General features: G+C 45.1%; 2 protein-coding genes across 2 annotated transcripts; both read right to left on the minus strand.

Annotated features, from left to right (window-relative positions):
• Positions 1–10,323: 10,323 nt before the first annotated feature.
• On the minus strand, positions 10,324–63,089 carry ICAM5 (intercellular adhesion molecule 5). The gene is made up of 12 exons (XM_060763321.2): positions 62,653–63,089; positions 53,520–53,792; positions 51,683–52,000; positions 37,530–37,808; positions 37,109–37,387; positions 31,433–31,675; positions 26,499–26,741; positions 23,003–23,245; positions 20,745–20,984; positions 16,956–17,198; positions 14,300–14,563; positions 10,324–11,292 (listed from the first exon to the last, which is right to left on the minus strand). Exons 1-12 carry the CDS (start codon positions 62,732–62,734, stop codon positions 11,075–11,077), a joined length of 2,925 nt encoding a protein of 974 aa, XP_060619304.2. The 5' UTR covers positions 62,735–63,089; the 3' UTR covers positions 10,324–11,074.
• Positions 63,090–90,787: 27,698 nt separating this feature from the next.
• ICAM4 (intercellular adhesion molecule 4 (Landsteiner-Wiener blood group)) lies at positions 90,788–108,134 on the minus strand. The gene is made up of 4 exons (XM_060763322.2): positions 108,004–108,134; positions 98,992–99,258; positions 94,072–94,398; positions 90,788–91,102 (listed from the first exon to the last, which is right to left on the minus strand). The coding sequence occupies exons 1-4, from the start codon at positions 108,065–108,067 to the stop codon at positions 90,993–90,995; spliced, it is 768 nt and encodes a 255-aa protein (XP_060619305.2). The 5' UTR covers positions 108,068–108,134; the 3' UTR covers positions 90,788–90,992.
• Positions 108,135–127,518: the final 19,384 nt, after the last annotated feature.

The following is a 127,518-nucleotide window of genomic DNA, read 5'->3' on the forward strand; positions in this document are numbered from 1 at the left end:
AGGAGCCTATCTCTCCCTCATGACAGGTCAAAGTAGGCCCCTTGATTGATGAATGTAATCTGTAAGCTGTATGCTGCTCCTAGAAAAATACAGAGACATGTCTTTTGCATGTTGAAAGATAGAATTTGATATTCCTATGATGCTAAAGTGACGCAGAGAATGATGTCAATGTATGTAGAAGCATGTTTATTTTTTTGCCTGCATTTGAAGGGTATAAAAGGTAGTCAACACCTTTATCAGGGGCTCTGGTGCTTTTGGACACAGCTCCACTACAGAGTCCCAGCTGGAAATAAAACTGCTTTTTTCTCAGACCTCGGGAACTCTCTTTGTCTCTTTTCCTGAAACCTTCTCCCTGCCATTTCACTACAACTTCAAAACCAAAGGACACTGCCCACCAAACCCTTCCAGTATTTTCTGTTGGTCATGAGAGAATTGTAGTGCGCCAAGTTTGGTTCAATTCTATTGTTGGTGGGGTTCAGAATGCTCTTTGATTATAGGTGAACTATAAATCCCAGCAACTTCCAAATGACAAAATCAATATTTTTGTGTGTGAAGGACATACATTGGGTTGTTAGGTGTCTTCTGTCCAAATTTGGTGTCAATTCGTCCAGTGATTTTTGAGTTCTGATGGTATCACAAACGAACATTACATTTTTATTTATATAGATTCCATACACCCCTAGTATGAACGGGGAAAATGTGAGAATAATGAACAAGGCTTGTTTAGGCTAACCATTTTTGTTGAATTATATTTCACCATTTAGGTTCCTGTCACGATCTTGGTTGATAGACAGAGGCTGGAACATCATAGAATCATAGAATCAAAGAGTTGGAAGAGACCTCATGGGCCATCCAGTCCAACCCCCTGCCAAGAAGCAGGAACATTGCACTCAAATCACCCCTGACAGATGGCCATCCAGCCCCTGTTTAAAAGCTTCCAAAGAAGGAGCCTCCACCACACTCCGGGGCAGAGAGTTCCACTGCTGAACGGTTCTCACAGTCAGGAAGTTCTTCCTCATGTTCAGATGGAATTTCCTTTCTTGTAGTTTGAAGCCATTGTTCCACGTCCTAGTCTCCAGGGAAGCAGAAAACAAGCTTGCTCCCTCCTCCCTGTGGCTTCTTCTCACATATTTATACATGGCTATCATATCTCCTCTCAGCCTTCTCTTCTTCAGTCTAAACATGCCCAGCTCCTTAAGCCACTCCTCATAGGGGTTGTTCTCCAGACCCTTGATCATTTTAGTCGCCCTCCTCTGGACACATTCCAGCTTGTCAATATCTCTCTTGAATTGTGGTGCCCAGAATTGGACACAATATTCCAGGTGTGGAATGGGGAAACTAAGGGGAAATGCTAATGGGGAAACTCAGGGCCCTTCCACACAGCCATATAACCCAGAATATCAAGGCAGAATAACCCACAATATCTGCCTCGGGGCATAGATTTAATTTCTAAAACATTTCTGTGATCATTTCTTCTGTGTTATGTTTCATATTTTGACAAGCTCAGGTTCTTTCAATAACATTTAAATATGTGCTTTCGAAATGTTTTCCTATCCCCTGTTTTTTTATAAACACAAAATAAAGATGCTGTTCACTGTGATTTCTGACAACAACGCAAAGTTTCTCCATGTTTTTCTTGCCAATGATGCTTTCCGGAAAAGGCATATAGCATTTAGCTCTTGATGCATCCCATCCTCCCCAGACTTAGGATGAAAGAACACAGCTAAGGCTGCAGGCAAGAAAGCAGTAGGTCACCAGTAAAGTACTCATTTTTTATCCCTATTCAGTTTTTCTTTGTTGCAGACCCAGTTCAATAAGATGAAGGGTTTCTTCTTCCTCCACAACGTGCCCCGGAGTCTAAATGAGCTGTCAGAATGTAAAACACATTTGAAGACTTATTTCTTTCAGCAGCCAGTTTTAATCATAATTTGTAAACTTGTGTCTTATGTTTAATCTTTGTTCTATGTATTTTAATATGTATTTTGTAGAAATATGTTTTAACATGTGGATTTTATAGAATGTTTTTAGATGATTGCGTGCCAATTTTAGTATATGTGCTGCCGAAGCGAGCATTATATTGAGCAAGTAAAACATTTCAAATACCTAGGTCTCTGGTTTAGCAACAACTTGTCATGGTCCACCCACTTAAAATATACACTGGCCCGGGCCAAATAGAGTGGCAGTGCGACCAGGAGGTTCTTCCACTCCAGGGGTAACCAAAATATCCCCCTAGCTCTGCAAGTCTTCAAAGCAAAGGCGATGTCACAACTTCTCTATGGAGCACCCATCTGGCTAACCCCCTATAACAGCGCCATCAGATCTTTTCATTCGAAATTCCTCCACAAACTATATGGTGCCCCCAACTGTGTGCCGTATGCAGTTCTTTGTCTTGAATCTGGGCAATATTCTATTGAGGCTACTATCTGGCTAACCGTCATTAAATTTTGGCTATCTATACACTATCAAAGTCCCAGCGACTCTCTGACTCAACTCACCTTGAGCGAACTCCACCACTCCAAATGGTGCTCAACTGTCCTAGCAAAGATCGGGGAATTGGGCTATGACAGTGATTTCTTGACCCTACTATCTTTTTCCGAGATTTTTACCCTCATCAAAAGGAGGCTGCTAGAAAGGGACCACAACCAATTGTTGAGCTTGGCAAACAAATCCTGCTCACCTATTAACTTGGTTATAGTTAATACACACAGGGAAATCCAGCCTTTTACATCTCAGAGCTCACCAACCCCTCTTACAGAAGAGCCTACATGCTGGCTAGATTTAACATCATGCCATCGCCGCTCCATAGAGGAAGACTCAACGGCCTCCCGAGTGACAAGAGGGTCTGCCTCTGCAGCACAGGACAGCTAGACTCCATACCGCATATTCTCCTGCACTGTCCACTCTACCAGGAGCTAAGATCCAGCCTGCTAACACAAGCCATAGATTCACTGAAGAACCGCAGCGATTCTGACAAAGTGATTTTGCTTTTAAATTGCCAGGACTTTAGCTGCTGCCTTTCAGTGGCAAGATTCCTGAATGAAGTCTGCAAACTGAATGTGTAGCAAACGAGAAGCCCTTTTTATTACGTGTACTATGTTTTTATACTCTCTGCCATGTTATGCCAATAAAGGCTTATTGTATTGTTAAGATGATTACGTGTTTGCAGCAATGTTGTAACCTATCTCGTGCCACTAGGAGAGTCAAGTAAGAAATAAATTTAATAATAATAATAATAATTTTGTTGTTGTTGTTCATTCGTTCAGTAGTCTCCGACTCTTCGTGATTCTCTACAAACTTCTGCCAGGGAAAAATGACTTTCTGCAGCTTGGCCTGAGCTGCAGGCCACCTCCGCTTCCGCGAACTTCACCAGGAGCTTGGGATTTCTAGTTCTTTTTAATAAAAATCAATTTTAATAAAATGATAAAGGTGTGGGGTGGGTATGGGATTATTTTTATATGAACTTTGTATAAGGAAATAATGCATGAAATGTCGTCCATTTCCCGCTTTCCCCTTTGACCTTTTCCCTAAAAAGAAGACCAAGGATTGTTGAACCGCTCGAGGGAGAACCCCTGCCTCCCTCGAAACTTATCTTTTGATTAACTCATCTGCATGAACAATAGCCATTGATTTCTTTATCTCGTTTTCTGAGCATGTCTGGCGAGATGAGGAAGTCTATGAGACTTTGGATAAAAATGATTGAAATTACAAAGGGCAGCGTTGATCCCCCCGAGGTCCGCAGCCTGACCCTGTTTGTTTCTTCCCCCAAAACCCATCATGGACAGGAAAACCTTTGTTTATGGAGATCACACCTTGCCAGCCAAAACAAAGCCTCACATTCCAACTGGCTGGCAATCTATAATCCTATCATTTCCCCCATTGTTTGCGATCGTCCTGCCTTCTCGCTCCTGATTCATCCATCTTCGGAAGCGAGAGAAGTGTGCCGATTGGCTCTCTAGAATCATAGAATCATAGAATCAAAGAGTTGGAAGAGACCTCATGGGCCATCCAGTCCAACCCCCTGCCAAGAAGCAGGAATATTGCATTCAAATCACCCCTGACAGATGGCCATCCAGCCTCTGCTTAAAAGCTTCCAAAGAAGGAGCCTCCACCACACTCCGGGGCAGAGAGTTCCACTGCTGAACGGCTCTCACAGTTAGGAAGTTCTTCCTCATGTTCAGATGGAATCTCCTCTCTTGTAGTTTGAAGCCAATGTTCCGCGTCCTAGTCTCCAAGGAAGCAGAAAACAAGCTTGCTCCCTCCTCCCTGTGGCTTCCTCTCACATATTTATACATGGCTATCATATCTCCTCTCAGCCTTCTCTTCTTCAGGCTAAACATGCCCAGTTCCCTAAGCCGCTCCTCATAGGGCTTGTTCTCCAGACCCTTGATCATTTTAGTCGCCCTCCTCTGGACACATTCCAGCTTGTCAATATCTCTCTTGAATTGTGGTGCCCAGAATTGGACACAGAGGCGGAGAAAGTCGCTGATTGGCCCAGAAGCAAGGCGGGCCGCCAAGCCTCCTCCCAGCTGTTCAGCTGTCAACCAATCTGCGCGAAGCTGGGCAGAGAGGGGCGGGCGGGAAATTCAAAAGGTTTTGCTATACTTTCTCTATAAAAATGCCTGCAAAATCCTTTAGGGTCATGCTTGTAGAGGAATTATCCCTACTTTTGCATCCGATTGCAGCTGAATCGCTAATAAAACACCTCGGTCACTGAACTTCTTCCGCTTTGGTGAGGATTTATTATTTTTAATATTTTAATCGCTGAAATTGGCTTCGCTGGCCTCACTAAGGTTCAGGGACTCTCTTTGGTGTGGTCCTCAGGGGTCTCCTCGGCTGGGGAGACCCTCCTAAAAGCAGTTCGATATCAATATGGACTTCAGAAACTGCCTTGCTGGAGAAGACCAAGATCTAGCTAGTCCAGTGAGGTGTGAATCGGTTAAGTCCGTTTCTTCCTTCTTTTCTTGCCTCTAAATCCATGCTGTTTCTGTGCAGATGTTTTAATACACCCAAACCCATTCTTTTAATGTATTTTTTAAAAAGATATGCATAATTTTGTCAACATTTCTCACATTGTACATAGTCTGACAATATCCAGCCATTGACGAAAGTGTCTGTTTATATTCCTGTTAGATCGCTGCTAGCATTTTTTTTCTGCACATACTTCCCAAAAGTGAACATTTTGGGTTGTTGTAGGTTTTTTCGGGCTGTATGGCCATGGTCTAGAGGCATTCTCTCCTGACATTTCGCCTGCATCTATGGCAAGCATCCTCAGAGGTAGTGAGGATACCTACAACAACCCAGTGATTCCGGCCATGAAAGCCTTCGACAATACAGTGAACATTTTATTAGATTTGGGTGATGGAGTGAATTTTTACTTGTGAAATATAGGTTACCAAATACAGAGCATTTCTTCGGTGGTGAGGACTGGAGAAATTGGGGCAGAAAATTGATGGCATGGCTTGTTCAAATATATTTCATTAAGTCATGCTACATCTCCCTTTTCTCCCAAAAGAAACCAAGTGCCCCAATTGTATTTTATATTTAGAAGTAAAAAAAAATCTATTTTCTGGTTAATTTTGACTATTGTGGCTAAGGTGTATTGGAAAACTTGGCCTTTTATGAATTTGTCTAGTGGAATGTGTCCAGAGGAGGGCGACTAAAATGATCAAGGGTCTGGAGAACAAGCCCTATGAAGAGCGGCTTAAAGAGCTGAGCATGTTTAGCCTGAAGAAGAGAAGGCTGAGAGGAGATATGATAGCCATGTATAAATATGTGAGAGGAAGCCACGGGGAGGAGGGAGCAAGCTTGTTTTCTGCTTCCCTGGAGACTAGGACACGGAACAATGGCTTCAAACTACAAGAAAGAAGATTCCATCTGAACATTAGGAAGAACTTCCTGACTGTGAGAGCCGTTCAGCAGTGGAACTCTCTGCCCCTGAGTGTGGTGGAGGCTCCTTCTTTGGAAGCTTTTAAACAGAGGCTGGATGGCCATCTGTCAGGGGTGCTTTGAATGCAATATTGCTGCTTCTTGGCAGGGGGGGTTGGATTGGATGGCCCATGAGGTCTCTTCCAACTCTATGTTGGAAGAACTTCCTGACTGGATGGCCCATGAGGTCTCTTCCAACTCTTTGATTCTATGATTCTATGATTCTATGATTCTATGTTTCTATGATTCTGTGATTCTACACTGCCATATAATCCAAATTATGAAATCAGATAATCTAGATAAGTGGTTCCCAACCTGTGGTCCGTTGGCCACCAGTGGTCCGCAAGAACCAAAATATGGTCCACTGCCTCACCATTACTACATCGTTGCCTCAAAACCAACAAGAGTAACTGGTATTGCAAAACCCTCTTATAGTGCTGAGGCCAAAGGGATGTCGGGAGGGAAGAGGCTGACTACCCATGAAAGATTACTACTACCACATCAGCTCTAGAGTATTAAATATGTTTTTTTGAGGGCAAGCAGATGGCAACTACTGGATGGCATATGTTCTGTATCAGAAACTAGAGCTGATGTGGTCTATCCAATGCAATTTTCTGAATCAGCACCCCAAATAACCAAACCAAATCTAAAGTTAGCCAAAAACTGATTTGTAACCCTTTTGGTACTAATGTTGGAGAGTGGTCCCTGGTCAAAAAAGGTTGGGAACTGCTTTGAACCAGGTTATATGAGTTTACACTGCCATATAATCCAGATCAAAGCAGATAATCTGGATTTTATATGGCAGTGTAGAAAGGGCCGTAGACTTCATTCCCCAGAATTACCAATTATTATTCAAAATAGCTGAGACTTCTGGGAGTTGAAGTCCAAAGCACCTAAAGGGATGGAGTTTGGACAACATTTGTTTATCTGAAGAGAATATTAAGCAGAAGATTGGACTTAATGGCCCATGGAGCCTCTTTCAACTCTATGTTTTGAAAAAAGAATAATCTTAATCTCTTCATTATGTTTATAGATTCTCACTGCCATTCCACAGTGAGCTGATATCATCCTACGAGGTGAAACTCCGCCCCCCCCAAAAAATGTTGTGTGTTTATATGTGTATGTCCACATAGGGACACATGCTATGTCTGTTTGGGGACTAAGTAGCCTAAGTAGTCAATGTAAAACATAGAATCATAGAATCAAAGAGTTGGAAGAGACCTCATGGGCCATCCAGTCCAACCCCCTGCCAAGAAGCAGGAATATTGCATTCAAATCACCCCTGACAGATGGTCATCCAGCCTCTGTTTAAAAGCTTCCAAAGAAGGAGCCTTCACCACACTCCGGGGCAGTTCCACTGCTGAACGGCTCTCACAGTCAGGAAGTTCTTCCTCATGTTCAGATGGAATCTCCTCCCTTGTAGTTTGAAGCCATTGTTCCGCATCCTAGTCTCCAAGGAAGCAGAAAACAAGCTTGCTCCCTCCTCCCTGTGGCTTCCTCTCACATATTTATACATGGCTTTTATATCTCCTCTCAGCCTTCTCTTCTTCAGGCTAAACATGCCCAGCTCCTTAAGCCGCTCCTCATAGGGCTTGTTCTCCAGACCCTTGATCATTTTAGTCGCCCTCCTCTGGACACATTCCAGCTTGTCAATATCTCTCTTGAATTGTGGTGCCCAAAATTGGACACAATATTCCAGGTGTGGTCTAACCAAAGCAGAATAGAGGGGTAGCATTACTTCCCTGGACCTAGACACTATGCTCCTATTGATGCAGGCCAAAATCCCATTGGCTTTTTTTGCTGCCACAACACATTGTTGGCTCATGTTTAACTTGTTGTCCACGAGGACTCCAAGATCTTTTTCACACGTACTGCTCTCGAGCCAGGCGTCCCCCATTTTGTATCTTTGCATTTCGTTTTTCCTGCCAAAGTGGAATATCCTGCATTTGTCACTGTTGAACTTCATTTTGAACTGTTGACATCTCTACAGACCTGTGGGAGTGTTCTCTATGTACCCAGTGTGCTCAGAACAAATGTATCCTTCTTCTCTAATGCTATGGGCTGAGAAGTTGTGGAAATTTCAAAATGGGTTTGCTTTGATGAAAACCGTTTTGATGAAAGATTTATGTGTGCTGAGGATGCATCCCCTGCCTGCTTTTGCTTCAATTCCATTGCTTTCCATTTTATTTAGAAAAGTTGCTTGGTTCCCAAAGTTCTCAGATTTTTTTTGATCCGGATGAAATCTTTGATTTCTCCTCCTCCTCATCTAACTTTACCTTTAAAAAGATACTATTTTGGCAGATTCACGAAATGTACAAGTGCTTCCTTAAGCATGCTAAGGTACTAGGGGTAGGATGGGGGAAACAAACATAAAATGTTGGACACAAGTCAACTTTGGACCTCACAGGCAAACCAAACTACCATATATTCCACCATATAAGACGACTGGGCATATAAGACGACCCCCAACTTTTCCAGTTAAAATATAGAGTTTGGGATATAAATGGCCGTATAAGACTACCCCTCTTCCAACACACATCAAATAAAATTTTTAAAAGCATCAGATTTGATTTCAATATGGTAATTTTCCTTTTACTGTACCTCCTTCTCTGCCTCTCAGATCTCTCACATGCGCACCTGCGCCACTTCACTGCAGTCTTCAGGAGCAAGATCTGAGAGGCAGAGGAGGAGGTACGGTAATAGGATAACAAAGGTAGGCCAGACAGGTAAAAGAGGTGTGTTTTTCTGGGCCTAGAGTCACTCTATACCTTTTTTCCTTACCCCGGGTGCCTGCAGCTTGCTCTGCCCTTCACTTACACCTTCCTGGTGAGGCGCCCCTTTACCTCACCATCAGGACCACATTAAGTCAACGAAACTCGTAATGCTTTCATACAGTCGTTGCATACGGCAGGGATGCGGCCACTGCCATTTTTGATTCTCCAATCCAAATTGGAAGTTTCAGCACCCGCTCTATAAGACTACTCCCGCGTATAAGACTACTCCCGAATATAAGACGACTCCCATGCATAAGGCTATTCCAGCGTATAAGACAACTCCTGTGTACTTCTCGACCTTACCACAGCGTTTGACACTGTCGACTGCGATCTAATGATTCACCGTCTTGCCATGTCCGGAGTTTGTGGTCAGGCCCTCAATTGGTTCAACTCATTTCTCCGGAACCGGAGTCAACGCATGGAGTATATGGATCAAGTCTCCGATAGATCCCCCCTCCTATGTGGGGTCCCCCAAGGTGCAATTCTCTCTCCTCTTCTCTTCAACATCTACGTTAGACCCCTTGCTAGTTTGGCTCGGAGTTTTGGCCTGGATTACTACCAATATGCAGATGATACCCAACTCCTTCTGCGCCTGGAGCCTGTAGCAACGTCAATTCCAGACAATTTCACCCGATGTCTGGAAGCTCTGTCAAACTGGCTACGTGCTAGCAGACTGAAGGTGAACCCAGCGAAGACGGAGATTCTCTGGCATGGCCGCCCGGCAGGTCTGACTCCTCCATTAACCACCTTCGATGGTGCCGCCCTATCTCCATCGACCACTGTTAAGAGCTTAGGTGTCATCCTGGATTCACAGCTGACAATGGAAGCTCAGGTCGCTGCTGCCAGCAAACAGGCCTTTTTCCATCTACGACAAGCGAGGCAACTGGCACCCTACCTATCCGACGAGGCTCTGGCAACTGTCATCCATGCCACGGTCACGTCTAGGCTGGACTATTGGACTATTGCAACGCCCTGTATGTGGGCCTTCCGATGTCTACGACCCGAAAGCTTCGTATTGTTCAGAATGTGGCAGCCAGGTTACTCACAAAAACACCCATGAAATGCCATATAACACCAGTACTGCAACATTTACATTGGCTTCCAACTGAGTACCGTGGCCTGTATAAGATGCTAGTTCTGACCTTTAAAACTCTTTATGGCCAGGGTCCATCGTACCTTAGGGACCGCCTCTCCTTCTCCCATCATCGGAGCTTGCAACGACCAGCCCAACGTGACTTACTCTATATACAGGGTCCTAGAGAAGTGCACTTGGAAAGGACCAGACGCAGGGCTTTTTCTATTTCTGCCCCTGCCTTGTGGAATTCCTTGCTGCCCTACATGAGAGCCATGCGTGAGTTAGGGCCTTTTACTCTCGCACTTAAGACCTGGCTTTTTACTAGAGCATTCGATCTCTGATAATTTTTAATTCCTGTATGTATGTATTTTATCTTTTATAATTTAGCTGTAAATCCTCTAGAGCATTCTCGGATGGAGGGCGATTAATAAGTTATTAAATGATGATGAAATGATGATAACACGACCCCCGCATATAAGACGACCCCTGACTTTTGAGAAGATTTTCTTAGGTTAAAAAGTAGTCTTATATGCCAGAATATACAGTAAATGAATGGAAAACTCTGTTTACGCAGGATTCATATAGTTTGGCTTGGCTGTTCATTGTGCCATATTTTAGAGAACAGCAAACTTAATTTCATGTAGTGTAATTCAGTTAGCACCACAGTTAAACCAAAATGGAACAAAATTGCACAAATCCACTTTAAGTATATCTCCATGGTATCTTGATCCAGTTGACCAATTCTCAGAGTTACTCTATGAGTAACCATCAGTTCAAAACATTCTCTTAAAGTTCCTTGCCATTCAGTTTTTAAAATTACATTCTTTGTCTGATCTTAGCAGGAAATTCTGCTCCTTACACACAATTCTGTGTCCCAAAGTTGATACTTCCGACTTTGGCAAGGCACCAGTCAACTGGGATTTTTGAAAGCAAACGTCGAGTGAAGCTGCAATGGTTCTAATTGGACATTAACAGGTATAAATTGAATCTTCATCAAAATACTACTACGCTGCCCAAGTGCAACATTTTTGCTGTTCCAACTGAAGAAGCAACATGGAGCCTGGACAAAAAGAGAGACTTTGAGACTCATCCGAGCAAGTGTTGTGTAAAGGTCTGGCTAGTACTCAAAGCTGTAGCCATAAAAGTCTGCCCTGTATCCTAAGCCTATGAATCGGCTGCTAACAAATTCCACAGTTAAACAGAAGACTGCATGGTCCAAACATCCATCTTTCAGAAGCAGAGGTGGTATCTGTCTCTAGGCCGGCAAGGCCTAGGGATACCAGCTCAGGTTTGTTTTTTTTCAGGTCCTGGTGAGCTGTATACCGTAGATGTCAACATCACAAGGCCTTTCACGATTTAGACAAGTGGCCTCAGTTGAGTTCTCTGCGTCACGCACATTGTACTCTCCTTTTTTGCAGGCTGTAGACTTCAGGTAGTAAATGACCCCGGCCATTCCTCCCAGGACCAACATGGTGGCACCAGCAATTGCTATGACGACAATAATATATAGCCAGTGATCTGTAATGGAGGAAGAGAACACAGAGTATTGTTAACTGCTGTCTGGCTTAAGTAAGGAATCTGTACATAAGAACTGGGAATAGTTTTGTAAAGTGGATTAAACATTTATTTATTTACTAGCTGTACCCGCCACGTGTTGCTGTGGCCAAATTTCCCTCCCTTTTTTCCTTCCTTCCTTCCTTGTCTGTTTTTCTTCCTTTCTCTGCTTTTTTTCCTTCTCTACCTCTTTCTTTCCTTTCTTCCACACAGCCCTCTATCCCAGAATATCAAGGTAGGAAATCCCACAATATCTGCTTTGAGCTGGTTTTTCTGAGTCCACACTCAGATAATGTGGGATGTTCTGCCTTGATATTCTGGGATAGAGGGCTGTGTGGAAGGGCTCTCTGAAAACCCAGTTGAAAGTAGATGTTGTGGGTTATTGTGCCTAGATATTTTGGTTATAGGGCTGTGTGGAAGGGCCCTGGTTTATCTGAGTCTACACTGCCATATATTCCATATGAAAGGTGTTAATTTGTAACGAATTAGGAGAGAGGAGGGACGATTTATTATTTATTACTCTTAATGGTGCCATCAATGTGTGATGTGAGGTATTATTGGGAGATATGGCACACTGGACACAGAATTAATGGAGATGAGGCAGTCTTCAAACAAAAGAGAACAAGTTTATTGAGCACAAAGCGTGTGGTTGCAGGTTGTAACTTTTCTTATAGAACTCAGAATAATTCTTGGTTAGTTGAATGTTACACTTTTTCAGGTTATACAGTATCTTCCTGAGGTGAAGCACTTATTACAGAACAAAGTTCCAATACAGGGATGTCTCCCTTATCTGATCCTCCCTTGATCAGATACTTAATAAGCTTATTCTTTAGCCTTTCTTTAGACTAACGGAATACTGGTTATGTTTCCCTTATCAGACTCTCTGGCTAAGAAACTTCCAGTAGCTTAATCTGGCTTTCCAAAGCCTCGAAACTTTGCTTCACAATTCACTCTTTTACAGCTATAACCTCCTAATCTTTCCTCTACCAATTCCTCACCCTCCAATCTTAACTCCTGACTGCTCACTCCTCTAACCCTAAACCCTAACTCTGACTGTTCACCCTCTGAACCTAAACTCTAACTCTGACTGAACTTAAACTGTCGTTTTTCAAACTCTCCCCTCTAAGCTCCTCCCACTTCTCTACAGCATCGTCTCCATGGTAACGCACTCCTCTCAGCTAGGCCGCTCCAGCATTAGTGCAGCCAATCTAAACACAAATACAGTTAAAGTCATACAATTTATAATCAACTTCTTTACAATGTGGGGTTTTAATCAGGTATGTGGAAGGGGCCTTAGATAGAAATGCAACCAAAGAGAAAACCTAGAAAATGGATCTTGTTTGTTGGTTGAAGACTGCCTGTAATTCTACAGGGGTGTCTCTTCCTTTCCCTTCGTAAAAGGCCTCAAGGGCTGTAAAGTTGCCCCCACCAACATGCACTCCACTCCTGAGGCACGCTGTTGATGCTCAGGGGTGGCCTTGACCTGCCAGGCTCATCCTCCTCCTGCTGCTGCTGCTGCTGGAAGGATTTCCTTTCTCCCTCAGTCATTTTCTCTCTCCCTGTGGGGCTTCAGTGGCCTGCTCACCTTCTTGTCTCTGTACCAAGCACGGATCCCTTTGGCGGTGACACCAAGCCCAGAAGAGAAAGTGATGGGATGGGAAGGGAGGGAAAGACCTCCAAGGGCCATCTAGTCCAGCCCCTTCTACCTTATAGGAGAAGCACAACCAAAGCACTCCTGACAGATGGCCATTCGGACTTTGGTTAATAATAGAGTAGTAGGGTAGAAAGAGACCTCCAAAGGCCATCCAGTCCAGCCCCTTCTGCCATGTGGGAGAAGCACAACCAAACCACTCCTGACACATGGCCAGCATCAGCTTCATAATAATCTGTATCAGGCACATGGACACACACCTTTACCAGCCAAGGGAGTGGGAGTGCTCAATATGGTGCAGCTGCTCAGGGCCCACTTCTCCCCAAACCGACTTCCTCCTGCACTGTTGGAGCTGCCAGCAATGTACATGGAGGTCTGCCCTCACTGCCAGTAGCACAGCAGCCCCCTGTGGGGCTCCCTCCTTCCCTCCCTCCCTCTGAGCAGCGGGGCTTCTCCCTGCCTCCCTCCCTATCTCCCTTCCCTGCCGGCTGCTGCTTCTTTCGGCGATGAGGAGAAGCCAATTGGGGTGGGGAAAGCAAGTAGCCAGAGCAAGGAGGACTGTTTAGCTGAGGTGAGAGAGAGAGACGATGGAGGAGCTCTCCTGCGCGCATGCACCCTCCCCACCCCTGTGCGCATGCGCCGTGTTGTCCTCTCCTTTTTTTAGAATTTGTTAGTTTGTTTTGGTGGTTTCTTTTAATTTTTATGATTGTTGGTCATACCTTGGGGTATGAGGCATTTCGAGGCCAAATTTGGTGATATTTGGTCCTGTATTTTTTTCGTTTTTAAGCCACTCACGACGACGACGACATTTTTATATATAGATTTATTTACTTATTTATTTAGAGCTTTTATAACCTGGTCTTCTCGACCTCTGAAGAGGGACTCAGGCCGGTTCACAACAAAAGATTCATAAACAATAGTATAAAAACATCACACCTCATAATACACTAATACATAAAATACGTTAAAAAAGAACCATATAATTACATAAGGCCAAGTCATCAGAATGAAATCACAATTCATCACCATCCGTCCGTGTGGTCAAGAGTTATTGACTCACTCATCAAATGCTAAATTCCAAAGCCAAGATTTCACCAGCTTTCTAAAAGTCAGGATATTACAATATAATGGTATAGTACAATATAATAACATATAATACTGATATTGTGCTATGCTAATAATATGATATATTGTATGAATATATATCTTGTAAGCCGAACTGAGTCCCCTTCAGGGTGAGAAGGGTGGCATATAAATGCCGCAAATAAATAAATAAATAAATAAATAAATTTCCAAACATGGTTCCCTTTGTGACCTTACCTTCCACATGGATTTCCACCTGACTGTGCTGCTGTCCATGTTTGTTGCTCGCTGTGCACTTGTACACACCACTATTTTGTCTATGTGCTCCGACAACAGTCAGAGTGCTGTTGTTTTCAACATAGTTGAGATTGGGGGCCTGAGGTACCTTCCAGGTGTAGTTGGCAGCTGGGTAACCATCTGCATGGCAGGCAATGGTGAAGTTTTCTCCCCTTCTGATGGGCAAAGAAGCGTTGACAGCCAAAATGGAGATTATAGGCCTGTCTGGAAACAAAAGATGAAGAGGAGATGGCTTCAGTCAGCAGAAAATGCAAGACGAGGATCCTTGCCACTCTGTTTTCTTTTGTATTATTATCAAAATAGATTAAATTAGAGATTGGTAGTTTCCCTTCTTTGAATTTTTTGGACAAGGATCTCAGCTTGGCATGCGATGTAAATTATTTAAAGTAGTAAAGCTAATCTAATTAGTCTCAAAACTTAGAATCATAGAATCATAGAATCAAAGAGTTGGAAGAGACCTCATGGGCCATCCAGTCCAACCCCCTGCCAAGAAGCAGGAATATTGCATTCAAATCACCCCTGACAAATGGCCATCCAGCCTCTGCTTAAAAGCTTCCAAAGAAGGAGCCTCCACCACACTCCGGGGCAGAGAGTTCCACTGCTGAACGGCTCTCACAGTCAGGAAGTTCTTCCTCATGTTCAGATGGAATCTCCTCTCTTGCAGTTTGAAGCCATTGTTCCGCGTCCTAGTCTCCAAGGAAGCAGAAAACAAGCTTGCTCCCTCCTCCCTGTGGCTTATTAAACATTTTGACAAAACAGTTCAAAACCGGTTGGATCAATTTAAAACCAGTTTTGGATGAGATCAACTTGGCCCAAAAGCTCTAGCAAAACCCAATGATTTTACTTGGCACCAGAATGACACTAGTGTTGGTACCAATTGGCATCCAAAAAGAGGGTTTTCCACAACCAGGGTATTACAACAGATAAAGCCTGCTCTCACATCGTCCTCCTTTGTTCTTCTGTGGCTTTCCTTTTGTTGTGTCTAATGTCTCCATCTGGTCTGGTATGGAAAGGTATAATCAGAAATTTGTTTGGGTGTTTTCCATTTATAATTTGAAGAAACCCAACAAGACCCTCCTCATTATTAGAACTATGGTGGTGGTGGTGGTGGTGGATTACAGATGGCAATGTCTTTCCCTCACCCCAAAATGGTGTCTGGACTGTCTGGACTGAATCCACGAGTGAGACATAATGATAAGAATGCTTTCTTTATGATATCACTAGCTATTATGCAAGTCTTCTTTTTTTCTTTTTGTTCATTCCCATGATTTCAAACTCTACCACAAATTGACACATTCATAGAATCATAGAATCAAAGAGTTGGAAGAGACCTCATGGGCCATCCAGTCCAACCCCCTGCCAAGAAGCAGGAAAATTGCATTCAAATCACCCCTGACAAATGGCCATCCAGCCTCTGCTTAAAAGCTTCCAAAGAAGGAGCCTCCACCACACTCCGGGGCAGAGAGTTCCACTGCTGAACGGCTCTCACAGTTAGGAAGTTCTTCCTCATGTTCAGATGGAATCTCCTCTCTTGTAGTTTGAAGCCAATGTTCCGCGTCCTAGTCTCCAAGGAAGCAGAAAACAAGCTTGCTCCCTCCTCCCTGTGGCTTCCTCTCACATATTTATACATGGCTATCATATCTCCTCTCAGCCTTCTCTTCTTCAGGCTAAACATGCCCAGTTCCCTAAGCCGCTCCTCATAGGGCTTGTTCTCCAGACCCTTGATCATTTTAGTCGCCCTCCTCTGGACACATTCCAGCTTGTCAATTGCCATGTCAAAATTTGCTAGCTCAGAACAAAATGTGAAGCCGTTTATTGGTCATTCTTCCAGAATAACTATTCTGAGACTGTTGTATTTTGGACATATTATGAGATGATGTGAGTCATTGGAAAAGATGTATGGTAGTGAGAGACAATAGGAAAAGAGGAAGGCCATACTAGAGGTGGACAGACTTAATTATGGATGCCTTGAGACTGCAGGACAGGAGCAGGGCTGTTGATGATAGAGCATTTTGGAAGTTTCTTTTTTCATAGGGTGCCCATAAATTAAAACCAACTTGATGGCAATTGTGAGCATTTGTTCCCAGAGGGGAGACACAAAAGAGACACAGTAAAGAGCTCTATTTCTATTTCAAAAGCTCATACAAATGTTTTTTAGTAACACGCTTCCCTTAGCAGCTTCAGGCTCGGATTACATTTTCTTCTGGAGGATCTCCCCAGGTGTTTGCCAGCAGCAGATATGCATAACAGGCAAGGGTTACTAGTTGGTGACTGTGAGCCAGTCAGGTAAGTATCTCTGCACTAAGACAGTGGTTTTGAGCTGAGCATTGAAGGGGTTCTTGGTTCGACATAGATTCTCGATTCTCCTAGACTTTTCATCCCTCCTTCTTTCATTTCTTGCAGGTCAGGAGGAGACTAAAGAGACATACTGATCAAGGAGGGCACCTAGTGGGCATGCCTGCAACCTGCCTAGCAGCAAGTCAAGTATGGGAAAATTTGGGGTGTTTCAGAGGTACAGCCACCCCCCCCCCCAACTCAGTCCCAAATGCAGTGGCCTTCCTGAGTAAGGGGCTTTGTGTGGATCATGAGAACTCACATTCCACTTGCACATTCACCATCCTCTTCTCAGTTCCATGACCATTAGTGGCTTTGCACTGGTAAATACCAGAGTCATTCCTGCTGATGTTTCTCTCTCTGTACAACTCTTCAGTGGCTCCCTCTTTGGTGCAGAAGACCACTGGGGTAGGAGTCCCATTGGCTTCACAGGACAGTGAGTGCAGGGTCCCCTCTAGCCAGGTCTGGTTACTTGGGCAGTTGGAGTCATCCATTTGGGGTTTGGCTGAAACACATTTATTGAAACACAGTTAATTTATATAAATAAAAATGTAATGTTCGTTTGTGGGATTAACATAACTCAAAAACCACTGGACGAATTGACACCAAATTTGGACAGCATACACCTAACAACCGAATGAGTGACTATTAGTCAAAAAATAGATTTTGTCATTTGGGAGTTGTAGTTGCTGGGATTTATAGTTCACCTACAATCAAAGAGCATTCTGAACTCCACTAACAATAGAATTGAACCAAACTTGGCACACAGACCTTCCAACTGAAAGCACTAGAAGGTGTTGGTGGGCATTGACCTTGAGTTTTGGAGTTATCGTTTACCTACACCCAGAGAGCACTGTGGACTCAAACAATGATGGATCTGGATCAAACTTGGCATGGATACTCCATATGCCCATATATGAACACAGATGGACTTTGGGGAAAATAGACCTTGACATTCGGGAGTTGTAGTTGCTGGGATTTATAGTTCATCTACAATCAAAGAGCATTCTGAACCCCACCAATGATAGAACTGGGCCAAACTTTCCATACAGAACCCCCATGACCAACAGAAAACATTGTTTTCTGATGGTTTTGGTGACCCCTGTGACAGCCCTTTATGACCTCCACAAGGGTCCCGACCCCCAGGTTGAGAAATGCTGCCTTAAGCCCATCCAGTCCAATTCCCTTCACCAGGGCAAGAAAACATAACCAAAGCCCTCCTGACAAAGAGCCATCTAAAAAAGCAAAATTAAAAAAACCCCAAAAAACCCAAAACAAAAAAACCTCACCACATTACAACACATGTGCGAAACCACACACACATACACATGCACATATATGCAAACACACATATATACACATCTACACAAATATATACACACACATATACAAATATATACATACAAAACACATATACACAGACTGGGCCACAGCAATGCATGGCAGGGGACGGCTAGTTGTTCAGTAAAAGGAATCAAGCTGGCTCCATACCCAATGAACTTTCAGAATAGCAGTCACAGCCACATTGTTTCATTAGACCTTTGGTCCTCAATATCAAATTTAACTCTTAAAGAGTACTTTAATTGGGGGGGGGGCACAAACATTACTGCACTACAGTAATGTTTTCATTTGTTTTGCATTGATATTAAAGCCCTAGTACTTGTTCTTCAGACAAGTTGCTTCTGGCCTCTGGAGACCAGGGTGCATATCTCTGTTCAGCCCTGGAAACCTACTGGGTGACATTGGGCAAGTAAACATCTCTTAACCTCTAAGGAAGACAAGGGCAAGCCCTCTCCAAACAAATATTGTCAAGAAAACCCTGTGGTGGGTTCAGCTTAGGGCTGTCATCGTTTGGAAATTGTTTGAAGGTACACAACAAAACCAAACTACCTACCAGTATCATAGAAAGCTGATTTACTGAAGAGGCTGTGTTCCATCACAAACACATAGTTGTGGGCATGCTGTTAAGAATCTATACAAATGTAAGACCACCTTACACCTGGAGATGTTTTCTTCTTCAGTTGTCATTGAGCTTGAATATTCTTTCACCATCTGCAATGACCTAATACCCAAGATTAACACTTCTGCTGTGATATCACCTGAATGGCCATTGTGTATTTATTTATTTATTTATTTTATTTACTGTACTTGTATACCGCTGTTTCTCAGCCTAGCTGGCGACTCAACGCGGTTTACAACAAAATACAACAGTCAACAGTATACAATTTAAAACCATAAAAACATAATACACAATATTGGCACATCAATAACAATCCAATGCATCTCCTGACTAAAATCGTGATCCAGTTTCGTCGTCCATATTACTAATCCTTTAATCATCACATTCATTGCACCGAATTAACCAAATGCCTGTTCGAACATCCAGGTTTTTAATCTTTTTCGGAACACCATCAGCGAGGGGGCTGATCTTACCTCCATGGGAACTGGTGGAGAGTGCATATCCCCATAGTACAGCCGTTCTCAACCTGGGGGTCGCAACCCCCAGAGGGGTTGCCTGGCCATTTCAGAGGGGTCATGAGGTTGCCCCCTCTGACTCCTTGAAATAGTGGCTAGGCCCCGGGGCCACCCTCTTCTTGCCCCATTCGAGGCCTCCACCACTGGTGGAAGTCTCAAAAAGCGACGAGAGGAGCGTGGGGCAGCAGGAGCAGCGAGGCTTGTCCTCGCCCTTCTCCTCTGGGCTCTTCTTCCTCCTCCTCTTCGTTTGGGGACCTCCAGTATTTTCTGTTGGTCATGTGGGTTCTTTCATTTATTTATTTACTTTATTTACTTTATTTACTTTATTTATATACCACATTTCTCAGCCCTCAGGCAACTTGCCAAGTTTGGTCCAGTTCTGTAATTTGGGGGGGGGGGGGGGGGTGTCTCAGTGGTCTGTGGAAGTCAGAGCTGAAGGTACTGCAAATCCCATCATCCATTGTCCATACTCCCCAAACATATTGTTTTTGGGATTAACCACTATACTTTAATTAGGTTCTATAAAGGTTTAATTAGGTTCTATATAAGGTTACAATAAAAATACATCCTGCATATCAGATATTTACGTTATGATTTATAACAGTAGCAAAATTACAGTTAGGTTCTTGTGGGTTTTTTCGGGCTATAGGGCCATGTTCTAGAGGCATTTCTCCTGATGTTTCGCCTGCATCTATGGCAAGCATCCTCAGAGGTAGTGAGGTCTGTCGGAAATAGGACAATGGGTTTATATATCTGTGGAATGGCTGGGGTGGGGCAAAGAGCTCTTCTCTGCTGGAGCTAGGTGTGAATGTTTCAACTGACCACCTTCATTAGCATTTGAAGGCCTGGCTGAGCCTGGGAAAATCTTATGTTGAGAGGTGTTAAGATGTGCCTGGTTGTTTCCTCTCTGCTGTTTTGCTGTTGTAATTTACAGTTCTAAAGTAGCAATGAAAATAATGAAAATAATTTTATGGTTGCGAGTCACCATAACATGAGGAACTGTATTTAGGGGTCACGGCTTTAGAAAGGTTGAGAACCACTGCCATAGTAGATACATACTGATGACATAGTCCACTGAGACCCCAGCAAATCTTAGGAGAAAATGTCACAGATCTGCATCAAGATGTATAATATTTGGGAGAAACGTTGTGACCAAACCTTGGGGAAAACTTCAGCACACATACATCACTATCACAAAGTGCCTCAAAATGTGAGAAAATCTGTCAGATCTTGAAAACTAGTTTGGTCTCATGGTTTTACTAGGTTTCAATCCCTGCTCAAACTTGGAAACCAACTGAGTGATCCTGGACAAGTCACTCCCTCTTAGTCTAAGAAGGAGACAATAGAAAATGTCTGCATACATTTTGCCAGAAAAACTGATAGTGTTGCCAAAAGTCAGAGATGACTTGAAATCACATCACAACAACAACTTGACAAAAAAAGGGTACAATGGGCAAAAACAAGAACCATTGCTTGTGTTAACCAGTGAAAGCCTAACATGATTCCTTAAACTATTTCAGAAAGAGGGCTCGACAGATTCAGAGTGTTGCTCCTCCGGATTATAACCAATACTCACTTTCAACTGCAACAATGACAGCCTTGGTCACAGTCCCATGTCTGTTAGTAGCATTACACCAGAAGACTCCACTGTAAGCAGGGATCCCTTGTCCTTGGGTCAAATGATATGATAAGCCATCTTTGGTACATACAACCTCTGGAGTTGGAACCCCCTCAGCTGTACAGGCAAAGTTAGGTAGCTCCCCCTCCACCAAAGTCCAGTTGCTTGGACAGCTGGATTCGTCCATTTCTGGCTTATCTGAAACATCAAAAGAAATACTGACATAAGACTACAAAATGTTTTCCTAAGGGGAAAATGTATCAGGAGTTCCTCAGTGTAAAGACAGATACAGGATGAGCATTCTAGGATAATCCATTCTCAACTTTTAGTTCTCCAGATATAGTTGGACTACAAAACCAACACTGGCCACCATGGTGTCTGAGGCTTTTGAAAGGTGATATCCAAAAGCTCTGGAGAACCAAAGGCCAAGAATAGGTCTCTTGGTTGATGCAGATAACAGTAAGGCTCAGTGGTTGAAGTTTTATGTTTTCTGTAGCTTGACAATGTGAAGCCCACCAACTTTCCAACCTATGAAGTTCTAAATCAGCGGTTTTCAACCTGGGGGTTGCGACCCCCAAGGGGGTCACTGGGCCATTTTCCGGGGGTCACGAAGCCGCCCGGGTTGGGCCCGCCCCCCTCCAAAATGGCTGCCGGCTCCTGTGCGAGCCAAACAGCCACAGCCATGGATGGGGCATTTCCTGCTCGCCCCATGCATCCTCTGGCCTCAGAGGACGCGAGGGGCGAGTGTAAGGCCCTTGCCACAGCCATGGAGGGGACGTTTCTCACTCGCCCCACAAGCCCTCTGGCCTCAGAAGACGCGAGGGGCGAGTGTAAGGCCCTCGCCATGGCCGCAATACAGATACAGTTCAGATGGAATCTCCTCTCTTGTAGTTTGAAGCCATTGTTCCACGTCCTAGTCTCCAGGGAAGCAGAAAACAAGCTTGCTCCCTCCTCCCTGTGGCTTCCTCTCACATGTATAAATATGTGAGAGGAAGCCACAGGGAGGAGGGTGCAAGCTTGTTTTCTGCTTCCCTGGAGACTAGGACGCGGAACAATGGCTTCAAACTACAAAAGAGGAGATTCCATCTGAACACGTGGAAGAACGTCCTGACTGAGAGAGCTGTTCAGCAGTGGAACTCTTTGCCCCAGAGTGTGGTGGAGGCTCCTTCTTTGGAAGCTTTTAAACAGAGGCTGGATGGCCATCTGACAGGGGTGATTTGAATGCAATATTCCTGCTTCTTGGCAGGGGGTTGGACTGGATGGCCCATGAGGTCTCTTCCAACTCTTTGATTCTATGATTCTATGAAGACATCTGCCCTTGTGCTATGCTACTCTGCTGCTGAGTATGCATGCCCAGTGTGGAACACATCTCACCACACTAAAACAGTAGATGTGGCTCTTAATGAGATATGCCACATTACACCACTTAATGAGACATGCGCGCTACACCACTGGAGAAATTACACTGTTTAGCCAGCATTGCACCACCTGACATTTGCCGGGAAGTAGTAACCAATAGCGAAAAGACCAAGGCAGTGACATCTCCAGCTCATCCCCTGTTTGGGTATCAGCCAGCACGTCAATGACTTAAATCAAGAAATATTTTTTAAAGATCTACAGAGACACTTGCTGGAACACCTCAGCAAGCGAGAGTCCAAAAGTGGCAGGCTCAAACCCAGAACCTCAATCAATGGCTGATAGCAAATGAGATACTCCCTCCTAGGTACAAAGAAAACTGGGCGACTTGGAAGGCGCTGAACAGACTGCGCTCTGGCACCACGAGATGCAGAGCCAACCTTAAGAAATGGGGCCACAAAGTGGAATCCACGACATGCGAGGGTGGAGAAGAGCGAACCACAGACCACCTGCTGCAATGCAACCTGAGCCCCGCTACATGCACAATGGAGGACCTTTTTATAGTAACACCAGAGGCACTACAAGTGGCCAGCTACTGGTCAAAGGACATTTAATCAACTACCAAGCCTGCAAACTTTGTGTTTTGTTTGTATGTTTGTTTGTTAAAAAATGCAATACAACTGTTTGGTTTGCTCCTGACACGATAAATAAATAGCAAAAATAAGAAGCACCTCTGTACTCTGATGAAAGCACAACACAAAATGCCATCAGTGATCTTGGCTCAGTAGCATAAAACAGGCAATCATGACAATTGGCCCAAATGTAGCCACTCAATTAGGATGTAGAGTTGCTTTACTTACATTCTACTTGGATGTTCACAGTCCTGGAGCTAGAGCCATGCTTGTTTGTGGCTGTGCAGAGATAAATGCCAGCGTATTCTTTGGTAACAATCTGAAGAATACCAGGGGTATAACTGGTGCCATTTTTGGTGCACTCAACAGTTGGCTCTGGGTCTCCCCAGGCAAAGCAAGTGAACATTTGTTCTGTCTCTACTATCCAGGTCCAGTTATATGGACAACTTGAATTGTCCATGTCTGGTTCATCTATAACAAAAGTTGACGAGAAAGTTAAATTTTACAAAGTAAATGTTCAAATGCATAGTCCTCAGTAACTCACATATCACCACATGACCTAGAGATTCATTGACAGACCATTTGTCTTGAAATATCAAGGTTCTCCAGTGCAATACTATTTTCATCTTCCAGCAGAAGTTCACCATAGAGTCATACTAAGGTTCTGGCCCAGACTACCTATCCGAACGTATCTCCTGTTATGAACCATCACGAAGTTTAAGATCTTCAGGAGAGGCCCTGCTCTCGCCCACCTCCACCGCAAACCCAATTGGTGGGGACAAGAGACAGGGCCTTCTCGGCAGTGGCCCCCCATCTGTGGAACTCTCTCCTCAGGGTCATCAGGTTAGCCACCTCCGTCCTGTCTTGAAGACTTGGCTTTGGGACCAGGCGTTTGATTAACCGATAGTGGCCATTGGAAAGAAGACTTGGAGACTGCGACATTGAATTAACCCCAGACTTGGATGTGGTTTTAAAGTGGTGTGACTAATCTATTGTTTTAATGAATTGTTTTTAATGTTTTAATGTAATTTAATGTAATTGCTCTCGTTCCCATCAACAGCACAAATGCTGTTGACAGGAACGAGAGACAGGGCCTTCTCGGCTGTGGCCCCCCACCTATGGAATACACTCCCAAATGAGGTAAAATCCACTCCCTCTCTCCTGGCTTTTAGAAAAAAAAATTAAAATCATGGTTCTGGGACCAGGCCTTCGGACAGTAGATGTATGTAGCATTTTAGAGGGACATTGACTGGAACAGCCATTCGACTGATGAGACTGTTTTATTGTTTTAATGCTTGTTGATGCTTGTTGATTTGTATTTGATTGTGGTTTTGCTATTGTAATTGTTTGTATTGGCATCGTATCGGTGCCCAGTGTAAGGAATTGAATCTTGCCATTATTTATACGTAAACCGCTTTGAGTCCCCCCAGGGGTGAGAAAGACGCTATATAAATACTGTAAATAAAATAATAAATAAATATTTATATGTTGATAGCATCATACGGTGCTTATGTGAGGCCACCCTGAGTCCTCCCTTGGGGGGGGGGGGAGAAGGGCGGGGTAAAAGGGTACGAAATAAATCTATCTATCTATCTATCTATCTATCTATCTATCTATCTATCCATATAATAAAAGTGGAAAATGTGTATGTGGTGGAAGTGTCCACTTACACAGACAGTCTCCAGCCTCCACAAACAAGTTATAGTTCCAAGTACTGAGAAGTTACAGTTCCAAGTGCTGGGAAATCTCCAAAGGCACTCCCTCCACTGACACTGCAGGTTATAGCAAGTGCCATGAACATGTAGCTCAAGCGCTGTCAATGTCCTTCACAAACACTATGGCCCACCACGAATGCTTTCATTCGGGGAGAATTTCACGTGTTTCCTCCACCACAGGCAGGCATCCCAGGGATCCTTGTGTGGAATTTGCATTACCCTGCCCAGTGTCTCTTCCTTAAACCTTTCCTACCCTTTCCTATGGCACACAGCAAACAGAGAGGCATTGATCAGCAACAGAACAGACTTGAGGGATTTGGGAGACTGAGTCAACAGGATGGAAGTTGTTGTTCACCCTGCATCAGGGCAGCACACTGTGACTCCCTTCAATAATGGACCTGGACCACATTTGGCATGCAGACCCCCCCCCCCCCCCCAATGACCAGGTTTGGGGGAATTTACCTTGATTTATAGGAGTTGTAGTTCACCTACATCCAGAGAGCACTGTGAACCCAGTCAACGATGGATCTGGACCAAACTTGGCACACAGACCCAACATGGCCAACTGTGAATACCAGCTGGGTTTGAGGGTGATTGCCCTGGGAATCTGAGAGTTGTAATTCACCCTTATCCAGAAAACACTGAATCCAGCCAATGATGGATCTGGACCAAACTTGGCACACAGACCCAACATGGCCAACTGTGAATACCGGCTGGGTTTGAGGGTGATTGCCCTGGGAATCTGAGAGTTGTAATTCACCCTTATCCAGAAAACACTGAATCCAGCCACCGACGGATCTGGACCAAACTTGGCACACAGACCCAACATGGTCAGCTTTGAATAACAAAGAGCAAGGATTCCCCGAAGTACAAGGGTGAAAGGCCACTATACACCAAAAAGTATTACAGTTATATAATCATAAGAATGTATATCATATCTCACAGTACTATAACATTAAATGTACTAGCAGCTTGTACAAAGTATACTTCATGCAATTCTCTAAACCAAAAAAATTCCTTATGTGGGGTAAACAACTGATCAGCTGTTCATCCCACATTGGGAAGTTTTGGATTAAGAGACTTGCAAAAAAGACTTACAATCTTTAATTTGTTATGGATAAACTTTTGGTTTTCAAAAAGGACTTACAAACTTGTGCATTTTGCTGTAAGAATCAGTTGTTTATCCCACATAAGGATTTTTTTTTGGTTTACAGAATTGCATGAAGTATACTTTGTACAAGCTGCTAGTACATTTAATGTTATAGTATTATGAGCATAGATATGATATACATTCATAAAATCATAGAATCATAGAATCAAAGAGTTGGAAGAGACCTCATGGGCCATCCAGTCCAACCCCCTGTCAAGAAGCAGGAATATTGCATTCAAATCACCCCTGACAGATGGCCATCCAGCCTCTGTTTAAAAGCTTCCAAAGAAGGAGCCTCCACCACACTCTGGGGCAGAGAGTTCCACTGTACCGGCAGGATTATATAACCGTAGTACTTTTTGGTATATAGTAGCTTTGAATAATAACAGGGCTTGGGAATGATTAACCCACGATTCTGGGAATTGTAGTTCACCCACATCGTTATGCATTTTCTAATGGGAGCATTCATAAAAAAACAAAAAGAAAGACTGCCCCCCCCCCCCCTAATAAATAGCATTATACATTACCAAACTGATATTACCTAACTTCGAAAAAGAATCAATGCCTTCCTCAAATAGCCCGGGCATTGCGGGTCCCCAAGCTAGTAATTAAATAAAAATAAATAATACTAGAAGACCTAGATTTGCTAAGGAGGCATTATCTGAGGTTAAAAGAAATAGCAATAATTTTATTTGCAGTTTTTTTCACAATCATAGAGTTTCTATGCCCTTAACTACAGTGAATGTGGAGAGCAGATTGTATTTGCCATTCCCATAGAATATATGCCAACCTCCACGGTGTAAAAGGAATTTTAGTATCAGACCGCCAACCCAACATGCGATGTGCAAGTGGTACTTACATTCTACCTTGATGGTGACCATCTTGCTACTTGACCCATGTACATTGGTAGCATTGCACTCGTAGATGCCAGCATAGCTTTGTGTGACGTTCTGCACTTTTTGGACATCAAACACTTTCCCATCCTTTACACAAGAGACCTCTGGGATTGGTATGCCATCAGCTTGGCAATTGAGTTTCTGTAGGCTTCCTTCCAGCCATGTTTGGTTATTAGGGCATCCAGACTCATTCAGCTCAGACCCATCTGCAAGAGAGAGGAGGTGGATAAGAAGATCCATATGGGACGAAACTTCTTGGGCTATCTATGGTCAGTATCTGAAGGCAGTGAGACTTCACCTCTTAGAGTGGGGTAAGCACCTGAGTGTTGAACTAAGACTTTGGGAGACCAGAGTACAAATTCCCACTCAGACAAACAACCTCATCAGATGAGCAAAATTGCCTGTCCACGCCTACTGGCTCCCATCGTATGATGTCGATCTACTTCTTGTAGGGCTCCATGCCTCAAGTACAAGTATGGCTGCTTCAGCAACATGGGAGGCTTTCTGTGTTTCATAGGAAACAACAGGGGCAAGCCGGGCAGCGACGCTTCCCACCATGGAATCAGTTGAGGGGCAAGGCGGGTGATGTGGGGTTACTTTACTTACTTACTTACTTAGGCAATCCCTTGTTGGCCGAGTAGGATAGTCTTCCAGGATCAGTGTTCTGGTGGGTCCATAGGTGACTGTGGAGTCCTATTCTTGACTTGCATCTTCTCCTGCAGTGAGAGCATTGGTTTCCAGGTGGAAGACGGTCTCGGTCAGGGTTGGCTTGACACACCTTCCTCTTGGCATGTTTCTCTCTTTCACCCTCCATTTGTGCCTCTTCAAATTCTGCAGCATTGCAGGTCACAGCTGACCTCCAGCTGGAGCGTTCAAGGGCCAGGGCTTCCCAGTTCTCAGTGTCTATGCCAGAGTTTTTAAGATTGGCTTTGAGCCCATCTTTAAATCTCTTTTCCTGCCCACCAACGTTCCCTTTTCCGTTCTGGAGTTCATAGTAGAGCAACTGCTTTGGGAGACGGTGGTCAGGCATCTGGACAACGTGGCCGGTCCAGCAGAGTTGATGGCAGAGGACCATCGCTTCAATGCTGGTGGTCTTTGCTTCTTCTTTCCACTTGTCTTTGTTTCTTCTTTCCACTAGTTTGTTAGGACATTTTTTAGAGTTCTTGTGGGTTTTTTCGGGCTATATGGCCATGTTCTAGAGGCATTTCTCCTGACGTTTCGCCTGCATCTATGGCAAGCATCCTCAGAGGTCTGCTGGAGCTGGGAAAAAGGGGTTTATATATCTGTGGAATGACCAGGGTGAGACAAAAGGCTTTTGTAAGTTGGGCTAGGTGTGAATCTTTTCAACTGACCACCTTGATTAGCATACAATGGGCTGACAGTGCCTGGAGCAAACTCTTCTTGAAAGGTGATTAGATGTCCCTGCCTGTTTTTCTCTCTGCTGTTTTAATTTTAGAATTTTTTAATACTGGTAGCCAGATTTTGTTCATTTTCATGGTTTCTTCCTTTCTGTTGAAATTGTCCACATGTTTGTGGATTTCAATGGCTTCTCTGTGTAGTCTGACATGGTGGTTGTGAGAGTGGTCCAGCATTTTTGTATTCTCAAATAAAATGCTGTGTCCAGGTTGGTTCATCAGGTGCTCTGCTATGGCTGACTTCTCTGGTTGAAGTAATCTGCAGTGCCTTTCATGTTCCTGGATTCTTGTTAGGGCGCTGCGTTTGGTGGTCCCTATGTAGACTTGTCCACAGCTGCATGGTATACGGTAGACTCCTGCAGAGGTGAGAGGATCCCTCTTGTCCTTTGCTGAACGTAGCATTTGTTGGATTTTCCTGGTGGGTTTGTAGATTGTTTGTATGTTGTGTTTCCTCATCAGCTTCCCTATGCGATCAGTGGTTCCCTTGATGTATGGCAGGAACACTTTTCCTCTGGGTGGATCTTCATCTTTACTCTTGTGGCTTGTTCTTGGTCTTGCAGCTCTTCTGGTGTCTGAGGTGGAGTATCCATTGGCCTGGAGAGCCCAGTTGAGGTGGTTCAGTTCATCTTGGAGGAGGTGGGGTTCACAGATTCTTTTTTTTTTTTGCACGGTCTGTCAAGGCTTTAATGGTGCTTCTTTTTTGACTTGCGTGATGGTTGGAGTTTTTATGTAGATATCTATCTGTGTGTGTGGGTTTTCTGTAAACGGTGTGACCCAATTGTTGATCTGGTTTGCGGATGACTAGGACATCTAGAAAAGGCAGTCTTCCTTCCTTTTCTTTTTCCATAGTGAACTGGATGTTAGGGTGGATGTTGTTAAGATGTTCCAGGAACCTGTTGAGTTCTTCATCTCCATGGCTCCAAATGGTGAAAGTGTCATCCACATATCTGAACCATATAGTGGGCTTTTTGGTTGCTGTTTCAAGAGCTTGTTTTTCAAATTGTTCCATGTAGAAGTTAGCTATGACTGGGCTGAGAGGGCTCCCCATAGCTACTCCATCTTTCTGTTCGTAGAATTCATTGTCCCACTGAAAATAGCTGGTGGTGAGGCAATGGTGAAACAGCGCCGTGATGTCTTCTGGGAACCTCTGGTTGATGAGTGTCATGGTGTCTGCAACTGGGACCATGGTAAATAGAGACACCACATCGAAGCTGATCAGTTTGTCATTTGTATTTAGTTTGAGATTGCTGATTTTTTCAATGAAGTGGGCTGAGTCCTTGATGTAGTGTGTTGTGAGCCCAATGTGGCTTTGTAACTGTGCAGCAAGAAATTTGGCTAAGTCATATGTGGGGGACCCAATGGCACTCACGATTGGTCTGAGAGGGGTGGAGTCCTTATGGATTTTGGGGAGTCCATAAAGCCTGGGTGGAAGGGCTTCCGATTTACAAAGCTGCTGTCGTATGTCGAAGTTGATTGAGGAGTTTTTAATTAGAGTGTTGGTTTTTCTGGTTATTTTGGAAGTTGGGTCTTGCTTAAGTTTTCTGTATATAGTAGGGTCCAGGAGTTTTCTGATCTTCTCCTTGTATTGCTCTGTATGCATGATGACTGTGGCATTCCCCTTGTCTGCTGGCAGAATGAGGATATCAGGATCTGAATTTAGGTCTCTAATGGCTTCTCTCTCCTTCCTAGTAATGTTACTGGAGGGGAGTTTTGCCTTTTTCAGGATCCTTGCTGCTTCCGCTCGTACTTCTTCTGCTTCCTCCTCTGGGAGGCGGTAAATTGCTGATTCGACATTGGCAATGATGTTTTCTACTGGGATCCTGGTGGCGGTTACAGCAAAGTTTCCTCCTTTCGCTAGTATGGATACTTGGTCTTCAGAGAGTTGTCTGTCTGTCAGGTTGATGATGGTCCGTGATGTATCCAGTTCTGGTTTCGGCTGTTGCTTTTGTCGTTTGTGGAATTTTTGTTTTTGTCTGTTGGTGTGGACAACCATGTTTTTCTCCATTTTCCTGTAAGTGAGATTGTCTATTTTGTCCCAGTCCTGGGAATTCATCTTCTGGCTGATATTGATATGGAGATGCAGCAGTTCCTTGTCTGTGTTTGCGAGTTCTTTGCGGATGGTGTGGATTCTCTCTCTTAAGAGGTTGCGTTCCAGGCGGTCATAGATCCGGTGAGCCTGTGGTGTTTTGAAAGTCCTTTTGGCTGCGAGGAATTGTGGGATGGTATCTGTGTCTCTGCAGCGTAGAAGGAAAGTCAGGGAGCACAGTAGATGTGCTTTCCTGGTCCTTAGTTTCTCCAATTTCCGTGTGTCTTGGAACAGTTTCTCCCCGTAGAGATGTTCAATGTATTGTCGAAGGCTTTCATGGCCGGAATCACTCAGTTCTTGTGGGTTTTTTCGGGCTATATGGCCATGTTCTAGAGGCATTTCTCCTGACGTTTCGCCTGCATCTATGGCAAGCATCCTCAGAGGTCTGCTGGAGCTGGGAGAAAGGGGTTTATATATCTGTGGAATGACCAGGGTGAGACAAAAGGCTTTTGTAAGTTGGGCTAGGTGTGAATCTTTTCAACTGACCACCTTGATTAGCATACAATGGGCTGACAGTGCCTGGAGCAAACTCTTCTTGAAAGGTGATTAGATGTCCCTGCCTGTTTTTCTCTCTGCTGTTTTAATTTTAGAATTTTTAGAGTATTTGTTGGCTAGGTGAGCCAAGATGTGGACCTGATCTAATGTTGATTTCCCCTTAGAAAATCCTGCTTGCTCGGGGCTAGTTATGTTGTTTTGGTTGACCCATGACTGTAGCCTAGTCTGGAGAAGCTTGGCATACATCTTGCTCCCAGTCCATATCAGTCCTGTTGTGAGCTTAGTTGAGAGTGAAAAAAGAAGAAAAGAATGTATCTTAAATGCTAGCTGTCCTCCCTTTGCTGGAACAAGTAGCTATCCAAGGTTCTGATGCTACTCTGCCTTTTGGATTTCTGCTTGAGGTGCATCCCACTCATTCATGTCATGCTACTTTACTTCCAGGACTGTCATCCCAAGAAAAAGTCACTCAAATCGAATCATAGAATCACCGAGTTGGAAGAGACCTCATGGGTCATCCAGTCCAACACCATTCTGCCAAGAAGCAGGAAAATTGCTTTCAAATCACCCCTAACAGATGGCCATCCAGCCTCTGTTTAAAAGCTTCCAAAGAAGGAGCCTCCACCACACTCCAGGGCAGAGAGTTCCACTGCTGAATGGCTCTCACAGTCAGGAAGTTCTTCCTCATGTTTAAAAGCCTCCAAAGAAGGAGCCTCCACCACACTCCAGAGCAGAGAGTTCCACTGCTGAACAGCTCTCACAGTCAAGAAGTTCTTCCTCATGTTCAGATGGAATCTCCTTTCTCGTAGTTTGAAGCCATTGTTCAAGAAAGGAGATTCCAAATAAATGAACAGGCAACCCCTTCTTGCTTCCTTGACATGTAACAACATAGATTTCTACTTACATTCCACATGGATGGTGACAGCTTTCGTCGTTGAGCCAAACTCATTTGTGGCCGTGCAGTTGTAGATGCCAGCATGACTGCGGTTAACCAGCTCCTCCCTTTGCATGTTCCGAGTGATGCTGTCTTTGATGCAAGTCACAGACGGCTCTGGGTTCCCCTTAGCCATGCACTGGAGCCTTTGCCGTGTTCCTTCCACCCACGTGTGGTTGTCTGGACACATCGAGCCATCCATTTCCGGCACATCTGCAATGTGCAGAGGGAACACACACATTGGTTGAGGTTCTTCTCTCTTTAGGTAAGAAATAAAGGGGGAGGTTTAATGTTGCAGAACACTGGCCGCCCATATTTGGGAAGTATTTCCATGGGGGACATGACAGAAGCCTCCCACAAGGATGGTAAAACATCAAAACATCCGGGCAACCTCTGGGTAACCCCAGAAGCAACTTGCAGTATCTCAAGTTGCGCCTGACACCAAAAGAAATAAATAAGTAAGCAAGCAAGTAAGTAAGTAAGTAAGTAAGTAAGTAAAAACATCATAGGCCCAGCTTTAGTGTGGTCCTTTAGTTATCAGCTGCCTGGAAACACATACACTTTAAAATTTATACATGTCACGGTGGTCCACGCTCTTGTTACATCCCAATTAGATTACTGCAATGCACTCTACGTGGGGTTGCCTTTGAAGACTGTTCGGAAACTCCAACTAGTCCAGCGGGAGGCAGCCAGACTGCTCACCGGAGCGTCATACAGGGAGCATACCACCCCCCTGTTGTGTCAGCTCCACTGGCTGCTGATCCAATTCCGAGCACAATTCAAAGTGCTGGTTTTGACTTACAAAACCCTATACAGTTCCGGCCCAGTGTATCTGTCCGAATGGATCTCCCGCTACGTCCCACCTCGGAGTCTAAGATCTTCTGGGGAGGCTCTGCTCTCGACCCCGCCTCTATCACAAGTGAGATTGACGGGGACGAGGAGCAGGGCCTTCTCGGTGGTGGCCCCTCACCTGTGGAATTCACTCCCTGGGGAAATTAGATCCTTTAGGAAAAAATTGAAAACTTGGATTTGGGACCAGGCATTGGGACATTCTGGCAGTTAAAGAAAGGACTTTGACAATGGACAGGAATTGACTAAGCGGAATGGAATTATGGAATTATGGTTTTACTGATTGTGTTATGTACCGATTGTTTTTAACTGTGATAATTGTTTTAACTGCTGTTTTGTATGTATGTGTATCTTGTGTAGGCATCGAATTGTGCCTTTTTGTAAGCCGCCCTGAGTCCCCCCTTGGGGGTTGAGAAGGGCAGGGTAGAAGTACCCGAAATAAATAATAAAATAAATATCTCTACTCTGGGCAAAGGTCTGCCATTGGGGCTCACCAAGAAATGGACTGTCAAAAATGCCAGACAAAAGAGATAAAAATGAAGTTTTGATACTTCAAACAATAAATGGTCCTGGTAGTCTGAAGAAAATAAGGATGGGGAACTTCTTAAAGAGGTTCTGAGTTGTTTTAAGTTAGTTTTGGATTATTTATTTAATAGTTTTAGAGTTTTTTATTGATTGCTCTTCATCTTTCCGTAGAAAGGATAACAATTGACAATTACAAAGCATTTCATTGGATGCTAGTTCACTGATTCTCAGGTTCTTCAACAGAATTGTTAAGTTGATAAAACCTGGCATACTGTGATGATGATGGTGATGATGATGATGTCAGTCATAGAATCATAGACTCCTAGAGTTGGAAGAGACCTCATGTGCCATCAAGTTCAACCCCCTGCCAAGAAGCAGGAATATTGCATTCAAAGCACTCCTGACAGATAGCCATCCAGCCTCTTTTTAAAATCTTCCAAAGAAGGAGCCTCCACCACACTCCGGGGCAGAGAGTTCCACTGCTGAACAGCTCTCACAGTCAGGAAGTTCTTCCTCATGTTCAGATGGAATCTCCTCTCTTATAGTTTGAAGCCATTATTCCGTGTCCTAATCTCCATGGAAGCAGAAAACAAGCTTGCTCCCTCCTCCCAACTCTGCCACCTTTTGTCAAGACTTAGGTCTCCCCACGATTCCATGGTATCACCAGACTGGCAATCCCCACCACCAGAAAACCCCTCAAAAGTGTCACTGGATGTTGGTTGAGTACACACATTCCGAATCTCCTGAACCTTGGTCCAATCCAGTAGTTCCTCTTCATCCCCACTACTCCCAGACCCATCATTTCCAGAAAAGCCCATGAAATCCTCTTCCTCTGTGGGAGCAGTAAGTATGTCCCGGATCTTCTTTCTCTGGCACTTCTCGTCTGACTCCTGCTCTCGAGTAATCCTCTTAGTGCCTCTTTTCCCACATGCATCTCCTTCCTCCTCCTCACTCATTTCACTCTCAGAGAAACCTTCAAAGGATTCTTCATCAGTGGGTGACATAAGTATCTCCCGAATTCTCTTCCTCATCTAACACTTAGGTGCCTCTACTGGATTTAATTAAATTCCACGCTACCAGAAACCATAACTACAGATTATTGCTGAGGTTTGCAGCTCTTGTTCACTCACACCAATGCTCTTTACCTGTTTCGCCAGCAATTTTATTGGTCTGCCTCGACAAATTCTTGCGGTTACTACTTCCCACCTCAAAGCTAGTCTCCTCTAAGTCTTGCAGGACTACATCTCCAGTAATAAAAAGTGTGCAGAACCTAAGAGCCTGTGGAAATAAAGGAGACAAACTCACTTCATTTGCAGCTTTGTGTCTGTCAGGGAGAACCAAGAAAATGTGATTATATGCTGCTGCTCTGTCAAGGACTCGGGGAATTAGTGCCGGTGATTAAAAAGGAGGAGAGGGATGGGATATCAAAGAAAAGGAGCTCAGAGTATTGAGTGCCGTTCTTGTTTCAAAGGTATAGAATAGGGAGTATGGAGACCGGTGTTCCTTTGGAGACCTCAGCAGCCAGTGGATGGCATGATGGTGCTGGGCAGTGTAGGTCAAAACATGGGCCCAGGATATTTATTTATTTCAAATATTACCCCACCCTTCTCAACCTCCCCCACCCCACATCACATTGTTGGCTCATGTTTAACTTGTTGTCCACGAGGACTCCAAGATCTTTTTCACACGTACTGCTCTCGAGCCAGGCGTCCCCCATTCTGTATCTTTGCATTACATTTTTTCTGCCAAAGTGGAGTATCTTGCATTTGTCACTGTTGAACTTCATTTTGTTAGTTTTGGCCCATCTCTCTAATCTGTCAAGATCGTTTTGAATTCTGCTCCTGTCCTCTGGACTATTGGCTCTCCCTCCCAATTTGGCGTCGTCTGCAAACTTGATGATCATGCCTTCTAGCCCTTCATCTAAGTCATTAATAAAGATGTTGAACAGGACCGGGCCCAGGACAGGACCCTGCTTGTGGCACTCCGCTCGCCACTTCTTTCCAGGATGAAGAGGAAGCATTGGTGAGCACTCTCTGTGTTCGTCCACTTAACCAATTACAGATCCACCTCACCGTAGTTTTGCCTAGCCCACATTGGACTAGTTTCCTTGCCAGGTGTAAGATAAATGAAGGCACTGGAGTAATAGAACTTTGCAGTAGGCAAAGTTTTGGTTTCGTGCCTTGGGTCTTGCCGTTTTTCTTGTTGGGTTTGGGTCCTGGATCTGCAGGTTGCTGCTTTCTTCGTGTACCAATCAGCTTGGATTCTCGTAAGTGCGGATTTCCCCTCTCCTTGACTTCAGACTGTTTTTGATGACGACGTTGCCTTTTGGACATTGAAACTTTCAACTGGGATTTTTTCGACTTTGGACTACTTCTGGACGACGGCTTCTCTTCATGGCTCCTTGTTTGCTTATTATCTTTGAACTGTGTGATTTTGGTGTGTTTTGGAAGAACTCTTATTTAATCTGGATTTTTTGCCAGTTTAATCCGGTTTATTTTCCAAGTTTGTTTTTCAAGCTGCAAATTGCTGAAAACTTTGAGTTCTGACCAGAGGCACTGAAGCAAGTGTCTCTGAGTCCTGTTTACTTTGCTTTAATAAACTATTGTTTTGGATATACTCCTGTGTCTGGCTCTTTAAGGCATCTGGGTTCCGACACAATCCATGCACAAAACCATATATATATATATATATATATATATATATATATATATATATATTTGCTGGAGTCTTCTTTATGGCCTCATAAATCAGTTAATTCATTATATATATATATATATATATATATATATATATATATATATATAATGAATTAACTGATTTATGAGGCCATAAAGAAGACTCCAGCAAAGCATTCCAGCGGGGAAGCATGCAGGGAATGCGGAAGTGCTTCATCTGCGTTGCAGATGGATGATATGAAAGCAACAGCTCCCCTGGTGGCCAGAAAAAGTTAAAATAGTTTTTGTGTATGTCTGTATATTAGGCTTGGGTAACCACGGAAAAATTTGGTTCTAAACTCGTTTTGTTTTTAGGGGGACCTTGCGTTTTGTTTTTTTTTACAATTCTGAAATTTTCCTTTTAAAAATTTCAAAATATACGAAATTTCGTATAATTACAAATCGATTCGTTAATGGCGGACACGATTGCGCAATATGCTAAAAAAAAACCCTCCAAATGGGACAGGGGGAACTTCTGAAGCTTCCCTCTCCCTCTGTTGTTGACTGTTGGTGTGATAAAACAAACAACAACTATAAAACTTGCACCAGACATGCGAAAATAATTACGAAATAATTACAAAATAATTACGAAATAATTACAAAATAATTACAAAATAAATTGAAAAAATTGTTTCGAATCTAATATACTCCTCACACTATTCCTGCATGGCTCAATATTGGATCGTAAGCTAATTTAAATACGAATTAATAATGAATTACGAAATTGACGAACGAAACCGCCCAAGCCTACTGTATATGTTTGTATGTCAAAAATTGGCATTGAATGTTTGCCATATATGTGTACACTGTAATCCGCCCTGAGTCCCCTGCGGGGTGAGAAGGGCGGAATATAAAAGCTGTAAATAAATATATATATATATGTGCAAACACACATATACACATATACATGAATACACACACACACATATATACTAGGGCTGGGCGGTTTCGTTTCGTTAATTCGTAATTCGTTAAAAATTTGTTATTTTTTTTGTTAACGAAGCGATAACGAACCATTCTGGAGCAACTTAAAAACGAAACGAATTTTTCAATTCGTTTCGTAAATGCTTCGTATTTCGTTATGTATTCGTTTTGTTATTGGTTTGAGGTCGTTTCGTTATTATTTCCGCATGTCTGGGGCAAGTTTTATAGTTGTTTTTTGTTTAATTAGTGAAAAAAAATTATAATATCACACCAACAGTCAACAACAGAGGGAGAGGGAAGCTTCAGAAGTTTTTTTAGCATATTGCGTGATCGCGGCCGCCATTAACAAATCGATTCGTTATTGTTTCGTTATTGTTTTGTAATTTTTTTTTACCATTTACGAAATTTCGTAAATATCGAACTTTTTTTAAGGAAAATTTCGGAATTCTTTTAAATATCGAAACGCAAAAAACCCCAAAAAACGAATCGATTTTAGAAACAAATTTTTCCGTTGTTACCCAGGCCTAATATATACACACAAAATACATATACACAGACTGGGCCAAAGCAATGCGTGGCAGGGGACGGCTAGTATGATATAAATATCTTGTCAGAAAAGAGGTTCTGTACTCACAGAAGACAGTAAGGTTGGCAGATGTACGCTTAATGATGATGTCTCCACCAATTATGAGTTCGGCTTCACAAACAAATTCCCTTCCATTGTCTTCCTCCTGAGCTGTCAGGGTGAACTGCAGAGGGAGATGCTTGCTAGTAGCCAAGCTTCTTCCAGAAGCATTTTGGCTCTGAAGAGAAATGCTGAGGGGTTGAGTGGCTGAAGAATTGCAGACAAAGGTCACTGGGTTGTTGACAAGGGTCTGAGATGGATACACTTCTAGGGAAGGCTCAAGAAAACCTGTTGGCATAAAGGAAGAGGTTATCCCTGTACCCACTCAGAGGACAGATATCTAGTGCCACATGGAAATGACGTCAAAGGCCAGACCTTCCTTGGGAAGGCTATGGTTGCACACTATTAAAGGCTATGGAAGCATACTTACTGTAAACATATATGGTTTCTATCACAGATTTGGTCTCTGGTCCCAGGGTCACTGTGCAGCTCAACGTATGGTTTCCTGTTGATAAGGATGAGATTGCAGCTTGGGCTTTCATTGTATCACCCAGTACAGTAGTGTTGACTTTCAGCCTCTCCTCTGCAAAGGCCATTTCGAAAAGGGCCTCTTCAGCTGGGAAAACCCCAACAACATCACATTGTACTGTGATAGTGGTGTTGGCTTCCAGGTAGGGCAACGTATGAATCTGAGGGTCCATTGGGAAACCTATAAGAGAGAAATCAGATTGTTGATGTATTGAGAGTCAACTCCTGGATTATCATCTACAAGAGTTCACTTTGTGGACTACAATTCCCAGACACTGCCATTTGTGTTGGGGAATATGGAGGTGGAAGTCCAAAAAAGGAACTTTTCAAAGGTCTGGAGAAAATACAAAAGATACACTTTATTTGTTTATTTCATTTATATCCCACTTTCTTTCAATACTCTAGGTAATTAATAACATATTTAATTACAATACAAATCTATATAAATAAAAATGTAATGTCCGTTTGTGGGATTAACAGAACTCAAAAACCACTGGACGAATTGACACCAAATTTGGACACAAGACATCTAACAACCCAATGTATGTCCTTCATTAAAAAAAATTGATTTTGTCATTCGAGAGCTGTAGTTGCTGGGATTTATAGATCACCTACAATCAAAGAGCATTCTGAATCCCACCAATGATGAAATTGAACCAAACTTGGTACACAGAACTCCCATGACAAACAGAAAATATTGGAAGGGTTTGGTGGGCAGTGTCCTTTGGTTTTGGAGTTGTAGTTCACCTACATCTAGAGATCTCTGTGGACTCAAACAATGATGGATCTGGACCAAACTCTACACAAATACTCAATATGCCCAAATGTGAACGCTGGTGGAGTTTGGGGAAAACAAAATCTTGACATTTGGGAGTTGTAGTTGCTGGGATTTATAGTTCACCTACAATCACAGAGCAAGGGCCAAACCTCCCAGACAGAACCCCCATGGGGGCAACAGCAATGCATGGCAGGGGACAGCTTGTTGTTGTTCATTCGTTCAGTTGTCTCCGACTCCTCATGGACCAGCCCACGCCAGAGCTCCCTGTCGGCCATCAGCACCCTCAGCTCCTTCAAGGATGCCATCCATCCATCTTGCCCTTGGTCGGACCCTCTTCCTTTTTCCTTCCATTTTCCCAGCATCATTGTCTTCTCTAAGCTTTCCTTTCTTCTCTCTACTATCCCTCCAATGAGCAGCCGGGCTTTATTTCCTGGAGTATGGACTGGTTGGATCTTCTCACTGTCCAAGGCACTCTCAGAACTTGATTGACTTTGAAAGAGCTGGGAGTGCTGACGGCCAACAGGGAGCTCTGGCATGGGCTGGTCCATGAGGTCACGAAGAGTCGGAAACGACTGAACGAATGAATAACAACATCATGTCTCTTATCAACCTTCTTTTTTGCAGGCGAAACATGCCCAGCTCTTTAAGACGCTCCTCATAGGGGATGGTCTTCAGACCTTTGATAATTTTAATTGCCCTACTGTATACACCTTCCAGCTTGTCAATATCTCTCTGAAATTGTGGTGCCCAGTATTTCAGGTGAGGTTTAACCAAAACCAAATAGAGAAAGGCACCATGATTTTCCTCGATTTAGACACTATACTCTCTTTGATGTAGCCCAAACTTTTAAAACCGGGGGCCAGTTCACTGTCCCTCAGACCGTTGGAGGGCCAGACTATAGTTTTTTTTTAAAAAAAAATTAATTTAAAAAATCCTATGCACATTGCACATATCTTATTTTGCTGTGTGGAAGGACCCTTAGAGGGGGTTCTTTCTAGACCTCTTTAGGCAGTAATTCCAGGAGCAGAGAATGGGAAATCTTCCTATTTCTAGTCTGAACAAAATCTGGCTACCAGTATTAAAAAAACTCTAAAATTATAAATGTAAATAAAGAACAACACTCAAACACAGGGGAACTCCAGACAAGAAACAATCAGGGCCAACTAATCACCTCTCAACAAAGGATTCTCCCTAAAAACTGTCAGGCTATGAAATGGTAATCAAGGTGGCCAATTGAAACATTCATACCTACCTCCAACAGACAAGAGTTCTTTCTCCCACCCTGGATGTTCCACAATTTTCCTAGTTAAAGGTTTTCCTCTGACATGAAGTCCAGTAATGTCTGACTGGGGTGTGGTGCTCATCTGCATTTCTAAGTCGAAGAGCCGGCGTTGTCCGTAGACACCTCCAAGGTCATGTGGCCGGCATGACTGCATGGAGTGCCGGGGCAGCCTCCCTTGGCTGGCTCACGCTATCCATCAGGCCCAATGGGCAGCGTGAGCCAACCAAGGGCAGCTGCTCTGCATGGCCTACTCACGCGTAAAGCACCTCACGAGGTGCTTTACGCGTGAGTAAGCCACGCGGAGCAGCTGCCCTTGGCTGGCTCACGCTGCCCATGGGGCCTGACGGATAGTGTGAGCCTGCCAAGGGAGGAGCAGCACCATGCGGCCTACTTGTGTGTAAAGCACCTTGCGAGGTGCTTTACGCGCGAGTAGGCCACGCGAAGCAGCTGCCCTTGGCTGGCTCACGCTGCCCATCGGGCCTGACGGATAGCGTGAGCCAGCCAAGGGAGGGGCACTGTGGGGGTGGTGCTCCTCCTCCGTGGGCCGGAGAAGTGCCCTTGGTGGGCCGGAAGTGGCCCACGGACCATAGTTTGAGGACTCTCATCTATCCATTCATCTTGCATACATGGATCTCTTTTTTTGGACTGTGAACATGTGATGCGAGTTCAAATGCATCCACTCTGCCTTACCGTCAATGGGATGCCACTCTCTATTCATACTCTGCTAAAACCAAGCCACCTATAAAAAATACTTGTGCCTAAATGTAGAGCAGGCATTTAGAGCAGCTCCCATTCATTTCCCACTCAGTTCTTCTGGCTGCCTCCTCTGCACATCTCTGTGCGTATTTTGGTAGAATTTGACGTGAGTTAATTGTGTCACGCATTTATTTCTGGAAGTCACATTGGGCTTTTGAGGAAAAGGTGACAAATAAACAATGCTTTTAGAACATGATATATTTTCATGGGCTGCCTTGCTTGTTCTGAAGGGCTAGAAGGCATGATCATCAAGTTTGCAGACGACACCAAATTGGGAGGGATAGCCAATACTCCAGAGGACAGGAGCAGAATTCAAAACGATCTTGACAGATTAGAGAGATGGGCCAAAACTAACAAAATGAAGTTCAACAGTGACAAATGCAAGATACTCCACTTTGGCAGGAAAATGAAATGCAAAGATACAGAATGGGGGATGCCTGCCTCGAGAGCAGTACGGGTGAAAAAGATCTTGGAGTTCTCGTGGACAACAAGTTAAACATGAGCCAACAATGTGATGTGGCGGCAAAAAAAGCCAATGGGATTTTGGCCTGCATCAATAGGAACATAGTGTCTAGATCTAAGGAAGTAATGCTACCCCTCTATTCTGCTTTGGTTAGACCACATCTGGAATATTGTGTCCAATTCTGGGCACCACAATTCAAGAGAGATATTGACAAGCTGGAATGTGTCCAGAGGAGGGCGACTAAAATGATAAAGGGTCTGGAGAACAAGCCCTATGAGGAGCGGCTTAGGGAACTGGGCATGTTTAGTCTGAAGAAGAGAAGGCTGAGAGGAGATATGATAGCCATGTATAAATATGTGAGAGGAAGCCACAGGGAGGAGGGAGCAAGCTTGTTTTCTGCTTCCTTGGAGACTAGGACGCGGAACAATGGCTTCAAACTACAAGAGAGGAGATTCCATCTGAACATTAGGAAGAACTTCCTGACTGTGAGAGCCGTTCAGCAGTGGAACTCTCTGCCCCGGAGTGTGGTGGAGGCTCCTTCTTTGGAAGCTTTTAAGCAGAGTCTGGATGGCCATTTGTCAGGGGTGATTTGAATGCAATATTCCTGCTTCTTGGCAGGGGGGTTGGACTGGATGGCCCACGAGGTCTCTTCCAACTCTTTGATTCTATGATTCTATGATTCTTCTCAGCTTATATTTTGGGAAGGTTGGGTGGATTTTACTTTGGTAGCATGATTATTTCTTGAAGTCACCTAGAAAAAGGTGACAAATAAACATCTTTCTTCCTCCCTCTCACCTCCCTCCCTCTGTATCCCTTTCTATCTACCTTAGGGAGATAGGTGTGGGATATAAATAAGGTTTTATGATTTGGATTATTTTATTGTCACCACCTCCCATTCAACTCTAGATGCGTTTGAAATGTTTTTCAAATGCACAGGTAAGGTCGTGGGCAGCTTGTCTCTGGATGCCAGAACAAAGGCTGTGTGAGTCAACCAGCCATCCGAGTGTCATTAACGCACTATGCCTTAGAGATAGAGAGAGAGAAATAGAAGGGAATAAGCAGCCTCTTTGTCACAGAGTTATTAATAGACTCCCACTAATGGGATTAGAACAATTACATATTTCCAGCAAGTGCTCTGGCCCTGGCATGCCTTTGCCTGAGCATAGAATCGGGTACAGTGGGGCTGATGGAAGGGGCAATGGGAACCAGAGGTTATTTATTTATCATGTCAGGAGCGGACCAAAGCAGTTGTATTGCATTAAAAACAAACAAAACACAAAGTTTGCAGGATTGGTAGTTGATTAAATGTCCTTTGACCAGTAGCTGGCCACTTGGAGTGCCTCTGGTGTTACTATATGAAGGTCCTCCATTGTGCATGTGGCAGCCCTCAGGTTGCATTGCAGTAGATAGTCTGTGGTTTGCTCTTCTCCACACTCGCATGTTGTGGATTCCACTTTGTGGCCCCATTTCTTAAGGTTGGCTCTGCATCTCGTGGTGCCAGAGTGCAGTCTGCACAGCACCTTCCAAGTCACCCAGTTTTCTGTGTGCCCATGAGGGAGTCTCTCATTTGGTACCAGCCATTGATTGAGGTCCTGGGTGTGAGCCTGCCACTTTTGGACTCTCGCTTGCTGAGGTGTTCCAACGAGTGTCTCTGCAGATCTTAGAAAACTATTTTTTAATTTAAGTCATTGTTGTGTTGGCTGATATCCAAACAGAGGTTGGGCCGGAGATGTCACTGCCTTGGTCCTTTCTCTATTGGTTGCTACTTCCCGGCGGATGTCTGGTGGTGCAATACCGGCTAAACACTGTAATTTCTCCAGTGGTGTAGGGCGCAGACACCCTGTGATAATGTGGCATGTCTTATTAAGAGCCACAATCATTGTTTTAGCGTGGTGAGATGTGTTCCACACTGGGCATGCATACTCAGCCGCAGAGTACTATAACGCAAGGGCAGCTGTCTTCACTGTATATGGTTGTGATCCCCAGGTTGCACCAGTCAGCTTTCGTCTGATATTGTTTCTAGCACCCACTTTTTGCTTGATATCCAGGTAGTGCTTCTTGTAGATCAGAACACAGTCCAGAGTGACTCCCAGGTATTTGGGTGCGCTGCAATGCTCCAGTGGGATTCCTTCCCGGTAAACCTCAGAGCTCGGGATGCTTGTCTATTCTTAAGGTGAAAAGCACATTCTGTGTTTTAGATGGATTAGGAATCAGCTGTTTTTCCCTGTAATAGGCAGTAAGAGCACCTTGGAGAGCTTCTGTTCAACCATCTCAAAGCTGCCTGCATGAGCAGTAATGGCACGATCGACAGCATAGATGAAACACTCTGTCTCTTCTGGCAGTAGCTTGTCATTTGTGTAAATGTTGAACATTGATAGGTGAACTTCTGGCATCTGACTATGGGACTTTGGCATTTGTTTCTTATTGCTCTTGCACTGGCTAAGTAGTAGTAAGCTTGGGTTGTTGTGAGTTTTCCAGGCTGTATGTATGGCCATGTTCCAGAAGCACTTTCTCCTGATGTTTTGCCCACATCTATGGCAGACATCCTCAGAAGTTGTGAGGTCTGTTGGAAGCTAGGAAAAATGGGTTTATATATCTGTGGAATGTCCACAGTAGTAAGCTTGTCTGCATTAATTGGACTCTTGACCTTGGCTTGCTCCTATTTTTATCTCATTAGAGTATTTAACATTTTATCTTCTACATGTGGCCCGCCCACTGTTACTGCGACTGTGTTTTTTATTTATTGTAATGTTATTTTGTTATTGTATTTTTTTTTTGTAATTTCGATGATGTTGCTTGTTGTTTATGTTTTGGTTTTATCTTGATGTAATATGTTATTCAGGCTTGGCCCCGTGTAAGCCGCTCCGAGTCCCCATCGGGGAGATGGTGGCGTGGTATAAATAAAGATTATTATTATTATTATTATTATTATTATTATTATTATTATTGCTTTCATCAGTACTCCAGCTGTGTGCTGCAATTCTGTTTTGTTGACTAGACCTTTGAAACACTCAAGGCTTTAGTTTGATAAGGGGAGCCCTTGCTACAGTCTCACCTAACTTATGTCTAACTTCTGAACATGAGGAAGAACTTTCTGACTGTGAGAGCTGTTCAGCAGTGGAACTCTCTGCCCCGGAGTGTGGTGGAGGCTCCTTATTTGGAAGCTTTTAAACAGAGGCTGGATGGCCATCTGTCAGGGATAGTTTGAATGCAATATTCCTGCTTCTTGGCAGTGGGTTGGACTGGGTGGCCCATGAGGTCTCTTCCAACTCTTTGATTCTATGATTCTATGATTCTATGTGTTATTTCACATGTATAACCTTTGCCATTTTAACTATGTTGCTTGGGCATACGTGTCCTAGTTTATATTTGTGAAATTTTGTAGGAGCTATATTTACTGTCCCCAGTGGCGCAGTGGGTTAAAGCGCTGAGCTGCTGAGCTTGTTGACCGAAAGGTTGCAGGTTCGAATCTGGGGAGCGGCATGAGCTCCTGCTGTTAGCCCCAGCTTCTGCCAACCTAGCAGTTCGAAAACATGCAAATGTGAGTAGATCAATAGGTATCGCTCCAGCGGGAAGGTAACAGCGCTCCATGCAGTCATGCCGGCCACATGACCTAGGAGGTGTCTACGGACAACATCAGCTCTTCGGCTTAGAAATGGAGATGAGCACCACACCCCAGAGTCGGACATGACTGGACTTAATGTCAGGGGAAAATCTTTACATTTACCTATAGTTACTGTCTCTCCTACTTTACTGTACAGTGTTTAAATGTGGCCTTAGTGTAGCTTATTCCTAGGTATTTGGGCACTGCAGACTTCAATGCTTTTTTTTTTTATCATGTCCGGAGCGACTTGAGAAACCGCAAGTCGCTTCTAGTGTGAGAGAATTGGCCGTCTGCAAGGACGTTGCCCAGGGGACGATTAGATGTTTTTGATGTTTTATCATCCTTGTGGGAGGCTTCTCTCATGTCCCCGCATGAGGAGCTGGAGCTGATAGAGGGAGCTCATCCACTTTCTCCCTGGATTCGAACCTGTAACCTGTTGGTCTTCAGTCCTACCGGCACAGGGGTTTAACCCACTGTGCCACTGGTGGCTCCACTTCAATGGTGGCTTGCCAACATAGTCAAAAAGGCTGACAGAAGGTAAACAAAGGACACGAAAGCAAGTCAAAAATGCTGTAAGGGCTGTTGCGTCCCTTCTCTTTCATTTCAGGATGGGTTACAAGTATAAACAAAACAAGTACCAGATGATCATGAGCAAGGGCACATCTATGCTAGTACTAGCTGGTGACATCATGAGTGCCATCATTGAGCCAGCTGCAGGGCCAGCCTCAGACAGCGTCCCCAAGCTCCAGCCCTGTTGACATTTTTCATGCTTTAAGGGAATGTCCAGTGTTCCTGTCTCACTGAATCAGGCATAGACATTGGAAATAAATATACAGCTCCAGCTTCCCAAAGAGATAATCCTATAACAAACATGACAAATGTCAACAGGGCTGGAGCTTGGGGACTCTGCCTTAAGCCCCAATTTGGAGAGAAAGGTGAGTATAACTAAAAATAATGCTTGTCATTTTGTATTAATAAATAATAATAAAACTTTATACCACTCCCCAAGGGGACTCGGAGCGGCTTACATGAGGCCAAGCCCAACAACAAGTTCAACAGGGACAAATGCAAGATACTCCACTTTGGCAGGAAAAATGAAATGCAAAGATACAGAATGGGGGATGCCTGGCTCGAGAGCAGTACGTGTGAAAAAGATCTTGGAGTCCTCGTGGACAACAAGTTAAACATGAGCCAACAATGTGATGTGGCGGCAAAAAAAGCCAATGGGATTTTGGCCTGCATCAATAGGAGCATAGTGTCTAGATCTAGGGAAGTAATGCTACCCCTCTATTATGCTTTGGTTAGACCACATCTGGAATATTGTGTCCAGTTCTGGACACCACAATTCAAGAGAGATATTGACAAGCTGGAATGTGTCCAGAGGAGGGCGACTAAAATGATAAAAGGTCTGGAGAACAAGCCCTATGAGGAGCGGCTTAAGGAGCGGGGCATGTTTAGCCTGAAGAAGAGAAGGCTGAGAGGGGATATGATAGCCATGTATAAATATGTGAGAGGAAGCCACAGGGAGGAGGGAGCAAGCTTGTTTTCTGCTTCCTTGGAGACTAGGACGCGGAACAATGGCTTCAAACTACAAGAGAGGAGATTCCATCTGAACATGAGGAAGAACTTCCTGACTGTGAGAGCCGTTCAGCAGTGGAACTCTCTGCCCGGGAATGTGGTGGAGGCTCCTTCTTTGGAGGCTTTTAAGCAGAGGCTGGATGGCCACCTGTCAGGGGTGATTTGAATGCAATATTCCTGCTTCTTGGCAGGGTGTTGGACTGGATGGCCCATGAGGTCTCTTCCAACTCTTTGATTCTATGATTCTATGATTCTATGAATAAAAACAAGTAACAAGCAAATAAAACAATACAATTAATATAACTCACATATAGACAATAACACAGAGAAATCTAAAAATCTATGGCCGGAAGAGAGGTAATAGTTAAAATTTTAAAATAAATGCTGGGCATGAACAGAGGTAGGATGTATCTAGTAGGAGAGTTGTAAAAGAAATGTAGGGAGAGCAACCCAACAGGTAATTAAATTGCTTCTGAGGACATTTTGCAGGGAATTGTTTCCTTTATTCAGGGAAGGCACACTGGAACAGCCATGTTTTCAGGTTTCTCCTAAAGACTGCCAATGTGGGGGCTTGCCTGATATCCCTTGGGGGGCCACCATAGAGAAGGCCCTCTCCCTCATCCCCACCAATCACGCCTGTGAAGGGGGTGGGAGCAAGAGCAAGGCCTCCCCAAATGATCGAAGAGATCGTGTGGGTTCGTACACAGAAATGCGGTCGTGCAGGTAGGTAGGTCCCAAACCATTCAGGGCTTTGTAGGTAAGAACCTGCACCTTGAATTGGGACCAGAAAATGAACGGCAGCCAATGGAGCTCCTTAAACAGGGGGGTTGACCGCTCCCTGTAAGTCGCTCCAGTTAGTAACCTGGCTGCCGCCCGTTGTACCAATTGAAATTTCCGAGCCATCTTCAAGGGCAGCTCCATGTGGAGTGCATTACAGTAATCCAATCTGGAGGTGACTAAGGCGTAGTTACACACTCATAATGTGGAGTTATGGATCCTTAATGGTTCTGCATTCAGTAGCACTACCTAGTCACAATCATGGCACAATTGCAATGATCATAAATATCAGATAATAACAACAATGGCACCAATTAGATGGGAGTCCACAAGCAAATACCATGCATCTTCAAGAAAGAGCTGAGAAAGAATCCTGTCTGAAACCCTGCATGCTTTTGCTTCAAGTCAAAGTTGGGCCCATGGCCTCTAACTCATCTTAAGGTACTTTCCTGAAATCCTAAATACATGCTCTGACATAATAGTGAGGAACAGCTGGATTAGAATATGAAGTTAGATATTCCTTGGAACTGTTCAACATGTTGTTGTTCATTTGTTCATTCATTTCCAACTCTTCGTAACCTCATGGACCAGCCCACGTCAGAGCTACCTGTCCGCCGTCACCACCCCCAGCTCCTTCAAGGTCAATCCAGTAATTCAAGGTTGCCATCCATGCATCTTGCCCTTGGTCGGCCCCTCTTCCTTTTTCCTTCCATTTTCCCCAGAATCATTGTCTTCTCTAAGCTTTCCTTTCCTGATGTGGCCAAAGTACTTCATCTTGGCCTCTACTATCCTTCTCTCCAATGAGCAGTCGGGCTTTATTTCTTGAAGTATGGACTGGTTGGATCTTCTCACAGTCCAAGGCACTCTCAGAACTTTTCTCCAGCACCACAGTTCAAAAGCATCTATCTTCCTTCGCTCAACCTTCCCTATGGTCCAGCTATCACATCCGTAGGTGACTACGGGGAATACCATTACTTTAACTATGCAGATCTTCGTTACCGTTGTGATGTCTCTACTCTTCACTGTTTTATCGAGATTGGACATTGCTCTCCTCCCAAGAAGTAAGCGTCTTCTGATTTCCTGGCTGCAGTCTGCGTCTGCACTAATCTTTGCACCTAGAAATACAAAGTCTGTAACTGCCTCCACGTTTCCTCCCCTTATTTCCCAGTTGTCAATCATTCTTGTGGCCATAATCTTGGTTTTTTTAATGTTTAGCAGAAACCCAGCTTTTGCACTTTTTTCTTTCACCTTGATTAGAAGCTCCTCTTCGCTTTCGGCCATCAAAGTCGTGTCATCTGCATATCTGAGGTTGTTCATGTTTCTTCCAGCAATTTTCACCCCAGCCTTGCATTCGTCAAGCCCCGCACATCGCATGAATAGGTTGAATAGGTTGGGGGAGAGTATACAACCCTGCCGCACGCCTTTCCCAGTCTGGAACCAGTCTGTTGTTCCATGCTCAGTTCTTACTGTTGCTACTTGGTCGTTATACAGATTTCTCAGGAGAGAGACAAGGTGATTTGGTATGCCCATACCACCATAATTTATTATGATCCACACAGTCAAAAGCTTTAGAATAGTCAAGAAAATAGTTCAACATTAGCGGGAACAAAATGCATCCCTTTCACCCCAAATGATGTGACTGAGATGAGGAAAGCTTGAGAGTAATGAAGGAGTGTAATTCTGTATGAAGGAACAGCAAACATTCTTCATTTTTGAACTCAGCATGAATTTCTGCACTCAGGAGTCTAATTCTAAGGATCTCATCACACTAGGGCAATGGTTTTTAACCTGTGGGTCCCCTGGTGTTTTGGCTTACAACTCCCAGAAATCCCAGCCAGTTTACCAGCTGTTAGGGTTTCTAGGAATTGAAAGTCAAAAACATCTGGGGACCCACAGCTTAAGAACCACTGCGCTAGAGCATGGATCCACTGCGTCCTGCAGAATTTTGGGGTTTGTAGTGTAGTTTAAACTGCTTAGCCAGACAGGTCCTGGGTCTCACTAAATTACAAACACCAGAATTTTGCAGGAGGCAGAAAATGGATTTAAAGTGGATCCGTGCTCTAGTGCAGGGGTCCTCAAACTAAGGCCCGAGGGCCGGATATGGCTCTCCAATGTCATTTATCCAGCCCTCACTCAGGGTCAACCTAAGTCTGAAATGACTTGAAAGCACACAACAACAACAATCCTATCTCATCAGCCAAAAGCAGGCCCACATTTCCCATTGAAATACTAATAAGTTTATATTTGTCAAAATTGTCCTTCATTTTCATTATTGTATTTTTAAGTGTTTTTTTGCACTACAAATAATATATGTGCAGTGTTCATAGGAATTCATTCTTTTTTTTCCAAATTATAATCTGCCCCCCCCCCCCCCCAACAGTTTGAGGGACTGTGACCTGGCCCTCTGTTTAAAAAGTTTGAGGACCCTTGCTCTAGTGTGATGAGGCTCTAGTGTGATGTATGTCTTTTTATACCTGCTCCTTAACACAGATGTGGCAGTCATGTGCCTCTCCAGATATTGTTGGATTGCAGTTCACATCAGCTTGAGATCATCATAACCAATGATGAAGAATGATGGAAGCTATAATCCAGCAACATCTGGGCAGGCCAGCACTTTCCCCAAACTTACTCTAGTAGACAGATCTTAATTTTCCATGAAAAGTGGAAAAGTGGATCTTGAAAGTCTTCCATCCCTTGTTTAATGTGTTCGAATACAGAGGATAGGCAGAAGGTAGGCCTGAATCTGAAGCCAAAGCTCTTGGTGTCAGTCTCTCTTTTAATAAAGACTTCTGTTCATTCATTTTTCAGCCTTTGATCTATTTTTGTTCTTTTTATACTGTTATTTTCAAGCTGTTTGTGTCCAGAAGGCTTTTATTTTGTCGGCTGGAATTCTTCATTGGCTATTTACTTACAGAGACTTAAATAACACTTCCTCTTGCTCACCTTCCTAGCCCACCTTAAGAGCCAGCAGCCAGATCAAATAATAATAATAATAATAATAATAATAATAATATCATAGAATCAAAGAGTTGGAAGAGACCTCATGGGCCGAGTCCAACCCCCTGCCAAGAAGCAGGAATATTGCATTCAAATCACCCCTGACAGATGGCCATCCAGCCTCTGTTTAAAAGCTTCCAAAGAAGGAGCCTCCACCACACTCCAGGGCAGAGAGTTCCACTGCTGAATGGCTCTCACAGTCAGGAAGTTCTCCCTCATGTTCAGATGGAATCTCCTTTCTTGTAGTTTGAAGCCATTGTTCCGCGTCCTAGTCTCCAGGGAAGCAGAAAATAAGCTTGCTCCCTCCTCCCTGTGGCTTCCTCTCACATATTTATACATGGCTATCATATCTTCTCTCAGCCTTATCTTCTTCAGGCTAAACATGCCCAGCTCCTTAAGCCACTCCTCATAGGGCTTGTTCTCCAGACCCTTGATCATTTTAGTCGCCCTCCTCTGGACACATTCCAGCTTGTCAATATCTCTCTTCAATTGTGGTGACCAGAATTGGACACAATATTCCAGGTGTGGCCTAACCAAAGCGGAATAGAGGGGTAGCATTACTTCCCTAGATCTAGACATTATGCTCCTATTGATGCAGGCCAAAATCCCATTGGCTTTTTTTGCCACCACATCACATTGTTGGCTCATGTTTAACTTGTTGTCTACAAGGATTCCAAGATCGTTTTCACATGTACTGCTCTCGAGCCAGGCATAATAATAATAATAATAATAATAATAATAATAATAATACCTTTATTTGTACCCCGCTACCATCTCCCGAAGGACTTGGTGCGGCTTACAAGAGGCCGAGCCCAAATACAATAGTAAAACAACAGCAACAACAGACAGCAAAATAACTCAGAAAACAAAGCAATAACATTGACAACACATAATGACACAATTAAAAACAATGGCAGGGCCAAATGTAATAATTAAAATTAAAAGTGCTGGGCATGACCAGGTGGAGTGTTTTGGAGGGGGATAGTCATGCAGATATCCTAGATCTCTGATAAAGTGCATTGGGACATAATGGTAGGAGTTTCCTATTCTGGGAAGGCACACTAGAACAACCACGTTTTCAAGCTCCTCCTAAAGATTGCTAGTGACGAGGCCTGCCTGATGTCTTTAGGGAGAGAGTTCCAGAGCCGAGGGGCCACCACAGAGAAAGCCCTATCCCTCGTCCCCACCAATTGCGCCTGCAATGCAGGTGGGATTGTGAGCAGGGCCTCTCCTGATGAACGAAGAGATTGTGTGGGTTCGTACACAGAGATGCGGTCACGCAGGTAGATGGGTCCCAAACCGTTTAGGGCTTTGTAGGTAAGCACCTTGAATTGGGACCGGAAAATGAAAGGCAGCCAGTGGAGCTCCTTGAACAGGAGGGTTGACCTCTCCCTGTAAGGAGCACCAGTTAACAACCTGACCGCCGCCCGTTGGACCAATTGAAATTTCCGGGCTGTTTTCAAGGGCAGCCCCATGTAGAGTGCATTACAGTAGTCTAATCTGGAAGTGACTAAGGCGTGGACCACCCCAGCCAGATAGAGGAGGTCTTTTCAACTTCCAATTAGGATCAAGGGAGAGGATGTTTGCACACACAGAGAGGAGTGGAGGCATCTCCCTCTTTCTACCTTGACTGAAAGCTGAATGCATCTCCTTTGCTTAATCCAGTGGGTGGCTTTTAAGGTTGTAAAGGATTAGTGAATACAGATCTCTTACAGATCTGCAACTGTAGGTTATGAATCACTTTCTGCAATACTATTTTTCAACCTTGATTTTTACGAACAGGTAAAGTTGAAGGACATGATAACAGGTTGGCCACTCACCATAGACTTCTAAGACCTTGCTCAGAGAAGACTTCTCAAAGAGTGGACCTTCAGGCCTCAGATCCAGAGCTGCGTGGCAGCTGACTTCTACATGGTGGTCCTTCTCTTGAGCAGTTATGGAGTGGGTCACCACAACCTCCCTGGCTTCAGGAGCAGTGTGATCCTCAAAGGTCTCCACATGTAGTTTCTCCTTCCCTTTGAGCAGGGTCACAGTGAGGTTGCGAAGTGGGGCGGCATCAGCAACTCGGCATGTAAGGTTATAGACTCTACCAACCTCCATCATTGGCACTGGATCCCAAACAACCTGCTGTGGAATCCCTGAAAAGGTAGATGGAAACAGATGTGATAGGACTGCATATGAAAGTCATGGCAACTATAGAAATTACCATACTTACCAAGAAAAAGGGAGACAAAGCATCTTCACAAATAGTCTCATCCTGCAAGAAATTGTGTTTTAGAGAAATGTGCCTAGATGCATTTGGGAAGGTTATCTACCTCATTCATTTTTTTCTATTTTGAATTTTGGGAGTTCTTTGTGAAATTTTAGTTTATGACCAAACCACATTTCTAAACAAAGGTAAGTTGTATATGCACAAGATGCAAAATAAAAAAAAAAATGCACAAATGAAAAATGTGCTGAAAAAGGTTCCCAGGAAAGCTAAAAATTATTGGAAAACATGTCATCATATCACCCAGCATGATTTTTAAAAGCAACAACAAAATAATCAAATATTGATATCCCCAGGAAGGGATAGGTTCAAATTATTATTATTATTATTATTATTATTATTATTATTATTAACGCTCCATCACTTTTTCGCCCATGTCCAGCATTATTTTTAAATTTTAATTACATTTGGCCTACCCATAGATCTTAAAGTGTGTTGTCCTATTGTTAATGCTTATGTTATTGTTTTACGGTCTTGTTGATTTTAATTGCTTGTATTGTTGTTGTTATTGCTTGTATTGTTGTATTCTGGGCTCGGCCTCATGTAAGCCGCACCAAGTCCCCTGGGGAGATGGTAGTGGGGTATAAATAAAGTATTATTATTATTATTATTATTATTATAGGAGCCCCCGGTGGCACAGTGGGTTAAACCCCTGTGCCGGCAGGACAGGTCACAGGTTCGAATCAGGGGAGAGGAGGATGAGCTCCCTCTATCAGCTCCAGCTCCTCATGCGGAGACATGAGAGAAGCCTCCCACAAGGATGATAAAAACATCAAATCATCCAGGCGTCCCCTTGGCAATGTCCTTGCAAACGGCCAATTCTCTCACACCAGAAGTCACTCCTGACACGACAAAAATAAATAAATATTATTATTATGTTTCCTGTACGTTGCTTCAGTGAGCAACCTGGCTGCCGATCGTTGGACTAGTTGAAGCTTCCAGATAGTCTTCAAAGGCAGACCTACGTAGAGTGCATTGCAGTAGTCTATACGGGATGTAACAAGAGCGTGGACTACTGTGGCCAAGTCAGAACAGGTGCAGTTGGCTCACAAGTTTTAATTGTGCAAAAGCTCTCCCGCCGAGACCTGGGATTCCAGGCTCAGCAATGAGTCAAGGATCACTCCTAAACTGCAAACCTGTGTCTTCAGGGGGAGTGTAACCCTGTCTAACACAGGCTGTAACCCTATCCCCTGTTCAGCCTTTTGACTGACCAGGAGTAGCTCTGTCTTGTCTCTACTTTCCCTGCCCTCTTATGTTCTAGCTGGCCAAGTTGATCTGGGCTAGGCTCAAATCTATATGGGATATTGCATAGGAAGTGAAGCCTTTAGAGAAAAGGAAAGATGGAAGTGCAACAAAAAATGACAAAGCTTTGCTCCGCCGCCACTTACGATACACCACGATGTTTGCAGGCACAGATTTATGTTCTCCGTAGCAGCTGAAGGAGCACTCCGCGGCAGACACCCACTCTGTGATATTCACAAGCTGGAAAGCTGCCCAGCCGGTCCCATTGTCTCCCCTCTCCTTGATCAGCGATGTCTCCAAGTCTCCCTTGGCATCTGCCTCCCGGCAGCTGGTGCTGCAATTCAGCCAGAGAGACCCTCCACGTGCCACCACAGGGTTTTCCGGCCAAACAGACACATCAAACACGTGCTGTTCAGCTCCTGAAATAATGTAACCACAAGCATTTGTTGCTATATCATAGGGGAAAAATGTGATTCTTAAAGATCTCAATACAAGCTTTTTTTTTCTTTCATTCAGAGATCTCAAGCAAGCATGTCAAGAAGGTGCTGTGGAAACCTCCCCCCGCCCCAGGTTTCTTAGCTCTCTCAGATCAATCTAGAACTCTTTCTGAGCATATCATACAATCCTAGAGTTGGAAACCAGTTTAACTCCCTGTCATGTAAGGGAAGCACAATCAAAGTACTCCTGACATATGACCATTATTATTATTACTATTATTATTACATGATGCTAGGAGCTTCCTATTCTGGAAAGGCACACCGAAACAGCCACGTCTTCAAGCTCTTCCTGAAGACTGCCAATGCTGGGGCTTGTCTGATGTCCTTGGGGAGAAAGTTCCAGAGTCGGGGGGCCACCACGGAGAAGGCCCTGTCCCTCGTTCCCACCAATCGTTCTTGTGACGCAGGTGGGATCATGAGCAGGGCCCCTCCAGATAATCGGAGAGAACATGTGGGTTCGTATACGGAGATGCGGTCATGCAGGTAGGCGGGTCCCAAACCGTTTAGGGCTTTGTAGGTAAGCACCTGCACCTTGAATTGGGACCAGAAAATGAATGGCAGCCAATGGAGCTCCTTGAACAGGAGGGTTGACCTCTCTCTGTAAGGAGCACCAGTTAAACCTGGCCGCCGCTAGTTGGACCAGTTGGAATTTCCGGGCCGTTTTCAAGGGCAGCCCCACGTAGAGCACATTGCAGTAGTCCATCAGCCTCTGTTGAAAAGCCTCCAAGGAAGGTTCCCCCACCCGCACTGTTGAACGGCTTGTAGTCAGGAAGTTCTTCCCAATGTTCAGGTGGAACCTCCTTTCCTGGAATTTGAACCCATTGCTCTGGGTCCTAGTCTCCATGGTAGCAGAAAACAAGCCTGCTCCCTCTCCCTTATGACATCCTTTCAAATATTTAAACATGGCAACCATGTCTCCTCTCAATCTACCCTTCTGTGTGCTAAAGAGTTGTATTGCATTTTTAAACAAACAAACAAACCACAAAGTTTGCAAGCTTGGTAGTTGATTAAATGTCCTTTGACCAGTATCTGGCCACATGGAGTGCCTCTGGTATTACTATCAGAAGGTCCTCCATTGTGCATGTAGCAGGACTCAGGTTGCTTTGCAGCAGGTGGTCTGTGGTTTGCTCTTCTCCACATTCACATGTCAGGGATTCCACTTTGTAGCCCCATTTCTGAAGGTTGGCTCTGCATCTTGTGTTGCCAGAGCACAGTCTGTTCAGCGCCTTCCAAGTCGCCCAGTCTTCTGTGTGCCCAGGAGGGAGTCTCTCATTTGGTATCAGCCACTGATTGAGGTTCTGGGTTTGAGCCTGCCACTTTTGGACTCTCGCTTGCTGAGGTGTTCCAGCGAGTGTCTCTGTAGATCTTAGAAAACTATTTCTTGGGTATCACGCAGCATGTCAACGACTTAAATCAAGAAATCTAGACCAGTGGTTCCCAACCTTTGGCCCTCCAAGTGTTTTGGACTTCAACTCCCAGAAATCCCTGCCAGCTTACCAATTGTGGGAGATGAAATTCAAAACACCTGGAAGACCAAAAGTTGGGAACCACTGATCTAGACGCTATACTCCTTTTGATGTTTTTAAGAAAAGACAATTCTGCTTGGTAAAGTTGAAGAAAAGAAAGGGAGAGTGTATTACAGATAGATATACTCAATCAAGACAGCCACAGCTCTGAGTTTGCATACTATGGATGTCAGGGACTCTTGGAGGTAGCTCATTCATAGGTTTGCCATCAATTAACATCAATTAACAATAACAGAGGTCTCACTTGAGAAGCACAGTTGTGACCATGAAATAACTAAGAAAACATGGGTCTACTAAGTCTTGTCAAGCTGTGGTCCTAGGGCCGCACCTAGTGAAAACCCACATTATGGAATTGTTCTGCTTCATTGCATAGATACAGACATTGCTGAAATCTTTCACTTGTAATATTCCCTTCTTTTCCCACTGTTTCTGTCATTTCTTTTATTTTTCACTTCGGCCCATCCTCTGTTTGGGTATCAGCCAGCACACCAATGACTTTAATCAAGAAATAGTTTTCTAAGGTCTACGGAGACACTCACTGGAACACCTCAGCAAGCGAGAGTCCAAAAGTGGCAGGCTCAAACCCGGAATCTCAATCAATGGCTGATACCAAATGAGAAACTCCCTCCTGGGCACACAGAAAACTGGGCGACTTGGAAGGCACTGAACAGACTGCGTTCTGGCACCACGAGATGCAGAGCCAAGCTTAAGAAATGGGGCTACAAAGTGGAATCCATGACTTGCGTGTGTGGAGAAGAGCAAACCACAGACCATTTACTGCAATGCAACCTGAGCACTGCCACATGCACAATGGAGGACCTTCTTGCAGCAACACCAGAGGCACTCCAAGTGTCCAGCTACTGCCCAAAGGATATTTAATAGAATACCAAGTCTGCAAACTTTGTGTTATGTTTTTTTTAATGCAATACAACTGTTTTGTTTCGCTCCTGACATGATAAATAAATAAATCAGGAAGTTCTTCTTAATGTGTTTGCTCTTTTAATATTAAGATAAACACACCTAAAATGCACAAATGTGTCTTTCATCATCTTGGTGTCAGCCCTGTGCATATTTGAAAATGGATCTTATCTCACATCTTAATCATCTCTTTTTTAGGTGAAACATACCCAGTGCCTTTGCTTCCTCACAGAGATTTGGCCCCTTTCACATTATACAGTTATAGCATTATGATTCCTCTTTAGCTGCCATGTCAATGTTTTATGGATTTGGAGTTTAGAGAGAATTCTCAGCAAGAGAGCTCTAGAGTCCCATCAAACTAGAAACCTGAGGATGGGTGTTTGAAGTGGGATTATAGTGTTATAATTAGATAGTGTGAAATTGCCCCCTTTTTTTTTCAATGTCAGGAGCAACTTGAGAAACTGCAAGTCGCTTCTGGTGTGAGAGAATTGGCTGTCTGCAAGGACATCGCCCAGGGGATGCCCAGATGTTTTGATGTTTTACCATCCTTGTGGGAGGCTTCTCTCATGTCCCTGCATGGGGAGATGGGGCTGAAAGAGGGAGCTCATCCGTGCTGTTCCTGGATTCGAACCTGCAACCTGTTGGTCTTCGGTCATACTGGCACAAGATCTAGGGAAGTAATGCTACCCCTCTATTCCGCTTTGGTTAGACCATACCTGGAATATTGTGTCCAATTCTGGGCACCACAATTCAAAAGAGATATTGACAAGCTGGAATGTGTCCAGAGGAGGGCGACTAAAATGATCAAGGGTCTGGAGAACAAGCCCTATGAGGAGTGGCTTAAGGAGCTGGGCATGTTTAGCCTGAAGAAGAGAAAGATGAGAGGAGATATGATAGCCATGTATAAATATGTGAGAGGAAGCCACAGGGAGGAGGGAGCAAGCTTGTTTTCGGCTTCCTTGGAGACTAGGACGCGGAACAATGACTTCAAACTACAAGAGAGGAGATTCCATCTGAACATGAGGAAGAACTTCCTGACTGTGAGAGCTGTTCAGCAGTGGAACTCTCTGCCCCGGAGTGTGGTGGAGGTTCCTTCTTTGGAAGCTTTTAAACAGGGGCTGGATGGCCATCTGTCAGGGGTGATTTGAATGCAATATTCCTGCTTCTTGGCAGGGGGTTGGACTGGATGGCCCATGAGGTCTCTTCCAACTCTTTGAGTCTATGATTCTATGAAATGCAAGGGACACAAGATCACAACAACAAAATATTCTCTACCCCAAAATACTTGCGATTTAAATGTAATTAGAAGGGAGATTACAGAGAAAGATGGAGTTAGTTAAGAGGAGAGAGGAGAAAAAAATGCAACCTGTTCAGTTATATGGATCATATGATCACTAGAAGTGCATGATGTAGAGACATAAATAGTTGTGAGATAATTAAATACAGGAGAAATAACTTGTTCTTCTATATTTACAGGATGTGTAGAAAAAAGAGGTACAGGTGCAACATTTCTCACTCCAGCGTGACAAATTGTCACCTTCAAAAACTGCATTTTTGTGCACACCTTCACACACATATACCTCTTTCCACCTCAGTGACAACCCTAGTTACGTGAATGCATTTAGGTAGGCACTCTAGCACTTTAGACCTGGCTTTTTACTAGAGCATTCAATCTCTGTTAATTTTTAATTTCTGTATGTATGTATTTTATCTTTTACAATTTACCTGTAAATCGCCTAGAGCATTCTCGGATGGAGGGCGATTAATAAGTAATTAAATATGATGATATGATGATGATATAGTGGTCTGAGTACTGGGTTAATCTGGAGACTAAGGTTCAAGTCCCCAATCGGTCATGGAAACCCACTGAGTGACCTTGGGCAAGTCACACTCTTTCAGCCTCAGACAGGCCCGTAGCCGGGGGGGGGGGGGGGGGCTTGAGGGGTTTCACCCCCCCCCCTGAAATTCTCAGGTTGGTCTGCGAGAAGGCCTTACTGGTACATTATTTAAACCAGTGTTTCTCAACCTGGGGGTCGGGACCCCTGGGGGGGTCGTGAGAGGGTGTCCGAGGGGTCACTGAAGACCATCAGAAAACACATTATTTTCTCTTGGTCATCTGGGTTATGTGTGGAAAGTTAGGTCCAATTCTATTGTTGGTGGGGTTCAGAATGCTTTTTGTCTTGACTGTTCTAATGTAGCACAAATCCTATGTATAATCATACTACGTATTTTGACATTAATATTGAAATCTGAAATATATACAGAAAGTCTTTACTTACTGAAATATATACAGAAAGTCTCTACATCTGAACACGAGGAAGAACTTCCTGACTGTGAGAGGCGTTCAGCAGTGGAACTCTCTGCCCCTGAGTGTGGTGGAGGCTCCTTCTTTGGAAGCTTTTAAACAGAGGCTGGATGGCCATCTGTCAGGGGTGATTTGAATGCAATATTCCTGCTTCTTGGCAGGGGGTTGGACTGGATGGCCCATGAGGTCACTTCCAACTCTTTGATTCTATGATTCTATGATTGTAGGTGAACTATAAATCCCAGCAACTACAACTCCCAACTGCCAAGGTCTATTTCCCCCAAACTCCACTAGTGTTCACATTTGGGCATATTGAGTATTTGTGCCAAATTTGGTCCTGATCCATCATTGTTTGAGTCCACAGATGTAGATGAACTACAACTCCCAAACTCAAGATCCATGCCCACCAAACCCTGCTAGTGTTTTCTGATGGTCATGGGAGTCCTGTGTGCCAAGACTGGTTCAGTTCCATCATTGGTGGAGATCAGAATGCTCTTTGATTGTAGGTGAACTATAAACCCCAGCTACTACCACTCTCAAATGATAAAACCAGTCCCTCCCCCCAACCCCACTAGCATTCAAATTTGGGCATATTGGGTATTTGTGCCAAGTTTGGTCCTGTGAATGAAAATACATCCTGCATACTTACATGACGATTCATAACAGCAGCAAAATTACAGTTGTGAAGTAGCAACAAAAATAATATTATGGTTGGGGGTCACCACAACATGAGGAACTGTATCAAGGGGTCGCAGCATTAGGAAGGTTGAGAACCACTGATTTAAACTGTTATGTTTATTCATATCATGATCTGATCACCATGCTCAATATATCCCATATGCATGGGGTATTGGGATAATTTATTTTATTATTTATTTATTTAAAACATTATTTATTTATTTATTTATTTCGCGCATTTCTACCCCGCCCTTCTCACCCCGAAGGGGACTCAGAGCGGAGCACAGCATATACACGGCAAACATTCAATGCCCGGATACAATACATAAACATTTAAAAACATTTATCAAAATATTAAAATACACCATTAAAAATAACACCATTTAAAAACCGTGCTAGCCATCCGCATCAAATCCAATTGGCCCTGTCATCTTTCCCATTGTCGCTTCATTGCCCTGTCCCGAAAGCCTGGTCCCACAGCCAAGTTATTACCATCCTTCTAAAGGACAGGAGGGAGGGGGCCGACCTGATCTCACAAGGAGGGGAGTTCCATAGCTGGGGAGCAATCACCGAGAAGGCCCTGCCTCTCGTCCCCACCAATCGCGCCTGTGACAATGGCGGGATGGAAAGCAGGGCCTCCCCAGAGGATCTTAATCTTCGTGATGGTTCATAGGGGGAGATGCGTTGATACAAAAGGTTTGCTAGGGTAGATCCTGAGCTGCCCCCTCCCCGAATCAAACTCAGCCGCCCCCAAATTAAACTCAGCTCCCCCCGAATCAAAATCCTGGCTACAGGCCTGGCCTCAGAGGAAGACAAAAGCAAATCCCCCTCTGAATAAATTCTACTAGGAGAAGTCTCTAATGAGATTCCCTTTGGGTCACCATTAAGTCAAGAATGATTTGAAGGCACAAACAAATACAGCAATTTTGCAAAGTGGGTTCAGGGGGGTTAGGATATCCCTCCAGGACTCAACCCCCTTGATGTCTGGACTAGAACCTGAGGCTCTTTCCACACAGCTGAATAAAATCCCACATTATCTGCTTTGAACTGGAATACATGACAGTGTGGACTCAGTTAACACAGTTCAAAGAAGATACTGTAGGATTTCTGCCTTGATATTCTGGGTTATAAGGCTGTGTAGAAGGGCCCTGAGAACCCCGATTTTCATTTTTGTCCTTACGCAATAGACCTGACCTGAATCTAGACAGAATTCGTCTGCTTTTCTTGATGAAACAAGTAAAGACAAGTGTCACTGCCCATGTCCAGAGTGCCTTTTTTGCCCTGCAGAACAACCAGAATGTGCTGCATGTATAAGAAGGATGGGAAAGAGAGTCTTCTGTTAATGGAGATGGTCTGGAGCTCGAGCACATCTAGTTCTAGAAGCCATTAGACCTCAATCCTGCAGCCAGGAAATGAGGAGATGCTTCCTTCTTGGGAGGAGAGCAATGTCCAATCTCGATAAAATAGTGAAGAGTAGAGACATCACACTGGCAATGAAGATCCGCATAGTCAAAGCAATGGTATTCCCCATAGTCACCTACGGATGTGAGAGCTGGACCATAGGGAAGGCTGAGCGAAGGAATATAGATGCTTTTGAACTGTGGTGTTGGAGGTAAGTGCTGAGAGTGCCTTGGACCGCGAGAAGATCCAACCAATCCATACTTCAGGAAATAAAGCCCGACTTGCTCATTGGAGGGGAGGATAGTAGAGGCCAAGATGAAGTACTTTGGCCACATCATGAGAAGAAAGGAAAGCTTAGAGAAGACAATGATGCTGGGGAAAATGGAAGGAAAAAGGAAGGGGGGCCGACCAAGGGCAAGATGGATGGATGGGATCCTTGAAGTGACTGGATTGACCTTGAAGGAGCTGGGGGTGGTGACAGCCAATAGGGAGCTCTGGCGTGGCCTGGTCCATGAGGTCACGAAGAGTCGGAAATGACTGAACAAATGAACAACAACTGAAATGATGCTGGAGAAAGTGGAAGGAAAAAGGAAGAGGGCCCGACCAAGGGCAAGATGGATGGATGGGATCCTTGAAGTAACTGGCTTGACCTTAAAGGAGCTGGGGGTGGTGAGAGCTGACAGGGAGCTCTGGCATGGGTTGGTCCATGAGGTCACGAAGAGTCAGAAAGGACTGAACGAATGAACAACAACAAAGACCTCAAAAGGAATGCCACTCTCCAAACAAAGTTAACCTACATTCACAGCAACTCAGACTTGATATATATAGTAATTTGGAAATAACCCTGTGAGGAGTCCACCCGCCCGAATATTACTCAGAATATCAAATATCTGGATTAGATAGACAAGACTTCTTTTTCCCTTCCTGCACATCCCACAGATGTATAAACCCCACTTGTCTAGTTTCCAAAAGACCTCACAACCTCTGGGTGAAACATCATAGAATCATAGAATCAAAGAGTTGGAAGAGACCTCATGGGCCATCCAGTCCAACCCCCTGCCAAGAAGCAGGAATATTGCATTCAAATCACCCCTGACAGATGGCCATCCAGCCTCTGTTTAAAAGCTTCCAAAGAAGGAGCCTCCACCACACTCCGGTGCAGAGAGTTCCACTGCTGAACGGCTCTCACAGTCAGGAAGTTCTTGGAATCCATGTTCAGATGGAATCTCCTCTCTTGTAGTTTGAAGCCATTGTTCCGCGTCCTAGTCCCCAAGGAAGCAGAAAACAAGCTTGCTCCCTCTTCCCTGTGGCTTCCTCTCACATATTTATACATGGCTATCATATCTCCTCTCATCCTTCTCTTCTTCAGGAGAGAATGCTTCTGGAACATGGCCATACAGCCCGGAAAACTCACAGGAACCCATCTGGAGAAGAGTTTGGACAACTCTTGGACCATCCTCGTTGCTCCAATGGAAAGAACACAACATTGCCCCCAAGGAACCAGCTTCCAAGATGAAAGCAAAGCACAACAGGGAGAGAACTTGGGGTTTGAAAGGAAAGAAAATCCTACAAGCTGTCTGGTCTCAGACACGTGCTGAGTCCCTGAAAGATCTAGGCAGAGATGCTGTGTAGTCTAGAGGAATTACACACAGAGAGAAACACACACACCCACATTCTCGGATGGTTGGATGGTTGGATGGATGGATGGAGAATGCCCCCCTTGTTCTGGTCTCCTCGGCTAGCTCAGGCGGACCCATCCAGCTGCATCCCTCTCTGGAGATCCCATTGTAACACAGAAATTCAAGCCCCCTTGGCTTCCGTACCCGCCTTTCCCCACATCTCAGATCCCCAAGCAGCCCTTATCACTAAAGACAGGGGGATAGGGCTGGGGGTGAGATGGAGAGCATGAGCTGGTCTCTTGGTTGTGGGGCAGGATGGATTGCTGGACACTTACCAGTGTGCTGGAGGAAGAGGAGGAAGAGGAAGAAGAGGAGGAGGGAGCAGGAGGGGAGAAAGAGCTGCTTCGGGAGCTTCATGGCTGAGGAAGCTGAGCTGGAGAGGAAAAGAGAGAGGGAGGGATGGAGGGAGGGAAGGAGGGGGGAAAGGAGAGAGATTAGCAAGCGAGCGGAGGGGAGGGGGGCTCTGGATTGGTTTAGCGTTGGTAACTTGGTATCTAAGGAAAAGGAAGAAGCAGAGGCGGCCGAGAAAGCAGGGGCAGAGGAATCTCTATTTCCTTTCTTTCAGTTTTTCAATCTCTCCCAGTCCTGTCCTCCCCCATCCCCACTCTCCATCAGCGCCAATAACTCAGAAAGAACAGAGGCCCCCCGCGGCCCTGCGCCACGGCATCTGCTGAGTGGTCCAGCCATTCCTGCATCCCGTTTCCAAGCGCCTGGTTGGCAGGCAAACAGGCAGAGAAGCAGAGAGGCTGGTGGGCGCCGGGTGAGGGGGCTCCCTCGGTGGCTAGTTCATTCCCACTCGCCTGAGGGGGGTCAAGTACAGAACAGGACTATTCCACATCTCCTCCATGCTTCTCCTCCTCCTCCTTCTAGTAGGAAACTGTCACTCTGTATGTGTGAGCGGATGGGCAGTCACCTCAACAGGCGGGTTGGCTGCTCTTCGACACTGGAAGAGTGCCATAAAGGACCCTATACAAAAATATAGTCTATTGGCAAACAGTTCACTCTGTCAGGGGCCCATGTACAGGCATTATTATTATTATTATTATTATTATTATTATTATTATTATTTGTCATCTCAAGAGCAACTTGAAAAACTGCAGGATGGCTACAAGGAGCCTCCACCACACTCCAGGGCACAGAGTTCCACTGCTGAACAGCTCTCAGTCAGGAAGTTCTTCCTCATGTTCAGATGGAATCTCCTTTCTTGTAGTTTGAAGCCATTGCTCCGTCTCCAGGGCAGCAGAAAACAATCTTGCTCCCTCCTCCCTGTGGCTTCCTCTCACATATTTATACATGGCTATCCTGTCTCCTCTCAGCCTTCTCTTCTTCAGGGTAAACATGCCCAGCTCCTTAAGCCGCTCCTCATAGGGCTTGTTCTCCAGACCCTTGATCATTTTAGTCGCCCTCCTCTGGACACATTCCAGCTTGTCAACCTCTCCCTTCAATTGTGGTGCCCAGAATTGGACATAGTATTCCACATATGGTCTATGTTTGTTGAGAGGTGATTAGATGTCCTTGTTTGTTTCCTCTCTGTTGTTGTGCTGTTGTAATTTTAGAGTTTTTTTAATACTGGTAGCCAGATTTTGTTCATTTTAATGGTTTCCTCCTTTCTGTTGAAATTGTCCACATGCTTGTGTATTTCAATGGCTTCTCTGTGTAGTCTGACATGGCGGTTGTTGGTGTGATCCAGCATTTCTGTGTTCTCAAATAATATGCTGTGTCCAGGTTGGTTCATCAGGTGCTCTGCTATGGCTGATTTCTCTGGTTGAAGTAGTCTGCAGTGCCTTTCATGTTTCTTGATTCATGTTTGGGCGAATCATGTTTGGGCGTGTAGGGACCACCAAACGCCCAAACACCAAATCACCACCAAATCACCTCTCAACAAAGGTTTGCTTCAGTATGCCAATCAAGGTGGTCAGTTGAAACATTCACACCTAGCTCCAGCAGACAAGAGTCCTTTGTCTCACCCTGGTCATTCCACAGATATATAAACCATTTTTCCTAGTTCCAACAGACCTCACTACCTCTGAGGATGCTTACCATAGATGTAGGCGAAACGTCAGGAGGGAATGCCTCTAGACCATGGCCATATAGCCCGAAAAAACCTACAACAACCCAAAGATGATGATGATGATGATGATGATGATTACGACGACGACTACTACTACTACTACTTTGATTATACTTTTCCTGCATGGTAGGGGATTGGACGAGATGATCCATGTGGTCTCTTCCAAATCAATTATTCTATGATTCTATGACTCCAGATACAGCTCCTGAAATAGCTTCCCCCGTTGCTTTGGCTCAGTACTAAGTACTCAGTACTAACGTATGACACAAATCTAATGTGCACCCTGATTTTTGCAAAGTCATTTAGCCAAAATAGGTGAGCATTCGATTTGAGTAAATATGGCATATAGATGGCATTCTACCAGTGGGCTGAGTATTTCAAATACTCAAAGGGCAGGATGCTCTGGAATATCCTGCAGAAAACATCAGGGAGTCTTTACAAAGACAACAACGAAGTCTGAGTGACATCATTAATGCGACAGATGGCTGTCCCCTCATTTAGGTAGGAAAGCAAGGAGCCATATTGGATCCTGAATGCCTCCGAGAGAATCTGGTCCTGTGGGTGAGCTCATGAATCTTGCCAGCTCCTGAGAGGGTACCTTGGCAAGGCTTCCTTCGGGGAGGATGCAGGGCTGCCTGGATTTGTCTTGTATTCCTCTTTTTATTTTTTGCCTCTCAGTGATAGCCATGAGGCAAACTGTAGGAGAGCACAGGATTCGGAAGCACCACATACTTTCCCTGACTTTGTCACAGCTGAAAGTAGGTCATGGCTGGGAGACATACTCCACTGGCCCCAGCATTAGGGAAAGGGAAGTAGCAACTTTGGCCAACAGTCCTGACATAAAGCCAGCAGTGCATGTTCGTTTTATATATATATATATATATATATTATTGACGGGGAAAATGATAATATTTTTATATGGGATTTTATGCCTTACTAGCCGTCCCCTGCCACGCGTTGCTGTGGCCCAGTCTGGTGATCTCGAAAATAAAGTAAGGAGAAAGTGTTGGTTTCTAATATATGTAATGTCTTGATGCTTGTGGATAAATAGTATTTCTTGCTGTTTCTTTGTCAGTGTTGATGTGGAGATGGTTTGGTTTGCCCGTTCTGGAACATACAACATATTATTGTCCTTCTTTAGGGGTCCTTTTCAAACCTATGATACTATATCTCTCTGTGTGTGTGAATCACATATACCTATAGCCAGGGCCGTAGCCAGAAAAAATTTTCGGGAGGGGTTGAAATTTTCAGGGGTGTGTGTGAAAATTTCAAGGGGGGAGGGGTTGAAATCTGCCTCATGCTGAAGCAAAGAGCACAGCAGGGGGCAGAGCAGCCTTCAATAGTCTGCAGCTCCGCCCCTGTCAACCACCTCCACCAAGTCTGGCCTCCTTAATGAGAGCATTCAACACACACACCCCACAATGACAATAATAATAATAATAATAATAATAATAATAATAATAATCCTTTATTTGTACCCCGCTACCATCTCCCGGAGGACTCGGTGCGGCTTACAAGAGGCCGAGCCCAAATACAACAGTAAAAACAACAACAACAATACAGCAAAACAACTCAAAAACAAGGCAATAACATTAACAACACACCATGATGCAATTAAAATCTGTGGCAGGGCCAAATGTAATAATTAAAATTAAAAAGTGCTGGGCATGACCAGGTGAAAAGGGCAGGTGTTTGGAGGGGGATGGGCATGCAGTTATCCTGGCTGGGGCTTGCCTGATGTCCTAAGGGAGAGAGTTCCAGAGTCGAGGGGCCACCACCGAGAAAGCCCTATCGCTCGTTCCCGCCAATTGCACTTGCGATGCAGGTGGGATCGTGAGTAGGGCCTCTCCAGATGAACGAAGAGATCGTGTGTGTTCGTACACAGAGATGCGGTCACGCAGGTAGGCGGGTCCCAAACAGTGTGAATAAATTGTCAATATTTGCCTGAGATAGTGCTTGCAATTCTGGAGGGACTCTTAATTTTTTGCATCTCATAAACTTAGCATGGGGATTTGGTTAACCAGTTAAAATTCATGAGTAAACCAGGTTTTTAAAAAAATCTGAAACATTTTGGGGGGGGGTGAACCCCTAACCCCCCCCCCCCCCCTTTGCTACAGGCCTGCCTATAGCTATGGCTGGCTGGCTCTTTGTCAGGAGGGCTTTGATTACGTTTTCTTGCCCTGGTGGAGGGAGTTCGACTGGATGGCCTTAAGTATTTTCTGTTGGTCCTGGGGGTTCTGGGTGGGAAGTTTAGCCCAATTCTATCACTGGTAGGATTCAGAATGCTCTTTGATTGTAGGTGAACTATAAATCCCAGTAACTACAACTCCCAAATGTCAAGGTCTACTTTCCCCAAACTCCATCCATGTTCACATTTGGGCATATGACATAATTGTGCCAAGTTTGGTCCAGATCCATCATTGTTTGAGTCCACAGTGCTCTCTAGATGTAGGTGAACTACAACTCCCAAACTCAAGGTCAATGCCCATTAAACCCTGTTGGTCATGGGAGTCCTGTGTGCCACGTTTGGTTCAATTCCATCATTGGTGGGGTTCAGAACGTTCTTTGATTGTAGGTGAACTATAAATCCCAGCAACTACAGCTCCCAAATGACAAAATCAATTTTTTTAAAGTGAAGGACATGCATTGGGTTGTTAGGTGTCTTGTGTCCAAATTTGGTGTCAATTCGTCCAGTGGTTTTTGAGTTCTGTTAATCCCACAAACGAACATTACATTTTTATTTATATAGATGTCTCAGGATATCTCTGCATATTGGGCACTTTGATTTGGTAAAATGTGGATGTCATCTTCATGGGATGAGAGCATAGCTTGGAAAACAGACCCCTCAAACCAAAATGACTATTGACTATGCTAGTTTTTTTTTATTTGGGGGAATGATAACATAGAAATCGCAAGCGCAGTTGGCGGGATGAGAGACAGGGCTTTCTCAGTGGTGGCCCCCCGGCTAAGGAACTCCCTCCGAAGGGATATTAGATCGTCCCCCTCCCTCCTGACTTTCCAAAAAAAAAGGTAAAAACTTGGCTCTTTGACCAAGCCTTTGAGAATGCAGCGGAATAGATAACAGGAAACTATGAATGATGAACATGGAGTGGCCAGACGATGCTACTGGAAAATGATTTTAACAAGACGACATCAGTGAATACACATTTTAATGGTTTTTATATATGTTTTTAGATCGTTATGTTGACTGTTTTTAATCACAGTTGTATGAATGCATGGTATAACGTTAGCAGGAAGGCCGAGTAGTACAGAAAGATTTAAAATAATTTGAATTTATCAGACAGGGAAAGAAACAAAAATAATCCCAATGCTGCTTCACCAAATTATAAGGAACCTGGGGAAAACTATAACAGCCAATTCCCGCTAATTATAAGGACCTTAGCAGGGAAAGGAACAGGGGATTTTAAAATAGTGAACCCCACAAGCTGCCAACCAAATTATATATAGGTGCAGGGGAATATTTAAAAGCAGGAAAGAGGCAATTGCAAGATCTTGAAACTGTTTCTGCAATTATTTTCGCTGCCACCTTTTTGTTTGATATTCAGACTGAATTGTATGTGGAGAGTATACTTAGTAGCACCCTTTTTGTGTTACAATAGTGTTTGTTTTCTTTGTTGTTGTTGTTCATTCGTTCAGTCGTCTCCGACTCTTCGTGACCTCATGGACCAGCCCACGCCAGAGCTCCCTGTCGGCCTTTACCACCCCCAGCTCCCTCAAGGTCAGTCCAGTCACTTCAAGGATGCCATCCATCCATCTTGCCCTTGGTCGGCCCCTCTTCCTTTTGCCTTCCACTTTCCCCAGCATAATTGTCATCTCTAGGCTTTCCTGTCTCCTCATGATGTGGCCAAAGTACTTCAACTTTGTCTCTAGTATCTTTCCCTCCAGTGAGCAGTCGGGCTTTATTTCCTGGAGGATGGACTGGTTGGATCTTCTTGCAGTCCAAGGCACTCTCAGAACTTTCCTCCAACACCACAACTCAAAAGCATCGATCTTCCTTCGCTCAGCCTTCCCTAAGGTCCAGCTCTCACATCCGTAGGTTACTACAGGGAATACCATGGCTTTGAGTAGGCGGATCTTTGTTGCCAGTCTGATGTCTCTGCTCTTTACTATTTTATCGAGATTGGACATTGCTCTCCTCCCAAGAAGTAAGCGTCTTCTGATTTCCTGGCTACAGTCTGCATCTGCAGTAATCTTTGCACCTAGAAATACAAAGTCTGTCACGGCCTCCACGGTTTCTCCCTCTATTTTCCAGTTGTCAATCATTCTTGTTGCCATAATCTTGGTTTTTTTGACGTTTAGCTGCAACCCAGCTTTTGCGCTTTCTTCTTTCGCCTTGATTAGAAGGCTCCTCAGCTCCTCCTCGCCCTCGGCCATCAGAGTGTTTTCTTTAGAGGGTTTAAATCACAATGATGTTCACACAGAGGCTGTTATAAAGTGTTAACAAAATAAAACGTTTATTCAACAGGCTTAAACTTCTTCTGGTACAAGTGTGTAGTGGTTTCAGTAAGTTACTGGTACATAAGCTTCTGGTTACTTTCGATGTACAATTCTTAGAAGGGTTCTGGGTTCAAATCTTGATGTTAACAAAACAGGAGATTATCTCAGGAAATTAATAATTCCAAACAAAATTCCAAAGAAAGGAGAAAGAAAGAGATCATTGATAGCTTCATTATTAAGAGTGGTTGACAGACAGCTGGATGGTAATGAGGGGGAAATAAGAGCTTTTCCTCCAATAATCTTAGCAGATGCATTTTTATGCATGGCAGCAAAGGACAACCTGGCCCTAGAGCTACCAACCAGAGGATGAACAGCTGTTCAGAGTATGTGCTTGGTCTCATTCAGCAAGAACCCCATCAGAGAGGCTGTCCCCACTGTTGTTTCTGACTTAAGATAACCCTACGATGACACTACCATGGGTAGACTTTTTCGGTGGGTGGGGGTGGGTGGTGGGATGCCTTTGCCTTTCTTTGACATTGAGAGTGTGGCATAGCCAAGGTCACCCAGGGGGTTTCTATGACCCAGCAGGGAATCACTACACCATACTCACAGTCGTGTGTATTATTTTAATTTTAGCTGTGGTTAAATGGATTAGATTTGCATAACTGTGTGTAGGAGTAAGAGGAACAAATCAAAAGCCAAAAGCATGCTTTGATTTTTTTTTATCTCAGAAGAGACATTCTTTTTTTGATGTGTATGAAAATTCAGCTTCTAAAACCACGCTCATTTTGTTTTATATAGGACGACTAAAAAAAATCTACTTATCCTGAATTTGAGGCATTTGGAGGTTTACTAAAGGTTATGTTCTGGACCATTCAATGAGACATGGGCTTGCCTTTAAAATGATAATTTTCCCTTTCTTTGCTGCCCATACTCTCTGATGTCTGTGTCATATTCAGTCACCAACAATGGGAGCAAAGTGCTATTCCCAGAACCATTTATTACTTTTCATTGGAAACAATGCTGTGACGGTGCGAGTGGCACTACCTATGTGTAGAACTGTTAGTTGCAAGATTTAAACTGTTGTATCATACTTAATCCTGCCCCTTTTACCCTGCTTATGTATAGTTGTATGGATTGGTTACTTATAGCTGTCAATCAGTACTGTTTGGCTCCACCTCTTCCTGCAGGAGGGGAGTGCTTCCTTTCGTTTCATTCTGCCATCAGAGTTTCTACCAGATGGACGTGAGTAAGAGACTTGACTCTAAAAGACCCTCATTTAAGTTACCTCTCAGCACCAGTTCTGAGGTTTTTTACCCTTGAGACTTGTGCTTCATGTTCAGACCAACCTGAACGACGTTGGAAGTCTCAAGTGCCTTCAAACCGGGTTTTTTTTGGGATCAAAGGAAGATCCTGAGTCTTCAAACATAGGCCATCTGAACTGGGGTTGTGGTTTGCTCCGGCATTCACAGCCATTGAGGAAAGAGGCAACTTGGAAAGGCTTCTCAGTTTTAAACACCTTGGACTCAGGACTAACTGAGACTGTAACGTATATTTTCCTTCACCCCTCTGAAGTTTCCAGCTCATTGCTTTAAAGAAATAACTCTTTGTGATCAATAAAACTTATTTTGAGTTATTTACAGCATTTTGGGTTTTTGGGAGTTCCAGTTTCCTATAGGAGGGCAAGAAGCAATCCCCTGGGGAAAGTTGCCACATCCATCCCTCCTTCATTAAGAATAATAGCCCCCAGGCGAGACAGCACAAATGCTCTTATCAGACTCAGAGTTTATATTAGTTTTAAAACAAAAGCTGATATAAAAGTATGCAATCAGACTTTGGAAACTTTGCTTCTTAGAACTGGGCAATCTCGCCCCCCCCCCCCCCCCCCAGAAAGATGATAAAAACCCTTGGTTTATCAGCATAACTCATCATTGTATATGCACATAGCTCCCTTTCAGAGGTGAGCTGTTTTCCCTGGCGAACCCAGGATTCACCAATGGGTATTTTCAAGTGAAAATGTGGGATGTTAGTACTCTTGTGTTGTAATGGTTTGAACATTGGACTTACTTACTTACTTACTTAGGCGATCCCTCATTGGCTGAGTAGGATAGTCTTCCAGGATCAGTGTTCTGGTGAGTCCGTAGGTGACTGTGGAGCCCTATTCTTGATCTGCATCTTCTCCCACAGTGAGGGCAATCCCGGTCGGGGTTGGCTTTACACGCCTTCCTTTTGGCATGTTTCTCTCTTTCACCCTCCATTAATGCCTCCTAAAATTAGATTAGATGTCCTTGTTTGTTTCCTCTCTGTTGTTTTGCTGTTGTAATTTTAGAGTTTTTAAAATACTGGTAGGAAACACAGCATACAAACTATCTACAGACCCACCAAGAAAATCCAACAAATGCTCCGTTCAGCAAAGGACAAGAGGGATCCTCTCACTTCTGTGGGAGTCTACCGTGTACCATGCAGCTGTGGACAAGTCTACATAGGGACTACCAAACGCAGCATTGCCCAAACACGAATCAAGGAACATGAAAGGCACTGCAGACTACTTCAACCTATGTACACGGGTACATAGAGTGACCCTGTTGGTTCTCTTGGACATTTCAGCGGCTTTCAATACCATCGACCATGGTATTTTTCTGGGTTGACTCTCTGGGATGGGTCACGGGGGCACGGTTTTGTCGTGGCTCCAATCCTTCCTGGAGGGTCGATCCCAGATGGTGAAGCTGGGAGATGCCTGCTCGGACCCCTGGCCTCTGACTTGTGGGGTCCTGCAAGGCTCTATTCTGTCTCCCATGTTCTTTAACATCTATATGAAACCGCTGGGAGAGGTCATCCGGAGTTTTGGAGTTAGGTGCCACCTCTATGCAGATGACATACAACTCTATTACTCATTTCCACCCAATTCCAAGGAGGCCTCTCATGTGCTGGACAAGTGCATGGCCGCTGTGTCTATCTGGATGAGGAGGAAGAAGCTGAAGATCAATCTCGACAAGACAGAGGTCCTCCTGGTCGATCGCAAACCTGATCGGGGTATAGGGTGGCAACCTGTGTTGGACGGGGTTACACTCCCCCTGAAGCCACAGGTCCGCAGTTTGGGAGTCCTCTTGGATTCATCACTCACACTTGAGGCTCAGGCATCGGCAGTGTCTGGGAGGTGAGACTCGTGCGCCAACTGCGACCGTACCTCGCAAAGGCTGATCTGGCTGGGGTGGTCCATGCCTTGGTCACCTCTAGATTGGATCACTGTAATGTGCTCTACATGGGGCTGCCCTTGAAAACGGCTCGGAAATTCCAACTGGTCCAACGGGCAGCAGCCAGGATGTTAACTGGTGCTCCTTACAGAGAGAGGTCAACCCTCCTGTTTAAGGAGCTCCATTGGCTGCCGTTTACCTTTCGAGCCTGCGCAGGAGCAGGGGACAGGGGAGCCTAGGGATGATTATTGTTGCTACCAATTTGAAAAGAACCAAATTTACCATCAAGTTAGAAGGGAGGCTGTTCAATCGCACTTCCTCTTTTATTAAGATAGTAATAACTTAGTAGTAATTACACTGTATGTATAGTAGCATGTCTGGAGATAAGAATGTATATCTATTTGGTCACTTTCCCCTGCGTTTCTGCCATCACGTGAGGTAAGTTATATTGCGTGTGCACGGGCGATACACCTCCCCCCGCCAACCCAAGAAAAACCACTCACACAAGGTATTGGGATAAATAATGGCCACAACTCATTTATTGATAACAGGAACAAGGGTTGGCAGCCATGCATGGGTCCTAGATCAAAATCGGGCAGCCCACTGCTGTCCGATACCGCAAGCCACACAGGGGTGCCACCGGCACAATACCGGGCCCAATGCACTCGGCACCCCTGAGACACCAGGCGTTCCCCCTTCACCGCTGAGGGGGGGATACCAAACCGGATCCAGGGCCCATGCCCACGCCAACCAGAGTTGTGACGAAAAGCATGAACAACAGCAAGAACAGGTAACTGTGACAACTGACAAAACAACTAACAATAAACAGTTTCCGGAACCATGCAGGGTGGGTGGGTGGATCAGCTGCTGCCGGCCCAGAGACTGTTGGTGGGCACAAGGGCAGCCTTAAGTAGGGTGCCCACGAGGGAGGAGAGGCCAGCTGTGGGCTCTCCTGCCAGGAGGCGTGGCCGGCAGCTGATAGGGCCACCTTATCAAAACAGCGGGAACTTTCCCGCTGGGTGAGGGGGCTTCTGGGAAGAAGAAGCCCCCCTCAGGCCAAATGGCGGGGGGGAACACCCCACACCGCAACCTCCACGGCCTGGTAAGTCAGGCCATGCCATTTGCGTGTGCACGGGCGATACACCTCCCCCCGCCAACCCAAGAAAAAACACTCACACAAGGTATTGGGATAAATAATGGCCACAACTCATTTATTGATAACAGGAACAAGGGTTGGCAGCCATGCATGGGTCCTGGATCAAAATCGGGCAGCCCACTGCTGTCCGATACCGCAAGCCACACAGGGGTGCCACCGGCACAATACCGGGCCCAATGCACTCGGCACCCCTGAGACACCAGGCGTTCCCCCTTCACCGCTGAGGGGGGGATACCAAACCGGATCCAGGGCCCATGCCCACGCCACAAAAAGGGGGGTGGACCCCACTCCCCTTTGCCGCCAACCCTGGTTGCTGCTTCCAATAAAGGGGAAAAAACACTCCCCCGAGCTCAACCCTCCCTAGTACAGTCCTATGCTGGCTCCGTGTCCGTTCAGCGCGCCTTCACAGTTGACAATGCAGGGGTAGGCAGAATGCCAAATCTCTTGTTATCTGCCCTTCCATGCCTCAGCTTGCCTCCTCCGCGTGTTGGCACCTGGCCGCTGCTGGACACGGCTGCTCCGCGAGCTTTTCACATCTCCTTTCTTGCGCTTGCTTGCTCTGTGGGTGCAAGAAAAAGAACAACCGGCAGGGCGGGTTCCTTCGAGGAGAAGGCCCGGCCTGATATAGGAAGAATAGGCAGAGGATTTCCAGCGCCCCATGGCCTTGATAACGTCAACGGGGACACCACCATTGGCCGCTACGGTAGCTGCCCCAATTCTAAAGGAGTGCCCACTGAATTCCGCTTGGGGAAGGCCCAGATGCCGAAGGGCCGCCCAGAAAACAGCCATGAATTGAAAGCGGGTGAGTGGGCTCCCATCCCGGTGGATGAAAAGGAAGCCCGGGGATGGGTCACGAGTTCTTAGGAACCTAGCAAGAGCCCTCACAGGGCAAAGTTGCCCTGGATCCAAGCCTTGGATGGACAGGGTGACCCCCTTTCCCCCCTGGTCTGTTTTGGATTTGCGTACCCTGAGGGCCAGGACCTTGGCCTGGATGGACACATCCCTGAGCTGCAGGGCCCTGTCTGAGAGGTCCCTCTTGGAGTTAGCCACCACCTCCCCCAGGCGAAGGGCCCCAAAGAAAGCCGTTGTAAAGGCTGCAGTGAATAACTTCACCTCGTAGCAAGATGAGCAGATCCTCTTGAGTGCTGGGATGATCTGACTGAGGATCTTGTACGACAAGGGGCGCCTGGTGTCCTGCTGCCTGGGCGCTTGCTTAGTCCAACTCCTGAGGAGCTTCCTGATTCTGAATGACTGGCAGGGGTCACCGCACCCGGCTGCCTTGCTAAAGAAGGCGATCCCCGCCAGCTGGAGACGCATTGCATGCGCAGTCACCCCGTTTCTCCTCTGGTGTATGAGGAAGTGCAGAACCTCGTCCTCCGAAACTGGCCATCTGCCGCCGTATCCGACCTCCAGCCTGAACCTGTTGAATTTCACTATAGCCGCTCGGTATGCCTTCCGCGTAGCCGGTGCGATGGAATCCATCAGTCCTGCCCAAGCCTCCCGTCTCCAAGGGTCCACAGGTCCAGGGGGAAGCTGGCGGGCAGTAGGTCTGCACCTGGAGCTAGAGAGCGAAACCTGTCCTCCTGGAAACGGGATAACGCATCGGCTATCTCGTTGTTCACCCCTGGAATGTACCTTGCTGAAAAGGTGATGTTAGCTTCCAAACATGTTAATACAAAAAGCCTGACTAATCGCATGACCCTGGCCGACTTGGAGGACTGCCGGTTGACCACCCGGACCACCGCCTGGTTGTCACACCAGAAGCGCACCCTCTTGTTTCTAAATAAGTTGGTCCATATTCGCACTGCCACCAAGATAGGGAAGAATTCAAGGAATGTTAGATCCCTAAGCAGGTTACCTTTTTTCCAGCTGTCTGGCCATTTGGCTGCGCACCAATGACCCTGCAGGAAAACCCCAAAACCAATACTCCCTGACGCGTCTGACTGGACCTGCAACTCACTCCCCAGCTCCCACCTGGTCTGCCACATGGAAACCCCGTTGTACCTCCGCAGAAACTGGATCCACACCCTGAGATCTTCGCGCATACCTTGGGTCACTCGGATCCTGTGGTGGGGTGCACGTGCCCCAGCCGTAGCCCGCGCCAGCCGAGCGCAGAAGGGTCTACCCGGGGACACCACCTTACAGGCGAAGTTGAGGTGGCCCAGGAGGGCCTGCAGCTCCCTCAATGTTACCTTCCTTTTTGCAGCTGCCTCTTCGATGCGGGCCCGGAGGGCAGAGAGCTTATCCGCTGGCAAGCAAGATAGACCCCTGACGGAATCCAGCTGGATCCCCAGGAAGACTATGGATGTGGAGGGTCCCTCGGTTTTTTCCTGAGCTAAGGGGATGCCAAATACCTTAGCCAAGGCCATGAACGTGCTGAGCAGGCGAGCGCACTCACCGCCGCCCTGCTTTCCCACAAAAAGGAAGTCGTCCAAGTAGTGAGTGATGGAGCTGGATTGGGAAATGGTCCTGGCTACCCATTCCAAGAAGGAGCTAAAGGTCTCAAAAGCTGCGCAACTGATTGCGCAGCCCATGGGCATGGCCTTGTCGAAGTACCACAGGCCATTGAATTTGAATCCCAGAAGGTTGAAATCATCTGGGTGGACAGGGAGGAGCCGGAAAGCCGACTGGATGTCACATTTTGCCATAAGGGCCCCAGGTCCCTTGGCCTGCACCAAGCTGACCGCATGGTCGAAGGAGGCGTACCTTACTGAGCAGAGCTCGGGAGGGATGGCGTCGTTAACAGAGGCCCCTCTAGGGTATGAGAGGTGGTGGATGAGCCGGAATTCACCTGGGGCCTTCTTGGGGACCACTCCCAGAGGGGAGACCCTGAAATTATCCAGAGGGGGGGCGAGGAAAGGACCAGCGATCCTGCCTGCGGCAAGCTCCTTAGCGATCTTGCCACTAAGCACCTCAGGCATCTGGGCCGCCGATTTTAAGTTGCCTGAGGTGTAGGACCTCCTAGGTCCCATAGCCGGGATGCGGAAACCGGAAGAGAAACCCTCCTCGAGGAGGGACGCGGCAGCCCTGTCGGGATAAGCCCTGAGCCAGGGAACCATGGGTGGGAGACAAACGGGGGTGCTGGCTAGGGCGAAGGGACTGGGAAGAGATTCACTTACCCTGTCCTGCGTTGGCTCCTCCAGGCTCCTTCCTGTTGCCGGGCTGTGCGCCAGCCCGGCCTGGTCGAAAGGGCTGCAAGGTGCCCGGCTGCTTACTGCAAGTCATCTTGGTGTGCCCTCCCGAGCAATACTCACAGACGTGCTCGAAACGGCAACGTGCCCGCTGGCACTTCCCCATGTTGAACTCCCAGCAGACGGCCCTCTTGGAGTCACGCCTTCCCCAGGCCCTGTCTGACCTTCCTGACCCTGGCTTACCCTTGATGCTGGGCCCCACCTCGGTGAGCCAGATATCGTGGTTGATAAGGTCCCATCTGGCTCTGGCACTCTGGGATGCCCTCTTTCTGAAGGCTGAGTCATAGGCAATGGCTGCCGCGTCGCCCGCTAGTTCTCTGGCCCTGGAGACGTGCTTCTGATGATTGAGCAGGTGCCACCCCCGCTCGGGAAAAGCCGCTGTCACCACTCCCGCAAACTCTGTATACCCAGCCACCCAGTTGGCGAAAGTCCGCTCGGCTGGCCTGCTCCTGTCCCTCTTCTGATGCCTGCCCTTGGAAGGGTGTTCCCGGCCCTCCTCCCCTTGGGGCTTGAGCAGGGTGAAAATGTCGACATAGTAGCCTTTCAGGATCTTACTCCTGAGGCGAGGGGAGAGGTGGGTGCCGGGGGGGTCCTCGTTGTCCTGAAAAACGGGGGGGAGGGCTGGGGATGAGGGCTTGCCCCGCTCCCACGCCCTACAGGGGGGGTCAGAGATGGCACCTGTCTCGGACCTGCACTTGAGAGCCCACTCAGGGAGGCCCGGCACGAGGGCCTCCGTCCTCCAATAATTCTCCCTGTCCACCGAGTCTGCTAGGGCATACTCACCCTCCGAAGAGTCGCTGTCGGATGAGTAGTGGCGACAGCATTTTGACGACCTGCACCTCTTAGGTTTTGGTTTGCTCTTGTGACTGCAGCGGCAGGGTCCTGGCGAGACCTCCTCCCCCTCGTCGCTGGATATGGATATTTCTACACAGGATGCCTGGTCGCTGGGCTCCAATTCGGCTGAGCTGCTGTCGTCGCTTTCCCTAGGCCTCCTCCTCTTGTCTCGTTGGTGCTCCCCTTCGTGGGGGGAAGCTGATGCCTTGCCTGGGTGGGAATAAACTTTTGATTCAAGCTTACCCAGCCTGTCCACAATGGTGGCAATGTTCTGGGAGATCCCCTCCATGTTTTGGGAGATCCCCTCCAGCACGCTGGCCTCCTGGTTGGCCGTGCGCGCAGACGAGGCATGGCCGGGTGATGGTTGGGCAGGCTCCGGTTGCTCTCCTGCGGGGGCAGTATTACTGCTTCTCCTGTTGACACGCGCTGGATTCAACGCCGCTGTCCAGGTTTCTGCTGCCTTCCTGGCCGACTTCCTCTGTGGCGCCATGTGGATGAAGTCCTAAGTGATAGAACTGCATAGAAAAGACGCTGCTTTAGAGGCATCACCGGGAGGTGGGGGGGGGCCCTTGGGGGCTGGCGGCTGCAGAGGCAAGGAAGGCCTGTAGCAAGGCGTGCCTGGACGCGGTCCCGGAGGAAGGGCTGCCTGACTGAGGGAGCCGGTGGCTAAGGGGCTCGCTGCCCCTGGGGCGGGGAAGGGGCTCCAGGCATGGCAGCCCATTCCCGGGTGGGGGCGCCGGGACGTGCTGCAGGGACAGGCATGACAGGTGTCCAGAGTGGGAGGATGAACCCTGGCCCCCATGAGGGTAAAGATATTGTCATGGGGTGGAGGTAGCTGAGATTTAAAGCACACCTGCAATCAAAGAGCATTGCGAACCCCGCAAATGATGGAATGGAACCAAATTTGGCACACAGAACACTATGACCAACAGAGACTGCTGAGGGAGGTTGGCCATAGACCTAGAGGTGGGGGGGGGGGTGAATGCACCTAGATCCGCAGAGCGCTGCGGAGTGGAACGAAGGCTGCCGGCGGGCCGCAGGGGGGGGTGGCCCCCCGGGGGGACCCTCCCCGGGGGGTGGGCAGGCCCCCAAAGAACGGCAGTGGGGGGCGGCGCTGCCCGGAGCCTGAGGCCCGGCCGGGCCAGCGCCGGAAGTAGGCCGGAGGCACTTCCGGCGCCGGCGCGCGGCCCCCGGAGCCCCCCCGGGGGGGGGCTGCCGGCGGGCCACAGAGGAGAGCTGTCCCCGGGGGGGGGATCCTCCCCGGGGGGTGGGCAGGCCCCCAAGGAACGGCAGGGGGGGGCGCTGCCCGGAGCCTTAGGCCCGGCCGGGCCTGCGCCGGAAGTAGGCCGGAGGCACTTCCGGCGCCGGCGCGCGGCCCCCGGAGCCCCCCGAGGGCTGCCGGCGGGCCGCAGAGGAGAGCTGCCCCCCGGGGGGACCCTCCCCGGGGGGTGGGCAGGCCCCCAAGGATCGGCAGGGGGCGCTGCCCGAAGCCTGAGGCCCGGCCGGGCCTGCGCCGGAAGTAGGCCGGAGGCACTTCCGGCGCCGGCGCGCGGCCCCCGGAGCCCCCCGGAGGGCTGCCGGCGGGCCGCAGAGGAGAGCTGCCCCCCGGGGGGGGCCCTCCCCGGGGGGTGGGCGGTGCCGCGGCAAGGCCGGGCGAGGGCTCACAGGGCACTCGGGCCTGCCCTGAGGCAGGCTCCAGGGCGCCCAGGGAGTAGCCCCCCCCTGCCGAGCGGGGGGGGAGGGGCGGCGGCAGGCCGCAAGCCCGGCGACCGCACCGGAAGTCGGCCGCAGCCACTTCCGGTCCCGCGGTGAGGCCGGGCAAGGGCCCGCGAGGCACTCGGGCCAGCCCTGGGCAGACTCCAGGGTGCCAAATGAAGGCCTCGCCGGGGAATCACCCAGGCCGCTGGGGCTTCTTGCTGGGTCCCCCCCTGCCGAGCAGGAGGGGGGGGGCGCAGGCCCGGCGCCCGCGCTGGCAGCGGGCAGCAGCCGCGGCCGGTCCCGCGGCGGACCAAGATGGGGGGGGGGGACCGGAGGGAGCAAGGCCGCCGACGGCGCAGGGAGCGGGTGCCAAGCCTGGAGCAGGAAGGGGCACAAGGCGAGGAGGGAGCCCAGCTGGGGCAGGGAAGCAAAGGTAAGTAGTCCAACCGTTTTGCTGAAGAATGCCTGTTGAAGTCGCCGCTGTAGCTGCCGCTGCTGCTCCTGCCTCCGCTGGTGTTCCTCCTCTCGTCTCAGCTGCTGCCGGCCCAGAGACTGTTGGTGGGCACAAGGGCAGCCTTAAGTAGGGTGCCCACGAGGGAGGAGAGGCCAGCTGTGGGCTCTCCTGCCAGGAGGCGTGGCCGGCAGCTGATAGGGCCACCTTATCAAAACAGCGGGAACTTTCCCGCTGGGTGAGGGGGCTTCTGGGAAGAAGAAGCCCCCCTCAGGCCAAATGGCGGGGGGGAACACCCCACACCGCAACCTCCACGGCCTGGTAAGTCAGGCCATGCCATATATTGTGTGAAATGGCACACTGGATGCAGAATTCATGGAGGTGAGGCAGTCTTCAAACAAAAGTTAACAAGTTTATTGAGCACAAAGCGTGTGGTTGCAAGTTGTAACTTTTCTTATAGGACTTAGAACAATGCTTGTAAGTTTAACAGTTCATTCTTTAAAGTAACACAGTATCTTCCTGACGTAGAGCGCTTGCTTCAGACAAAGTATCAATACAGGGATATTTTCCTTATTTGATCCTTCCTAGATCAAATTCTAAATAAGCTATTCTTTAGCCTCTCCTTGGACTAAAGAATTCCGGCTATGTTTCCCCCTTTCGGCTACCCTAGCCAGAGAAACTTTCAATAGCCAGACCCGGCTTTCCAAAGCCTCGAAACTTTGCTTCACAAGTCACTCAGCCACCTTTTCCTCTCCTTCTCTCTCAACTCCTCACTCTAACTCCTCACTGCTAAACCCTAACTCATGACTGTTCCCTCCTCTAAACCTAAAACCTAACTGAACATTAACTGTCGTTTTTCAAACTCTCCCCTCTAAGCTCCTCCCACTTCTCTCTCTAGCCTACATCGTCTCCATGGCAACACACTCCTCTCAGTTAGGCCTCTCCAGCATTAGTGCAGCCAATCTAAACACAAATACAGTTAAAATCATACAATTTATAATCAACTTCTGTACAGAGCCCAATTCAAGGTGCAGGTGCTTACCTACAAAGCCCTAAACGGCTTGGGACCATCCTACCTGCGTGACCGCATCTCCGTTTATGAACCCATGTGCTCGCTTCATTCATCTGGAGAGGCCCTGCTCGTGATTCCGCCTGCGTTGCAGGCGCATCTGGTGGGGACGCGAGATAGGGCCTTTTCTGTGGTGGCCCCCCGACTCTGGAACACCCTCCCCAAAGATATTAGACAGACCCCTATGTTGGCAGTCTTCAGGAAGAACTTGAAGACCTGGCTGTTCCGATGTGCCTTTCCAGAATAGGAAAACTCCAACAACAAGTCCCAGAAGCACTTTAGTAGAACTTAAGATTGTTGGCACACTGCACTTACCCTGAAATCCGATATACCACCTGTCACATCAGCACTTTTAATCTGTACCCATTACTTTGGCCCAGCCCGAGTTTTTATTGTGTTTGGTGTATTGTTTTATTGTTTTGTTATTTTAATATTGCTTTAATTGTTCTTGATTTGCTTTAAGTTGTGTATTGTTTATGGTATGTTTGAGGCCTTGGCCTTTGTAAGCCGCGTCTAGTCCTTCTGGAGATGCTAGGAGGGTAGAAATAAAGTTAATAATAATAATATTAATAACCAGAGAAGTCAACCATAGCAGAGCACCTGATGACCCAACCTGGACACAGCATATTATTTGAGAACACAGAAATGCTGGACACTCTCACAACCACCATGTCAGACTACACTGAGAAGCCATTGAAATCCACAAGCATGTGGACAATTTCAACAGAAAGGAGGAAACCAACAAAATCTGGCTACCAGTATTTAAAAAAACTCTAAAATTACAACAGCAAAACAACAGAGGGGAAACAAACAATTACATCCAATCACCTCTCAACAAAAGATTGCCCCAGGCACTGCCAGGCCATCAAATGCTAATCAAGGTGGTCAGTTGAAACATTCACATCTAGCTCCAACAGACAAGGGTCCTTTGTCCCACCCTGGTCATTCCACAGATATATAAACCCTTTTTCCTAGTTCCAACTGACCTCACAACCTCTTAGGATGCTTGCCATAGATGCAGGTGAAACGTCAGGAGAGAATGCCTCTAGAACATGGCCATATAGCCCGAAAAAATCTGCAACAACCCAGTGATTCCGGCCATGAAAGCCTTCGACAATACAGAGATTATAATGTTTCCCTAAAGATTTGGGTTTGAGCCCTGTAGGCAAGTTTGTGATTGAACATTCATATTTGTAGTTGCCTAATTCTACCAGACCCTTCTTTCATTCTATGCTAACACATGCACACACGTGTACATAGAGTTACTGGGGCCTGTTTCCCCTGGCATCTCTCCCACATGTTCTAGAATCTACAGCCCCTTCAGGCAGCTAACATTTCCCTGAGTGTGTGCCCCGCAGAGCCACTTTGTCACTCCCTGGCAAAGGAGGTCCTCCTAAATCTATTCAAGTCAGCAGGAGAGAGTGACTCACAAGGGCTGTGAGTCAATAGCAAAGCACCACAAACTGTGCCTTAGCAAGGAAGAGATTAGGAGGCTGGGCAGAGCCAGCAGCCTCCACAGCTTTTAAGACTTTGTGACTATTTCCTGCACTAGCCCTGCTTCGTCCACATTCAACCCACTCCTCTCTCATCAAAAAAGGGTTCTCGCTGTTCTAACAGAGGGCTTTCCTTTTAAGCACATCTTCTCCTTAAGGTTCAGGATGGCAGGATCGAGCAAATTTTGAATTTCTTGTCTGCAAATTATACTCTCTGGAGTCATAGTTCACTACTTACCTCACTACACCATGCTGACTCTTCCACATCCATTACGGCTACATCATTTAAATCTGTGCCTGAATCAAAGGGGCTTCACCTGCAATACACTTTAAAGTGGATTGAAGAAAATACAGCTTTGGGATAAGTTACAGAGAGTATAATAAATTGTGGCAAGTTCTTGGTGGTATGGGCATACCAAATCACCTTATTTCTCTCCTGAGGAATCTGTATAAGGACCAAGTAGCAACAGTCAGAACTGAGCATGGAACAACAGACTGGTTCAAGATTGGGAAAGGCGTATGGCAGGATTGTATACTCTCACCCAACCTATTCAACTTGTACGCAAAACACATCATGCGATATGCCGGGCTTGATGAATGCAAGGCTGGGGTGAAAATTGCTGGAAGAAACATTCACAACCTTAGATATGCAGATGACACGACTTTGATGGCCGAAAGCGAGGAGGAACTAATGAGCCTTCTAATCAAGGCGAAAGAAGAAAGCGCAAAAGCTAGGTTGCAGTTAAACATAAAATAACCAAGATTATGGCAACAATTTATTTATTTATTTATTTATTTACAGCTTTTATATTCCGCCCTTCTCACCCCACAGGGGACTCAGGGCGGATTACAGTGTACACATATATGGCAAACATTCAATGCCAGTTTTTGACATACAAACATATACAGACATACACAGAGGCTATTTAACTTTTCTGACCACCGGGGAGCTGTCGCTTTCATCGTCCATCTGCGACGCTGATGAAGCACTTCCGCATTCCCCGCATGCTTCCCTGCTGGAATGCTTTACTGGAGTCTTCTTTATGGCCTCATAAATCAGTTAATTTAGCCTCTCCACACTCTAAGGTGGTACCTAAGGTGGCTTCCTGTTAAAGTTTGCTGTTATAGGGCAGGCCCCCTGTCCATCATTGTTAAGTTTGGTTCCGCCCCCTGTTCAGGACAATTGAGAAGGGAAGGGAGCCATTTGCAGTCAGTCTCAGCAAGGAAAGTCAATGTACAGGACTTCTCCTGTACAAAGGCTTCAACCCTTAAGACTTCCCGGCGGAGAACAGTCTTAAGAGCAAAATGATTCCCAAAGATTCCCAGGGAAACAGCCCTAAAGCTCTGAGGAATTTCAGAGGGAAAACAGCTTTGAATATCTAAGAACTCCAGGTGAAGTGACTACAGGCCTACTGGTAGGTCCACTCAGTGCTTTGAGACGCAGTTTAACCCGGTAGTGGTGCCCACATCAGTTAGGTTTAGGTTCACAGTCAGCCTGGGAGAAGTTTGGAAAGGGATTTTCCTTTAGAGTAACAGTTAGAAGCCACCAGTTGCACAAAGGCCTGGAAGCATTTGTTTAACCTTTTGAAGACAAAGGAAGTTTCTGTTGATTGTTCACCAATAAAAGATGTTATATTTCACTAGCCCTCTAAAGACTGTTTATGGTGAAAATCCTTACGAATTTCTCTTTGGGCCCCCTGGCTTCCCGCTGGGCTAAAGTTACACGTCCTGTTTTAAAAGCAATTCATTTCAAGCCCAGCGCGCGACAGAACATAATCCAATTGCAGGGTTATTTTAGGGTTTTTTCAGGCTATATGGCCATGTTCTAGTGGCATTCTCTCCTGACATTTCACCTGCATCCTCAGAGGTATCAAGCATCTTCAGAGGTAGTGAGGTCCAATGACATTTTATTACATTTTCTGCCATGACGAGAACCAACCTGCAATGATGTCGGACAGCACTTATCAGGAATTTTTGCCAGCACCATTTCAGACCAATCAGGAGCCAGCACAGTAGTCCTGAATAATTGTCAAAGTGGTATAAATAAACAATTGCGGTATGTCTGTTTTTTTAATGCTGTCTCTGCTGAAATCCTCTTTTGCCATTGAAATTACAGCCTTTGATCTATCTGTGTCTCATTCACTGCTTTGGAGCTAGTAATGCCGAGCCCCGAACCCATTGTCCTTGCAGAAGCTGAAATCACATAACACAATGCTAGATTCAAGGTGAGACTACTTTTTTTTATTCATGTGTGTAAGCTCTGAACTGTGTTATCTTATCTCCTTTAAAAAAAAGGGGGGGGTATCTTAGTCCTTAGTCTGTTGTGTCTTTTGACTCTTTCTGGAGCATCCAAATGGAAAGCATAGTGGAAACTCGTGTGTGGAATAACGCAGAAGCAGGATTTCACTGCCTGTGGAAACATTTGGCATCTATTGTATACAGCCCAAAGTACTCGAGCCAATTTGCACCTTTTTGCCATCTGTGCACACTGTGAAAAAAACATATGGAAGGCTGTCAGACTGAGTGAGCGCTTTGTGGATTTCATGCTAATTCATACCCGCAAGCAATTTTCATGCAGGAATTTTGTATTGTGAAAGTGCACGCAGTCTCTATAGCCTTCCCCCGCAATCCCATCGCTTTGGGGATGTTGCTTTATTTTACATCTCAGAAATACAATCTTTGCTTTTATTTTATCTATTTTTTTCAGAGGGCCCTTTAGATAAAGGATTCAAGTTCTGCCATTTTCATGGCCAGTATCAGAAGGCAGGAAGATATTATGCTTTGATGGGCTCAAAGGAGATCACATGGTATGCCCTTTTTTGAGCTTAGTATTAATGTAAGAATATAGCATCTAGTTCGAGAGACATAATCACACCACTCTATTCTACTTTCGTCAGGCCTCACCTGGAATACTATGACTAGTTTAGGATGGGGCATTTAAAAATTTCAGTGGAAACACTCGGGTGCCCCATGAGACTAAAAATCCCAGGATTCCATAGGATACAGCCAGATCAGTTAAAGAGGAATCAAGGTGCTATAATAGACCCACTGTGGATATCACAACTGTGAAACTCAAGTTTCATTATATATATATATATATACAACAGTGTAGTAAAATGGTATCTGTAGCGAAATTCCTACTCTATGTTAAATTTTTGGTGTATAGCTCTATGTTTACATATGGCAGATAGGGAAGAATAGGCACAGACAGGGTAGCAACAGCAGAGATAGGATTCATTTGCATATGTGAAGCCGATTGGTCATATGCAGATTAGAGTAGGCCCAGGATTTGAAAAGGGTGCTAGGCCAAAATGACAGTTGGGGAGAGCAGAGCTGAACATTCCAAAGGGGCGGAGCCAAGGATTTGAAAGAGGCAGTTAGAGTGAGAGTTTGAAAATGACGGTTAGGAATCTGTGTGAAAAGGATAGTTGGTTTTTGAGTGCCTGTTAGAAATAAGCAGTTATGAAGATGTGTTAAAGACTTCTGATATAGAGAAGCAGTTAGTTAAATAGAGCTTGAGTTTTAAGGAACATAAAGAAAGCCAGTGTTGTTTTATTCAGAATATAATTCAGCCAAGAGTGTGTAAAGAAAGTAACATGTTTGTGAATGTGAAACATTGAAAGTCTATTCAGAAAAGTAAACCAAGTAAATGATACTGACTGTAAGCCTCAAGATTGCAACAAAACACAAATGTAACCACAAGTGTTGGAGCCAGAAGTTATAAATAAACTGTGTTACTTTGTTAAACACAAGAGTGTTTCATTGCCTGTGATATAAAGTACAAAGGTTGAACAGCATGCAGAAAGTCCCAGCCAATATAAAAGAAGAAACTGAATCAGTATAAGGCAGCAAAGAGGTTTTTAATAAGGAAATAGTCTCTCTCCCTTGCCTCAGTATCCCTTGTATAAAAAGGAAAAAATCAATATTTGTTTATTTAATTTTAAAATAAAAAAATCAGACATGGATTTGGGAGGGATAGTCATTGGGAGGGATAGCCAATACTCCAGAAGACAGGAGTAGAATTCAAAACAATCTTAACAGATTAAGGAGATGGGCCAAAACTAACAAAATGAAGTTCAACAGTGACAAATGCAAGCTACTCCACTTATGCAGAAAAAATGAAATGTAAAGATACAGAATGGGGGACGTTTGGCTCGTGTGAAAAGGATCTTGGAGTCCTCATGGACGACAAGTTAAACATGAGCCAACAATGTGATGCGGCAGCAAAAAACGCCTGTGGGATTTTGACCTGCGTCAATAGAAGTCTAGTGTCTAGATCCAGGGAAGTCATGCTACCTATGCTCTATTCTGCCTTGGTTAGACCACACCTGGAATATTGTATCCAATTCTGGGCACCACAATTGAAGAGAGATGTTGACAAGCTGGAATGTGTCCAAAGGAGGGCGACTAAAATGATCAAGGGTCTGGAGAACAAACCCTATGAGGAGCGGCTTAAAGAGCTGGGCATGTTTACCCAGAAGAAGAGAAGGCTGAGAGGAGACATGGTGGCCATGTATAAATATGTGAGATTAAGTCATAGGGAGCAAGCTTGTTTTCTGCTTTCCTGGAGACTAGGACGCGGAACAATGGCTTCAAACTACAAGAAAGGAGATTCCATCTGAAGATGAGGAAGAACTTCCTGACTGTGAGAGCCGTTCAGCAGTGGAACTCTCTGCCCCGGAGTGTGGTGGAGGCTCCTTCATTGGAAGCTTTTAAATAGAGGCTAGATGGTTATCTGTCAGGGGTGCTTTGAATGCAATATTCCTGCTTCTTGGCAGGGGGTTGGACTGGATGGCCCATGAGGAATTGTATGAAAGATGAATGAATGGGTCCTATAGGATTTTATATTTGAACCCTTGTGTGCAGAATCCATGGATTTCGAAGGCAGACTGTACTAGCCAATGACGGCTAGTAGCTTCTATATCAGTAGATAGTGAATTGGCTTTGGGTTTTAGTCAAAATCTTATAGCAGATTTTCAAGGTGCCGAGTCTATTTGGGGGCTAAGGTTCAAAACTTTGATCATTCTTTTAAAAATCCAGCTATTTACTTATTTATTTATTTCAAACTTTTGTACTCAGTCAACCCCTCCGTCAATCCTATAGGACCCATTCTCTACCCCTGAGGGGGGACTCAGGGCAGCTTACACCGGCAATAATTAGATGCCAACACACAACATAGCACTAGAACACAGTTAAAACATTGATTAAAACGTTAAATATAAATAGGCAATTAAAAACATTATTAACAATGTATTGTCGAAGGCTTTCATGGCTGGAATCACTAGGTTCTTGTGGGTTTTTTCGGGCTATAGGGCCATGTTCTAGAGGCATTTCTCCTGACGTTTCGCCTGCATCTATGGCAAGCATCCTCAGAGGTAGTGAGGTCTGTTGGAAATAGAACAATGGGTTTATATATCTGTGGAATGGCTGGGGTGGGGCAAAGAGCTCTTGTCTGGTAGAGCTAGGTGTGAATGTTTCAACTGACCACCTTCATTAGCATTTGAAGGCCTGCCTGAGCCTGGGAAAATCTCTTGTTGAGAGGTGTTAAGATGTGCCTGGTTGTTTCCTCTCTGCTGTTTTGCTGTTGTGGCTACCAGTATTAAAAAACTCTAAAATTACAACAGCGAGGAAACAACCAGGCACATCTTAACACCTCTCAACAAGAGATTTTCCCAGGCTCAGGCAGGCCTTCAAATGCTAATGAAGGTGGTCAGTTGAAACATTCACACCTAGCTCTACCAGACAAGAGCTCTTTGCCCCACCCCAGCCATTCCACAGATATATAAACCCATTGTTCTATTTCCAACAGACCTCACTACCTCTGAGGATGCTTGCCATAGATGCAGGCGAAACGTCAGGAGAAATGCCTCTAGAACATGACCCTATAGCCCGAAAAAACCCACAAGAACCTAATTATTAACAATAATATGGCTGCATCCAAGTTCGATTCAACATTCAGGGATTTAGTCCAAAGCCCAGAATGGACTCACTGTCCACTGACATGGAACCTATCAGGCGCTACAGCAGAAATGAGGTACAGAAACTGAATGATCTAATTTCTTTCGCTTAGAAATCATTCCGAGAAAGGAGGTACAGTCTTGTAATACCCATCTGTATCCATCACACAATCAAAGAAGCAAATAAAATCAGAGCATGCTAATATGCCAAGCGTTGGTGATCTGTAAATTTTCAAAGGAAGCACAGCCTTCGTCCTTTCGTTATGCATGTAGATTCTCGCTTATCTCCACTTTGCATGTCATGATGAAAAATTCATTTTCTCTACACCACTGAGCAAGATGTGAAACAACCTTCCTTCCTTCCTGTTACACATTTTGAAATTCAGTTGGACAGTTTTTACCCCAAAATATAATCACTGCTGCCTGGATTTTTTGAAAACAGATACGTTATATAGGATGTTTACGTCTCTTTGATCAATAATCCCACTATTGTGTGCTTGAAGTCATCAACTAATTGTACAATTGGAATGACAGTTGAGGACCTAAATACCTTTGAGGCATCCCTTTTGATCTTAGAAGCTAAGAAAGGTTAGCCCGGATTATTTCTTCTATGGGAGGCCACTAATGAATACCAAGAGGAGGAATCCGCAAAACCACCTCTAAGTAATCCTCTAAGTAATTCTTGAAAAAGATCTTGGACAACAAGTTAAACATGAGCCAACAATGTCATGTGGCGGCAAAAAAAGCCAATGGGATTTTGGCCTGCATCAATAAGAGCATAGTGTCTAGATTTAGGGAAGTCGTGCTCCCCATGCTCTATTCTGCCTTGGTTAGACCACACCTGGAATATTGTGTCCAATTCTGGGCACCACAATTGAAGAGAGATATTGACACAATTGAAGAGAGATATTGACAATCTGGAATGTGTCCAGAGGAGGGCGACTAAAATGATCAAGGGTCTGGAGAACAAGCCCTATGAGGAGCGGCTTAAGGAGCTGGGCACGTTTAGTCTGAAGGAGAGAAGGCTGAGAGGAGATATGATGTATAAATATGTGAGAGGAAGCCACAGGAAGGAGGGAGCAAGCTTGTTTTCTGCTGCCCTGGAAACTAGGACAGGGAACAATGGCTTCAAACTACAAGAAAGGAGATTCCATCTGAACATGAGGAAGAACTTCCTGACTGTGAGAGCCGTTCAGCAGTGGAACTCTCTGCCCCAGAATGTGGTGAAGGCTCCTTCTTTGGAAGCTTTTAAACAGAGGCTGGATGGCCATCTGTCAGGGGTGCTTTTAATGCAATATTCCTGCTTCTTGGCAGGGGGTTGGACTGGATGGCCCATGAGGTCTCTTCCAACTCTATGATTCTATGATTCTTAGAACACTATGAATCTCATGGGTTCACCATAAGTCAACAGGTGACTTGAAGGTACATGTGTTTGCTCTGTTTCTCTCTGTACACACACACATATGCGTTGAGTAATTTCAGTCAATCCTAAATCATGGGTCCATGAGCTCGGCATGTCACACAGTCAGAAGGTCGAATGAGACATAGGCAGATGTGGAAGCAAAAGCAGAGGTCTTTAATTGTATTGGTCAAAAAGGATATCAGAGCTTGTGCTCAAAGTACTGACCTAAAGCACTGAAAAAATACAGAGCATTTTTATTTACTTTGACAGCCATTCAGAATACCCATGTCAGCCCGGCTAGGTGTTGCACTCCAGGTCAGGAAAAAACCCTCTGACTTTAAAACACACCACGCGATGAGTGAAGAAACAAATCCTCTTTTAATGAAGCTTAGTAAATAGCCAGTAAAAATAAATGCTTGTAAGGAAATAAGAAGGTTCCAAAAAGTAATAAGTCATTAAAATGTAGTAACACAGAGCAATGTCCACACAAGATATAAAAGGCAGTGTTTATCCAGGCAGAAATCAACAGGAAGCAAAGACAATCCAAAAGGCTAAAATTCTCCACATCAGTGGTTCTCAGCCTGTGGGTCCCCAGGTGTTTTGGCCTATAACTCCCAGAAATCCCAGTGTGGGGGGAAGCGAAACCAATTTCTGGGTTTGGGGATATAAGGTTTGCTTCTAGGGGAAACCTGTTAGATCAGGCATCGTTTGGAAATCAAGTTCATGTGCCATGGTAATCCTGTTCAAGGGGTCTTGTTCCTGTGGAGTTTTTTAGCCTTTTGGATTGTCTTTGCATCCGGTTTATTTATTTTTTATTTATTTCGAACTTTTCTATACCGGCCTTCTCAACCTCGACGAGGGACTCAGGTCGGTTTACAGCATATATAAAGTACAATCATATAAAAGAACAACAAGTGCAGATCATTACATATTAAAATAGTACAATACAGTACAATAAAATCATCATCATTACAGTTTCCTAAGCCAAATCGTCAATCCAGTCGTAGTCATAGTCATGCTCGTAGTCACAGTTCATCATAATTCATCACAGGGAAAGGTTCTGGGTTCAGTCCTCGAATGCCACATTCCAGAGCCAGGTTTTTAGTAATTTCCTGAACGTCAGGAGGGAGGGGGCAGATCTGACCTCTAGTGGGAGGGAGTTCCAAAGCCGGGGAGCCACCACCGAGAAGACCCTGTCTCTCGTCCCCACCAGCCGTGATTGCGAGGGTGGTGGGACCGAGAGCAGCCCCCCCCCCCCCCCCGGAAGATCTTAATAGCCTTGATGGTTCATAGGGGAGAATCCGTTCGGACAGGTAAACTGAGCCAGAGCCTGTCTGGATAAATGCTGTCTTGGATTGTGTTTATATCTTGTGTGGGCATTGCTTTGTGTTACTGCCTTTCATGGACTTATTACTTTTTGGAACTATCTTATTTTCACTGTTCTTGTTATTTTTATATTTGTGGTATTTTACTACATACAGAGTGACTGGCAGTAGCTTTGTGAACCATAACTCATTGCTTATGTAAAAATGATGGTAAAGAAGAAGCTCTGGTCTTCTCTGTTGTCATCCCTTGAAGCATATTCTGTCTTTTTGATTTCGGAATCGCTCTCATTGATCTTGTTTGAGTAGAGTTGGGTTCTTACAGCTGAGTGGATCCACGTGCCAAAACCAGATAAATGAAAATGCCAAGGAGCACAGTTGCTAACATGCTTATAGCAGAAATGGCCGCAATCACACCTCTATGAGTTTCTGAAAGTGAGAAAGAGAAAATCACAAAAAGGTAGTCAGCAGAATATCAGCCTCAACATATCACTTTACTAGCTTCATGGTAGCACTCTGATGGGAGCACAGCTCAAGCAACCTGTTGCAGCTGAGGTGCTGTTGGACTTGCAATGTGCCCCTTAGAATCATAGAATCAAAGAGTTGGAAGAGACCTCATGGGCCATCCAGTCCAACCCCCTGCCAAGAAGCAGGAATATTGCATTCAAATCACCCCCGACAGATGGCCATCAAGCCTCTGTTTAAAAGTTTCCAAAGAAGGAGCCTCCACCACACTCCGGGACAGAGAGTTCCACTGCTGAATGGCTCTCAGAGTCAGGAACTTATTAGTATTTCAGTGGGAAATACAGGGCCTTCTCGGTGGTGACCCCTCGCCTGTGGAATGCACTCCCCGGGGAAATTAGGTCATCAACATCCCTCCTCTCTTTCAGAAGGAAGTTAAAAACCTGGATGTGGGACCAGGCCTTCGGGTAAGCTGGCAGATGGACAAAAGACAATGACGACCAGAGTAGGAAAGGACAATGACGATGCTAGATGGATTATGGATTTATGAATTGGTGAACATTGACCACAAGATGATTTTATTGCTGCTATTGTATTGTTTTGATTATTTTAACTAGTTATAATTCTTGACGTTATATTGTAAATTGTATATTGTACTAGCTGTACCCTGCCACGCGTTGCTGTGGCCTATAGTAAATCTTTACAAAGTAGAGGTAGATATCTGGTCTATTATGAAAGAGAGGTACCTACCTATTCCTTCAACCCTTTTCTCCCCCTTTCTCTCCTTCTCTACCTCTTTCTTTCTTTCTTTCCTTCTTTCGCTCCTTGGTTTCATCCTTCTCTCTTTCCTTCATTCCCTCCCCCTTTCTTCCTTTGCCTCCTTTCTTCCCTCCATGTTTCCTTCCTTCTTTCATTTTTTATTTCCTTTTCTGCTTCCTTCTTTACCTCTTTCCTGCCTTTCCTTCCTTTTATTTTTCTTTCCTTTCTACTTTCTCTTCTTCCTTCCTTCGGTGCCTCTTTCTTTCCTGCCTTCCCTCCTTCCTTTCGTCCTTCCCAATGCTTACCAAACCCTTCTCATGGGAGTCCTGTGTGCCACATTTGGTTTAATTCTGTCGTTGATGGAGTTCAGAATGCTTTGATTATAGGTAAACTATAAATCCCAGCAGCTACAACGGAGGGGGGTGGGAGGAGGAGGAGGAGTGCAGGGGCGGGGCCTCAGTGGGTGTGGGTGGGGCTTCGGCGGAGGGGGGTGGGAGGAGGAGGAGTGCAGGGGCAGGGCGTCGGTGAGTGTGGGCGGGGCTTCGGTGGAGGGGGGAGGGAGGTGCGGAGGGTGCGTTGGCCGTTTGGCCATGTGCGCGCGCCGGGGACTTTGCGCCATTGCGCATGCTCAGTTGTTTTGTCGTTTTGTGAGTGTGTTATTGTGTTGTTTTTTTATTTTGATTCGATTTGTTTGTACCTTGTGGGTTGAGGTATGTGCATGGGAATTTTGGTTAATTTTTGTTGGGGGGTTTTTGAGTTTTGCTGTCCCGTTGGACGCCCCTTACAGATTTATATATATAGATTTTGTGAATTGTTGGGCATCGAATTGTGCCTTTTGGAAGCCGCCCTGAGTCCCCCCAAGGGGGTTGAGAAGGGCGGGGTAGAAGCACCCCAAATAAATAATAAACAAACAAACTGTGGCCTACTTTTTTGCTGATGAGATAGGATTGTTGTTGTTGTTGTGTGATTTCAAGTCATTTCATACAGGTTGACCCTGAGTGAGGGCCGGGTGAATGACCTTGGAGGGCTGTATCCGGCTCCCGGGCCTTAGTTTGAGGACCCCTGGTTTAAACTGTATGATTTCAGGAATGCATTGGTTAAAACCATAGATATGTGTCACTATTGGAGTTTCCTGTGCTAACCGGAAAATAAGCAAGGCGGTGTGTGCCTTCATGCAGCGTGGTAAGATGTGATCAGATATTATCAGAGATTGGAATGTATATTTTGTAAATAAAGATAAAGTGTCTCTTTCAGTGAAAGTTGAATTGAATTCAAGTAGAACTTGGAAGGTCGAAGCAGCTGAAATAAGAATGGTGATTTATCTCAACTTTCCACGATAGAAGTTAACCATAGAATTCTGCTGGAGAACCTACAGATTCCTAGAGAGAACATAGTAATAAAATCTGCAAAGAATCAAATCCACTACAGTGAAATCTGTAAATGCTGGAAGTCCTATTGAAACAAGGGAATGAGATGAGGCATGGTCCGATTGGAAATGAATTCAACAATGTGATGTGGCGGCAAAAAAAAAAGTCAATGGGATTTTGGTCTGCATCAATATGAGCATAGTGTCTAGATCTAGGGAAGAAATGCTACCCCTCTATTCCGCTTTGGTTAGACCACACCTGGAATATTGTGTCCAATTCTGGGCACCACAATTGAAGAGAGATATTGACAAGCTGGAATGTGTCCAGAGGAGGGCAACTAAAATGATCAAGGTTCTGGAGAACAAGCCCTATGAGGAGCGGCTTAAGGAGCTGGGCATGTTTAGCGTGAAGAAGAGAAGGCTGAGAGGAGATATGATAGCCATTTATAAATATGTGAGATGAAACCACAGGGAGGAGGGAGCAAGCTTGTTTTCTGCTTCCTTGGAGACTAGGACGCGGAAAAATGGCTTCAAACTACAAGAGAGGAGATTCCATCTGAACATGAGGAAGATCTTCCTGACTGTGAGAGCCGTTCAGCAGTGGAACTCTCTGCCCCGGAGTGTGGTGGAGGCTCCTTCTTTGGAAGCTTTTAAGCAGAAGCTGGATGGCCATCTGTCAGGGGTGATTTGAATGCAATATTCCTGCTTCTTGGCAGGGGGTTGGACTGGATGGCCCATGAGGTCTCTTCCAACTCTACGATTCTATGATTCTATGCTGCTTAGAAAACAGGCATTGGGCCTGCAAACTCACCAGGAGTCTTGAGTTCCAATTTGGAGGATGTAGCAATGAGGACGGGCTCCTCTGCATTGAGATCCAAGGTCACTTGACAAGTGGCCTCCTGCCCATGATCATGTGGCCGAAGAGCAATGGCATGCGTGATGTTAAAGCTTTTAGTTCCAGACTCTGCATAGTTCTGGAGTTTGCATGAATGGACCCTCTTTGCCCCTTTCATCAAGATCACACTGAGATTGCGAACTGGGGTTATCTTTATAACACGGCATGTCAGGTTATAGGTCTGGTGAATATTCTGGCTGGATGAAGATTTCTCAAGTTTCATAAACACATGCTCTGGAGGATCTGAAATGACATATTAGAAAAAAAGAGACAAATGTAACTGAATCATAGAATCAAAGAGTTGGAAGAGACCTCATGGGCCATCCAGTCCAACCCCCTGCCAAGAAGCAGGAATGTTGCATTCAAATCACCCCTGACAGATGGCCATCCAGCAACTAGGTGCCAGATCTCAGGGCCTAGCCCTGAGTCTCCAGTGTTCATGGGTCATCTCAGGCATGAGGATGCAAATTTTCCCATTTGAGTGGGCTCAGTACAGAGCAAGCTGCCTAGTTCATCTAACAGAGCAGTAGCTTGCTATAATCTACTCATGCATAAGTCTAGAAATTGTAGTAAAAAATACCCTAAAAACCTAAGTCACAGTCTTAGAAAGTTTTAATACTTATTTGTTTTTATTGTTTTTATATGAATTTATATTTGATATGCTAATGTTTTAAGTGTTTTTATGTTGTTGGGGCATAATAATAATAATAATAATAATAATAATAATAATCCTTTATTTATACCCTGCTAACATCTCCCGAAGGACTCGGTGCGGCTTACAAGAGGCCCAACACATCAATAAAACAACAGCATAACAAATACAACAATAAATAAACTCATAAAACAAGCAATAAACACTAAAACAATAGCAATAAACATTAGACAATAACACCGTGACACATTTAAAACTAAGGTCGGGCCAAATGTAATGATTACAATTTTTAAATGCTGGACATGACAGGTGAGATGGATAGGTTTTTGGAGATACGTGAGGTGTGCAGACAATCTTAATCTCTAGTAAAGTGCATTTGGGACATGATGCTAGGAGTTTCCTATTCTGGGAAGTCACACTGGAACAGCCACGTCTTCAAGCTCTTCCTAAAGACTGCCAATGTTGGGGCTTGTCTGATATCCTTGGGGAGAGAGTTCCAGAGTCAGGGGGCCACCACGGAGAAGGCCCTGTCCCTCGTCCCCACCAATCGCGCTTGCAACGCAGGTGGGATCGTGAGCAGGGCCTCTCCAGATGATCGGAGAGATCGTGTGGGTTCATATACGGAGATGCAGTCACGCAGGCATTGAATTGTGCTGAATGTAAACTGCCCTGAGTCGCCCACAGGCTGAGAAAGACGGTATAGACGGAAAGACGGAAAGACTGGACTACTGCAATGCGCTCTACGTAGGGCTGCCCTTGAAAACGGCTCGGAAATTCCAACTGGTCCAACGGGCAGCAGCCAGGATGCTAACGGGGGCCCCTTACAGAGAGAGGTCAACCCTCCTGTTCAAGGAGCTCCACTGGCTGCCGTTTATTTTCCGAGCCCAATTTAAGGTGCAGGTGCTTACCTACAAAGCCCTGAACGGTTTGGGACCATCCTACCTTCGAGACCGCATCACAGTCTACGAACCCACACGCTCGCTCCGGTCATCAGGAGAGGCCCTGCTCATGATCCCGCCCGCCTCGCAGGCGCGTTTGGTGGGGACGCGAGACAGGGCCTTCTCTGTGGTGGCCCCCCGCCTCTGGAATGCCCTCCCGAAAGATCTCAGACAGGCCCCCACCTTGGCGGTTTTTAGAAAAAACCTGAAAACCTGGCTATTCCAACGTGCCTTCTCAGATTAGGAACCCCACTATCAAAGCCCAGAAGCACTTTAGTAGAGTCAAGACCACTCTCAACGCACACCGCACTTATACTTTAATCTCATATCCCCCCGTCACTTTTTTCAGCACTTTTAACCCTGTACCCCACTCCAGCCGGCTCAGTTTTTTTAATATGTCCCGTTGTATTGTTTATTGCCATTGCTCTCTGCTTAAACTGTTTTATTTGCTATGTATTGTATTGTTGTATTGGTGTATTGTGTTGTGCTGGGCTCCGGCCTGTTGTAAGCCGCATCGAATCCCTTTGGGAGATGCTAGCGGGGTACAAATAAAGTTTAATAATAAATAATAATAATAATAATAATAATAATAATAATAATAATATCTAAATACGGTAAATAAATTAATAATTTTACTTTTCACCTTCGTCATTTAAGTATATAAATGTTTAATACTGTTTTAGCTATCACATTCAATACTGGCTTTTAAACTCTGTTTTTAACAATGTTTCCTAATATCTAAATGCATGTTATGTTCCTATTTTGATGTTTGTTCTTTTTTGGTGCTGGTTATTGACTGTAACAACAACAACAACAACCCTATATATATATATAGGGTTGTGTACACACACACACACACACACGGACTCTAAAAACCTGGATCTGCCCTGGTAGAACTTAAAAGAAGCACCAGCCCCCTATGGTCTTTCAGCACTCCTTTGGAAGTACTATCACCACCATTTTTCAGCTAAGAAACATTGCTGTGGAAGAGATGTAGAGAAAGTCAGTGGACACCCATCCTCTCCTCCATCTTTTAGCTAGGTGCAAGAAGGCCAGATTAATTGTTCCTTATCCTGTCATCCTATTTATTTATTTATTTATTTATTATTTATTTATTTATTAGTACACTCGTATACCGCTAATATCTCAGCCTAAATCGGCGACTCATTGCGGTTTACAACATTTAAAAAACAACAATATTCAGATTAAAAATATAAAACACAAGTACATATACAATACACAGTATTGGGCCACCAATACAGACCAAAGCATCTCTTAATTAAAATCATAATCCAATTTCGTTGTCTGTGATTGCCAGTCCATGATCAGAAACTTCGTCGCACCGGATTAGCCGAATGCCTGTTCAAACATCCATGTCTTCAGTTTTTTTCGAAATACCATCAGCGAGGAGGCTGATCTTATCTCTACAGGGAGGGCATTCCAAAGCCGCGGGGCCACCACAGAAAAGGCCCTGTCTCTCGTTCCCGCCAGCCGCACCTGTGAAGCAGGTGGGATGGAGAGTAGGGCCTCTCCCGAAGATCTTAGGGTCCTGGTGGGCTGATAGGCCGAGATACGTTCGGATAGATATGTTGGGCCAGAACCGATTAGGGCTTTAAAGGCCAATGCCAGCACTTTGAATTGGGCCCGGTAGCTAATCGGCAGCCAGTGGAGCTGGTACAGCAGGGGAGTTGTATGCTCCCTGCGCCCTGCTCCTGTTAATACCATGGCTGCCGCCCGTTGGACTAGTTGGAGCTTCCGAGCCGTCTTCAAAGGCAACCCCACGTAGAGAGCGTTGCAGTAGTCAAGGCGGGATGTAACCAGAGCGTGGACTACCGTGGCCAAGTCAGGCTTCCCAGGTACGGTCGCAGTTGGCGCACGAGTCTTAACTGTGCGAATGCTCCCCTGGTCACCGCCGAAACCTGGGGGTCCAGGCTCAGCGATGAGTCCAGGATCACACCCAAACTGCGAACCTGTGTCTTCAGGGGGAGTGCAACCCCGTCCAACACGGGCTGTAACCCTATGCCCTGTTCGGCCTTGCGACTGACCAGGAGTACCTCTGTCTTGTCTGGATTCAATTTCAATTTGTTCGCCCCCATCCAGACCGTCACAGCGGCCAAGCCTCGACAGCCTCCTTAGTAGCAGGTGGGAAGGAGTGACAGAGTTGGACATCATCTGCGTACAGATGACATCGCACTCCGAAACTCCTAATTAAGTGAAAGGAAATAACCTCTTCATTTCATCTTTATATGGGTCTAAAACTGGATGTCTGTTCTATTATATAGTAGGCTTGGGCAATCCATGGTTCTAAATGGTTCTAAAGTACTTACAAAACTAAAGTTCTGGTGGTGAAAATTTCAGAACTCTAACAAAACTTTCAAAATTGAATTATTATTGCATTATTGGTGATTTTAATGACAGAACCAATTAGGAACTGCCATTTATTATGAAATTTTGAGAGTTTTGTTAGAGTTCTGAAATTTTCACCACCAGAACTTTAGTTTTGTAAGTACTTTAGAACCATTTAGAACCATGGATTGCCCAAGCCTATTATATAGATACTAGGCCTGGGTAACAACGGAAAAAAATGTTTCTAAAATCGATTCGTTTTTTGGGGTTTTTTGTGTTTCGTTATTTAAAATAATTACAAAATTTTCCTTTTAAAAAGTTCGATATTTACGAAATTTCGTAAATGTGAAAAAAATTACAAAACATTAACGAATCGATTTCCGAAACAATAACGAATCGATTCGTTAATGGCGGACGCGACCGCGGAATACGCTAAAAAACCTCCAAAAACTTCTGAAGCTTCCCTCTCCCTCTGTTGTTGACTGTTGGTGTGATATTATAATTTTTTTTCACTAATTAAACAAAAAACAACCATAAAACTTGCCCCAGACATGCGGAAATAATAACGAAACGACCTCAAAACAATAACGAAACGAATACAATAACGAAATACGAAGCATTTACAAAACTATTTAAAAATTCGTTTTTTAAAAAAATTGCTCCAGAATGGTTCGTTATCGTTTTGTAATTGAAAAAATTAACGAATTATTAACGAATTACGAATTAACGAAACGAAACCGCCCAGCCCTAATAGATACCAATCCTTGGCACATATTATGGTGGGGGAATGCCAATCCTCACATCAGATAGCAAGAGCAATTTAGAGAGGCACAAGTCAGCAGCAGTTCCTCAAAGCTCCTCAGTGATCCCCCCCCCCCACTTTTTATAGGAGTCACTCACCATATGTTAATATAGTAGCACTTGCATTTTTACTTTCCCCCTCGCAGGTCTGGTAGCAATGGACAAATGAGGTCTGCTTTGTGATATCCTGAAGCTCAGTGGACATCCAACCTGGGCCACGTTCTTCTTTTCCTTTTGGAAGGCTTGTTTCCAGCACCACTTCTGTGGAGTTGCGGGTGGAGCTGCAATTCAACCAAACAGAACCTCCCCGTTTCACAGCGACCATCCTTGGAGAGAGGGTGACCTCAAATACCACTTTAGCAGTGCCTAGAAAGACAGACACCATAGGTATCATTACAGCATGGAACAGATTTATCGATAACCATTTACCTATGGTGAACGAGAATGACTGCCTGGCAACTAGCATTATAAAAGAGGTTCATCTTTTCTTCTTTTAGTTAGGCATGAGTCACAAATGGCTAATGTAAGAATAGGCTAAATGTTGCACTCCAGGTCAGGAAAGAGCCCTCTGACTCCAAAACACACCACACAAAGAGTGAAGAACAAAAACTTAGTAAATAGCCAGAAGAAATAAATGCTTGTAAGAAAATAAGATAGTTCCAAAAAGTAATGTCCATAAAAGGCAGTAACCCAAAGCAATGTCCACACAAGAGAGAAAAGCAATCCAAGACAGCATTTATCCAAACAGGAATCAACAGGATGCAAAGAAAATCCAAAAGGCTAAAAAACTCCACAAGAACAAGACCCCTTGAACAGGATTTCCATGACACATAAACTTGGTTTCCATATGATGCCTGATCTAACAGGTTTCCCCTTGAGGCAAACCTTTTATCCCAAAACTCAGAAATTGGTTTCGCTTCCCCGCACATTTTCCCCTTCTCAGATGAAGCCTTTCAGAGCGACATAAACACTGAGTTTGCTGTCGATCCTGGCTAATCTCCCGCTGCCTATTCTTCAGCTCCCTATCTTGCTGCTCATTAAAATTTCCAGGTGTCAGATTGTTTTCCAAACTCAAATCTTGAGAGCTCACAGAGAGAGGGAGTGAATCATCATTGCTAGGCTCAGCAGGGATATTCTCATGAGAAACTACCCTTTGCACTGAGGCCTCTCTGTCATTGTCTGTATGAAAATCATTGACCAAACCATCTCCATCTTGTACCTCAGCATCAACACCATCATTTCCCACATCAGGATCCTGAAACACAAACACAGGCTGATTCCCAACACTAAAGGGTAGACAAGTAGGGGTAAAGGTGGCATAGTAACATTTGTGGGAGAGCCGATGTGGAGATATTGGAAATATAGATATTTATACATATATTGTGTGCACTGAAAGGTAGAAAAATCAGGTTCTCTCCGTATTAGGAAGCCAAGCTGACAGGACAAAAGGGATGCTGAAGGATCTGTGTCCAAGGCACAGGCAAGAAGTGTGTGTGTGTGGTTGTGTGTGTGTGTGTGAGCATTCCAGGAGGGGGAGATAAGAATGGCCTAGGACCAACAGATAGAGGTAAAAAGTAAGGAGTCTCCCTCCCTCCTGACAGGTCAAAATAGGCCCCTTGATGGATCTGTGTAAACTGAATCCTAGTCTGCTCTTTAGAAAAAATATGGAAACATACCGTTTGCATGTAGGAAGATATAACAATATTTCTATGATGTAAAAGGGACGTTGTGATGATGTTACGTATGTAGAAGCATGTTTCTTTGTTTGCCTGCATTTGAAGATGTATAAAAGGGAAAGTCAACGCCTTTATCCTCACTCTGGTTTGCTTTGGGAGGAGATTCCCCCACCAGGGTCTCAGCTGAAAATAAAAACATACTTTTCTGCCTCTACAAAGGATCGTTCTTGGTTTTATCTCTTCTATCAACTTGCAACAGAGCCAGCATGGAGTAATGGTTTGAGTTTTAGTCTAAGGTTGCATAGAGAATTAATGCAGTTTGACGCCACTTTAACTTCCCATTGCTATGACATATGGGAGTTGCAGTTTACAAGGTCTTTAACCTGCTCTGGCAATGAGTGCTGTGCCATCTCCAAACTAGAACTCTTATGATTCAGTAGCACTGAAGTACGGCAGTTAAAGTGATGTCTAACTGCAGTGTATGTCTAACTGCAACAAATCTGCGGTGTAGCTGCAATCTATGACTCTGGAGACTAGAATCTGAATCGTCACTCAAACATGGAAACCCACTGGGTGACCTTGGGCATATCGTACATCAGTGGTTCTCAACCTGGGGTCCTCAGATGTTTTTGGCCTACAACTCCCAGAAATCCCAGCCAGTTTACCAGGCCAGCTGTTAGGATTTCTGGGAGTTGAAGGTCAAAAACATCTGGGGACCCCAGGTTGAGAACCACTGTCGTACATTCTCAGACTCAGAGGAAGGCAAACCCCTGCTGAACAATTGTTGCTAAGAAAATTCTGGGATTGGGTTGACTTAGGTTAGCCACAAGTTGGAAATTACTGAAGACACTCAACAACAACAACAACAACAACATTTGTGGATCTGTTTGAAAAGTTGGCATGGATGCTTCAGGTTTTCTATACAGGCAACTCCCAAGTCACAATCATCCGACATCCAGAAACTGTCATTTTGAGCAAGGAGTAAGAAAACCTGCCTGTGTTAATTCCTTGAGAATAAGCCACATTGAACATGTAGAGGTCATGTCCACATACACGTTGGTCTTATTAAAGTCTTCCTATTTAAGGATGTTTGAATTACAATGGTGAGAAAAGTAACATCTTCCCTTTGAAAGTTCATGCAAATAGGCCAAATTAATAATAACCTAAGGAGCCCCCGGCGGCACAGTGGGTTAAACCCCTGTGCCGGCAGGACTGAAGACCGACAGGTTGCAGGTTCGAATCTGGGGAGAGGTGGATGAGCTCCCTCTACCAGCTCCAACTCCTCATGCGGGAACATGAGAGAAGCCTCCCACAAGGATGATAAAACATCAAATCATCTGGGCGGCCCATGGGCAACGTCCTTGCAGACGGCCAATTGCAGATTCTCAAGTCTCTCCTGACACGACAAAATAATACGGTAATAATAATAATAATAATAACCACCTGTCTCTCCGTGTTGAGTCCCCCTGTTAAAAACAGTTCTTAAATCCAAGACCAAGAGGAAAGGGATGAGTTTGTGTTCCCCGAGGCTTCCAGTTTTTCTCAGTTTTCTGGAAACCATTCTGCAGTTTTGAACCTAAATGCTCATTTCCATTTCTGCTGGCTTTTGATGAAGGATTAATTGCTTTAATCCCCAGTTTCTAAAGTGAATTTAAATTGTACTGCAGAAACACAACCCTCGCCCCCCTTTAACAAAAAAACAGACACGCTGGAATTGAAAATGGATTATACTTGCATTCACAGTATCATTTTGCAGCGGTGTGGAACCAATGGAGCTGGCCCTTTGTCACTCTGAAACTAAGCCAGGGAGGCAGACTTCTGGTGTTATGCTGTAAGCAGCATAGACTTCTCATGGTCAGATGTTTAACAATTATGGATGATTTTTTAAAAACCTGTCCACCTATATAAGTTATACAATACAGCCCCTTATTCATGGATTTGATATTGACAGTTTCACCTACACATGCTCCAAACAGAGGCGGCTTAACCAAATTACGCTTTTGCGTATAGCGCGCATCTCGGGGAGGGGCTCTTGAGGCACTCTTGAGGTGCCCCTGCCCTGAAGAACACCAAGAGGCAGCTCACTCTCCTTCCCTCCTTCCCTCACAAGTGCCCAAGTGCCCATTGGACCTCTCCTCCTTCTCCTCACAGGGCAAGGGAGACAAAAATGCCAGCGTGTGTCCCTCTCCAGGTGTTAGGAAGTGCGCGGAGAAAGAGGGGCGATGCAGGGCGCGCACTTCCTAACGCCGGGAAAGTGACGTACAGTGGTGTTGCCGGGTACGCGGGAAAAGAGGCATGCACGAGGCTTCTTTTCCCGCATGCCCAGCAACGCCGCTGCGTGTCCCTTTCCCGGCCTTAGGAAGTGCGCGCCCTGCATCGCCCCTCCTTCTCCATGCACTTCTTAACACTGGGAGAAAGACACACGCTGGCGTTTTTGTCTCCCTTGGCCTGTGGGACTTGCCGCGCGTGCCTCCCATTGGGCCGAGCCCTGCTGGCCCTGCCCCCTTTCAACCTTTGAGCCTCCAGAGGTAAGTAGAACGCGCTTGGACCCAAAATGGCCGCGGTGGGGCTTTGCCTTTCGCACAGCTCTCAGGCCGGGACAACAAGGGCTCGCTCTTTCAGGACCGAATTTCTCTCACTTCCTGCTGACTCACCCCTGTTCTTAACTAGGAATTGGATGTTTGGGACTGCCTGTAGTCTTTTTTAATGGGTGGGTTGCAGGGCCGTAGCCAGAAAAAAATTTCGGGAGGGGTTGAAATTTTGGGGGGGGGGGGGGTTGAAAATTTTACGGGGGGAGGTGTTGAAACCTGCCTCCTAGCTCACGCTGAAGCAAAAAGCACAGCAGGGGCCAGAGCAGCCTTTAATAGCCTGCAGCTCTGTCCCTGTTAACCACCTCCACCAAGTCTGGCCTCCTTAATGAGAGCATTCAACACCCCCCCCCCCCCCCAACTTGGTTATTGCTGCAAGTAATGACAGTGTGAATAAATTGTCAATATTTGCTTGAGATAGTGCTTGCAGTTCTGGAGAGACTCTTAAATTTTTGCATCTTCACTTCACTTCACTTTATTTTTTAATTAGTCGCTCTCCACCAAAGTGCTCCGAGAGACTTACAATTTAAAATAGTTTACCTGTCCGAATGGATTCTCCCCATCGAGGTTATTAAAATCTTCCGGAGGGGCCCTGCTCTCGGTCCCACCACCTTCGCAATCGCGTTTGGTGGGGACGAGGGACAGGGCCTTCTCGGTGGTGGCTCCTCGGCTTTGGAACTCCCTCCCACTAGAGATCAGATCTGCTCCCTCCCTCCTGACCCTCAGGAAACTAATAAAGACCTGACTTTGGAACGTGGCATTTGAGGACTGAGTCTATAACCTTCGTCCACGTGGAAGGAGGAGGATGAACTGTGACTGTGACTGTGACTGTACTGACGACTTGGCTTGGGTAATGTGATGATGATGTTTTTATTGTATTTTAATCTGTAATGATGATGCACTGTGTTGTTTTTGTATAGTATTGTATTTGAACACATATTGTGAACTGGCCTGAGTCCCTCATTCGAGGTGAGAAGACTTCTAAATAAAATACAAAACTTCTAAATAAATAAACAAAATAAATAAATAGCATTTACACAATATAAAAACATTCAACATAAAAACATACAACAGTGACTTAGCATGGGGATTTGGTTAACCAGTTAAAATTCATGAGTAAACCAGTTTTTTAAAAAATCTGAAACATTTTGGGGGGGGGGGTGAACCCCTAACCCCCCCCCCCCCCCCCCCCCCCCCCCGCTACAGGCCTGGTGGGTTGTTGATTTGATCTTCGAGACGTGAAATAAGAGGGATTTGGGCAGTGTTGGCCTTTTGCAATTGGCTGGTCACTATCTGAAACCATAGTGTTTTTTGAATAGATTGGAATATTGGGTTGCTGTGAGTTTGGCCATGTTCTAGAAGCATTCTCTCCTGACGTTTCACCCATATCTGTGGCAGGCATTCTCAGAGATTGTGAGTTCTGTTGGAAACTAGGCAAGTGAGGTTTATGTATCTGTGGAATAACTACAAGCATTAAGAAATTACATATATTAGAAACCAATTTTCTCATTACTTTCTTTTCAAGATCACCAGACTGGATCACAGCAATGCGTGTCAGGGGACAGCTTGTGTATGTATATATGTGTGTGTGTGTGTGTATGTGTGTGTGTGTGTGTGTGTGTGTGTGTGTGTGTATATATATATATATATCTGTGTGTGTGTGTATAGATGGCATAGGACAACTTCAGCCCTCCATGTGTTTTGGACTTCAACTCCTACAATTCCAAACAGCCAGTAGGAAGTCCCAAATACCTGGAGGGCCAAAATTTGTCCATGCCCCCCTCTCTCTATATATACACACACATGCCCCTATATATATATGATTTAGGGGGGCACCAAAATACTGTTTGCTTACCATTGAAAACTATCTAGGGCCGCCTCTGGCTCCAAACTAACACATTACTTTGCAGACCTCTCTATTTTTATTTATTTATTTATTTGGTTTACTTTTACCCTGCCCTTCTCACCCCGAAGGGGACTCAGGGCGGCTTACACATCCAAGGCACAATTCGATGCCCGTAACAAACAACAGCAATAAAACAGAATAACACAAATTAGCAAACAACAACAATACATTACATCTATACCCGCTAAAACCAATAAAACCAATAAAATATCATACAAACCGATACAAACCAATTACTCCTTATTGCCGGTCAATGTTCGCTATCTCATAGTTCAGAGTTTCCTTCCACATTTATCAGTCCTGTCGGTCCTATTTGTCTGGTTGTCCTTCCTAGTTAGCAGATTGACCGAAGGCCTGGTCCCTCAACCACGTCTTTACCTTCCTCCTGAAGGACAGGAGTGATGTCGATGCCCTGATATCCACTGGGAGTGAGTTCCACAGGTGTGGGGCCACCACTGAGAAGGCCCTGCTCCTCGTCCCCACCAGCCTCGCTTGGGAAAGTGGTGAAGTCGAGAGGTCCCACCCAGTATGATTCTATGGTATGCTTCTGTTGCAGCATGATAGGAGAGATAATACCAAGAGAGATCCTTTTCTTAGAAAGAAAAGTACAGCTTTATTTCCAATTGGGACTGGTGAGGAGTTGTGTTTAAAAGCAAACCAGAGTGAGGATAAAGGCATTGGATCGCAGAGGTGGGACAAAGGAAGCAAAATGCAGCTCATGAGCAGCATGTGATGCTTTAGGCTGGGGGTGTCAAGCTTATTTTCATCAAGAGCCTTGTGGTTAACCTTCAAGGGGCCCTTGCATTCATGGATGAAAAATCCATGGATACAGAGGGCCAAATATAATTTTTGTACATTGTTGTCAGGGCGTTTGCCCTATTTGCACCCTCAGATGTCATTGATCAACAGCTCCCATCACTTTTTATTATCCTTATGTGAATTGGGGATGATGGGAATTGCAACCCAAGAGCACTTACGGCTCTGAGGTTGGGGAAAGGTTAAAGGGCATTTTGAAGTCAGACCTCTTATCCACAAGGCTTATCTCTAAATTCAACCCCTACCATCTTGATCAAACAGAAGAAACCTCAGTCTTCCAGATGTTATTGTATCTCAATTCCCATCTGCCCTAGTCATGATATCTTTACTTGTCCCAACGTATCTCCCACTATGATCCACTTAGGGCCCTAAGATCATCTGAGGAGACCCTGCTCATTGTCCCCCCATTGTCACAATCGTGTCTGGCGGGGACAAGGGACAGGGCCTTTTCTGTGGTGGCCCCCTGACTGTGGAACTCCCTCCCGAGTGAAATTAGATCTACTGCATCCCTCTTGATCTTCCGGAAACAAGTAAAATCCTGGCTATGGGATCAGGCCTTTGGCGAATAGGCTGACCTACTGACGTGTTGACTGGTTTAGAACGGATGAACTGCCCTTGGATAATGATTTAAATCGGTGACCACTGACTAATTGTTGTCTGTTTTTATATTGTTTTTATATTGCTTATACTGTTTATATTGTTTTATATTGTTGTTATTATTACATTACTGTTAATTGTATATTTATGTTTTGATGTGGGCGCCATGGGGTGCCACTTTGTTAGCCGTCCTGAGTCCCTCTGCGGAAGTTGAGAAAGGATGGGATATAAAAGCCCTAAATAAATAATAATAACTAATAAATATCTACAGTTCTTGTTGTCCAGCACCTGGAAGGCCAAATAGATGACATCTCCTCTTTTTGGGCAAAGTCTTGGAACGTGTGGTGGCCTCACAACTCCAGGTATTCTTGGAAGACACGGATTATCTGGATCCGGCACAGTCTGGCTGTGACATGGAACCGAGACAGCCTTGGTCGCCTTAGTTGATGATCTATTCTGGGAGCTAGACAGGGGGAGTGTGTCCTTGTTGGTTCTGCTGGACCTCTCAGCGGCCTTAGATACCGTTGACCACGATATCCTTCTGGGACGCCTCGCTGGAATGGGCCTGGGAGGCACTGTTTTGCAGTGGCTCCGGTCAGGCATGTAGCCGGGGGGGGGGGGGGGGGGCTTGAGGGGCTTCAGCCCCCCCCCCCCCCCCGAAATTCTCATGGTGGTTCGCGAAAAAGCCTTACTGGTGCATTATTTAAACTGTTATGTTTATTCATATCATGATCTGATCACCATACTCAATATATCCCATATGCATGGGGGTATTGGGGTAATGATACAAAAGGTTTGCTATGGTAGACCCTCTTTCACTCAGACTCAGCCCCCCCCCCGAAACTCAGCCCCCCCGAAACCCCCCCTGAAAAAAAATCAGCCCCCCCCCCCCCCCCCGAAATGAAATCCTGGCTACAGGCCTGGCTCCAGTCCTTTCTGGAGGGTCGTACCCAGATTGTGTTACTGGGGGACACCTGTTCAACTCCACAACCATTGTCTTGTGGAGTTCCCCAGGGTTCCATACTGTCCCCCATGTTGTTTAACATATACATGAAGCTGCTGGGGGAAATCATCCGGAGTTTCGGGGTACGGTGCCATCTGTACGCGGATGATGTCCAACTCTGTCACTCCTTTCCACCTGCTACTAAGGAGGCTGTTCAGGTCCTGAACAGGTGTTTGGCTGCTGTGACGATCTGGATGAGGGCTAACAAATTGAAATTGAATCCAGACAAGACAGTCGTAAGGCCGAACAGGGCATAGGGTTAACCCTTGACCCAGAGCAAGGGCCGGATAAATGACGTTGAAGGGGCGTATTCGGCCCTCGGGCCTTAGTTTGAAGACCTCTGGGTTAGACAGAGGAAGAGTGACTATTCCTAGATAATCCAACTTTCAACCTCTGGCAATGCAACAATTTTGCTTCAGTGTTTCATTCCTCACCACTTGCTAGTTAGAGACATGCTGACTTCATGTTCAGGGTTTATGCCTTTTTCTCTGCAGACTATCACAAAATGATGACTAGATCACTTACCTGCAGTGATAATGACAGCAGCCAGGAGCATAAAGGGCACCCAAGCAGGGCAAATTGCTTTCATTTCTATGTAGCTGGCACTTTCTCCTTGAGACTGATCTTCTCCGAGATGAAGGACAAACAGGTTTCTGCTGGGCTGCAGCGTGGATGATATACTACTTCTGCTGGGCTAGATAAGCCAGGAGGGAGTTTCCAGGCTGAAAATACCGGGGGAGGGACTGTTTCCATTCACAACATTTCTGGATATGATCCAGGGAAGATTAAGCAGCATTGGGTGACTTTTTCAGTGAGAGACTTCAGTCACGGATGGCCCTTGAGGTCTCTTCCAATTCTATGAATGTGTGACTCTAGACCAGGGGTCCTCAAACTAAGGCCCGGGGGCTGAATACGGCCCTCCAAGGTCATTTACCTGGCCCTCGCTCAGGATCAACCTAAGTCTGAAACTACTTGAAAGCACACAACAACAATCCTATCTCATCAACCAAAGGCAGGCCCACACTTCCCATTGAAATACTATTTAGTTTATATTTGTTAAAATTGTTCTTCATTTTAATTATTGTGTTGTTTTAATTGTTTTTTTGCACCACAAATAAGATATGTACAACTTGCATAGGAATTCATTCATATTTTTTTCAAATTATAATCCAGCCCTCCAACGGTTTGAGGGACTCTGATCAACAGCAATGTCACAGTGGTAAACATTTTGAATTGGGATATACATTTCCATGGATGTGCCCTCCTGAAAGTCACCTGCTAAGTAGTGTAGTCCCCACTCACATTGCCATTTCCATGTTGGCAGAAAATGGGGACACCCCACCTGCAATTTTTTATACTGGATGGGGTGCAACTGGAGGCATCTGCAGGAAGCATCTTTTGCAAGTTCTCTGCAGATGACATCTTTGCTTTGCCGAACTTTCAGCTATTGGAAAATAACTGACAATGTCCCATCTCATCTCCCCTAAGATATGTGCAGTGTGCATAGAAACTCATTCATGTTTTTTTCAAATTATAAGCTGGCCCTTGAACACTATGAGGGATTGTGACCTGGCCCTCTGTTTAAAAAGTTTGAGAACCCCTGCTCCAGACTGAGTCTTATAGCACTTTGAAAATTAACATCTAGAAGACTTTGGGTGGTTTGACACTATAGAACAGGGGTCCTCAAATTAAGGCCCGGGGGCCGGATACGGCCCTCCAAGGTCATTTACCCGGCCCTCGCTCAGGGTCAACCTAAGTCTGAAACTACTTGAAAGCACACAACAACAACAATCCTATCTCATCAGCCAAAAGCAGACCCACATTTTCCATTGAAATACTAATATGTTTATTGTTGGTAAATCGTCAGCAATTATTTATTTATTTATTTATTTCGGGTTTTTCTACGCCACCCTTCTCAACCCCCGAAGGGGGACTCAGGGCGGCTTCCAACCGGCATACGTTACCTACAATTCACACAGTAAAATACATGGTAACAATAAATTATAACAGTTAAAACATCACATTAATACAATAAAAATACAATAAAATGCCAGCCTGGTGGCCATCGTTTTGCCAAGTCCGTAATTAATAAATTCATTCCGCTTATCATAGTCCGTTTCCAAAGCTTTAGTCGTCATTGTCCATTGTCGGTCTGCCAGATTATCCAAAGGCCTGGTCCCATATCCATGTTTTTAATTTCCTTCTGAAAGAGAGGAGGGATGACGATGATCTAATTTCCCCGGGGAGTGAATTCCACAGGCGGGGGGCCACCACAGAGAAGGCCCTGTCCCTCGTCCCTGCCAACCTTGTTTGTGACAAGGGCAGGGCCGAGAGCAGACCCCCTCCAGAAGGTCTTAAATTCCTAGGCAGGACGTAGAAGGAGATGCGTTCGGACAGGTACGCTGGGCCGGAGCCGTATAGGGTTTTATAGGTCAAAATCAGCACTTTGAATTGTGCTTGGAACTGAATCAGCGGCCAGTGGAACTCACATAACAGAGGGGTGGTATGCTCTCTGTATGATGTTCCAGTGAGAAGTCTAGCTGCTGCCCGCTGGACTAGTTGAAGTTTCCAAACAATATCCTTTCGGCTTGAGCCCAGTCACATCATTAGCCACAGCAGTATTCATAGTTGCCCTCTGCTCTTCCCACATAGCTCACTTAATGCTGTTAACTTGGGAGCCCCATCTTCTTACTCTATCTCTTGTTTCTTTCTGGGTTGTTTCATCATAGAGTTGACATGGTAAAAACATTCCTTGCAGTTCCTACTTTTGCTCAGTACTAGGAAATGTTACCTATTTATTTATTTACTTACTTTATTTATATACCGCTTTTCTCAGCCCTCAGGCGATTCAAAGCGGTGAACAACATCGATACAAAACATCACGAGACAAGTATAGGGCAATAAAAAACAATTGTAACATAAATCATTAAACATCAATATAACAATTATTAGCACCTCAACAGTAAAATCAGAATCCAGTCTCATCATCCATTATTCCATATTTCTATGTTCAATTACATTGTTTAATCAAATGCTTGTTCGAAGAGCGAGGTCTTCACTTTCCTCCGATACACCAGCAGGGAGGGGGCCAATCTGATATCTGCAGACAGGGCGTTCCACAGCCGAGGAGCCACCACCGAGAAGGCCCTGTCTCTCGTCCCCACTAAGCGCGCCTGTGATGCAGGCAGGACAGAGAGCAGGACCTCCCCAGATGATCTTCTGTTTTCACTAAGACAACAGCAGTGACATCAACCAATCCTACAGCTACCCAGTGGCTGTTAGGACCATATAGTTTGGCTCCTTAGCAAAAACGTGTCTGACATGGAAGACCCTCATCAGCACCTCTGTCATTGGCATAGCCCAGGGGTCCTCAAACTAAGGCCCAGGGGCCGAATGCGGCCCTCCAGGGTCATTTACCCGGCCCTCACTCAGGATCAACCTAAGTCTGAAATGACTTGAAAGCACACCACAACAACAACAATCCTATCTCATCAGCCAAAACCAGACCCGCACTTTTGCACTACAAATAAGATATGTGTAGTGTGCATAGGAATTCATTTGAAAAAATTATAATCTGGCCCTCCAACAGTTTGAGGGACTGTGACCTGGCCCTCTGTTTAAAAAGTTTGAGGACCCCTGGCATAGCCTCTTGTCTCAAAGGAGCACCCAATCCCACCACCATGGAAATATAATACCATTAGTGCAGGTACATCCAGATCAATCTCTACAAAGCAATTGTTATGTGATTTCAGTGGGTTCAGAGCCTGGTGTGTCTAGCTTCCCAGAAGGCCGAATGAGACCCAGCAATGGCTGGAGAAGATGTCAGTGGAGAGAGCATTCTAAAGAACCTATATACCATTATTACAAGTGTGTAGCATATTAATTACAGTTTGACAACTATTCAAGACTCCTGCACAAGCTCCTGATTGGTCCACAAAGTGTCTGGCTAGGATCTGCTACTTGGTTGGTCAGAGATTCTCTCCGATTCCATTGCCAGTTGGTCCCTGCCATGGCAGGAAACTTAAATAAACTGTCACTGGATTATTTTGAAGATTTGTGTCCAGTTTTGATCTGCCCCTGAAAGGGGCATGGTTGGGAAGGAATGTGGTGAGGCTGAAGGGAACTCTCTCTTTAGCTTAAAGGTGAATCTTAAAAAGTCAGCCAGACTCCATAAGGTTTGAAGCAAAAATCTCTTTATTTCAAGTGCGGCCGCACTGAGACAGGAGCAACAAGACAATCAGATATCTATCAAAAAGGTTGCCTGTGCCATCTGATCTTTTCAATCTGATTCTTATACCCTTTTTCTGCCGTGTCATGAACAGATCCACCCCTCTTCCAAACTTCCTTTCAAAACATGTTCTTTCACCTCCTTCCCTTTAAACTCTACAAGGACAGAGCCCTTTCACCCACTTTAGAGTCTCGTACTCATGTTATGACTGCAGATCCTTGGATGTCATCTTGTCCTGTCCTTCAGCCCTGCATCCTGTTCTTTCCTGTTCTCTTCCAAAACTGTCTCCCCTCTTGTCCTTGCACCTTTTCTATGGCAAAGAAGACTCTTCCTTAGGCTTTTACAGTTTTCAGCATTTTTCCCAATAGGCACTAATAATTTCCTAATAAGCTCTATTCACCCCTTCAAGGCAATCAATAAAAGGCTTAATATTCTATCTCCTGTTGATACAGTGGTGTTAGTCCAGATAAATAATGGGTACTTAAGGTGATGGCTGTCTCAATGGGTACCACAATCGTGAGTCTGATTTGGAGCATGGGAGAGGAAATGTGTGCCTTCTCTGAATAAAGGAAACAATTCCCTGCAAAATGTCCTCAGAAGCACTTTAACTACCCGTTGGGTTGCTCTCCCTACATTTCTTTTAAACCCTCCTACTAGATACATCCTACCTCTGTTCATGCCCAGCATTTATTTTTAAATTTTTGACTATTACATTTGGCCTGGCCATAGGTTTTTTAATCGCTGCGTGTTTCTGTCTATATGTAAGTTATATTAATTGTATTGTTTTATTTGCTTATTGCTTTATTGTTTTTACTAATGTGTTGTTGGGCTTGGTCACAACACATATAAGCTGCTTCGAGTCCCTTTGGGGAGATGGTGGTGGGGTATAAATAAAGATTATTATTATTATTATTATTGTTCCCAGAGATAACCCAGATCATATTAGGTGAAACAGAAAAAAAGGACCCAAGGGTTATTATTATTATTATTATTATTATTATTATTATTATTTACAGCTTTATATTCCGCCCTTCTCACCCCAGAGGGGACTCAGGGCGGATTACAGTGTACACATTAGGGCTGGGCGGTTTCGTTCGTTAATTTCGTAATTTGTTAAAAATTCGTTTTTTTTTTTTATAACGAAGCGATAACGAACCATTCAGGAGCAACTAAAAATCGAAACGAATTTTTCAATTCATTTCGTAATTGTTTTGTATCCGTTTCGTATTCGTTTCGAAATTGTTTCGTTATTATTTCTGCATGTCTGGGGCAAGTTTTATAGTTGTTATTTGTTTAATCAGTGAAAAAAAATATAAATATCACACCAACAGTCAACAACAGAGGGAGAGGGAAGCTTTAGAAGTTCCCCCTGTCCCATTTGGAGGTTTTTTAGCGTATTGCGCGGTCGCGTCCGCCATTAACGAATCGATTCGATATTGTTTCGAAATTGTTTCGTAATTGTTTTGTAATTTCCGAAATTTTGTAAATATCGAACTTTTTTAAAGAAAAATTTCGGAATTCTTTTAAAAATCGAAACGCAAAACCCCCCAAAAAACGAATCGAGTTTAGAAACAAAATTTTCCGTGGTTGCCCAGCCCTAGTACACATATATGGCAAACATTCAATGCCAATTTGACATACAACATATACAGACATAGACAAAGGCTATTTAACTTTTTCTGGCCGCCAGGGGAGCTGTTGCTTTCATCGTCCATCTGCGACACTGTTGAAGTACTTCTGCATTCCCCGCATGCTTTTGCTGGAGTCTTTTTTATGGCCTCATAAATTAGTTAATTTAGCTTCCCCACACTTTAAGGTGATACAAAATTTTCCTACTTGACAGATGCAACTGTCTTTCGGGTTGCAAAGGTCGACAACAGGCTACACACAATTGGTTGGAAACCCACTCCAACCCGAGCTGGCTTCGAACTCATGACTTTTTGGTCAGAGTGATCTTAATGCAGCTGACACTCAGCCAGCTGCGCCACAATCCCAGAGCTTTCTCGTGTCTATTGTGCATGTTCTCCGAATCTCCTGGTGCATTGTGAAAGACTTATACTAATTTGGGAATCATTTTTTGAAGTCCGAGATGTGGTGAAGTATCATTCCAAGGAAATTCATGAGAGGTTGTAACAGGGCAAAATGGAAAAGGCCATGTGGTGCGCTGTATGTCCCAATGGAGCTGCAACTCATAATTCATAATTTTGGGGTCTAATTTTTCCACAACACCATTGGAAGGCATCAAATTCTTCATGCTTAGCATGTTTTTTTTGGGAGCCCCTGGTGGCGCAGTGGGTTAAAGCACTGAGCTGCTGAGCTTGTTGATCGAAAGGTCGCAGGTTCGATTCCGGGGAGCGGCGTAAGCTTCCGCTGTCAGCCCTAGCTTCTGCCAACCTAGCAGTTCGAAAACATGCAAATGTGAGTAGATCAATAGGTACCGCTTCGGCAGGAAGGTAACGGCGCTCCATGCAGTCATGCCGGCCACATGACCTTGGAGGTGTCTACAGACAACGCTGGCTCTTTGGCTTAGAAATGGAGATGAGCACCACACCCCAGAGTCAGACATGACTGGACTTAATGTCAGGGGACTACCTTTACCTTTATCATGTTTTTTAAACTACTTCTTTTTCACTGACTTCCTGGAGCTGAAGATGTTATTCATAGCTCTGCTACACACCCACTTCATTTTTATTTTAAACATCTTGCGAAGTAGGTTAGACAAAGAAAATGTGATAAATTCAGTGGAAGTACATAAGGTTGACGGGAAAGCTGAGATATATATAAATGTGATAAACCATATAAAGTGTGTTGAGTAGATGGGGGGTGCAAACAAAGTGCTCATGAGTCTGCAAGAAAGCTAGCATTATGAGACAGGTTTGGTAAATTTTCCATGAATGCATAGTGGAATATAGTCATACCTCTACATTCAGCCCCTACAAATCACAGACCAGGCCCAAATTTGGCACACAGAGTACTCATGGCCCACTCTACATCCTGCTGCAGTTTGGAGGGTGGACCATGGATGATGGGACTTGCAGTACCTTCACTGACTTACTGAAACCACTGTGACCCTCATCTAATGACTGATCAAGACCAAACTTGGCACACAGAGCCCCCATGACCCATTCTACATTCTGGTGCAGTTTGGAGGAGGGTGGACCATGGATGATGGGACTTGCAGTGCCTTCACTGATTTACTGAAACCACTGCGACCCTCATCTAATGACTGATCAAGACCAAACTTGGCACACAGAGCCCCCATGACCCATTCTACATTCTGGTGCAGTTTGGAGGAGGGTGGACCATGGATGATGGCACTTGCAGTACCTTCACTGACTTACTGAAACCACTGCGAACCTCATCTAATGACTGATCAAGACCAAACTTGGCACACAGAGCCCCCATGACCCATTCTACATTCTGGTGCAGTTTGGAGGAGGGTGGACCATGGATGATGGGACTTGCTGTACTCTCACTCACTTTCTGAGACCTCTGTGACCTTCATCCAATGACTGATCAACACCAAACTTGGCACATAGACCTCTCATGACCCACTTTACGCCCTAGTGTGGTTTGGCTGGGGATGGACCATGGATTATGGGACTTGCAGTACCTTTCCTTAATTCCTGAGACCACTGCAGTCCCTCATCAAATTACCGATAAAGACCAAACTTGGCACACCGAGTCTCCATAACGCACTCTACATCCTGGTGCAGTTTGGAGGAGGATGCACCATGGATGATGGGACTTGCAATACCTGCACTCCCTTTCCAAGACCATTACAACTGCCAACAATGATGGCTCAGGACCACAATTCACAAAGAGAGCCCGCATGACCCACTCTACATCCTGGTGTGGTTGTGCAATTTGGAGATGGATGATGGGACTTGCAGTCACTTCACTCACTTCCTGAGACCACTGAGACCCTCGCCAATGACTGATCAAGGCCAAACTTGGCACACAGAGCCCCCATGACCCACTCTACATTATGGTCCACTTTCGAGGAGGACAGACCATGGATGAAGTACCTCTACTCCTTTCCCAAGACTGCTACAACCCTCATCTAATGACCGATCAAGACCAAACTTGGCACACATAGCCCCCATGAGCCACTCTACATCCTGGTGCTGTTTGGAGAAGGACGGATGATGGATGATGGGACTTGCAGTATCTTCACTCACTTTCTGAAACCAGAGCGACACTCATCCAAATACCAATAAAGACCAAACTTGGCACAGAGAGCCCCCATGACCAACTCAACATGCTGGTGTGGTTGGGGGAGAACAGACTATGGATGAAGGGACTTTAAGTACCTCCACTCACTCCTGAAAACAATGCAACCATCATCCAATGACCAATAAAGACCAAACTTGGCATACAGAACCGCCATTACCCATTTTAGCAAATAACCCAGGCAGTGTAGAAAGGGCCTATTACCTTTTTTTAATTTTTCAGTGCTAAGTGAGGTCTTGTCATTCATCAGTAGATGGTGCTAACGCACAGCTTTTCAGATTGGCTGGTAGCTGAGTGGCAAACAACTGCCAAATTTTGATAGGCTTGAAGAGTTTTGAAGATAGATTCTTGCTACTGTGCATATAGCAAAAATAACCTTCTCAGAGAATATTTTGATCCCAAGAAAATGGATTTTTTTGGTAAGTGAATTTATTGCTTTTACACATACATTCAAATGAAAGATCTGCACCACCTTGCTGAACCCTTTGAAAATTTAGGGCAAGGGACATGTTTTGCATCTTTCTAGACCTTATTACATTATATCCAACTCCCACAACTGGTGCTTGATACCTGAGACCTTAATATCACTCATACTGCATCTGAAGAAGTGGACTGTGGTCAGAGGCGGCCCTAGGTAATTTTCAACAGTAAGCAAACAGTATTTTGGCGCCCACCCCCCAACCAACCACTGATATATATTTTCTGTTTGTCGTGGGAGTTCTGTGTGCCATATTTGGTTCAATTCCATCATTGGTGGAGTTCAGAATGCTCTTTGGTTGTAGGTGAATGATACATCCCAGTAACTACAACTCGCATATGTCAAGGTCTATTTTCCCCCAAGAGTGCCTCAAGAGCGCCCCTGGACAAAATCAACTATACTGCAAATGCTTACTTTGCGTAATGGGTTGAGCCGCCCCTGACTGTGGTGCAGCTTGCTGGGATCAGCTGCATTAAGATCACTACTGACCGAAAGGTCTGAGTTCAAAGCCAGCCCAGGTTGGAGTGAGCTTCCGACCAGTTTGTGTAGCTTGCTGTCGACCTTTGCAGCCCGAAAGACAGTTGCATCTGTCAAGTACAAAATTTAGGTACCATGTATGCGGGGAGGTGAATTTAACTAATTTACGAGGCCATAAAAATCTCCAGCAAGCATGCAAAGAATGAGAAAGTACTCCATCAGTGTCACAAATGGATGGTGAAGGGGCAGCTCCCCTGGTGGCTAGGATACCCTCATGAAAAAAACAACAGCTGAAATGTTAGATAGCCTCTGTGTGTCTGTTTATATATGTTGTGTGTCTATGGCATAGAATGTTTACCATGTTTATGTACATTGTAATCTGTCCCGAGTCCCCTGTGGGGTGAGAAGAGTAGAGTAAATAAATACTAAAAGTAAATAAATAAATATATCTATCCACAAAAGCTCATTCTCGAATAAGAAGACTTTTTCATCCTCTGTATTTGTTCTTTTTAAAAATGTTGTATGAAATGTTTCTTGTGATATACCTTCAAATCAAGACCAGCTTAACTGTGACTCCGTCATTCTTGGCCAGATTTGCTCAGAGGAGTTTCCTGTTTTCTTTAGGTGAGAGAACGTGCCTAGTGTAAGGTTGCCCATTTGGTTGCCTAGCTGAGTGGGGAGTCAAATCCTATTCTTCTGCACCACAAAATAGGTGATTATTAATGCACAATTTCACATAAGATGTGGATTTTTTTAAATTTTGAAGTTTTTCAACTTTTACAAGAGTCATGCATCCCTACCCCATTGAATGTAGAGGGCTGACTGTATTATGGAGGTTGAAATCAAACAGGAGAGAGTTATGTTACCACAAAGATCAGTGGTGAGGCCTTCTAGATGTTAGATTTCAAGTCCTAGCAACCCAAGACAGTAAAGTAAAAAATTGAAAATGCTGGGTAGTGCAGTTTGTCAACATGTTTCTGGTAACAAGTTCCGTATACTGGCTCTTTAAAATTATAGTAGTAGTTACTGATGTGTTTTGAAAATGTGTAATGTAGATTTCAAAGTGTGTTTGTATGTTTAAAATGCTATGTGCCGAGAGAATTCCTGTGTGGAAAGGGTTAACTGTGCCATGAAGAGAATCGGCATTCCTAGAGAGGTCATCAGTCTTAGTACAGAGAGCAATGGATGCAGCGTAATGTGTTGTATGTCATACGTCACTCTGGAATGCAGGAGGTGTGGACTAATGCTGATAACGTGTTCTGTTCTTTGCAATGTAGCTGCCGATGGAGAGGAAGCAGTTTTTACGATGTGCTTAGCTGCTGATGTAAATAGTTGTATAACAAATTAGCTGATAGTTTAAAGGAGACTGTTATTGATGTGTTTCCTTGCCTTGCTGTGTGGAGAGGCCATATTGCATAAATATATGAAAAGAAGCCACAGGGAGGAGGGAGCAAGCTTGTTTTCTGCTTCCCTGGAGACTAGGATGCAAAGCAATGGCTTCAAACTACAAGAAAGGAGATCCCATCTGAACATGAGGAAGAACTTCCTGACTCTGAGAGCCGTTCAGCAGTGGAACTCTCTGCCCCGGAGTGTGGTGGAGGCTCCTTCTTTGGAAGCTTTTAAACAGAGGCTGGATGGCCATCTGTCGAGGGTGCTTTGAATGCAATATTCCTGCTTCTTGGCAGGGGGTTGGACTGGATGGCCCATGAGGTCTCTTCCAACTCTAGGATTCTATGATTCTAAGGATGGTAAAACATCAAAACATCCAGGCATCCCCTGGGCAATGTCCTTGCAGACAGTCAAATCTTTCACACCAGAAGCGACTTGCAGTCTCTCAAGTAACTTCTGACACACACACGCATACACACACACACAAACACAAATCCCAGCTGTCACATTCAACACAATGGCACTTTCAAAACTGTTTCACTATGGGAAGGATCCTGTCTGTTCTACAATTGGAACATTTTTTAGAAAAAATAAGATAGGAGGAGAGATTGGAAACCAAAGAGATACCTAGACTAGGAAGAATTTGACACTTACAGAAAAAATGCAAATAAACCGCAACAAAAGAGAGCAAGGTGAGTGACTGTTGGGTTACTTGTGGTTTCTTAAAATAGTTTTTGAGAATTTGAGAAAGTTTGTTTTCTCCCTCCCTCCACCTCAAATTTTTGGAGTGCTGTGTTCTGGCTACTTTGGTTTTTATGGTGTTGTGGAGCTGAGCACACAGGAAACAGAGGGCCTTTCAATTATTTTGTGAGCACATCTTTTTCAGTTAGTGCAGTTCTGCATTAAGTAACCACCTGCAGGATGTGGCTACTACAATATTTTTCACGCACAAACCCTCCACATATTCTGCTATTCCTTTCTTACTTTTTAATCTGTCACCTTTCTACTTAGAGCTTACAGTGACAGCATTACCAAACCAAACAGATTTAATATGTTTAATATTTCATATAAATTTGATAGTTTATGTGATGTTTTATTGATTTCATCCCGTGAGACCTTTGTTGTTTAAACCTTAATTTTTAAGTGTTCTATAAAGTCTTCACTAACACCATCACAAGATTCAAATATAGATTACTTATTCCAAAGAGTTACTTTTCCAACCTAGATATTAACAAATTCAGAAAATTCTTCATCCTGGCCAGATTTAATGTTTTGCCATCAGCCCTACTGCATGAATATGCCCATGCAGTTTAGAGCAAGTGGAAACTGCCAGGCATGTTATAAAACCGCTGTTGAAAAAAACATCACTGGACCCCACTCAATTCGTCAACTATCGGCCAGTATCCAATCTCCCCTATTTGGGCAAAGTCCTGGAACGTGTGGTGGCCTCGCAACTCCAGGAGTTCCTGGTAGACACGGACTATCTAGATCCGGCGCAGTCTGGTTTTAGGCCGGGGCATGGTACGGAGACAGCCTTGGTCGCCTTAGTGGATGATCTGCACATGGAACTGGACAGGGGGAATGTGTCCCTGTTGGTTCTGCTGGACCTCTCTTCGGCCTTCGATACCGTCGATCACGGTATCCTTCTGGGACGTCTCGCGGGAATGGGCCTTGGGGGTACTGCTCTGCAGTGGCTCCAGTCCTTTCTCGAGGGGCGTTCCCAGATGGTGTCATTAGGGGACACCTGCTCGACTCCGCAGCCGTTGTACTGTGGGGTCCCGCAGGGCTCTGTACTGTCCCCTATGTTGTTCAACATATACATGAAGCCGTTGGGAGAGATCATCCGGAGTTTCGGGGTACGATGTCACCTGTATGCAGATGATGTCCAACTCTGTCACTCCTTTCCACCTGCTACTAAGGAGGCTGTTTAAGTCCTGAACCGGTGCTTGGCCGCTGTAACGGACTGGATGAGGGACAACAGATTGAAATTAAATCCAGACAAGACAGAGGTACTCCTGGTCAGTCGAAAGGCCGAACAGGGTATAGGGTTACAGCCTGTGCTGGACGGGGTTACACTCCCCCTGAAGGCGCAGGTTCGCAGCTTGGGAGTGACCCTGGACTCATCGCTGAGCCTGGAACCCCAGGTCTCAGCGGTGGTCAGGGGAGCTTTTGCACAATTAAAACTCGTGTGCCAGCTGCGCCCGTACTTTGGGAAGTCTGACTTGGCCACGGTAGTCCACGCTCTGGTTACATCCCGTTTAGACTACTGCAACGCTCTCTACGTGGGGTTGCCTCTGAAGACTGCCCGGAAGCTTCAATCAGTCCAACGTGCGGCAGCCAGATTGTTAACAGGAGCAGGGTACAGAGACCACACGACCCCTCTGTTACGCCAGCTCCACTGGCTGCCGATCAGCTTCTGGGCACAATTCAAAGTGCTGGTGTTGACCTATAAAACCCTAAACGGCTCTGGCCCAGTTTACCTGTCCGAACGGATTCTCCCCTATGAGCCATCAAGGCTACTAAGATCTTCCGGGGGGGCCCTGCTCTCGGTCCCACCACCCTCTCAATCACGGTTGGTGGGGACGAGAGACAGGGCCTTCTCGGTGGTGGCTCCCCGGCTTTGGAACTCCCTCCCACTAGAGGTTAGATCTGCCCCCTCCCTCCTGACGTTCAGGAAATCATTAAAAACATGGCTCTGGAATGCGGCATTTAAAGACTGAACCTGGAACCTTCCCTGTGATGAATTATGATGAACTGCGACTATGAATATGATTATGACCATGACTGGATTGGCGATTTGGCATAGGAAACTGTAATGATTTAATGATGTGGTTTTTATTGTACTGAGCTGTACTATTTTAATATGTAATGAGTTGTATTTGCTGTTTTATCTGATTGTATTTGATATGTATTGTAAACCGACCTGAGTCCCTCGTCGAGGTTGAGAAGGCCGGTATAGAAACCTTCTAAATAAATAAATAAATAAATAAATGTTCTATTCCATTGTCACATCTATGGGGACATTCAATCTGCTTTCATTGCTACGATTGTACAGAAGATCCCTCGAAGAAATGTAGAGTACTATTAAAAATATGCAATCGAGTATGAGGAATCATAGATCATTTTAATAGTGGCTAAGTTTTGTGCTGCAGCTATAAAATTAAGGAGTCAGATTGCAGATAATTTTAGTGGATGTTTTAACCTACTCATTTTAATATTTACATTCACAGACATTGTCATATATGAAGTTGATTATGATGGTTGTATATCCTGGACTCTCTGCTTTTAATGTTTTGAACATCTGGTTGTAATGTTTTAAATATTTCTGATTTTAAGGTCCCAACATCTCAAACTCATGGTCTGAGACCATAATAAAATTCATTCATTCATTCATTCATTCATTCATTCATTCATTCAATGTCTAAATAATGAGGGTGATGATGATACCAAAGATCAAGGTACCTTGGGAAGTCTGACTTGGCCACGGTAGTCCACGCTCTTGTCACATCCCGCCTAGACTACTGCAACGCTCTCTACGTGGGGCTGCCCCTGAAGACGGCCCGGAAGCTGCAACTAGTCCAACGCGCGGCAGCCATGATTCTAACAGGAGCGGAGCGCAGGGAGCACACAACCCCCCTGTTGCACCAGCTGCATTGGCTGCCGATTTGCTACCGGACCCAATTCAAGGTGTTGGTATTGGCCTATAAAGCCCTAAACGGTTCCGGCCCAAGATACCTATCTGACCGCATCTCGGCCTATGAACCCATCCGGACTTAGAGATCTTCCGGGGAGGCCCTGCTCTCGATCCCGCCAGCCTCTCAAGCACGGTTGGCGGGGACGAGAGATAGGGCCTTCTCGGTGGTGGCTCCTCGGCTGTGGAACGCCCTTCCTGTAGACGTTAGGCTGGCACCATCTCTCATGACATTCTGTAGAAAGTTGAAGACCTGGATGTTTGTGCAGGCGTTTGAGTAATTCAGTGCAACTTGGTAATTTGGAACATAGGAACGGAACAATGGACGATGAATTTGGATCACGCTTGGATGATGAGGCGATCAGGGATGGGATTTGTGATAACTGTGTATTGATGATTGTTTATTAGCTATTAATGGAAATGTGTAATTTAACTGTCATTGTATATTAATTATTGCTGTTTTTATTGTCTTTGCTGTTTGGAAACCGCTGTGAGTCGCCCTCGGGCTTGAGATACAGCGGTATACAAGAATAGTAAATAAATAATAAATAAATAAATAATAAATAAATAAAAAGGCATTCTGTCTTTTCACAGAATCATAGAGTTGGAAGAGACCTTATGGGCCATCCAGTCTAACCTGTCAAGATGCAAGAAAATTGCATTCAAATCAACCCTGACAGATGGCCATCCAGCCTCTGTTTAAAAGCTTCCAAAGAAGGACCCTCCACCACACTCCGGGGCAGAGCGTTCCACTGTTGAACAACTCTCACGGTTAGAAAGTTCTTCCTCAGGTGTAATCTCCTTTCCTACAATTTAAAGCCATTGCTCCGTGTCCTAGTCCCCAGGGCAGCAGAAAACAAGCCTGCTTCCCATGACTTCTCCTTACATATTTTTATACATGGCCTTTATCATGTCTCCTCTGTCTTCTCTTCTGCAGGCTAAACATGCCCAGCTCTTTAAGCCACTCCTCATAGGGCTTGTTCTCCAGACCCTTGATCCTTGGAATTGTCATCCTTTGTACACATTCCAGCATGTCAACATCTCCCTTCAATTGTGGTGCCCAGAACTGGACACAGTATTCCAGGCGTGGCAGAATAGAGGGATAGCATGACTTTCCTGGATCTAGACACTATACTCCTATTTATGCAGGCCAAAATCCCGTTGGCTTTTTTAGCTGTAGATGTCATTGTTGGCTCATGTTTAACTTGTTGTCCACTAGGACTCAAAGATCTTTTTCACACGTACTTGCTGTTGAGCCAGGCATCCCCCATTCTGTATCTAGTGAAAGATTACAACATGATGTAGGCATCTTCATGGAATGATTAAGTAGCCTGCACACACTGTGGGATTGCTCCTGGCTGTCTTCATAATGTTCTTTCACCTCCAGTGCTTATTGTGGTTTAGCCTTGCATTAAGAAAAGTCAGGGGGTGCTCTAGAGTTTGGCCAAATCATAGAGCTTTTTTCAGACCAAACCTGAAAGTCCCGGGCACCAGACTATCCCTGTGTAGTCTGTGTAGATAAGACCCCAGTCTTTCTTGATGGAAGACAACAACAGTTAAGGAAATATCAGTATAGTTCATGCATCTCTTGCAAAATTACCGCTATCACTTACTGCCAGCAACGGTAGTATTTCCTAGCAAAACAGAGACTCAACATGTTGAAGTGAACATTTCGTTTATTTTACAAAATAAAAAAATACAGTGTTATTATGAGCTTCATTATATTTCCACCATCACTCACTGCTGTTTTATCTACCAAGTATCCAGCTGATAGCATATGCCAAGTTAAGAAATCCTTATTTCTCTCCTTCCAATGAGACATTGTCGCAAAAACAAATTAATGTGTATTGTCGAAGGCTTTCATGGCCGGAATCACTGGGTTGTTGTAGGTTTTTTCGGGCTATATGGCCATGGTCTAGAGCAGTGTTTCTCAACCTGGGGGTCGGGACCCCTGAGGGGGTCGCGAGGGGGTGTCAGAGGGGTCGCCAAAGACCATAAGAAAACACAGTATTTTCTGATGGTCATGGGGATTCCATGTGGGAAGTTTGAGCCAATTCTGTGGTTGGTGGAGTTCAGAATGTTCTTTGATTGTAATGAACTATAAATCCCAGCAACTACAACTCCCAAATGTCAAGATCTATTTTCCCCGGACTCCACCAGTGTTCACATTTGGGCATATTGAGTATTCAGGCCAAGTTTGGTCCAGATCCACCATTGCATGAGTCCACAGTGCTCTCTGGATATAGGTGAACTACAACTCCCAAACTCAAGGTCAATGCCCATCAAACCGTTCCAATGTTTTCCATTGGTCATGGGAGCCAAGTTTGGTTCAAATCCATCGCTGGTGGAGTTCGGAATGCTCTTTGATTATAAGTGAACTATAAATCCTAGCAACTACAACTCCCAAATTACAAAATCAATCCTCGCCCAACCCCACTAGCATTCACATTTGGGTGTATTGGGTATTTGTGCCTAGTTTGGTCCAGTGAATGAAAATGCATCCTGCATATCAGATATTTACATTATGATTTATAACAGTAGTAAAATGACTGTTATGAAGTAGCAACAAAAACAATATTATGGTTGGGAGTCACCACAACATGGGGGACTGTATTAAGGGGTCACGCCATTAGGAAGGTTGAGAACCACTGGTCTAGAGGCATTTTCTCCTGACGTTTCGCCTGCATCTATGGCAAGCATCCTCACTACCTCTGAGGATGCTTGCCATAGATGCAGGCGAAACGTCAGGAGAGAATGCCTTTAGACCATGGCCTATAGCCCGAAAAAACCTACAACAACCCAAATTAATGTGTGATAATATTAGAATGGCATGTTGGTGTCTGAAAGTGGGAGGGGGACAAAGCCATTTACAACCCCTGTTGGGGTTGCAGCCATTCAAACCATACACTTAAATAGTATATTTTTGTGTACATCATGGTGGATTTCAGTGAAGTTCTTTAAAAGTTCAAAAGCTGTCATACTGGCAACATCAAGAACCTGTGAGTGTTTTTTCCTCTGTTTGCCTTATGCTCAAAAGCTGTTTCACATATATTACATGTATACCTAGGGAAAAAACCATAATTCATGAGGTAGTCATGTGGGTGTTTCCACAACAACTGTGGCTTTAAGCCTCCCTTGCACCCATTTCACTGCATGTGAAACATAGAGCCGTTCCAGACAAGAAAGAAGTCTGGAAGTCCCAGGTTTTGCTCCTGTACAGACCAATTTTATTTTGGAGATCTAGATGTCAAATCTTTAGAGGGGACCCAAAATTACTCCCAGGGATCACCTAGCATTAACAAGGACTTTTCATTCCCAATCCCGGTAGTGCATTTAGGAACCCCCGGTAGCGCAGTGGGTTAAACCCTTGTGCCAGCAGGACTGAAGATTGACAGGTCAGTTTCGAATCTGGGGAGAGTGGGGATGAGCTCCCTCTGTTAGCTCCAGCTCCCCATGTTTGGACACGAGAGAAGCCTTCCACAAGGATGGTAAAACATCAAAACATCCGGACATCCCCTGGGCAACATCCTTGCAGACGGCCAATTCTCTCACACCAGAAGTGACTTGCAGTTCCTCAAGTCGCTCCTAACATGACCAAAAAAATTCCCAATCCTCAGATCAGTTTAATTTAACCCACTACACGTTGGGAATCCATCACCCAAAATGCTTTGGACCAGAAGCCTTTTGGTTATTTTTGGATGTTTGAATACTTTTTTTTTTTTTGCATACACATACATAATGAGAAAACTTGGATGCCAAGTCGAAACATAAAATTAATTAATCCTATACACATATCTTGAAAGTAATTTTGTGCAATATTTAAAATTCTGTACAGGAAACAAAGTTTGTGTACCATCCGAAAGCATCAGATATTTACATCCAATATTATCCAACTGCAGGTCCCCCAACAGAAATGATCTTCTGACATTCCTCTTGCAAGGACAGGAAAGATCCACCATAATCAGAGTAAGCCATTTTATTCTGAAAACTATCAAGAAAAGATTAGATTTCCTGAAAGAAGAACCAGGAAAATAAGACTCTGACTGTAAATAGAAGGTCAGCGGCTGTCCTCACCTTTTTGCCTTATTTTTTTTACTCATGTTCTATTTTGAAATGGTCATATGATTAGTCAAATAAATAAATTATTATTATTATTATTATTATTATTATCATAAGTATCATTATCCCAGTCACATAGCTGGGAAATTTTGGATTTTTGGATAAGGGATGCTTGGTCTGTATTTCCTGAAATGAAATGTGTTTCTTCATTTTGTTAAACCAGAACCAAGAGAGCAGTTACCAAGAAATGCAGGCTGTATCTACACTGCTATATAATCCAGTATCACATCCCCGATAATCTTCTTAAAATTGGATTATGAGTCTACACTGCCAGACGCAGGGCTTTTTCTATTTCTGCCCCTGCCTTATGGAATTCCTTGACGCCCTATATGAGAGCCATGCGTAACTTAGGAAGTCTGACTTGGCCACGGTAGTCCACGCTCTGGTTACATCCCGTTTTGACTACTGCAATGCTCTCTACATGGGGTTGCCTCTGAAGACTGCCCGGAAGCTTCAATCAGTCCAACGCGCGGCAGCCAGATTGCTAACAGGAGCAGGGTACAGAGACCATACGACCCCTCTGTTACGCCAGCTCCACTGGCTGCCGATTAGCTTCCGGGCACAATTCAAAGTGCTGGTGTTGACCTATAAAGCCCTAAACGGCTCTGGCCCAGTTTACCTGTCCGAACGGATTCTCCCCTATGAACCATCAAGGCTATTAAGATCTTCCGGGGGGGGGGGGGGCTGCTCTCGGTCCCACCACCCTCACAATCACGGCTGGTGGGGACGAGAGACAGGGCCTTCTCGGTGGTGGCTCCCCGGCTTTGGAACTCCCTCCCACTAGAGGTTAGATCTGCCCCCTCCCTCCTGACGTTCAGGAAATCGTTAAAAACATGGCTCTGGAATGCGGCATTCAAAGACTGAACCTGGAACCTTCCCTGTGATGAATTATGATGAACTGCGACTATGAATGTGATTATGACCATGACTGGATTGACGATTTGGCGTAGGAAACTGTAATGATGTAATGATGAGGTTTTTATTGTACCGAGTTGTACTATTTTAATATGTAATGATTTGTATTTGCTGTTTTATATGATTGTATTTGATATGCACTGTAAACCGACCTGAGTCCCTCGTCGAGGTTGAGAAGGCCGGTATAGAAATCTTCTAAATAATAATAATAATAAATAATAATAACTTAGGGCCTTTTACTCTCGCACTTAAGACCTGGCTTTTTACTAGAGCATTCGATCTCTGTTAATTTTTAAATTCTGTATGTATGTATTTTATCTTTTACAATTTAGCTGTAAATCGCCTAGAGCATTCTCGGATGGAGGGCGATTAATAAGTAATTAAATATCATCATCATCATCACTTTATTTCTTAATTAGTCGCTTTCCACCAAAGTGCTCCAAGCGACTTACAATTTAAAATAGCTTATACACAATATAAAACATTCAACATAAAAACATTCAACGTAAA

Source organism: Anolis sagrei, chromosome 2 (assembly GCF_037176765.1).
Source record: "Anolis sagrei isolate rAnoSag1 chromosome 2, rAnoSag1.mat, whole genome shotgun sequence".
In the NCBI taxonomy this organism is placed as follows: Eukaryota; Metazoa; Chordata; class Lepidosauria; order Squamata; family Dactyloidae; genus Anolis; species Anolis sagrei.

Bases quoted from the DNA above. Each gene is read 5' to 3' on its own strand.
- ICAM5 (XM_060763321.2), bottom strand. From the start codon at position 62,734: ATGAAGCTCCCGAAGCAGCTCTTTCTCCCCTCCTGCTCCCTCCTCCTC. The intron at 31,676-37,108 runs GTGAGTACAGAA...TGCACATTGCAG, and splicing joins TGCCAACCTTACTGTCTTCT to ATGTGCCGGAAATGGATGGC. The intron at 14,564-16,955 runs GTGAGTTCTCAT...TTTTGTTTCCAG, and splicing joins GGTGAATGTGCAAGTGGAAT to ACAGGCCTATAATCTCCATT.
- ICAM4 (XM_060763322.2), bottom strand. From the start codon at position 108,067: ATGAAAGCAATTTGCCCTGCTTGGGTGCCCTTTATGCTCCTGGCTGCT. The intron at 99,259-108,003 runs GTAAGTGATCTA...CTGTCTTTCTAG, and splicing joins TGCTGTCATTATCACTGCAG to GCACTGCTAAAGTGGTATTT. The intron at 91,103-94,071 runs GTGAGTTTGCAG...TCTCACTTTCAG, and splicing joins ATTGGAACTCAAGACTCCTG to AAACTCATAGAGGTGTGATT.